At 39.4% G+C, this 122,729-nt stretch overlaps 1 protein-coding gene across 7 annotated transcripts; it reads left to right on the forward strand.

Annotated features, from left to right (window-relative positions):
• Positions 1 to 8,200: 8,200 nt before the first annotated feature.
• On the forward strand, positions 8,201 to 119,264 carry slc38a10 (solute carrier family 38 member 10). 7 transcript variants are annotated; one of them, XM_069930155.1, is made up of 19 exons: positions 8,201 to 8,325; positions 9,886 to 10,038; positions 16,475 to 16,592; positions 20,595 to 20,640; positions 32,336 to 32,429; positions 33,095 to 33,149; positions 33,245 to 33,336; positions 37,544 to 37,668; positions 40,208 to 40,310; positions 41,673 to 41,858; positions 43,253 to 43,364; positions 58,070 to 58,176; positions 71,504 to 71,657; positions 107,537 to 107,692; positions 108,736 to 109,209; positions 111,595 to 111,723; positions 113,849 to 114,016; positions 115,227 to 115,276; positions 115,433 to 119,264. In XM_069930155.1, the coding sequence occupies exons 2-19, from the start codon at positions 9,949 to 9,951 to the stop codon at positions 116,426 to 116,428; spliced, it is 3,255 nt and encodes a 1,084-aa protein (XP_069786256.1). In that variant the 5' UTR covers positions 8,201 to 8,325; positions 9,886 to 9,948; the 3' UTR covers positions 116,429 to 119,264. The 7 variants fall into 7 exon arrangements, with proteins under 7 accessions (XP_069786256.1, XP_069786250.1, XP_069786252.1 ...); XM_069930149.1 differs by having other exon boundaries at positions 8,202 to 8,325; positions 115,227 to 119,264; XM_069930151.1 differs by having other exon boundaries at positions 8,202 to 8,325; positions 43,256 to 43,364; positions 115,227 to 119,264.
• Positions 119,265 to 122,729: the final 3,465 nt, after the last annotated feature.

Genomic DNA, 122,729 nt, shown 5'->3' on the forward strand with positions numbered 1-122,729 from the left:
GGCCATCAGTGCTCTGTGATTAGTAAGAAATTGCTTCAGGTGTATGTGAGTGGAAAGAAAATGTTTGAAAATCACTGTTTTAATCGTATCTAATTGACTCATCATGTGCACTGCTTCATAACTCCAAAGGAAATGCGCTAATGACAATTTTTCTCAAGCAAATTATTTCAGTAATAATTGGGTCTCGAGCACTGATTCTCAACCTTTCCTTCCCACTCACATCCCACCTTAAGCAATCCCTTACTAATCACAGAGCACCGATGGCATAGGGATTACTGAAAGTGGGATGTGAGTGGAAAGAAAAGGTTGAGAACTGCTCTAAAGGATTGTGGTGGCTCTTTTGAAATAAAGAACACTCATGTTAGGAAAGTTGGACATTGGAAGTTTGAGTTAAATAAACTGAGGGCAGGACGGCAGTGTGTTATTTTTCATTTTAACCTGCATATCTTTCCCTTATTATAGAGTGACATGCTTAACAAGGGTCTAAGGCAGCAATGCTTAACCTTTTCTTGGCTATTGCCACCCCACTCCTTCCCCCCCCCCCCCCCCCCCCCCCCAGGATTCTGCTCAAAGTTTATGGGCCCCCTTCCATGTGAAGCAGTCAAGTTTTGGTTTCATCTTCTCTTTGACCGACAACATTAAAAATATAAAATATATTTATATTAGGAAAGGTGAAAAGAAAACAAGGCTTTTACTTAAATGTGCTGTGGCTCCCAGGGGAGGCTGGTCTAAGGAAATGGTGAGAATTAGCATCTTTTGTCAATGCTAGTGCCCCACAAAACAGTTTTTTTTTAACTTTGAGAAACAAATTGTTTAAGAATTGGTCCAAGAAAATGCAAGAGATCATCCAATTGCTTGTTGAAGACAAACAGCAATTTTGCAAGTATTGTAGACATCTCTAAAAATGTAAATAGCTTATAGACTACACACTGGTTAAAGCATTTTAAATACTGTTGAATAACAATTTCAATTATATCAAATGCCTCCATATAAAGGAGGAAGATCCAAGTTTTATTAAGTAGTCCAGCACGAGATCATTGTCAATGAAGTTGCTAAACCAGATGATGGAACAAAAAAAAAGTCATGATTGGATGTCTTTATCCATATCATTTAATATTATATATTTGGCTGCAAAACACTTATAAATGTTATACAGCTTCATTAGGCAATTGAAATCAGTATTTATTGCACTTTATGAATGTGAATTCCAGAATATTAAAAATCTGTCACTATATCATGTACTTATTGATTTTCTAAATACTCACCATTCTCCTGGGCTTTACAGAAATTGTTGGCTCGATCTTTGAAAGAGCTGGCTTTGTAAGCAGAATATAGTCAAATTATACAATTTACCTGTTGTAAAGTCTGGGATAGGCTTAGGAATTCAATCAATTAGTCAACATTGATGAATAATTTTTAAAACACAAGTTAATGCTGCAGAAAGATTTATCAAATGCTAAAGAAAAACATAAAAATATCCGATTTTACGTTTCCCAATGCTTACTTTTGCTTATCTCAAAGGAAAGAAGAATAAATTCCTTTTGACGTGGTGCCTTTCATGCTAATAAGCTAATCCAAGGAGCTCTGCAGATGTTGAAGAACACAGGCAGCAATGTAGCATATTTAGTATTGCTTTTGGCGCCTCACAGCTCCACCAATTTAGATTCAAACACGATATCCCGTGTTGTCTGGGGGGAGTTTACACATTCTCTCTCTCTGCAAGGGTTTCCTATGGGTGCCTCAGTTTCAATTCACATTCCAAAGATGTGCAGGTTGACAGGTTAATTGGTGACTGTATTTCTTCTCAAAGGTTGTTATATGTGGCTTGTGGAGGGTCACGTGTCTGAAACTTATTTAAAAGTCGCATCGCCTGCCGATCAAGTTTGTACTCCAGCCATGCATTAGTGCACACCTTACCGTTGGCTCATTTAAATAGCCAGATGCCCAGCTCAGAGCATCGATCTCAAAAGATTTCTCCCTCTCTGCCTCATGGTTCAAGACCCGGAGATCGCTCTACACCACGTAGCTACTGTGGACATCATTGGAGTAGTTTCAGGTAAGGTATGCACTACACTGAGTTGAATCGCAGTACAGCAACATATCAGTACTTGCAGAGAGCTGCATCCCCGTTGGTACAGGGGATTGGGAGTGTGTTTGGAAGTTTCTGTCTGTGAAGTGTGTACACATATGCAAGAGTGTGGTAGGGTAAGAAGTGTGTGCTCTCTGGCCACTGGTACTGGAGTCCCTTGTGCCCGATGTGTCTGGTTGCACCATTATAGTTTTGGCTCATACTGTTTAGAAGATAGGCAACCACTGGTATTAGAGTCCAACTTGGGTCTGATGTGAATATACAACAACTGGCAGTAGGGCATGAGAGTAGGATGAAAGGCATAAAGGCAGCTTCGAAGTGGATTAAAATGCAGTATGCAAGCAGCTTGCTGGCCTGGCTCCCAGCTTAACCCAGGCAAAGTTTGAGCCATTGTCCAGTGGGGAGAAGGGGTTGGTATGTGGTTGGGGATGGGTATGTGTGGATGGATGGTCATGACCATGAGGAAACTGAATTCTATAACACATAAACTCCCCTTCTGTGCCTGAGCGTTTTCAAGCCCAACCAGTGACCACATGACCCCTGACCTGCCACGAAGACACCATGATGAGCTTCAGGTGGGTATGTATGTGAAATAATGGAGACCCAGGACTACCACTCCACCAAGGAGCTAACTGGGCTAGAGGACAGATACCACCAATGGCCGGGCCAACATCTAGCTATACCACAGATATGGCTGTGGGACAAGGCGTTCCCAATGTGCATCTCTCATCAGGAAGTGGGCGATCCGTCTGACCAGCATATGATTGACCATGTCTTGCGAGTGGAACGGGTGGTGACTGAAGACTGAGCGAGATTCCTTGGCCTCCTAGAATGGGGCCTACAATTGGTGAATTGACACAGGCTGTTAAGGTGCAGGGGGTATCCATGAGCACTACTTCTCAGGGAGCATGAAGGTGACTAGTGCCTAGATGGGCTATTTAGTCACCACCGTAGGCCATGGCTTAGAGGGTTTCTGGCAACTGGGAAAACCATTCAAAAAGCCATCATGCACCTGGAGGGATCAGAATATATGGAACGGGAGCACCTGCTCGAGCTTGCAGGACTGAGGCAAAGTTCGGCAACGCCACCCAGCCAGTGACTCACAGAGAAGTGTGTGCTCTCTGGCGAGAGCATCATGAGGGGAAGCCCCATGGAGATGGAGCCCCTAGTACCGCTTACTCCAACCTGGACCAACCTCCATTCTGGTCCTCCTCCACCAAAGGTGGCCCCTGACTAATCTGTCTTCTGAGCTCTCCCAAATACCCCCACAGGAGAAGACTACCCTTCAAGCTGTTCCTCTTCTCACTGTGAGATGGCAAATTCCACTTCAGCACAACAGACTGCTGTGATACTGTGGACATCACTGGAGGAATCATGGATAAGATGTGCACTACACTTAGTTGAGCCGTAGTACTGCAATTTTTAAATTTTAATTTTAGACATAACAGGCTATTTTGGCCCCATGAGATTGAATCGCACAATTTAAACCCAATTAGCCTGCAACCCTTGTACATTTCGAATGGTGGGAGGAATCTGGACCCCCGGGAAAATCCACACAGACACGGAGAGAATGTACAAGCTCCTTGCAGGCAGCGTGGGATTCAAACCCTAGTCCCAATCACTGGCGCTGAAAAGGCATTGCTCTAACTACTACGCCAACTGTGCTGCCCAATAGATCGTTGCTTACAGAAAGATGGTACAGGGAATCTGGAGTGAATTTGAAAGTCCCTGTCTGTGAAGTGTGTACATGTGCGGGTAGGGTAAGCAGCCACTGGTATCGGAGGAGTCCCTTGTGCCTGCTTACACCCTTATAGTTTTGTCTCATACTGTGTAGAAGATAGGCAACCACTAGTATCAGGCCAGGCATAATTTCTGCTTTTTGGTAGGACAAACTGCACTCAAGAAAAATATACATAAACAAAAGAAAGAAATGTAAACATATTGGTTGTGCAAATACAAAAAAAAGTAATATTCAGTATTAAATAATATGCAAAGTGAGACTTCTTCAATGAGTTTGTTGTTTAGAAGTCTGATGATGGAGGTATCAATCTGATGATTGATACCTAGTGGTATCAATCTTATAGCATCTATATCTTTTCCTGATGGCAGCAGTGAGGACAGAGGATGTCCTGGGTGGCGTGAATCCTTGATGATTGCTGTTACTTTCTGACGACAGTGTTCCATATAGATTTTCTCGATAGTGGGGAGAGTTTTGCCTGTGATATAATGGGCCATCCATTATTTTTGCAAGGCTTTCTACTCAGAGATAGTGATGCCCCTGTACCAGGCCATGAAGCAGCCATTCAGCACCCTTTCCACTACACATCTGTAGAAGTTTCCCAAATTTCCCTACATCATACTGACCTCTGAAAACTCCTGCGGAAGTACCGGTGGAGGAACTGACATGCTTTCTTCTTGATTATATTAGTGTGCTGGGTCCAGGAAAGGACCTCTGAGATAGTGAATCCCAGGATTTAAATTTGCTCACCCTCTCCACCTCTGAATCTCCAATGACCACTAGTTCATACACCTCTGGTTTCCCCTTCCTGAAGAATACAATCAGCTCCTTGGTTTTGGTCCTGAGTAAGAGGTCACCATTTGGCGAAGTTTTGACTAATCTCCTGAATGCATGGACTTACTGACAACTAATGTATTATTATTTTCATGGAGCAACAGACTTGTGTGCTAAGATTTCTCCACATATCAATGATCCTTGAGGCATTGCTATTTACTGTGTAGTTGCCTCTTAGATTTAAACTCCCGTTATGTAATATCTCACACTTGTCCAGATTAAATTGCATCTGCTATTTCTCTGCCAATATTTCTTACTGGCACACATCCTGCTGAATCCTTTGAAAAGGTTCTTCACTTTCCACAACTCTGCCAACTTTTGTATAATTTGAAAGCTTACAAATCAACCAACTTGCATTTTCATCCTAACCACTTATCTATACCACAAACAACAAAGGTCTTAGCACTGATTGATACAGAACACCACTGGTCACATCTCCAGTCAGAATATTACTCTCTAATTACACCAATGTTCTTAAATCAAAGCAATTTTGAATCTAATTCACCAAGGTACCATGGAGCACACTGCCTTAATCAGTTGGATTTGTCTACTATGAGGACATTGTTGAATACTTTACCAAGTATTGGCCTGCTACAGTGCTATATGCCTAAATTTAAAAAAAACTCAGTAGGTCATGAAGTATCTATAGGAAATAAAGGGACAACCAATGTTTTGTGCCTGAGGCCTTCGTCAAAGACCCTGCAATCTACAGGATGGATGCTGACAGGCTATAAAAGCCTGAAGATGCTGTGCATTACATTGATTAAAGATTGAATGCATGTTGATGCACATGCTCTTCATTTCTTGTCTTCAGGAAGATTCACACAGCAGAAATGTCTCGTCAATGTCTCAGCAGCTGTGATGCCTTCTGTTAAATTTATGGCTCAAAGATGCAGCATGACTGCACTTTTTCCTGTGGGCGCGACAGAATTACTACTATGAGCTCCACTTAGGGTGTAAAATTGCTGACCAAGACCAGCCCTGGGTCCTCACATTTGCTGTTCAACATGTGGAGTCAATCTGAGCACATTATTATGCAATTAAACACGTCAACTTTTACATGATACATCAAACCTGAATTAATCTTTGTGTTCATCTTGAAGGTGTCTATCATAGCCCCAATTTTATTTTCAGGAAGCCAACCCTTTGAACAGAAAAATTGTTGTCTGGTGTAATAGATGTTGGAAAATCATTGTGATGAGGCAAAGGTTGTGTAGAAACATGATGAAACTTAGCTGGAGACGGGAATTGTCGGCAAACAATGGGATAGCACAGGTATGAATAGAAAACCTAAGGAGACAGCTGGAGGTTTTAGAATGGGTATAAGCTATGAAGAAACAAATGCAGCAGGATAATGGAAGGAGAGATGTTTGTCAGTAGAGTGCAGTTCAACCACAGCCAAAACTGATGACAATTTAAGAAATGTCAGATTTCATAGCCAGAGAACGTACATAACATTACACACAACTCTGAGATTCCTTTTTCCTGTGGGCGCGACAGAATTACTACTAATTGGCAGTGCAAAAAAAAAACTGTGCACAGCACAAACATGGAAACAAAAAAAATGTAAACAGATAATGAAGGTAAACAAACGGACTGTGCAATACAGAGAGAACAAAAACATTCAGTAAAGTGCACAAGTAAGAGTCCCTGATTGAGTTTGTGGTTGAGGAGTCTGATGGTGGAAGGGTAACAGCTGTTCCTGAACCTGGTGATGCGAGTCTTGTGGCACCTTGACCTTTTTCCTGATGGCAGCAGTGAGAACAGAGAATGTGCTGGGTGGTCTGGGTCTTTGATGATTGCTGCTACTCTATGACAGCAGCGTTCCCTGTAGATGTACTCAATAGTGGGGATAGTTTTGCTTGTGACGTCCTGGGTTTAGTCCACTACCTCTTGGAGGGCTATACGCTCGGGGTATTGGTGTTCCCATACCAGACTGTGATGTAGCTGATCAGCTCCTTTCCAGCATACCTCTGTAGAAATTTGCCAGGGTTTCTGGTGTCATACCAAACATCTGCAAACTCCTGAGGAAGTCGAGGCACTGATGGGCTTTGCTTTCTTCACAATGCCATTAGTGTGCTGGGTCCAGAAAAGATTCTCCAAGATAGTGACTCCTAATAACCTAAATTTGCTCACCTCTGATCCCCCAATTATCACTGGATTGTATACCTCTGGCTTTCCTTTCCTGAAGTCAACAATCTGCTCCTTAGTTTTGGTGACATTAAGTGCAAAGTTGTTGTTGGTGTACCATTCAGCCAAGTGTTCAATCTCCCTCCTGTATGCTGACTCATTTCCATCCTTTATACAACTCACTACTGTGGTATCATCTGGAAATTTGTAGATGGTGTTATTGTCATACCAAGCTACACAGTTGTAGGTGAAAAGTGAGTAGAGCAAGGGGCTAAGAACACAGTAGTGATGGAGATTGAGGAGGAGAAGTTCTTGCCAATCTTCACTGATTGTGGTCTGGAGATGAAGAAATGCATGATCCAATTACATGGTGGGTTGTTAACTCTCAGGTCTTGGAGTTTGCTGATCAATTTTGAGGATGAGCTTAAATTCTGAAATGTAGTCGATAAAGAGCATGCTGATTAATGCATGTTCTTCGCTGTTCAGATGTTCAAGGACTTTGTGTAGAGCACATGATATGGCACCTGCTGTAGACCTGTGACTATGATAGATGAACTGGAATGGATCCATGTCACTGCTCAGACAGGAGCTGATCTGCTTCACCCCCAGCCTTTCAAAACACTTCCTCACTGTTGATGTAAGTGCTACTGGTCGATAGTCATTAAGGCAGGTTACTACACTCTTCTTGGTCACCAGTGTGACTGATGCCCGTCTGAAACAGGTGGAGACCAAGCTGGAGTGAGATATTGAAGGTATCTATTGTGAAATCTAAAGAGTTTGTGAATACAATCACAATTGCAGAACGTAAAGCTCTCTAAAAGGGAATAGATGCAGCCCAGGACATCACATGGAGAAGATTTAGAGGGAACACTGCGGTTCGAGAGCAGCAGCCATCATCAAGGATCGACATCACCCAGCACATTCTCTGTTCTCGCTGCTGCCATCAGGAAAGAGGGATCGGTGCCACAGGACGCGCACCGCCAGGTTCAGGGACGGCCGCTCCCCCTCCACCGTCAGACTCCTCAACGACAAACTCAATTGTTTATATTTCTTGCATCGTTTATTTTTTGCACTAACAGTAAGTGTTTGCAGAATAAAGCATCTCAGGGTTGTATGTGATGTCATGTATGTACTCTGACAATCAGTCTGAAGAAACATAATGTATTATTTTGAGAATTAACTTGGTGAAAATCCAAGCATCAGCAAAATAGAGACATTCATTCGTCCAAAAAGTGGCTGATTTAATGTCTTCATCTCCAGTTTAATCGAGTCTTTGCCATGAGTCCTCCCAGCCACAAGGGCGGCGCCACCCAGCGCGTGCGGGGCTGGCAGCGACACACAGCCCATCCCTCGCTTGTTCCCCGTCGGGACTTCCTGGAGATGGCGGGAGGGGGGAAGGAGTTGGGCGCTTTTTGAATCCGCCGAAACGTGTCAGCGGCGCCACGAACGGGCGGGGGGGGCGAGGCCGGGGGGCGGCGGAGAACCGGCGGGCGCCGGCGAGTGAGAGCGGAGGTCGTTGCCGGGGCAGGAACAGGTGGATTGGATTGGGAGGGGGTGCAGGCCGGGCCACCGGGGGGAGGAGGGGGGGCTCCACCGGGGGGAGGAGGAGGGGGGGGAGAGGAGGAGGAGGGGGGGCCCACCGGGGAGAGGAGGAGGGGGGGGCCCACCGGGGAGAGGAGGAGGGGGGGGGGAGAGGAGGAGGGGGGGGGAGAGGAGGAGGAGGGGGGGGCCCACCGGGGAGAGGAGGAGGGGGGGGGGGCCCACCGGGGAGAGGAGGAGGGGGGGCCCACCGGGGAGAGGAGGAGGGGGGGGGGGAGAGGAGGAGGGGGGGGGAGAGGAGGAGGAGGGGGGGCCCACCGGGGAGAGGAGGAGGGGGGGCCCACCGGGGAGAGGAGGAGGGGGGGCCCACCGGGGAGAGGAGGAGGGGGGGCCCACCGGGGAGAGGAGGAGGGGGGGCCCACCGGGGAGAGGAGGAGCCCACCGGGGAGAGGAGGAGGGGGGGCCCACCGGGGAGAGGAGGAGGGGGGGCCCACCGGGGAGAGGAGGAGGGGGGGGCCCACCGGGGAGAGGAGGAGGAGGAGGGGGGGGCCCACCGGGGAGAGGAGGAGGGGGGGCCCACCGGGGAGAGGAGGAGGGGGGGGCCCACCGGGGAGAGGAGGAGGGGGGGGCCCACCGGGGAGAGGAGGAGGGGGGGGCCCACCGGGGAGAGGAGGAGGGGGGGGCCCACCGGGGAGAGGAGGAGGGGGGGCCCACCGGGGAGAGGAGGAGGGGGGGGCCCACCGGGGAGAGGAGGAGGGGGGGGCCCACCGGGGAGAGGAGGAGGGGGGGGCCCACCGGGGAGAGGAGGAGGGGGGGGCCCACCGGGGAGAGGAGGGGAGGGGGGCCCACCGGGGAGAGGAGGGGAGGGGGGGGCCCACCGGGGGAGGGGGACGGGGAGGGGGGGGCACCGGGTGGAGGGGGGGGCACCGGGGAGTGGGGGGGGGCACCGGGAGAGGAGGGAGGGGAGGGGGGGGGTCCGGGGGGATGAGGAGTGGCGGAGGGGAGGGGAGGGGAGGGCGGCCAGAGGCGGTGGGCTGGGGTTGTAGAACAGTGCCGGAGGTCCAGTGGCCGGCTGGACTGGGGGTTCGGCCACGTCTCGGAGGTGTTATCCGATGGCCGTCTCTCTCTACCTTCCTTATTTTATATTTGTTGTATTTTTTTTTATATTTTTTTTCTCTTTCTAATTTTTGCAAAGTAACTTAGATGTTTTTTTTTCTGCCCCAACTTCATAGTTTCGTCAACAGCATTACCTATAATTGAATGATCTGGTATTTTCTGCCTTACTGGACTAGAAAACCATTACACGTGGACTTCAGGGAGGCTTATTTATGGTTTCGAGGCAGTTTTAAGTGAAGTTTTCGGTCGGGTTATCATTATTCTTTTCTTGTACGCCAAGCGAATTTTCTTATAAAATCATCGCATTTTTTTTTAGGGTGATGCAAATTGCAAATGAGTTTAGAAGCTAAAACTGGAATTGAGAAAATTAGCTTTTGCATTTTGGTTTTCAACATGATACTGATTTGTCTTTACTGATACTCAACACTGATCATTTTAGAATCAAAGAGAAAGGCAAATCGCAAGAAGTCATTTTTTTTTCCATCCCCAAAACTACTTAAACATGACAGCTTCGAACTGGGGCCTCATCATGAATGTGGTGAACAGTATTGTGGGAGTCAGTGTACTCACCATGCCATTCTGCTTTAAACAGGTGAGTGGTGTGTTCTATAAAATGTAATGGGACCTATTTTAGTATATTTTAATTTTAAAAAGTGTGACACCATATCTTAATTGCAATAGCAAGTGTGTTTCTGTCAAAGTATGGTTTCAAGTTGTATCCCAAGATTTGTGCCTCATTGCCTTGTGATACAATTGCTATTTTGCCATTGCTATTTATTTGACCAGATCCCCAATAGAATCTTTAGCTTTTTTTTGGAGAAAAGAATGTAGACTGAGTGGTTTGGTCTTAACCAATTAGTGGATTATTTCTGTAACATTTCATTTCTTCATACTCTGCTTGAGTAGGCTACAATCCAGTGGTATGAACATTTGAATTTTTCAATTTCATGCATCCCATATCCTCCATTTTCATTTTCAATCATGTATCCACCCAGGTTCTCGATACCTTTGTTCACCTTTTCCACCTGTGCTCCCTCCCCTCTGTTACCTATACTTAGTAACCTCCGGCACTCAGTTCCATCTGTCTAATTTTCCCCTTGATCGATTTCAATCTACCTACAGTTAAGTTATTCTTTTGCTGTCTTCATTGCTGTTCCGCAGCAACAGGACCACGTGGGGTTGTCAGCAAATTCTACCATCTGTTATAATCCCTTTTGCAGTTCCTGACCACTTAGTTCCTTCAATTTATTTCCTTTGTAGCATATACAAATCATTAAATTGTTTTTCATTACTTTCACATTTTAAAATAATGCAAATATAATCTTTCTCAAATTTTATATTTTACGGGTTAAAAAATATTAGCCATCCATTCACTGTTTTACCAGCCTCTGTCTTAACACCTCTCTTTTCTGTGTGGCTCCATCTGCGCATACCACCCCCCCACACAAAATTCTGGTTATAACCCTAACACCTACCTGTATCTCTCACATCCTCCCCCCCAAAAAAAATTGTATAATGAAAGACTTTGAACTTGTGCTGTGATGTGAAAAATTATTTGATATTGCTTAAATTGGACCACACATGTAAATATTGTTAGCAATTCAAAGGATGTCAAAAATGTATAGTATTCATATTTCATTGTTACTGTAACTTTGGGTTTGTTGAAATTTCAGGTTTGAATCCCAATGTTTGTTGCTAGTATGGATATTTATAAAAATAATGTGGCCTTTAACATCAACAGCTCCTATAGCTGTTTATTGATGTAAAAGTTATCATTCAGGTAAATTTTTCACCTAAGTATAGTAATTGACCCAGACATGATGCAGAAGGAACAAAGTGGTCAGGAACTACAAGAGAGAATATAACAGATTGTAGAATTTGCTGACATCCACATGTGGTCCTATTGCTCTGTAGCAGGGATGCAGATAACAAAAGAATAACTTCAGTCAGGTTTACAACCAAACTTTGTTTTTGAAGCTATTTACTCTCTTAGACTGTGTGAGCAGCAAGCTCGAGGCAGTGCAGGATGGTTCATACCTAATTCTTAACATCAGTAGTGTGGAAAGAGGAAAGAATGGAATGTTGGGATCTTCAGCTTTGGAGAGAAGGAAAATACAGTCTGAAAGGTTACAGTTGAGTACAGCAAATGGCATTGGGAAAAATCTTTTGAGTGTGATGCTTTGAAGTCAATCACCACAAGGCAAGAGGATGCTGGTTCAAACTAGGTATTATTTTTCACATAATTACACAGCAAGAATTTGGAAAATAAAACATCAAATGAAAACTTGGAGCTTTTAAAAGACTGGATACTGAGGGCATTATGAAATTTGGAACTGCAAGAGCTAACATCTGGAAAATGGTATTTATCTCAGATTTTGAGTAATTTAACTTGCTTTATTTCACTTGATCATGTTCTATCTGGTGAATCAGAAGATTATGGGTTCAAGATCTCCAATACATGACAACAAAATCTTAAGCAAGCATTATGGTACTGCGTCATAGTTTTTACAAATTTGTTATTTGCCTGTTTCTTTTGTTTATTTAAATGTTGGCAAGCTCAGAACATTTATTGGTTGCAGTTTTGGCTAATATTCTCTCATTTGCAAGCACTTCATGATTTGTTTTGTACAAACCCTCCCATGGTCACCTCACAAGCAATTGCAATTGACAGTAGAATCCCCATTATTCGGAATTCAATCAACTGGAAAATCAAACAATTGTTTAAAAAAAATTGAGGAAATAATGAAAAAAATTTTCAAAGGAGAAGACTGGGCGGAGAGCTGAAACTTTGTTGGACACGTGCTGGCTTCCTCTGCTTAACAGCACCTCAATGCTGTGCATTCTTTTCTCTGTGGCCACTTGCGTGGAGGTGAGCCAGGTTGTCTGTGTGAGGAAAGTGCGGTGAGGTTGGGTTGTCAGTGCGAGGAAGGTGGTAGAGTGCTCCTAGGGCCTGACCGGGACTCTTGAGTTGAGATGTTGGGATGGGGATAGGATATGGAGGGGAAGGGGCAGGTGTTGAGAATTTGCCATCATGGTTTGAATTTTCTGTGATTTCACCATAGGTACTGGATAACGGGGATTCCACTGTATATTGCAGTGGCAAATTTCAGTGAGGCACAGGAAAACTGTTATTTTAAAATGCATTCTTCAATTCCTTTATGGCCTAACTTTGCAATGATATCTGTAATTAAATTGGAACTTGTATATTTGAACCAGCTTTTCAAAAAAGAATTTTGATGTTCCATTAATTCTAAATCTTTCACAATTTGACCTAATTGGAACCTTGGAGCTATTTGCTGGTAATCATAATGATTTTTATAGATGAGACTTCAATTGCTGTTTTTGCTCCATTTTACGCAACTGGTATGGCTTCAATTTGACTGTGGCCTAGGTACGTCTTGTGATGGCTTTTATTTGAAATTAAATTAAAGATCTATTCACAGACCATGATAATTTTGTGGGCTCTCTCTCACTCACTCACTCTCTCTCGCTTGCTCTCTCTCTCGCTTGCTCTCTCTCTCGCTTGCTCTCTCTCTCGCTTGCTCTCTCTCTCGCTTGCTCTCTCTCTCGCTTGCTCTCTCTCTCGCTTGCTCTCTCTCTCGCTTGCTCTCTCTCTCGCTTGCTCTCTCTCACGCTTGCTCTCTCTCTCGCTTGCTCTCTCTCTCGCTTGCTCTCTCTCTCGCTTGCTCTCTCTCTCGCTTGCTCTCTCTCTCGCTTGCTCTCTCTCTCGCTTGCTCTCTCTCTCGCTTGCTCTCTCTCTCGCTTGCTCTCTCTCTCGCTTGCTCTCTCTCTCGCTTGCTCTCTCTCTCGCTTGCTCTCTCTCTCGCTTGCTCTCTCTCTCGCTTGCTCTCTCTCTCGCTTGCTCTCTCTCTCGCTTGCTCTCTCTCTCGCTTGCTCTCTCTCTCGCTTGCTCTCTCTCTCGCTTGCTCTCTCTCTCGCTTGCTCTCTCTCTCGCTTGCTCTCTCTCTCGCTTGCTCTCTCTCTCGCTTGCTCTCTCTCTCGCTTGCTCTCTCTCTCGCTTGCTCTCTCTCTCGCTTGCTCTCTCTCTCGCTTGCTCTCTCTCTCGCTTGCTCTCTCTCTCGCTTGCTCTCTCTCTCGCTTGCTCTCTCTCTCGCTTGCTCTCTCTCTCGCTTGCTCTCTCTCTCGCTTGCTCTCTCTCTCGCTTGCTCTCTCTCTCGCTTGCTCTCTCTCTCGCTTGCTCTCTCTCTCGCTTGCTCTCTCTCTCGCTTGCTCTCTCTCTCGCTTGCTCTCTCTCTCGCTTGCTCTCTCTCTCGCTTGCTCTCTCTCTCGCTTGCTCTCTCTCTCGCTTGCTCTCTCTCTCGCTTGCTCTCTCTCTCGCTTGCTCTCTCTCTCGCTTGCTCTCTCTCTCGCTTGCTCTCTCTCTCGCTTGCTCTCTCTCTCGCTTGCTCTCTCTCTCGCTTGCTCTCTCTCTCGCTTGCTCTCTCTCTCGCTTGCTCTCTCTCTCGCTTGCTCTCTCTCTCGCTTGCTCTCTCTCTCGCTTGCTCTCTCTCTCGCTTGCTCTCTCTCTCGCTTGCTCTCTCTCTCGCTTGCTCTCTCTCTCGCTTGCTCTCTCTCTCGCTTGCTCTCTCTCTCGCTTGCTCTCTCTCTCGCTTGCTCTCTCTCTCGCTTGCTCTCTCTCTCGCTTGCTCTCTCTCTCGCTTGCTCGCTCTCTCGCTTGCTCGCTCTCTCGCTTGCTCGCTCTCTCGCTTGCTCGCTCTCTCGCTTGCTCGCTCTCTCGCTTGCTCGCTCTCTCGCTTGCTCGCTCTCTCGCTTGCTCGCTCTCTCGCTTGCTCGCTCTCTCGCTTGCTCGCTCTCTCGCTTGCTCGCTCTCTCGCTTGCTCGCTCTCTCGCTTGCTCGCTCTCTCGCTTGCTCGCTCTCTCGCTTGCTCGCTCTCTCGCTTGCTCGCTCTCTCGCTTGCTCGCTCGCTTGCTCTCGGAATATAATCGAGGTATTGCAATAAAACTCCTTTCACAGTTTATAGACTTGGATCATGTTTCTTTCCTCTCTCTCAGCCATCTTGTATTGTTAATAAAATTGCCATTTGGGTTGTGTGTTGTCTCACTGGTATTTCACAGACTTTGTCCTGCCATCTGGCTCCAGCGTGCATGACAAAAAGGATATTTTACTGAAAATTAATCAGTGTTCTTTTGTATCCATAGAAAGGTAATTCTACAGAAAAATGCAGTATTACAGAATTTTTGTTTTGCCAAAATCCTTGGTGTTCAAGAGAGTTGTCTTATCCATTCCTGCCCAGTTTCTATTTGCCTTTTAGCCCATATGTAATGCATGTTTTTCCACAGGTAGACCGTTCTAGTAATTCTAAATAAGGATACTTGCTTTGGAATCTGTGCCCACATTTTTTGCCTGTGTCCTGCTGATCAAGTTGTATTCGAGCAGGAAATGGCAGAAACATCACTTTTTTAAAAACTTAAGCAGGAGGGAGGATTGTGGGGATTGAGGTGGGTGGGCAGTTTGAAAATTAGCCCAAAAACTGGCATTGAATTCTTGACCACACAAATTCCTGTTGCTGCATTGAATGTTGTCATGGTGCTCTGTTAGGGAAATCTCTCTGTCCTTTGAGCTGAACCTCAATGAATCTAGAGGCTTGGTCCAATTCAGCATTTACATCTAGAGCAGTGGTTCTCAACCTTTTTCTTTCCACTCACATACCACTTTAAGTAATCCCTATGCCATAGGTGCTATAATTAATAAAGGATTGCTTAAGGTGGTATGTGGGTGGAAAGAAAAAAAATTGAAAACCACTGTTTTAATCATACCTAATTGACTCATTTTGTGTACAGTTTCATAACTCCAAAGGAAATGGACCAGTGACAATTTTTCTCTAACAATATATTTCAGTAACACATGGATCTCGAGCAGTGGTTCTCAACCTTCCCTTCCGGCGTAGGGATTACTTAAAGTGGTATGTGAGTGGAAAGAAAAAGGTTGAAAACCACTGATCTAAAGCTGTGCATTCAGTAAAACAAAGCTTTTACTTTAATTTCTTTCCCTATTTCTCTCATTTAGATCCATAATTGAGATTTTGGTATGATTCTTGACATGTGCCTGCAGGTCTGGGAATGCTAGGCTGCAGGCATGTTTAAATAGCAAATGAGATGAGCAAAGATGAAGGTCAATGAGGTTTGCATGAATATTCTAGGATGCTGACCATGGGGTATTGTGTTAGTTGCAACTGGAAAGTGCAGAACTTGCAGGATTCAAAATGAACTGCCCAAACAATTTTTTAAATGGGCTGGCCTTTGGGTTCTTTTTTGTGCTTTGAGTGGAAACGACTTGAACCTAATACATTGTTTTGGATTCTGTTTTATTTAGCGCCTCAAATCTGCAAGCGCAGGACAGAAGTGCTTCTTACGCCCTTTGTAATCTCTTCTTCACATCTCTATAATTATAGGTTTTTAAATGCTTCATTCTGTCAATAAACTCGTGGAAAATTATGATTTGTGTGAAAGGGTAATGATGACAAGCTTTATTAAACTTTATTTTGTCCTTTTTTGACAGAGTTCTAATACAAGTTAATTGAGCTGAAACATTTATCTACGACTTTGTCTCTCCAATGCAGTTTTATATTTTTAATCTTGGATTTATGGTACCTCTCTGGTCTCTTCAATGTTTGTAACATTGTCTTCCCTTCTTATTGCATCTGAAAAGTACATATTCTCTTTGCTGAAACAGCTAGCAAAAGCAGCTTCTTGAACTTGAAAATTTTTTATGATAGTAAATAATATTTTTTTGAACTACTTAAATGGATTATTCAACTGTCCTTGCTTTTTTCATGAATTACATTGAAATTAATTTTTAATTGTCTGGGTCTGAGGGCTGTAAATCTCTGACTATCATTTGGTGTTTAGGTCACATTCAGCATTTCAACACAAGGTTTTACTGAATTATTGATAATTGCTTTAAAATCGTTAATGCATGCTATGTAGGATCAATTGTTTTGTGGTTCATAAGCTTGTTGGTAGTTTGTTCTTACTAAAATTGATGTCTTGTCTTTTTAACCCAACAGTGTGGAATTGCATTGGGTGTCCTGCTGCTCCTCTTCTGTTCCTGGATGACTCACCAGTCCTGTATGTTCCTGGTGAAGGCAGCAAATGCCAGTAAACGGAGGACATATGCAGGTCTTGGTAGGTCATATTTGAATAGTACTAGAATACTTGAATTTTAAATCTGCAACCTAAGCCTTTGCACCATTGCAGCAAGTAGAGAGCAATTTAAAACAATTGCATCTTTATTGTTTAGGTGAACTAAATGAATGTTAGCTGCCTGCCTTTCTTCACACTGTTTTCATCATATTCAGCTGATGTCCACTCAGAATGAACTTTAGGAATTATGGATGCCGGACTCTGTAAAGGTTTTAAAAACTGGAAGGAGGCTGTGAAAGTTGGGATTCGTGGGTGATGTGTGGCAGTGAAAGTGACTCAAATTATTTTATGATATAATTTGCAGATAGCTAAGAGAACAGGCAACTAGGGATGCATTGTGCCTTTGAACAATGCATGGTTGAATTCAAATATTAGAATTTCTTCACATTTGAATGAACTGCTATCCATTTTGATTTGACCTTGAATAGCCTGAGGACCAAACTGTTCCCTATTACACCCTCAATGCTTTATTCTTCAAAATTGTTGGTGCAACAAAGGATGACTTGCTCTGCAACTCCAACTGAGCTTACCACCTCAGCAGAAGCAACACATCACTTGGAACCTTTTAATTAGCTGAAATCAAGAAGCAGCTCTGAGAGTAAACAAGGACTCTGCAAATGCTGGAGGAACCTGGCAGATCACGCAACGTTCATGGGAAGTAACTGGCTGCAAACGTCGCTCTCAGGTTTGAATCGGTGACTGCTGATTGCTTACCATGGATGCTTCGTGACCTGAGTTCCTTCAGCACTTTGGATTGGAGTAGTTTTGAGAAGTTGATACAGCAAAGGTTTTGGGACTAGACAGCATCCTGGCTATGGAAACATAGACCCGAACCATTTGTATCTTTTGGCCATGTAAGGTTTGATGAGGTGACTGTGGACCAGGTAATGTGCAACCCAGCCTATGTCTTGCATTTGCCTCCCATGTGGTGCATGTGATCACATATTCCAGTAGTGAGGCCACACTCTTCTGGAAACCCTGGTGCCACAGATAATCTTGTGGCAATGCAATCCATGCTCTGATTAAGCTTCAGGTGTTGCACAGAGTGGCCCTTCCTCTAAACTGTCCTGATGGCCAGGTGTCAGCTTTTGGAGTAGACCTTTTCCATTATGTGTGATTGTCTGCAAATCTACGACATTTAGAAACCATATAAAATGCATTTCAATTATTTTGATATTTATTGAAATTATAATCCACGAGTGGAATGGGAGCTGAGAGGCACCTGGGTCATAACAGGTTTTGTACTTTCATTTGGCATTGTGCAGTTAGGGAAAGCTAGAATTCACTGACGTGCTCTGCTGTTGCTTTTCATTGTAATACAATCCAGTTTATTTAAGATCTTTAAAGGGGCAAGAGAGGTTAGATGAAGGATGGCTGTTACAAAGTATATAGTGGGAAATGTTGTTTGACCAGATCGTTTTGTTTGGAGTGTGGATCCAGCATGTTTAGTGACTGTTCATGGACACTGGTACAAGAGAAGGCAATATGTGTACAGTATTTGGATAATATGTCAGGGAAAAGATGGGTGAGTGATTACAGTATTGGAGAAAGGCAGTGGAAGTGTCAGAAGATGTGGTTTAAAAATGTTAGGATGCCTGTTGCTGATGGGGACTGAGATATCTGGTAATCAGAGAAAATCTCTTCAAAGGGCAAATCCTGAGAAGGGCAAAAGTGAGGGAATGTGGTATGGGGAGGAGGTGGAGAATGTTGTCGATTAAGGTCAAGTGAAGACAAAAAACAAAACCTGAGTAGATGGAAAGGGTTCATGAATCAGTGAATGTCCTTTTATGGAAGGTAATTGAGGTTCTTCCAGTAATAAATATTTACCCATAAAATTGATCTTTCTTTTCAATAAACTATTAAAATCCTGCTACTGCCACACTTCATCATTTAGATAAAATTGTTGGTGGTATTTTTTGATGTTGACTGAACTGGATTTTCCTGAACATGAATCTTTAATGTAAAAATCATAGCATTAAGTGATAATGCCTCGAGATTTTTAAGAATGATAGAACATTTAGTCAAGTTTTATTGTTATCTGTTTGTATAAAAATACAATCTGATGAAACAACCTTCTTCCGTCTTCGGTGCAAAACATGCAGAAACTCAACCAGACATTACACACATGTAGGCAAACAATACATACGCAGGACAAGTATTTCATCTATATAAATAAATATTGTTTCATGAATGTAAAAGTCTTGGATGGTTAGCATGAGCAGTTCCTTTGGTCATTCATCATTCTCACTGCCAGTGGGAAGAAGCTTTTCCTCAGCCTGGTGGTGAAGGCTCTGATCCTCCTGCATCTCTTTGTTGATGGGAGCAGCTGAAAGATGCTGTGCGTAGGGTGCAAGGGTTCCTCAATGATTTTGCAGCCCCCAGTCGATCATGTTGATGGGTATTGGTTAGGGGTGGTGGGGAAGAGAGAGACTCCAGTGATTCTCCGTGCCACTCTTATGGTCCAATGGATTAACCTCTGATCCATTTCTCGACATCAACTGTGTTACATTCTGATGCAGTCGGCTAGGATGCTTTCAATGGAGCTCCTATAGAAGATTGACATTATTGGAGGCTAGTTGCCTTGTCCGCTTCAGTCTTCTCAGGAAGTGCTGTTGTGCCTTCCTGATAAGTGAGGAGATGTTGATTGTCCATGATAGGTCACTCCAAGGAACTTGGTGCTCTCCACTCTTGCGACTACAGAGTTGTTGGTGTGCACTCGAGGATGGTTATTCTTGGTCCACTATTATCTCCTTCGTCTTGTCCACGTTGAGACTCCGGATGCAGTTTCCATTCTTCACTGTTGTTTCTTTAAAGTGTAACTTCTGAATTCACTAATTCAGTATTATGTTTCAGCAAAACTTAGAAATCTGGTATCTGGTCACAAATCCCAAAGGCATCTGATTCATAGGGGTCCTATTCCCAATGTTCTCTTTTAATTCACAGGGTTCACTGGAAAATTTATTATATGACTATCTTAAGTGAATTAAGTGTGCTGGGCTGTTAATAGGAGTAATATCTAATTGTGTGGAAAATCTGCTGTTCAGCATCTCTAAAGTCTTGAAGGTGACTGATGAACAGAGTTTTACTGTAGCTTCCCTGTCGCAAAGCAGAATGAAGTCAAGTATAAATGAGTATTTTGCTGAAGTATTAGTCATCCTACTATCATATGGCAATTATCACTCTTGCCAATGTACTTAACAGAATTCTGTTGACCAGCTCCCAATGCCTCTTATTGCTTCATGGGCATTTCATTATTTTTTTGTTGGAGAGAAGGGTATTCCAGAGAAAAATACTATAGCTTAGTCCATTAACTTCCTCCTCTTGAAATATTTTTTTGAAACATACAAATTAAGATCAATTATAGCTATAATCCTTGGTACCTGTTAGATCTTTTTAAGTTAACTTTTAAAATTGAATTATTAAATAGTATATGGAGACCATAAAACATAGGAGCAGATATAGGCTATTCAGCCCATTGAGTCCACCCCACCAGTTAATCATAGCTGATCCATTTTCCCCCCTTGGCTCCACTGTCCAGCCTTCTCCTCATAACTTTTTAATGCCCTGGCTAATCAAGAGCATATCAACCTCTGCCTTAAATATATCCAATGACTTGGCCTCCATAACTGTCTGGCAACAAATTCCACAGATTCACTACCATCTGGCTCAAGAAATTTCTCCACATCTTTTCGAAGTGGGTGCCCTTCAATCCTGAAGTTGTGCTCTATTCTCCTAGACTTTCCCACCATAGGGAACAACCTTTCTATATCTACTGTGTGTAGGTCATAAGCAAAATTTGCAATTGGAGGCTGATCTGACTTTCAAATAGAGAATGCAGCAAAGGTTGATCTTATACTTTAATATTTTCTTCTGTACAGTTATTGTAAAATAACATTTTCTTTAAATGTAATGATTTTAATTTTAAAAAAAATCTAAGTGCCTGATATAATGCTTTCTAATAAATTGTTTTTTTACATTTTTTAGCTTTCCTTGCCTATGGAAAAGCAGGCAAAATGGTGGTTGAAACAAGGTAAAATTCTTTTAAGCTGTGATTTTTTTGTTAAGATTACTTATATACTACTGCTACGTCCTTAAAAATATAATGTAGCTAATATGTGTGGTGAATTTTCACAGGTGTTGAATTTTGCAATTAATCAAATAGATGACACTAATTAAAAAATGTTTTCCTTTTAAACAAGGCTTATTATTCTAGATTAAAACAAATGTAAATATAACGTCATTGAATGACTCAAACCCATGATTACAGAAAAACTTGTATTTCTAAAGTATCTCAATTGTTAGCTGAAACACGTTTTTTTAGTTTGAATAAATGCTAATTGGTCATTGTTGGGGGGAGAAAAACTGTAAAACCCAATACCATTGTGGATTAGCTCATTGGCCTTTAGCCTTGGAACCAAAGATAAAATCAAACCAGTCTTTTTTTTATATGACTATAGACAGTAACTTTATTCTTTCTGGTTATGGATCTCACAGCTCAAGCTAAGAATAAAATTTGTTACACTGATTTGAAAATTATAAAGGTTGCTATAACTGGTAAATTTGCATTAGTTTGGGCAAGATTGTGGGAAAATGTTGGGCAACAATGGGGAAGGCTCATCACATTCCATGATCCACTAACTAATATTTGCTTTGACACTATTTTCATGGAGTAGGAAACTTTCCTAGACCAGAGATTCAGACGGGTTTAAATAATAATTGTTCAGTGGGGGGGGAAAAAAGCTTGAACCTCCTTTTCCTGCATTTTAAATATTCCATTCCTTTTCATTTATGGTCAGAAATTATCAAAATAGACATCGTTCAATCCGGCATGTTTAAAAGGTTTGTCAGCTGAGTGTTTTAAATTTCTTCCCCAAGACATTAAATGAACTGTTATTTCTCTCCAATGCCCTCTTGGAGAACGATGATGTATTTTTGATAAAATGTCGAACTTGTATTCAACCTTTCATTGTGTGGTGAATAATTTACTGTTGGTGTTTTGTGAAAATATTAAAAAAAAATAGACCACCTATCAGACATTTTCTGATCATTGAACCATTTTTAATTTGAAAATCTATAATTCTGATAAGCTGCTATGGCTCTTTACATATTTGTAATGTTCTTAAATAAAAGGCTAATTTATTCACTGCTTTGGTTACGATCTCATTCTTAATTTCAATAGTTTTAAGATTTTTAAAGTGATGCTAGTGTATAATCCAGTTTTTCTGAAGTGAAATTCATGGAAACAAAGTAGAGTCCTGTAGAATCAACGTGCAGATTTTGGGATGGGTATTTTGTGTACATGACAATAAATGGAGTCTTGAATTAGTTGCAATCTTGGACTTAGTAGATTGTGAATATTAATAGTTCAGCACATTAATTCACAGGGATATTGAAAGAATAAAAATGTTGAACAGAACTACGGCTCTGTTGGACAATAACAGAGCTATTAGGAAGCATAAGAGACTGCAAAAGCTAGAATCTGGAACAATAAGTGATCTGCTGGAAAAATCTAGTGAGTGAAGGGGTGGTGAAGGAATTGTCAAGGTATATGATTTGGATTGAGGCACTGCATCAAGACTGACAAGGAAGATGACTAGCATAAAGAGGGGAGAAGTGAGAGCAGAGCCAGAAGGTGATTCATGGACTAAGGAGGGGTGAAGGGAGATGGGCAGATGGAGCCAGTTGGAGAAATGGGAGCAGTGGAGTTTGTGGATTGGCAGTTGGATGATAGTGGAACTAAACAAGGACGGGGGAGAAGGTGGAGACAGCTAGGAGGGTGATCACCAACACAATCACATAAGGAAATTTAGAACCATTGGGGGAGGTGAATGCTCTTTGGAACCAGATGGGTGGAGGGGTGAAATGTGTGAATTGTAGATGGATGGAACTAGGATGGGGAGGTTGATGAAAATGGGCGATAGGCTGCTGGAAGAGAAGAGGGGAGGAAAAGGAGACAAAATGGGTGAATTGGAAGAATGGGGAAACAACACTGGAGGTAATCATTACCCAAAATTGGAATGTTGAATGCCCTTCACCACTTTGATAACTATCTATTTCTTAGCCCCTCTGCTTTCTGCAACAATAAAGATCCCACAGGTATGTGCCTGGCTGAACTTGTTCTCGACCCTGGACAAGTTCTCTTTCTACAGATCAAAGCTTTAGCCGTGGATGCCCTCATGAGCTTGAGCTATGCTTTTCTTTTGTTGGCTACCTGTAATAATCTTTGTTCCAAAACTTTTGGTATTCCTCCCCAATAATTTCTCCATGATATCAATTATTGCATTGTGAAAATGGTTAATCTTAACTTCAGTGCAACTTCCATCCCGCTCTTAAATTTACTAGGACCATTTTTGTTAATTCTCTATTGCTATAAATGACTTCCGCAGCGGAGTTAGCCAAAACCTCTTCCCACTATGTCTCTTGTTGGGATACTGTCCCTTTCTCCCAGCTTCTGTCTCTACTCCATCTGCTCTGAAGATGAAGTAGAGATAGAAATAGCCTTCTGAAATAGCCTCAAGAAATGTGGCTTTCCTACACCTTTTTCACTTTTTGGATTTCTCAGACTTCTGCTCTCACCCCTCCAAAAAGAGCGGAGATAGATTTTCCCTGGCCCTCACCTTTCACAGTATAAGCACATCTTATAATTTCTACCAGCTGCACTGAGATCATCTACTGGTCACATCTCCCACCCTTTCTACCTTGTACAGCTATTGCTCCCTCTGTGACTCCCTGGTCCATGCATCTACCCTGGTACCCCATGATGCTTGGTACTTTATCCTACATAGACAGGAAATGGCAGATTTGTTTTACACCACCTCTGTCACCACCAGTAAAGGAGCTAAACAAGTCCCTACAAAGATTCATTTGCACTTCTTTCAACTTTGTCTACTGCATTTTAGGCTCTGTGGGCTCGGCATCCACAAGTCGAAGCACACGCCAGATAATTGTAAGACTGAGCACCTGCACTTTGTCTGCAGTGGGCAGCCTGAGCTCTCAAATTTCAATTTCACATATTCTGCCAACTGCATCTTGTCTGCTCCCCCACTTGCCTCCATTTGTCATTCTTCACCCCTCTTTGGTCCACCTATCACCCACTGACCCCTGTGTTGCTCCTCTCCCTCATTTCTTCATACTGTCTTTTTCTCCCTCCAGTCCTGATGCAGCGTTGATAATTCCTCAACCCTGTCTCCCACAGATGCTCTTGACTCCGAGTTCCTAAAGCAAATTGTTCATTGGGTGTTGAAAGTGTAAGAGATCAGTAACACTGATCATTGTGAGAGATCAGTATCACTGATCTAAAAGAAAAGTGAGGCTTGTGAGAGATTAGTACAACTGATAAGATGAGGAAACTAAAATAGATACATGGGTAAATGAATAAAGCCAGTATGAACAGGATAAGACATGGATATTAGAATGCAGGAAGCAGAATCAGTCTTTCACTGTATGAATGAGATAAGGATAGACAATAGATAATAGAATGTAGGAAGTAGAGTTAGTCTGAATAAGATAAGGGTCTTCTAGCCCCAGATAGAATTAGCAGGTTTGCATATGTAATTAGTAAGCCTTGGACAGTATTAGCCAGTTCTACATATGAAGGGTCACAGCCCTGAGGGTCGGGAAGGTGTAAATTAGAACAAAGACAGGTTTGTGAATAAGGACAATGAGGACAATGACATGATGAGACACCGACAGGATACCCCCTGGTCCTCCAAGTGCACAGAAACAGCATGTAGGCAGGCAGGATTGCCTAATGCCAAACTCATCCAGGATGCAGAAGAATGTAAGGGGGAGGGTATTCCTATACTGAAATGAACTGTATAAAAGTTGGGTGAGCCCCAGTGTATGTGTGTATTCCCAGGGTAAGGGGAAAGCACCCAACTTTGCATTGTTGTATAATAAATGTTCTTTGTTCTCAATTTTTGTCTCGAGCAATTTCTGTGAAGGTACTTCTGTTTCTAACAAAAGTTATAAAGCAAAACATGGTGTTGAAATAAATGTATAGTCAGAATGATCCATACATTGAAACTGACCTTGATGATTGCCATGAACCTGTTGGAAAATGCCAGCTTTCTTTCTTTGGCTTGGCTTCGCGGACGAAGATTTATGGAGGGGGTAAAAAGTCCACGTCAGCTGCAGGCTCGTTTGTGGCTGACAAGTCCGATGCGGGACAGGCAGACACGGTTGCAGCGGTTGCAGGGGAAAATTGGTGGGTTGGGGTTGGGTGTTGGGTTTTTCCTCCTTTGCCTTTTGTCAGTGAGGTGGGCTCTGCGGTCTTCTTCAAAGGAGGTTGCTGCCCGCCAAACTGTGAGGCGCCAAGATGCACGGTTTGAGGCGATATCAGCCCACTGGCGGTGGTCAATGTGGCAGGCACCAAGAGATTTCTTTAGGCAGTCCTTGTACCTTTTCTTTGGTGCACCTCTGTCACGGTGGCCAGTGGAGAGCTCGCCATATAACACGATCTTGGGAAGGCGATGGTCCTCCATTCTGGAGATGTGACCCATCCAGCGCAGATGAATCTTCAGCAGCGTGGACTCGATGCTGTCGACCTCTGCCATCTCGAGTACTTCGACGTTAGGGATGTAAGCGCTCCAATGGATGTTGAGGATGGAGCGGAGACAACGCTGGTGGAAGCGTTCTAGGAGCCGTAGGTGGTGCCGGTAGAGGACCCATGATTCGGAGCCGAACAGGAGTGTGGGTATGACAACGGCTCTGTATACGCTTATCTTTGTGAGGTTTTTCAGTTGGTTGTTTTTCCAGACTCTTTTGTGTAGTCTTCCAAAGGCGCTATTTGCCTTGGCGAGTCTGTTGTCTATCTCATTGTCGATCCTTGCATCTGATGAAATGGTGCAGCCGAGATAGGTAAACTGGTTGACCGTTTTGAGTTTTGTGTGCCCGATGGAGATGTGGGGGGGCTGGTAATCATGGTGGGGAGCTGGCTGATGGAGGACCTCAGTTTTCTTCAGGCTGACTTCCAGGCCAAACATTTTGGCAGTTTCCGCAAAGCAGGACGTCAAGCGCTGAAGAGCTGGCTCTGAATGGGCAACTAAAGCGGCATCGTCTGCAAAGAGTAGTTCACGCACAAGTTTCTCTTGTGTCTTGGTGTGAGCTTGCAGGCGCCTCAGATTGAAGAGACTGCCATCCGTGCGGTACCGGATGTAAACAGCGTCTTCATTGTTGGGGTCTTTCATGGCTTGGTTCAGCATCATGCTGAAGAAGATTGAAAAGAGGGTTGGTGCCAGAACACAGCCTTGCTTCACGCCATTGTTAATGGAGAAGGGTTCAGAGAGCTCATTGCTGTATCTGACCCGACCTTGTTGGTTTTCGTGCAGTTGGATAATCATGTTGAGGAACTTTGGGGGACATCCGATGCGCTCTAGTATTTGCCAAAGCCCTTTCCTGCTCACGGTGTCGAAGGCTTTGGTGAGGTCAACAAAGGTGATGTAGAGTCCTTTGTTTTGTTCTCTGCATTTTTCTTGGAGCTGTCTGAGGGCAAAGACCATGTCAGTAGTTCCTCTGTTTGCGCGAAAGCCGCACTGTGATTCTGGGAGAATATTCTCGGCGACACTAGGTATTATTCTATTTAGTAGAATCCTAGCGAAGATTTTGCCTGCAATGGAGATTCCCCACAATTAACAGTAAGTTCTGTGCAAGTGGAAGCCTTAAACGTGTTGGCCTGGTTTATCGCAGTAATATTCCAGTTGTGGTTTGCTTTCAACTCAACAAGAAATCGACAAGTTGAAGAAACACTTGCTATATTCCTCAGCAATCACAGTGGTCTGCTGCCATATTAGTTGAGTTTATTTACAGTAAAACCCCTGTTATCTGAAATTCAAGCAACTTGGAAAAATTGGCAGAAAATAAATAGATCAATAATACAGGTTTAAAATTGGTGCACCTCGCCAATAGTTCGTCAATCATGCCATATGTAATCTCAAGCAACTGGAAAATTCACTTATCTGGCATTTAGCAGTCCCTATGGGCGCTGGATACGAGAGGTTTTACTGTATTTGAATGGAAGTGAGTGACTGCAAATACGAGCAAATGTAGGTTAAATTGTTTGCTTTAATGTTTACGATGGAAGTGTTTTACGTGATTTACTTTTTGGTTTTTAATATTTTAATTGTTTAATTACTGCATAATGGGTATCTGAAGATAAGCGTATACAGAGCCGTTGTCATACCCACACTCCTGTTCGGCTCCGAATCATGGGTCCTCTACCGGCACCACCTACGGCTCCTAGAACGCTTCCACCAGCGTTGTCTCCGCTCCATCCTCAACATCCATTGGTGCGCTTTCATCCCTAACGTCGAAGTACTCGAGATGGCAGAGGTCGACAGCATCGAGTCCACGCTGCTGAAGATCCAGTAGCGCTGGATGGGTCACGTCTCCAGAATGGAGGACCATCGCCTTCCCAAGATCGTGTTATATGGCGAGCTCTCCACTGGCCACCGTGACAGAGGTGCACCAAAGAAAAGGTACAAGGACTGCCTAAAGAAATCTCTTGGTGCCTGCCACATTGACCACCGCCAGTGGGCTGATAACGCCTCAAACCGTGCATCTTGGCGCCTCACAGTTTGGCGGGCAGCAACCTCCTTTGAAGAAGACCGCAGAGCCCACCTCACTGACAAAAGGCAAAGGAGGAAAAACCCAACACCCAACCCCAACCAACCAATTTTCCCCTGCAACCGCTGCAACCGTGTCTGCCTGTCCCGCATCGGACTGGTCAACCACAAACGAGCCTGCAGCTGACGTGGACTTTTTACCCCCTCCATAAATCTTCGTCCGCGAAGCAAAGCCAAAGAAAGAAAAAAAAAAAATGGGTATCTGAATGTCAGACCATCAGGAGCATTAAAAATTCTTGGCAGTGTCGGACTCTGGCTTTACCTTACTCTTAATTTAGTCTATGTGTGGTCTGAGTCCAGCGTGCTCGTTGAATGAAGTGATAGGAGAAGGTATTCGGTTCAACAGTCAATTTATTACACAGCACAAGAATAAAGCTTAACAGAGCTCTGGGTCAGTCGTTAGTTCATAGGTCACCTGCACAGTGAGCTACTCCCCAAGACTGACCCCTATTGTCCAGTTTGCTCAGTTTATATAGATCAACCTTATCATATAGAACAAAAGTTGGCTTCCTTTGCTAGATCTTTTTGCATAAGGGTTATCACAAGTCATCTCCTGTTTTGCAGATATCTGGGGTATAGCACTCCCATCTTAATCCTCCAGGCCAGACTATCCTGTTGTGTTGATCAGAAATTAATTCATCCCCAGATATTTCTAATCACCATTCTGTTCCTGTCTGGCCAATTTCTGCTGTTCTCTTTAACACCTCCTCATGCCTTAATCTTCCTCCTAGACTGGTTTTCCATTCCCTTTGTTTCTTGCAGGCCATTCTTTGTTCTGGTCTGGCCTGTGTCTCCTGTGCTACTCACCACCTCCTTCAGTTGGAGCATTCCTCCTAAATCATTTTATGCATTTTCTCTCCCTGTATTTTGCGAGCAGACCATTTTGCTCAGCCAACTTTGCTCCATGCTGTGATTGCCACTTAATCACATTCCTCTTTTCCCCTGAACCATGCAGTAAATATACACTTATTAATTAATCATTTATTTCATAATGTTTTAACCCCTAGATTCCAACAGCAGTCAGAATTTTTTAAAATTGTGTCGTGGCAGATCTTGTTTAGACATTGTATTGTGTAAAGCATGCTATTTAAAATCCATGCCTAACTTTCCCACAAATTGATATTGGGTTGAGGAATCAAGATCCATGCAACTGCAGAGTCATGAGGGATCAAAGCACCATTATGAGAATTCTTAAGACCAGAAATCTGCAAAGGGACAAGGGACAGGGTGGATGAGTGAATGGGCTTTGGTGATCGTTATGGTATGATGTGCAGAATTTTCAATGAGTTTCAGCTTGGTGTGAAGCCAAGGAGACAGGCAGGGAACCCACAGACGCTCGGAGCCTCTGAAGAGACTCTGTTTTGCTTCTCTTTCTCTTCATCAGGCGTGCAGAACAATGCTCATGGTGACTCTGTTCACCTTAAGTCAGACAAAATTTGATGTATAATCAAATATATACATTTTACGTATTGTTAAATGACAATAAAAGGAACCTCGAAGAAGACCATTGGAATACTAAAGTGGCCAGCAAAACTTCACAAGATAAATCAGTTTTTGTGGGATGTGCTTCCTAGTAGCTTTGGATCTCTATTTCCTCTGTTAATGACTGGATTATTTTACTAAATTGGCCAAAGCTTGTTTAATATTCTTTGGGAAATACTAAAGTGTTAATTATAGTGCAAATTTCATAAACTAGTTTGATTGTTTTTGTATTCTTTTGTTAAATATTAACGAAAAGCACAAATGTGCTTTATGCAGATTTATAAAGTATTCAGAGGTAAAATGGGAATGAATGAGATAATATCCACAGAATCTAACAAGTTATGATTTTTAACTGATAACAGTTAATGCTTGCATTCTATTTAAACTGGTCATATTACACCTGAGGTCGTTTACAATTTAAAATGTAATATTTCAGCCTTGACATCTAATCTATGCAGCTGGATAATTGTAGACCACTGTTCTTTGCTAATTATAGACTTTCTTCAGTAATTAGAATGTAATTGCTTCAGGCTGAAAGGACAGGTTTCCACTGTTTGATATTTTTTTACATCTTCACTTGAAATAAGTTTTGTGAAATTGTAGAGAAGTGTGTTTTCAAACTATCTTGGGCCTTTGGTATGCTTTTACAATTGCATTGCGATAAAGGAGTCAAACTTGAAATTTAAGACAATTTCAGTGTTTTGTCTCAATATTTGCTTCCAGTGGGTGACATTTCCAAATCCAGCTTTGTATTAGTGAAGCTTAATGTTACAGCTGATGGGAACCTCTCAAAAGATGCCCAGGCAATCTGGAATATTTCCAAACTAAAGCAGCTAACTCATGATTGACATTTTGACACCCTGTTGAGCATAATGAGCAAATTAACATCTATGGAATGAAAAATTTTCCAGACTGTTTAAGGATCTACTGTGGGCAGGTTACAACATTGGAGGGACTCAGCAATTTGGACAGCATCCATGGAGGGGAAGAGAAGAAAACATTTCAGATCATGACCTTTATTCAAGACTATAAATGTGACGGAAAGATAGCAAGTTGAAAAGAAGGGGTTGGAACAGCTAGAGGTAATGGGATACTGGATAATGAAACTGGGAGAGGTGGATTGGGGAGGCAAGTAGGGGAGGAGACTACTGGAGGGGAGATGTAAAATGGGAACAGATAAAGGACTGATGGAAACAGTAGAACTGAATTGGGAAATTCAATGTTCTTGCTATTGGGTTTTGGGCTACTCAGGCAGAATATAATACGCTGTTCCTTGTGTTTATGTTTGTCCTTGTCCTGGCTATGGATGAGGCAGAGGGCTGACAGGTCAGTGTGGCAATGGTAAGATTCCAGCATCTTCAATTTCTTGTTTGTCTGTTGCAAATTGGCCAATCAGTATACGTGGTGATCGATATTAGAGAAAAGTATTGATGACTAGTATTTGAGTGCTTCAGGCTAGATTTCACTCTTTTGAATGTTTGCTTCTTGCCATCCTTGTCAAATGGATTTTGTTAGGCACGGACAATGAAACACTATGCTCCAGACTGTTGTAATCAATCAGCCTTATCAACAGCTGAAGATCTGAGACCATTGAATATTCCTTTACATTTTTTTTTGCAGTTATTTTGTTCTGAATAAAGCTTTGTATTTTGGCATCCTGGTCTGGACTCTTCCTCTGGCCAGTCTTATGCTTATGCCTTCCTGTTTTTTCATTCCTTGAAAAGAGGGTCATTAATATATCATTATCTCCTATGGACCCTGCAAGTCTGGCTGAGTTCCTCTAGCATTTCTTTTGTGTTTTTATTACTCCTTTTAAATACCAGTTGCACCATGTGTTTCTAAGATACATCAGAGGTGTGCAAAAAAAGGCTTCATCTTCTGATTCAAATTTTTTGTTGATGATTAACCTCAATAAATTAAATATTTTTTTTTTCAAAATCATTAATTCAACAGCACACAATTTTAATGATAAATTCTTGATATTTTGATTGTGACCAATTGTAGATGGTAAAATAGACATGGAAATTCCACTTTTATTTTTGGCATTTTCCCTCATTTCAGTTCTTGATTTCCTTCACCAAGGGCCTGTTTCTATTTGCCTACCTGCTTTCTTTTCTCCCCAGCTTTACCCTGCCATATCTAATCCATGACATCAAAATCTCCTCCAAACTCAGAGACTTATTAAGAATGTTTATTTTTGCATTTTATTGATTTTCTCTCTGTATTGCAATCAGTTTGTTTACATTTCTTTATTTTTTTTCATACATGCATACCTTGTGTACATTTTTTTTGCTCTACCAATAAGTGATAATTCTGCCTTGCCCACAGGAAAAGAATTTCAGTGTTGTATGTAATGTCATTTATGTATTCTGCAAATAAATTTGAACTTTGATATTTCCTGCAGCATTGAATTTTCTTCCTCACAATGCTAATTTTCAAAGATTGATCAGATATTTACAAATAATGGCATTGTTTGATGCTCAGAATTTTAAATTGATCCTTAAAGTAATTATGAACAAAACACTGAAAAAATCAGAAAGGTTCATGGATTGATGCCAGTTCATACAGTAAATATGCACTTTGTTTTCTGATAAAATCTCACTTTAATGAGAAGAATATTTGCTGCACGCTTTATTATTGTGAATGTTTTTTGTGAATAGCACTTTGGGGAATAAACGAGATGAATTTTCAAATGGCTAACAACTGGTGGATGAGTATTTAATGGGTTTGTGCATCTGAAAACTGATTCATTAAAGTCCTACCATCCAGAAAAAGGGGTTAAAAGACCAGATAAAGGAACTTCCCATTGAACATTCCTGATAGAAGTGACTTGGGCGACTGCATATTTTCAGTTTTATTGTATTGAATATTTGTTTTGCAAGTTATCCACAAAGGCACTTCTTTGATTGCAATTGATGCCGTCAATCTTGAAATAACTATCAAGAACATCTACAGAGAACACTGCCATTGGAGATAAGCAGCAATCATCAGGGATCTACACCACCCAGCATATGCTCTGTTCTTGCTGCTGTCATCAGGAAAAAGGTGTTGGTGTCACAAGGCTCGCACCAAGTCCATTACCCCTCCACCACCAGACTCCTCAACAACAAACTCAGTCTGGGTCTCCTTTAAGGACTCTTACTTTTGCACTTTATTGATTTATTTTCTCTCTATGGCACACTCAGTTTGTTTACATTTCTTTCTTTACACGTGTACATTGAGTACAGTTTTTGCACTATCAATAAGTGGTAATTCTGCTTGCCTGCCCGAAAAAAGAATCTCATGATTGTATGCGATGTCATGTTTGCACTTAAGCAATAAATCTGGTGGTTGGTTTAGGCAGTTTATTCAAGTTTCAGCCACACTATCTAGTTTTTATAAAATACCTGCCAAATGTACTTTTCTGCAAAGGTTTGTGGGTGGTGATCATGAAGGGGTATTGCTTCCTTCTGCCATTGTAGATGGAAGTTATGTAGTACTTTCAAGCTGTGGGAGTTTTGTCTAAATGATTTCATATGATGTGAGGTGATGCTGAGCTGATGAGATAGCTTTCAGGACATGATGTGATCTTTTTATATATTGTCGGAACATTAATTGAAATGTGCTTTGTTTACTTTGTAGCTTGATTGGCTTAATGTTGGGGACATGCATTGCTTTTTATGTTGTAATCGCTGACTTGGGATCAAATTTCTTTGCACAGTTGCTTGGACTTCAGGTAAGCAAACTTTCCTGTAACACTTTAACTGGGAAAAAAAATTAATTTTGAAGAGTGAAGAATAAATTAATAAGAGTTTACTAAATTGAGCAAAGTAACTAACTCTTTGGTGCATTGGATTTCATAAAACAAACAGGACCATCAGGATATAAAGTTGTTCCATCAACCAGGTGAAAAGTGTATGTACTCTACAGTCAAGCTTGACTGGTACCACTGGTACCCATTTCATTAGTCTTGTTTGCAAATACTCTCATTAAAGAATGTTAATAATATGCATGCAAATCGGCTAGTAGATTTGTTTTGATAACAGGGGTTTTATTTTTATGGTTCAAGTGATCACCAAAAGCCAATGCTGTATGAACTCATTTAGACCATGTATAGAGCAACAGATTTGCAGGTCACTTTTGGTTTCAGCTAATTTTTTTTAATGGTCAAATTGTCTTAACTTTACAAAACCCTTTGAATTTTAATTTATTATTACTTTTAAAGCTCCACTAAACTCACATTATTGAATTTTAATTAAATAAAAAGGAACAAAATTTAATCTGGGAACTGAAGTAACAACCAAAACAATTTAAGATTCACTTAGTGTGATTAGAATGTTTTTATTTGCGTACTTGTGTTATATTTATAAAACCAATTTTGTATTTTAAATACTTTTTTAGTTTATGTCATCTATTTACAAGGGAAAATGGAGAGAAACACATTTGTCATCAATTGGTGAGGAGAGTCTAACCTTTGAGCTTTACTGTTTTTGTTTTAGGTAACGCAGGGATTCCGTGTATTCTTGCTCTTTGCTGTTTCTGTATTTATAGTGTTGCCACTGAGTTTGCAGAGAAACATGATGGCTTCTATTCAGTCCTTCAGTGCAATGGCTTTAATATTCTACACGCTCTTCATGTTTGTGGTAATTACCATCACTTGCATTCTGCTGTCTTTAATTGACCAAGTTTATGTCTAATCACAGCAATTCAGTTGGCAGGTTTTTAAACATTTTTGATTCAGTTTCAGTTGTAATGGGAGCTAGCTTTGAACTTTATGGTAAAGTTGTGCAGTTAATTGTTAAAATATCACCCATATAAGGCGAAGATTAAAATGTTAAATATAATCAACTTAAACATGTATTAGATTGCTTACTAACTATGCAAAATTGTATTCCCAGGCCAGTATGTTGAATGCACACTGTTTTAATCTGTGTATTCTCAATAAAAAAAACCATAAATAGTTGAAGATTTGACACATTGAAAAATGGGAACCAAATTGTCTCCTTAACAATGCAGAATGTTGTCCTGGTAGAATTAATTCAGATTTTTTGGGAGAACACATTTAATATGCATTTTCATCTTGTATTGCTATTTTTAAAAAAAACACTACCGAAAAACATTTACCATTGGAAAGATTTCGTGAACATTTCTGTAATTAACTAAAAATATCTGCAGTTTCTCTGTATTTTCCCAGTTGCTGGAAAAGATGTTAGAATGTTTGTATGTTAGAATAAATGTGTCAACAGGTTGAATTGAAACAGGTACACGTCTCATAAATATAGTCTCTAGACCTCCCTACCACGACCACCACCCATCAAGGTGAGGGTGTCACTCATTCACACTCTCAAAAATTAATATTAACTAACTAATAAATAAAGACAGATAGATAGATAAATAAATAGATAGATAAATAAATAGATAAATAGATAGATAGATAAATAGATAGATAGATAAATAGATAGATAGATAAATAGATAGATAGATAAATAGATAGATAGATAAATAGATAGATAGATAAATAAATAGATAAATGGATAGATGGATAAATAAATAAATATAGTCTCTATATTTAAAAAAAAGCCATTTTGACGTTTTCTTGCTTCCAGTGTCCATTTGTAATTTTTCTCCATTAATGACTCATTTTTTTCCTTAAGTCTATTCTAAACATTTCAATCTTAAAATCAAAATTCTTAGGTACTTGGACTTGGTTATGATATTTCCAAAGCCATTTTCTTCTGATTAGAATGCAAATTTTAAGTTTTGAGTAAAGTTCAAAAACTTTAAAGTTCCTTTCTATGTTGGAGAGGAAAATTTAACGGAATTAATTGGTTTTAGTCACCTTTTCTGTTTTGATTTCCAAATGAAAATTAATCTCAGTGGCGTGAAGTTTCATTTTGGTTGAGGCCCTGCTGTAGACTATATAATACAAGTGATATGTCGCTGAGAAAGAAAATGGAGGTTAGGAAATTACAGAAGAATTAAAGAACTTTCTTCACAGAACTGAGACAAATTGCCACCAAGGATGGCTGCCTATCCTTTGTGCTGGAATAAGTCATTATAAATTAAAAATAGAATCCATTGTGATTCCGTTTGTGCATTTGGAAGGTCCAGCACTCAAATGCAGGAAAATTGTGTGCTTTAAATTGGATGGTATGAAACCAATCTAAACAATAGGCCATAAAAATAGAAATGGGCATATTATCCAATGTGCAGTAAAATTACGGCTGATATGTGGCTCCACCTTCTAACTTTTTCTCCTAATACTTCTATTAAGAGAAAAATACAGTTGAGATTAAACATTTATAATTGATTGAGCATCAGTTGCCAGTTGAGGAGGTGTTCCAAATTTCTGCTTGCATATCCATCAAGTCTGATGGATAAAATTAATATGGGAAAATGATGGAAGGGTGGAAAGGAAATGTAATTATAGAAGATTATACTGAAGCTAAATCATCCTGATAATTCCATGGCAAAAACCCTGATCCTCTTGACAAATTTGAGATCTGTCAGCATATCCAATGGAATGTTGCAGTGAGCACAAACCTGCTGAAATCCCAATGTGCTGGAGAATTTGCTCATGGATACTTTGAAAATGGCTAAATGAAGCTCCCATTTTGTCACCTGACAAGTGTTAATTGACACTTCTCATCTGAAGTAATGAGCATTCAGCCCTGAATGTTCTTGGTCAAATGTACCTGAATCAGTGAGGTGCAGTCCTCTGCAATACCTCGGTTCAAACATGTTCCAAAGAGCTGAATTCCAGAAATGACATTGAGTCTGAGGTTCATTGGAAATATGCTCATGAGTTTTATAAATAAACAGAAATTTGCTTACTTAGGGTGCCTGGTCAGTACCATAAACCGTTAACCTCCAACTGCCATGAAGGTCATTCAGCTGGTACAGCAAACCCATTCTTTAATCTTCTCCTCTAAACTGCACCATTGTGACTTGGAAATGTTTTGCAATTTCTTCATTGTAACTAAGCCTTTATCCTAATGCTTGCAACCTAATAGTGTATAGGGTGTACATTCACCAGAAGGATTGCAGTGGTTCAAGAAAGTAGCAGTTGGGAACAATCCTTAAATCTGGCCTTGGCAATTACGTTCAGGTTCTGAAAAACAAATAAGTAAATTGGATAAACAAATTGATGGTAAATTTTTAAGGTTGTATAGGATTTATTGTACAGTTTTACATACCGATTAGTGTGCTATGATATTTTTGTTGTGAATCTTGGATGCAAATTATCCATTCCCACTATCTTTTGCCTTTTACCATTATCCCAGTTTTAAGCTCCCATGTCATTTATTCTACCTTGCATCTTCCATTTTATCCCCTTCCCCTGTCTCCATCTCAGCATCTTAAAACTTTATCTAATTATTCCCATTTCAGATGAAACTTAATTCTGCTGAATTGTTAAATGCTTTTCTGTTTGTATTCCGAATATTTTCATTATTTTGTACCTTTTTCATATAACTCATATTTAAAAATAAATCATGCCCTGTTGGTCCCTTAAATCTGTAATATGTTTTCATTTGGGAGAATGTAAGTATTTCATCTTCAGAATTCAGTGGAAAACTGCTTCTTGGTGAATTTGCCAGCAAATCTTCTTAATCGTGCAGCCTGCAATTTTTAGTGTTTTTGAACTTTACTCAAAACTTAAAATTTGCATTGGATGAGGAATCTCTGATGAAAGGAAACTTGAGTAAAAATAGCATTCAATATTGGACATTGCCAGCGTCTGTCTACCTGCAGGTGTCATTTTTGACAATCTACCATTAAATCTTGTTTTTGATTAAAATTCACATTTGTGAATTTGATGTGGTGCTTGAAATACTGCAGGCATATTTCAGGTTGATTTTGTTTTGCAATTTGATTTTGAAACTTTTAAAATTTTGAATATTTCCAAGTGTTAAATTGTGATTTGGAGCAGCAGAATAATTCTGAGGTATGTTTTTCCAAATGGCCAAAAAATTGATCTGCTTAAGCTAATCATTCTTGGCTTCCCTTATGAAATCCCAAGATGTTTTCTAAGATGCACATCAATTCTTCCAACCCTGCTGAGGGCTGGGATTTAAACTTTAGTACAAAATGTATGGCTTTGTGCACAACATTGCTGCATTGATTTGCAATACATTTAATACGTCCCAGTAATCAGTGGTACTTGGAGTGAGTCATTATAATGAATCAAATAATGACTCTCACATTGAGATGGAGTGCACTTAAGAAATTTGTGCAGCTAAGTTTGAGATACAATTGCAGGAGATTTTAAATGTTTTGGATGTGATTTATGGTTTAGTTTACAGTTTTTTTAATTTGTGTGGAGAATAAACTTTGACAGAATTTGAAATAGTTGAAATGTAATAAATAATTTCTCAAAATTTAAAGTGCGATGATAAAATAATACTTTGTGAAATATTCTGAGATCTGAATGTCATGAGGTCTGGACCAAATATGCAGGTGAATATAGGTTAATTAATGGAATGATTTTAACCTTGAGGCATCTCAGCAGTGCCATTATAAAGGATTTTGGTGCAAGAAAAATATTTCCCCTTTAAGTTATTTCAAAAGTAAAACAAAATGCATTTGACTCATCATTGAATGTTTGATGCAGGAGGAATGTAAAGATAGTCAAGTAATCAGTCAGCAGAATGAGTCCCTCCATATTATTGGGGTGAAAGCTGGAATAGTTTTGGAAATAATGATCTTCGGAGTCTTTGCAATAGATTAAGATAGACAAAATAGTCAATATTAATATACTAATGATCTTGTGGGGCACTTATCTACAAAATAACCACTGTTCTGAACATTGCTTTATTATCTGATAACTTTTATGTTACTGTTCCATTACAGATTGTGCTGTCTTCATTTAAGCATGGTCTCTTCAGTGGTCAGTGGTTGAGACGCGTCAGTTACATTCGCTGGGATGGCTTCTTTCGATGCATCCCCATCTATGGCATGTCCTTTGCTTGTCAATCGTAAGTACTTTGTTTATTCATTCTTTGTGCTTGAAGAGTGACCAAAATTTTAAGTGAATTTAAGGGAGCAATGTAAAGTAGATAGCTGGAGGCATGTAGGATTGTGGAAATTCCTAGATGTGGCTTGGGTACTTTAATCTTATTGTCCAAAAGGGAGAAAGTCCTTCTGTTGAAATGGTTAATTCTATTGTTGAGATGGTTGGTTGAAAAGATGTCGGTGCAAGGTTGCAGGGATTTAGACGAAGATATCAATTTGAAATTGGAAGGTATTTTCTATTGGTTATCCTTGATATGTCATAGTCACAGTGGGAGAGGATCAGCTTTAGCACCTTGAAGAGCAGACTTTAGGACCTTCGCTTGTTGCAGAGCTGCATTAAAGGTCAAGCCCGGGGTCTCCAGTAAACGTTGCCTGATATACCCCCATTCCAATCCACATGAATGCGTCCAGCATTAAGCGCTCTCGGTGGGCTTTGGCCATGGCAGCAGCTCAAGCACAGGCTGTGGATAACTCTTTTTGTGCAAGCTCGAAGGCATCTTCGCTCTCTCTTGCCTGTCGTTTTTGAATGTGAAGCTGATGTCTTGCGAACAATTGTGTTCTGTGGCATATCATAATGAGTCCTGAGGAGATTCACTGTATTCTGGTGGACAGCTGTCTCTCTGACCACGGAGTAGGGCACTTCTCCAAGGAGGGCCACAAGATGGTCCATTTTCGCTGCGTCTTGCAAAGCATTGTTCACTCGCATGTATGCTTTTAAACACTGGAACCAGTGGTGAAAAATTTCTCCAGCTCAGGTGGCATCTTGATCTACCTCGAGTCTTCCAGGTTTCAGAGAAGTATCCATGATTGTTCGTCTGTTAATAAAATTGATATGCCATAAGGACCAGTCAAGTATCATTCCAATACTGGGCTTTTATTTACAGATGAAAAGCCACCTCTAAACTGGCCAGTGGGAAAGGTTCTCCATCTGTTATATCTCTACAGCCATAGCCAATAGCAAGCAGTCAGTATAATATGCCCCTCCCCATTACATAACAATCCTCCATTAGGAAAAAAAGCATACTTTTTTTTCAAAATTAACTTTATTAACCAAGATGAAATCTTGATTTTTATATAAAATGCAGGCCATTTATCAGTACATTTATTTGCAAAGGCTGAATTAAGATGGTTTGATAACAACAGTGTGAAGTATGCTCACAAAAGATTTTGTTTTAATTGCGTCAACCATACTCTGCTGTATCCATAGTAATTCTTCCAACCTGCGAGTTGCTGGAGGATCTCAGTGGGTCAGGTAGTATCCATGGGTAGAAATATGCAGATAACATTGTGGTCAGGACTCTTATTGAAATGGGTAGAGAGAGAGACCACTGGGAAGGTCTCGCCACCTCCACTACCACCTTATGTTTGCTACCCTTCAACCCCTTGGCTCTTCTCCAGCTTTCCCCATTCATATAAAATTTATATATTTTTTCACATTAGACTCGATCTGAAACATTTCTACCCCTGGATACTGTCTAACCTGCTGAGTTCATCCAGCACTCCATTGTTTGCTCAAGGTTCCAGCATCTGTAGTTTGTGTTTCTCTTCCTCCAAGTATATTAATTTGATCTTGTTTTAGTTGAGCAAAGTGGCCAAGTCAGTGTTTGCATTTTCTTGTCTCAAAAATCTTTGCTGCCTGAAATTTTTTTCCATTTTAAGATGAAAGATGAAATCTTGTACGATTAAATGTGCCTGAGTGTTAGCTAAGGGTCACTCATAATTCCACATAATTACTTGGCAGATTGTCACTTTGGGTTCTCACTGCGGAGTCTGAAACTGACACTTCAAGGCAATGTTGAAGAAACACTGTCAACAAATGAGATGCTATCTAGAAATCAGATGTTGTTTGTCTGGTATTATCACGGTAATGACACACCAAAGCTCTTTATTTGCTGTAAACCACATTGGGATAACCTAAAATTTGAAAGTCAAATGAAAATCTTTCCGTCCCAAAATTTTACCAATAGTACTCTGCTTCAGCATTTTATTTGCAAAATGATTTTTAATTCTTGATACTCTGAATTACTTAGTAAATACAAATGCATTTTCTGCAGAAAATAATCCTGTAGGTAAGTATGAAGATGGATTGACTTTTGTGAAAGGCAGAATGGTTGCCTTGATTCCAGGAGAGCACTTTGATAAATTTCCTCCCAATGCACAGGAAAAGGTGAGGAATTTAGTCTGCAATGTCATGGGATTTTGAGACATTCCCTGAAATTAACTTTTTGTTCAATTGTCAGTTTCACTTTAATCTTATTATTTCAGTTAAGTCTGCATTATGTTGTCGTTGAATTCAAACTTTTCATCATCGGAAGATGCTGGTTTATTCACAGTTCCAACGACATCTCTAATCCAATCCAATCAAATCAAATGCTATCTTCAGGATGTAGTGAGCTTCATTGAAGGTGGGGTGTTTTGTGGCCTGAGTTAGTTTCTGTATTGGAGGTATTACAGATTTAATTGAGTATGTTGGGATGATTTAATTCCACTATTTCTTCACAGCCAAGTGTTGCCAACCTATGACATTTTGGACGAACCATCTGTGAAAAGAATGAGTAGCATCTTCTCCTCAGCACTAAATGTGGTTAATACATTTTATGTAACTGTAAGTCTTTTGTTTATACTCTGTGCAACTTAGTATAATAATAAAAATTATTTCACATTTTAGAACATTTCAATTTAATAAATGACAAGAAATGCTTGAAATTGAAATAATACATCTGAATAAATCTTTAGTTTAAAAAGTAAGAGAATTTATCTCTGTTTCACTGGTAGAGCTGCTATAAAATATTGAACAAAGATCCAAGAATGTTGAGTGTAATTTAGGAAAATTGTTCTTCACGTTTTTAGTTTTGGTTTGTGGCTATTTCATTATAACATTAAGCAGAATTGTTTTTATTTTGAAGGCAAGGTGTGTGTTTCTCAGTAATTTATATACATGTAGTGTACTCTCATAGTTATTCCTTTAAAGTATACAATGTTCGACTAGGATGATTCCACTAGGAATAAAAACGGTTATTATTGACAGCTCTTAGCCTATATTCATTGGAATTTAGAATGGGGAGCGGTGGTGGGGGGGGGGGGATCTTATTGAAACATTTTTAATGTTGAAAGGCATGGACAGAGTAGATGTAGAAAGGTGGTTTCCCATGGTGGGGAGTCAAGGACAAGAAAGGAGGGTCTGTTTAGGACAGAGATTTAGCCAGAGGGTGATACATATGTAGAATTTGTCGACACAGGCAGCTGTAGAGGCCAGGTCACTGAGTATATTTAAGGCAGAGATTGATAGGTTCTTATTTAGCCAGGGCATCAAAGGTTTTGGGGAGAAGGCCAGGTAGTGGGGCTGAGAAGGAAAAATGGATCAGCTCATGATTAAATGGTGGGGAAGATTTGATGGGCTGAATAGCCTGTTTCTGCTCCTATGTCTTGTGGTCTTCAATGAATAGTTCGATTAGCTCCAAGAATGTATAATTAAAAAAAAAATCAGTTGCGTTGAGTGTAAATGTGGATAGGCTTTTTCAATTAAGAAAGGGGGAGATTCAAACTAGAGGACATGGTTTAAGGTTGAAGGGGGAAAATTATAAGGGGAACATGAGGGGAAATTTCTTGACGCAGAGGGTGGTGGGGATGTGGAATGAGCTTCCGGCAGACATGGTCGAGGCGGGATCATTGGTTACATTTAAGGAAAGACTGGATCGTTACATGGATAGGAGGGGACTAGAGGGGTAAGGACCGGGTGCTGGTCAGTGGGACTAGGAGGGTGGGGATTTGCTACGGCATGGACTAGTAGGGCCGAACTGGCCTGTTCTGTGCTGTAAGTGGTTATATGGTTATATGTTATATGATACTTAAGCCTTAGTGTTTTGCACAAGCTTCATCGACAGGGATTACAAGCATAATGATGGTATCAAATATTAAGGTTAAAATTTAGCAGAGTTGCAATGCTTTTTATCATGTTCTCTTACAGATTGGATCTTTTGGCTATATCAGCTATACTGATAGTATTGCTGGGAACGTCATGATGAATTTTCCCTCCAACTTGGTCACGGAGATGATTCGTGTTGGGTTTATGATGTCTGTGGCTGTGGGATTTCCCATGATGATCCTTCCTTGTCGACAAGCTCTGAACACATTTCTCTTTGAACAATTGCAGGTGAATGTACGCTACCAATATTGCAAACTTGGGGGAAAAAAATGCTCATGCACAAAATGAAGTCAGCAGAATTCAGGATAAAAATGCATAGGATTTTAAACACTTTGGAAAGGCATTGTTTTGCATGCGGAGTTTGTCGTGCCTTTTAAGCTCATTTTTCTGTTAATGTAATACAATTAAAGGGAAGCCACGTAGCAGGCAGGATAGGTTAGGTTAGTTTTGCGTTTTTGGCCGTCACTCAACAGGATGTGAAGGCTATGAAGAGGATGATCAACTTAAATTGGAGGTAAGGAAAGTTTGGACAAACTTTGATTGCTTTCTCCAAATTTGAACAAGTTCAAAGACTGAAGGGTATATGATGGTATATAAAAAAAATCTGAGACATAGAGAGGGGAGATGGTCTTTTTCACAGTCAAAATGTCAAATATCAGAGGGCATAGGTTTATGGTGGAGGCAGGAAAGCTTAAAGGCAGAGGCTAGATTTTATAATGATGTTTAGGTCTTTTGACCCATCTTTCTTTCTTTTTTCTTCTTTCTTTCTTTGGCTTGGCTTCGCGGACGAAGATTTATGGAGGGGGTAAAAAGTCCACGTCAGCTGCAGGCTCGTTTGTGGCTGACAAGTCCGATGCGGGACAGGCAGACACGGTTGCAGCGGCTGCAGGGGAAAATTGGTGGGTTGGGGTTGGGTGTTGGGTTTTTCCTCCTTTGCCTTTTGTCATTGAGGTGGGCTATGCGGTCTTCTTCAAAGGAGGTTGCTGCCCGCCAAACTGTGAGGCGCCAAGATGCACGGTTTGAGGCGATATCAGCCCACTGGCGGTGGTCAATGTGGCAGGCACCAAGAGATTTCTTTAGGCAGTCCTTGTACCTTTTCTTTGGTGCACCTCTGTCACGGTGGCCAGTGGAGAGCTCGCCATATAACACGATCTTGGGAAGGCGATGGTCCTCCATTCTGGAGACGTGACCCATCCAGCGCAGCTGGATCTTCAGCAGCGTGGACTCGATGCTGTCGAGTCGACCCATTAACAGGTAGGTAATAGATGTGCAGGCAAAAGGGATTGATTCAGATTGGCATCGTGGTAGGCACAGACATGCTTGACATTCTTTAAATGAGAAATTTTCCAGTGTGCTACAACCTATGGTCTAATCTCTTTATGGGTGTGATCTTTGAATATGATTCAATAAATCTGCAAGAATATTTCTTTCAAGACGCCAAGGTAGACCATTTGAAATCATTTGTAGGGCAATGGTCAAACAGTGTTTTGCTTAGCAAGATTATTTTCTTATTTGGTCAATTTCTATCAAAGCCATGAGTTGTGGCTGCACCTCTCACAATTGTACATCCATTATTTTTTGCTTTGAATGGTGTAGAATAACTCAAAGCATTTATTTTTCAGCAGAAAGATGGTACTTTCACTGCAGGAGGGTACATGCCACCTTTGCGGTTTAAGCTAATCACGGCAGCTATTGTATTTGGCACCATGTTTGGTGGAATCCTCATTCCTAATGGTAAGATTGCATCATTAAAGCCATTCATTGAGTCAGTGTAGAATTGTTGCACTGTAAATAAGAATGTTCAAGCTTCGCTGCTTCCTAGCTGTGGTAGAATAACTTTCCTTACAACTTGGTTATAGGAAAAGAAACATTTTAACTCTCCTATTTAGTCATGTAAGTCGCTCAATTAACAGTGGTATCGCTTCAAATATTTTTGCAAGTTGATGCATATGGGGACCATATGCAGGCAGAAAGGATTCGGTAAAAATGCAACTTCTGATTCTTGTTTTTGTTCAGTCGTTGCACACGGGCTGAGATTTGCTGTGAAATTTCTGAAAAGTGATGAAGCACGTCGATATTTTCAATTGACATCCAAGAAATTGTAAATACATTTTCTTAGCCACAGGCCTATGACCTGGAAGAATTATGGGTAAATATTCCTCTTCCATGTTTTGAGGTCAGGATGCATCTTTGCTCACCATTAACTCCTGAACATTCTGGCCTCCGAACTTCTGATAATTTATGATAGCCTTGGGGGTAATTATTTTGATAACTTCTAAATGGAGATAGGATTGTTGAACTCATTACATGGTAATACATTAGGGCACCGGCCTGATTTTTGACTGTTGCAATGATTAAGACTATTGATGACTCACCTGTGTTTTCTTTGGAGCCACTTGAAAAAGCAATTATGGTATATATTGTACTATGCTAATAACAACTGAAAACATTTTCCATTCAAACATTTCAAAATAGGTTGAATGATTGATTGTTTTCAGTTAACGTCAATTTTAAAAATATTTTGACATGGTTTATTTCCTATTTCTTATGTAATAAGAAGATATCTCCATTTAAAATATGCCAAGCTGCTTGAAGATGTTACCACATCTTTTTTTTCAACTGACACGGATGTCTAGTTCTCTGTATCATTTGCTGAGGAATTTAGAGACCAGGATTCTGACGTTGCCGTGTGGGTTGTAGAGGACAAGTCTGACATTGAAACTGATCATCTTACTGAATATGGTTAATGACGTTTCTATTTGGGAAGCAGCGTAAATGTTGCTGTCTTTCAGGATTTTCTTTGGTCTCTTTGCTTTAGCAAGAGAAAATTGGATGAACTGATGATGCAAACGTGGGTTCAAGTAATGATTGTGAAGGATATTTTGTGTGAAGTTGGTAATAGAAAATGGCAGGGTGTTTTGATAAATATGACAAGTTGTTCAATTGATAATTGCGAAGACAACATCATCAAAAATTAGAGGTAGATTTATCTTGGTTTCTAATTTTGTACTATTCTACTCTAATTGTACACTGTGGTTGTGCATGGGTGTTTCCCCCATGTGACTGCCTCATAGTTTAGTGGATTTGGCCCATGTCCTATTCATCAGGCTTGCTTCAACATTTGTTGCCATTGAATGAAGCAATTGCGTTGTTTAACACACATTTAAGGGGAAAATGTTCAAAGTGCATCCAGTAAAATATAATTTCATCTCTATTTTGCTCAATTCATCTCATTTGATGAATCTTAAGGATTAGGAAACCCCTGTGCAGTGTCCCGGTATAGGAAGCCCTTTGTGCCATTTCCACTGGGCCACCCTTAACTGGGACAGTAATTGCTTTTCCACTGAACACATCTTATCCCTGAGGATCAGAGTGTTCTACCTTCAACTGGAAACGGGTGACTTTCCACTGTCCCTTTACCACTGGTTTTATCAGCACGCCGCCATCAGCAAACACCAGGATGTCAGTAGGGGTTGAAGCAGTTAATCCCTGGTGTGAAATGATGTAATATGATGCCAGCATTCAGGTAGTGTTCCTTTTCCACTGGACCTTGTTTCAGTAAATTCCCAGTTAATTCCTGGGACAGGGTGCCAATAGAAAAGGGGCTATAGAATTGTGGTTCATGAATTTCACTTAATCTGAAAATGTCCTTCAAGAACATGTTTGAATCCTAGCTCCCAAGTTACTTAATATTAGTATCACACATTTGAACTTGGGGTTTCTATGAGTTTATTTTGAAGAAATGCACTCTCTTTCTTGATTATGTTCAGACTGGTGTCAAGTGGAGTGCCATGAAGCTTGAAGCTTCTTCAATCTGTGATTTTTCTCACAACATGTAAGCAAAGAAATCTCATCATCTTGAATGAGTGCAATGTATGGTGCACCTGTCAGTACAATTACAAACTTTATATAAAAATAATTTACTAAGCAAAATAGTGAAATTCAGACATTTAATTTCATCACAATGTTTCTTTGAAAGTGACTGTATTTAACAGAAAACTTGTTAATTCTGCTTGGATTTACAACACTTTTGACTTTGGACATTTGGAATTATCGATTGCGAAATGAATTCTGCATGGAATGTATAGTTTTCTTCTGGTTTTGTTTTTAAGAATGCCACAGTGGCATCTTCTACCAATTCATAGAACAGCTAGAGTTCCACAACTAGGGTATGGGCAGCCGGAAGTATTTTTCATGAACTGATATTTGAGAGGAAATTCTGATTTTTGTGCCTGGATCAAAGAACGTGACTGTTGTGAACAAATTTAAGGAAGCCTTGTTGAAATTGCTTGTAATTTGGCAATTAGAAAATAAAAGCCTTGTGCAGTGTTACAGTAACAACTGCATCAAGAACAAAAGAATACCCTCTTTCATGTTTGGAAAATGGAAATGTACGTTGTGTAATGATGCATTTGAGAGGGAGTGTGGGAACATTTCCAATTAAACAAAATCCTAAAAAGCAAGTGGAGACAAAAATTTTAGTTTACCAACTTGTTTTTTAAAAAAAAAACTGGATTGTTTGTAAGGGCACTAGGAGCTAACTCAACAGTTGCTTCATAGGGAATCTGTATATAAAGGTATACATAAAGAATAAATTTATAGGACGAGGGGGAATAATGAAAAGTGTAAGACTAATTGCATTGTCTTTAAGAGAATCAGCAGTAGGTTGATGGAATGATCAACTCTGCTTCAAGATATTATGAAACTGAATTCCACAGTGGGGCATAAAGCAAATAAAACCATCAATAGTGAGTAAAACATTTTTGAAAAGAGAAAACCTGTACTTATGTTGTGCATTTCAGAGCATTGAATTTTTCAAAAGTGCTCCACAAATAGTCACTTTGAAGTGTAGCCCCTGTTTAAATGCAAGGGGATATAATACCTAATATACTTGCATGAAGATACTACAATATGGTGTGAGCGACGTGATCTGGATGCACACTGGGTGGAACCAGGGTTGCAGGTAGTAGGGGTCAGCAAGAAGCTTCTGTGCTGCTTGAAATTTTTAACTTGCTTAGGGAAGACCACCTTAGTTGAACATCTTATTAATAAGTGACACTTTTGATAGTCCAGTGCTTATTCAATACTCATATGTTGACTTTAATGATAAGGGCATTTCTGGAATGGGCATTGAACTTTCAAATTTCTAAATGTGGGAATGCAGTCACTGAGCTGAGGCTAATGGGGATAAGTAACTTGCATATTATGCAAGCTTAGAAAACTATTCAGAATGGCAAAAATATATATATATTTTTTAAAAGTTTGATATTTTTGACTTTGTTGCTTTGTTTAAAATTGGAACCTGTCCTTTTGGTCCATTTGTGGAAATGACCTAAGTCGCAAAGTTTATTTTCATGTAGAACAAGTGCTGTATTGGACGTCGTAAACAGCTTTCACAATCAGTCATGTAATGTATAGCAGCACACATCTTGCTGCAAATTCAAAAGTTCATTTAAAATACTTCAGTGGCATAGATTTCTTAGGTATTGTTCTTTGTAGATGGTGATTCTATTGGAACTATTCATCATTTGGGTTGATTATGAAAGTCCAGGGGTATTTCACAGATGTAGGATTAAAAAGTAGACATGACCAAGATATGAAGTTAAAATAAAAAATAACAAATATAACTGAAATATTATGAAATTAAATTGAATAGCTCAAATTCTGCACACAGATATTGGCTCAAATCTGTCATGAGGAGTGAGCGGCCTGCACCATTTTCTAGTCTCTGCCTTTGTTGAGTTGCTGCCCAAAGCAGCCTTTGCCCAGAATGGTGAGGACACTTCAAGCAGACCTTTGCATTGCGCAGTGGAGTTATGCTTGTTTCCCTTTAATAAACTCTGTTGAACAAAACAAAAATCTGCAACTCAAAAAAGGGTCCTGAAATATTGTCTACCTTTTTCTCTTCATTAATGCTGTCTGACCTGCTGAGTCTCTCCTGCTTCAGTTTGTAACAAAACATTTTGACAGATAGCCAAACTCCAAAGTTCAAGAAATATTCGCACCTGTCAATTTAATAAAAGGAGAAAAACTGATTTTAAACTTTTAACAGTATTTAAGTAATTTTAGTCAATTCATTTAAGTGGTTAAGTTTCTTTATACTTGCCTGATCTGTTCTTATGTCCCTGTATTTAAACTAACAATTTGGTGTCTCTCACTTATGCCAATTTGATGTCGATGACCATGTGGAAATGCAGGTGGATTCCACATGGGATTTATTTGTCACAAGGCTGCTGGGTATTGCTAGCAAAATGAAGTTTCTGGGTTTGCAGAAAGATTAAGAGCTTGGCACTTACAAATGAGAAAACTTGTGGGATGGTTGCCATTTTCCCAGAGTTTCAGCTCAACGTGAAACTTTGTAATGCATTTGTATTTTAATGTATCATGCTACAGTAAAACCCCTATTATCTGAAATTAAAGCAACTGGCAAATAAAAGTATTGAGGAAAATAAAATAAAATAGAAGTAAATAAGAATAAAAAAAAATAAAAGTTGAAAATTATGTTATAGATGTTCTCTGAAGTAATAGATAAACCTTGTGAAGATGGGAGTAAATATTCAACCAGTGGAGTGCCTTGGTCATGTGTTGCTTGACGCAGCTGTTTGAATAAAGTTGATTTTGAATAAAATGGATCACCCAGGTTGAAGAACTGGTTGATGCCACTTGCCGATGGGGAACTCTCTTATCCCTGCTTAGTAAGAGTCTTTATTAGTATATTATTAAGTATGTTGGTAAGGCTTTATCTGTAAACTTTGGGGAGTTGGGGGTGGGTTAATTATGAAGGCAGCACTGTTGGTATAATGGTTAGTATACATTTATAGCTTCAGTAACCAGGGTTCAAATTTAAATTTTAAATTATGGAATTACCTGATTTTAAGAAATCTTTACATAATTAAGGAGTACAGTACTGATTTTAAAAAAACTTTACATTTTCAGTCTTTTGTCTTTTAAACAGATTTCTTTTTTTTAATGGTGGTGTATTAGTTAGGCATTATAAGAGTGAGACTCAATCAACTGGAAAATTTACTTTTCCACAAATACCAATACCCTTATGCCGGATGCCAGGAGTTTTACTGTATCTTGACTGTGACAATCAAGGATTGTATTGATTATTCATCTTGGAATTTAATGTTTACTGAATTCTGTGCCATATTTCTCAGTTTGCTCTTCATTATTTGGCTGCCTGGCTGGTCCTCCAGCCTTTTTTAATTTTAAATGTAGGCATACAGCACGGTAACAGACAATTTCAGCCCACAAGTTCATGCCGCCCAATTTACACCCCATTAACCTATACCTCTGGTATGTTTTTGAACAGTAGGAGGAAACTGGAGCCCCCAGGGAGAACCCTCGCAGATACGGGAAGAACATACAAACTCCTTATAGGCAGCTCGGTCTGTTCCTGATCACTGGTGCTATAAATGAGTTGCACTAACTGTTTCGCCCTAAATATTATTTGTGCAGTTACCATCAGCAATGATAATCACAGTGGGAGCTGTTACGAGCCCAGAGGACCCCAAAACCCAGCAGCAATAGATAGTCACCAAGACAAATGGTTACTTGAACAAAAGTTGCTTTTAATTCTTTAAACATGAAAACAGAATCACACTTTAACTTATTACTATTGACTTAACTAACCTAACTTAACCCCTTTTTAATTCTTAGCGCACGTGTATGTCATGTGTGTGTAAGTTCAGAAAAGTTCTTTGATTTACAGTCCAATTTCACTTCTCATTCCTCCAAGTTCACTGGTTGCAGGCACTTATACTGTGCACAGAATTTAACATTGATAAATTTCACCAGGCTTTGGAGCTTGAAAGATAATTGGTTACTGCTCAGGAAGGTTCTTGTCGGTTAGACAGAGATTTGTTGTTCCTTTTAATCAATCACTTCAGTGTCTTGCTGATGAAACCTGCCCCCTCAGGGTTCTCCAGATGATAACCTCTTTCTTTCAGGTCACCACAGAATGGCTTTTTTCTCCTATTTCAAGTGAAACATTAGACAGCCAGTCCTCTCTTGCATGACCATAAGGGCTTTGATCACAGCCTGTCTTCCAAATGGGGTTTTCCACAAGCTTGATCTCTCTCTCTCTCTCTTTCTCTCTCTCTCTCTCTCTCTCTCTCTCTCTCTCTCTCTCTCTCTCTCTCTCTCTCTCTCTCTCACACACTCACAGAGAAAGCCTGTTTGACTCTCTCTGCTTGCCAAACCACATGACCCTCAGAACAGCAAGTTCCCCTCCAGGCAATCTGCGGCTCTGAAAAGCTCTTTCATTTGTTGCCTTTTTGTAAACAACAATCCATTAGTTTTGGCACTCTCCAAAGCTTTTGCAAAGACTGTTGGCCCCAACATGTGTAGCATGAGCAGAGCTCCAGTATTTTAAATGATCTGTTTTAAATGATCTGTTTTAAAGTGTTTGTATGTGACCTACACTAAAAAAAACCTGCCCTAATTTATCTCTCAAAAACATATCTATATACTCTGTCACAGAGCGAAATAAACACAAATTTTGAAACAAATTTGGGGAGAAAAAAATTTGTAAAATCCTTTTGTCTGCCTTGTGAACTGTCTAATTACGATATATCACTTGTTCTGTATGTTGTGATCTCTGTATTAACCTCAAAGTGGGGCAACTTTATTTTGAATTTGTGTAGTGAATCCGAGATTAAAACAATTTTGGTAATATTCGGATGTCTCACCAAGATTTTATTCTTATCAAATTTAATTTCATCATTCATTCTTTTTGATCAACCTCATTGAAGCCAAAATGAATGAAGTATCTTTTTATTTCCAATACCTTCAAGAATATGTACCTCTGGAGTTTTTCTCAAATAAGACATAGCAATTAAAAAAATCTTATTTCAATCTCTAAAGTACTTTAAGCCAATAAATGTTATCTTCCATCTGCCCAAAGGCTGATAATCAAAAATTAAAATTTGTTTCCAAGTGAGCAACTGCAATTTATGCCCCTTCAAAAGCAGATGTCTGCAAACATGTCTTGGTGCCTTGAAAAGTCTATTTTGCTTGTGACGCAGATTTGTTTGCTCTGAATTCAGCCCTTGTACTTGGAGTTGCTTCAGGATGGACATAAAACTCCCAACAAATAAATCTGATGCATTCATTTTTCATGGCAAGATACTGCAAAGTATCCCACAATTCTTAGAAATGACTCGTGTTATGCCCCTAAAGGTCAGAATCCACAGGCACATCCCAGTTGCTCTTCACGTTATTGTCTTAGTTTCCCCTATTTTTCTTCCCAGATCATTCTGCAGTTTACCACAATAGCCATGACATTCTTTCCTCTGGGAGCACCTGTGATCAGCCTGGATCACAGTTACCTGTTGTGATACTGTTCTGTCTTTCAGCAACAATCCTGTAAGTCTTAAATGGGTGTAATAGACTTGCTATTTTGTAGAAATCCATCATAGGATTTTTGCAAAAGTGCTATTGCTTTTCCCAGAGGCAGGGCACAATAAAAAAGATTGTTTCTTTATTCTGCTGATCTATTCTCTTGCTGTTGCTCATCTATTCAGTCAGTTTTTTTCCCCCACATTGTTATTTCTTGCAGAAAGTTGGCACAATATCTTTGCAGCTTTTCTCAAACTTGTTAAAATGCATGAGGTGCCTTTGTATGATCTATAAAGTTTAACTTGTAACCTTAATTAATTCAAAGCTTCACTAATGTTTTCGCTAATCTTCAGGAAACTTTTGATTATGCTTGTTGCAGAAATGACCAGATGCATTTACTCTAACCCTAACCTAAATATTACACTGCACCAGAATTACTAGAAACTGTAAGTTGGAAGAAAATTGCAGAAATCGCAATTATTTATTTAATTCTTGTGAAAATATTACTAAAGACATTTTCTGGTGTATCTTTTCTGCTACCTGCAGAAGTGAGTGGTGGATATGCTATCCTTTCTGCTGTAATTTACAAATTTAGCCCTAGAAATGTTGTGACAACCTCTTAAACCATGCTTCTTCTTGCCATTTGTTAAAACTGTTAGACTTCGAATATAAACAAATATTGAAAAATATTTAAACTGTTAAAAATTAATCATGTTATTAAAACATTGAAAAGACATATTGGTTTTTGACAAATTGTTAAATCTCAAACATTTGAACAATTACAGTTAAATGCATTTAATTAAAAAATGTAAATTGTCAAGAATATACCTTTCTCCCATTGAGCTATCCCTCTCTGAAAATGAATTGCTGAACCTTCGCAGGCAGATTTTTCAGTTTAATTATAAGGAAATTGGAGGAAATTGATGTTTTTCCGTGAGGAATCCAACATTTGACTGCAGTCACAATTTTAGTGGCATGCACCTTTTCCAGGATTTCTGTGTTCCCAGAAGTTATTTAGTTTATCAGTCTCATCCGTCTGTTACCAACGTGCAGCTTTAGTATTGCTACAGATCTGCGGCCTTACAAACGATGTGCAGACCTTGAGGGTTTTAACTTGTAGAAGAATGAAAAACAAAGGAATCCAGGTATCCCAATATATAAAACAGTTGCAATGGATTTATAACAACTAATGTGGAAGGTTAATGGAATATTGACCTTTACTGCAGTTTATGGATTATAAATACAGACCTTTTGGTGCAATTTGGCAGGGTGTTCGCACATAGCACATTGCTTACAGCTTGGGTTTTCATATTTGAGGACTTGCATTTCAGAATCAGAATCAGAACCAGATTCACTGTGGCAGCATCATCTTGCAAACATGCATATTATAACCATCTTACAACTTTAGTATAAATAAAAATAGTAGGGCATGAAAAGTAAGACAGTGTCTTTGGTTCATTGATTATTCAGGAAGCTGATGGCAGTGGGGAAGAAGCTGTCCTTGTGCTGTTGAGTGCACGTCTTTAGTCTCCTGTACTTTTTCCCCGATGGAGGCAGAGTGAAGAGGGCATGGCCTTAGTGGTGAGGGTCTTTGAGGATAGAGGCTGTTTTTTTTTAAGACGCCACCTCTTGTAGATGTACTTGATGGAGTGAAGTCTGGTGTCTGTGATGTCGCAGGCCGAGTTAATAACCCTCTGGAGTGTGTTCTTGTCCTGAGTGTTGGCACCTCCAGTGATGCGTCCAGCCAGAAAGTTTTTGAGACATACTGAATCTCTTCAGACACCTCACAAACTATAGCCGCTGATGAGCCTTCTTTGTGACTGCATCAATGTGGAGGTTCCAGGACAGATCCTCAGAGATGTTGATACCCAAGAATTTGAAGTTCTTGACCCTCTCCACTACAGAGCCCTCGTTGAAATTGGGTGGTGTTCCCCTGACTTCCTTCTGTAGTCCACAATCATCATCTTGGTTTTGCTAATGTTGAGAGCAAGGTTGTTGTTGATGCACCATTTCTCACGCATGTTACCTCTTTGCCATTTCTGATTCTGTTGATGTAGATTGTAGATCCAATACAGAAAGGTCCACCAGATTAATTCCAGAGATGGAAGATGAAGTATGAAGAAAGGTTTGTCAGGTTTATCCCATTTTCATTAGGGTTTAGTAGAATGTGATGTGATTTTATTGAAGCTGATAAGATTCTGATGAGGATTGAAGGGTGGGTGCTGAGATGACGATTATTGAGAAGTGGCACTGGTTCAGTCTGAACTATTCTCCAATTAAGGAAGAGATGGGGAATTTGTTCTGAGTGAATTTTTGGAATTATTTATCCCACAAAGCTGGGGAGACAGATTGTTAAATCTATTCATTGCTGAGATTGACAGATATTTGAACTAGAAGGAAGTCAGATGCAAGAGGAAGTGATGTTGAGGCCAAGTTTGGATAAGCTATGAAATTGAATAGGGAGTATGCTCAAGGGGTTAATTGGCATAAAATACGAAAGTCTGTAGACACTGTGATTGTAGTAAAAACACAGATGCTGGAGGAACTCAGCCAGTCTCACAGCATCCATAGGAGGTAAAGATATATAATTGGCATTTTGGGCCTGAGCCCTTCCTCAAGATGTAAGCAAGGCAAGGGGCCTATATTAAAAAGGTGGTGAAAAGGGAAGAATGAGAGGGAGAGGAGTAGAGACTAATAAAAAGCTGCTAACTGACTGGATATGAGGAAAGGTGAGAATTTATAGGAGGGGGTAGTTTTTTTTTGGCTCTGAAGGGGACAGAGGGAAAAGGGGCAGCTAGAGGAAAGGAGACAAGGAAGAGTGGGGGGGGGCGGGCGGCGGAGGAGGCTAATGGAAACTGGAGGTCGAGGTTAATGCCATCTGATTGGAGGCTGACCAGACAAAATATGAGGTATTGTTCCTCCGATTTGTAAGTGATCTCAGTCTGGCAGTGCATGAGACGTGGATAAGCATGTCAGCAAGAAAATGGGGCAGGGAACTGAAATGAGTTGCCACTGGGAGATCCATGCAATTGTGGTCAACTAAGTGATCTCCCAGCCTCTTTGACCAGACTCTCTGATATAGAGAAGACCACAATAGGAACTCCAGATACAGTAACTGACCCTGCAGATTTTCAGTGAACTGTTGTTTTACTTGGAAAGACTGTTCGGGATCCTGAATGTTGGTGAGGGGGGAGGTGTGAGCGCAAGTGGTCACAGGGATTGGTGGAAAGGGAGGACTGGGTGAGGGAGATATGGAGGGAGCAGTCCCAGATAAAGGTGGAGAGAGGAGAAGGGAAGATGTGTTTGATGATGGGATCACTGAGTAGATGGTGGAAATGAAGGAGGATGGTATGTTGGATGCGGAGACTGGTAGGGTGGTAGGTGAGGACAAAAGGAATTCTGTCCTTGTTGCATGTGTGAGGCAGAGGTGAGGGGGAGGGACCAGGACAGAAGTGCAGGTATTGGAGGATATATCCTGCGGAGCATCAAGAAAGCTCACCTCTGTCCCAGATACTGATGGATTTTTACCACTGTACCATTGAGAGCATACTCACCTACGGCATCTCAGTGAGGTATGACAACTGTCCTGTATCAGACCATAAAGCAATCCAGTGGGTAGTGGAAACTGCCTAGCAGATTATGAGCACCCAATTGCCCACCATTGTGAACCTCTATCAGAAACACTGCTTGTGCAGGAGAAAAGCATTATCAAGGATGCATCTCACCTTAACTATGGACTTTTTTTTAAACTCTCCTTCCATCCGATAGGCACTACAGGAGCCTCCACTCCTGAACCAGCAGGCTCAGGAAGAGCTTATTTCCTGATGCTGTGACCCTGCTGAACCTTGCTTCACAGCGTTGAGCAGTATTGTACCCATATTGTACTGTCAGTACTTTGTTTGCTGGAGTGCTTGCTTTTATTCGCAGTTACTTGTAAAATAGCACTATTCTTTGTATTTCCAGTTAGATGCTCTTTGGCTTTGTATCTGTACTTGGCACAATAACAAAGTTAAATCTCAATATGTGGATGAGGGCTGAGTTGATAGTGGTGGAGGAGAAGCCACATTGTTTGAAGAAGGAGGACATCGCTGATCTGGCATAAAAGATCTCATTCTGAGAGCAGATGCAATGGAGATGGAGGAATTGAAATTTCAGCTTTATTTATCGTCAGAGTGCACACGTAACATTACATGCAACCCTGAGATTGTTTTTTCTGTGGGTGAGACAGAATTGAGAGAAAAGAATGTAATCTTTACAGAGGACAGGGTGGGAAGAAGTCTGATCGATGTAGATTTGGTGAGTTTGTAGAAGATGTCCGTCGAGAGTTTGTCTCCCAATATGGAGATTGAGAGATCGAGAAAAGGGAAAGTGATGCTAGAGATGAACCAAGTGAATTTGAGGTTAGGGTAGAAGTTGGCAGCAAAGTGGATAAAGTCACTGAGCTAATCATGGGTAGATGAGGTAGCACCAAAGTAGTCATCGATGTCATGGAGGAAGAGTTGAGGAGCCTTGCCTGAGTAGGCTTGTAGCATGGATTGCTTCACATAGCTAACAAAAAGGCAGACATAGCTTTGACTTGGAGAAAGTGGGATGTCAGAGGAGAAAGTATTCAAGGTGAGGACAAGTTCTGCTAACAGGAGGAAGGTGGTGGGGGTCTGATGCTATCTGTGGTTGAGAAAGAAATAAAGGGCTTTGAGGCTTTGAATATGGGGGATGGAGGTATTTTGTGATTGGATCTCCATGGTAAAGATGTCAATCAAAATCAGGGAACTAGAAGTTGTTGAATTGATGGAGGGCGTGTGAAGTATTGCACAAGTAGGTGGGAAGGACTGGACCGGGGGAAACAAAATGGCCTTGAGGTAAGTGGATATCAGTTTGGTGGGGCAGGAGCCTGTGGACAATTGGGTTTGCTGATTTTGGAGAGGAGGTCGAACTGAGCAATGCGGGGTTGGGGATATTGAGTTTGGAGGCCGTGCGAGGGAGATGATGAGTTCAGAGAGAGTGCATGACAGTGGTTTGATGAGTTTTGGTGGGGTCCTGTTGGAGGGATAAGTAAGAAGAAGTGTCTGAGAGTTGTCACCTGGTCGGCACGGTAAGTAGGGATGGCACGGTTAATGTAGCGCTGAGCACAACGCTGTTACGGCACCAGTGATCAGGACTGGGGTTCGAATCCCGCAGTGTCTGCATGTGTTTTACCTGGGCCTCGGGTTTCCTCTCACTGTTCAAAATGCACTGGGGGTTGTAGGTTAATCGGGTGGCACGAGCTTGTGGGCCGAAATAGCCTGTTACATTGCTGTATGTCAAAAAAAGCATATTTGGCCAGTGTGCAGGACTTCAACACTGCCACCCTTAAGTGTGGGTTTAATGAAGAGGTTGGGGTTAGTGGAGAGGGAGGGACGGGTCAGGCGTTCCAAGAGGATGAGTTTAGAATGAGTGAGTGAAGGGGTAAAGTTGAGATGGTTGATGTCTCAGCAGCAGTTGGAAGCGCAACAAAGGTCCAGAGCAGGCAGAAGGCTGGAAAGAGATGTCCAGGAAGAGGTAAAAAGTTTAAAGTTGGGGTGGAAGGAGAATCTGGTTGTAGAAATGGGTGTGGAGACAGCTGATGGAAGAAGAGTTCAGCATCATGGCATGCACGGAACTCACTAGGGCTGGATGAAGGAGATGAGGCCTCCATTGATGAAAAAGCATCGAGTCTCCAAGAGGATATGGCGAAGACCAGGCAGGGGTTGGGGGGGAGGGGGGTTTCAATGATGTGGAGGGTGATGGGGCGTGGGGAGGAAGATGGGGTGGATCAAGTGATGGAGGCTAGGAAGGATCTGAGGGAGGGCTGGTTAATTGGTATGCTCTTGTTTCTTTCCTTTCGAACTTTATATGACATTTTATTCAATATATTTATTTCATTACTTGTTTCAGATTTGGAATAATTTCTAAGTATGACATTTCCTGTGTGTATTTTTTTTTCCTTGAATTCTTTTATAGAAAGTGTTGGGTGCATGGAATATGCTCCTGGCAACGGTGGTGGAGGCAGGTACAACAGGATCTTTTAAGAGCCATTGAATAGGTACATGGAACTGAGAAGAATGGAGGGTTATGCAGTTGGGAAATTCGAGGTGCTATTAGCGTAGGCAATGTTGGCACAGCACTGTGGGCCGAAGGGCCTGGACTGTGCTGTACATTTCTACATTTTAGGATATTTTTGGAGAAATAGGATCGATGAGCATATGTCAATCTGCAAAATTACTTACAACAATGATTTATAAGTGCTTGCCATTGCATAAAGGCACATCCAAAACCATGGACGAGATTAATAGGAATTGTCCTTGTACCTACTTACAGCTATTAGTTTAAGGACAGGGCAGCGTGTACACATTGCTACCTCATGAGAATGATACATTACAGTACTGGTAATTCTGACTTAATTGCTATGCCTCTTGAGATATGGCAATACAAATTCAAATGTCGAGGACAGCCGATAACATCCTGCAAAATTTTGTAGCTATGCATTATAAGGACTATTGTACTTTCCATTACCTCTCTGAATAAACTTAATGACTAGTTTCCAATTTGTTTAATGCTAATATTACATTTAAATACTGTTATTAAAAATATAGTAAATGATATTGAAGGAGCATAAATGTCGACCTGAATTGGACCATGCTGACAGCTACATTGTGTTTGAATGAGCTATTATTCATGAAGTTGCAAATATCAATACTTGTCTCCACTTTTGTACTTTTCCACCATAGTTGCATTATTTGTACAGGAGACCGTCTGCTTTGAAGACGGTGCTAATAGAACATAGGTTTTCTGCACCACTTTTTTCAATGCTTATTTGGTAAAACTGATCAACTTGTCATTTAAAAGGACATCTCAGGTTTTTGCCAATATTGGCTAGCTTATTATCAGGATAAGTTGCATTTTTATGAAAATGAAATAAGAATTAGGGTATATTGGTTCCATGTCTGCTGGATAATAATATACTTTTAGTTAAAGGTACCATATTTATTTCAGTAATAGAAGAAGCTTAATTATTGCAATTGTTCATTAAAACAAAGATCAATCTACTTTTATCTTAATCTTTTCCCTTTTCTTGCCAGTGGAAACTATCCTTGGATTAACAGGTGCGACCATGGGGAGTCTGATCTGTTTTATTTGCCCAGCCCTTATCTACAGGAAAATTCAGAAAGATGGCTTTGCTGCACAGGTTAGTTTCCAAATCCACGGGTGAAATTGAACAATGTTTACTTTTGCTCTGGATCTTAGAAAGATAACTACTGTGGCCTTGCCTTCAGCTTTAATTACGTCAATTCCTACTTGAACATTCTACGATAGTTGGTGTCATTAAATGCTATACTGCAGAGCATTATGTATTTTGCCATGTAGTCAGTGTTTTGAAATTTTCATTTTGGCTGTTACTTCATACAATTTCTGGACTATCACTTTTAAATGGGTGACGTTTACATTACTAATGGCCTGGAAATTGTGTACCTTGAGGTTTTATAAATTGGGCAAATATAGAAAGTTCAGTTTGGAAAATTAAGTCCAGTTGTCTTTCCATGATTTGTGTCTTTGATGCAGGAATCAGTATTGCTTCCTTTTCTAGCTATTCCTACAAAAATTAATATTCTGAAAATATTTTGATTCTAAGCTCAGGTTAGTTTGCCGATACAAACACAATTCTGTGTACAGTGAATCATTAACTTCTTCATCTGATGAGGAAACTTTATTTCTGGATTGAATCTGAATACTGTCTTTCATTGGAGCCAGAAAGTCACTTCAATTCCTGAGGAGAGTATTGCCCTCAACCCCAGTATCTGCAGACTTTCTTGTTTGTTCTGCAGCAGAGGATGTTTCGTATGGTGGAAGGGAAATTGAAGGCTAAACTCTGCACTGAAGAAATAGCCTTTTTGTCAGTGTATTTTGGAGTGCCATTGTTGTGTCATCTTTTCCAAGAGAAGCTATGGAAAACTGACAAACTTTTGCAACAGGATAAAGAAAGATGAGGTATGAATAGTTTTCAGCTGCCAAAATACTGTGCAATTTAATTATCAGTGGAGCTAAGTAAACACTATTGTAGTTGCTTGGGGCCAATTCTATTCAAGAGGACAGGGTGACAATGAAAGGAAGCTGGTATTTTTATTCCATTTGCAATATCTTGAATTTTATCAGTGCCACAGTAAATTTACACCCATCTGATTTAATTATCCTCCAGCAATTGTAACCAGAAATTCTTTCCAAGCTGCTGGTTTTCATTTCATTGATGCAGTCAAAATAATTTGAGGACTGACGAAGACCTATAGCTTTTAGAACACTGGCATGCAATTTATAATGCAGTATCAAAAATTATAATTTTGTAATATTTAACTTGTCAATTAGGATTGAGAATATGAACTGCAGCATTTATAATTACAAAATAATTCTTGTCTCATCCCTCTGAGGTAAGATTTAGAACATTTACAATTAAACTCAAGCTCTTTATTCATGGTGCAAACAATAAAAATGAAAGTTATCAGACACTGGACTACAGCTGATATAATTGCATTCAGTAATGTGCTTCACTTGTTTTCCATTTATGAAAACTTTGGCTGACTGCTCATTGAAACTTTATTTTGTTTTTAATTGCATTCTTTATATTTTTGTGCAGTTTGTTGCAATAGTTATTTTACCTTCTGGACTACAAAGATGTGGCTAGTTTTTTTAGGAATTTGATTTAACATTGAAATATGTTTAAATGTGGAACTTTATTTGAGGGTATTGAGCAGAGCAAAGTTAACCAACAAATAATAAAGCTATATTATATCTAATAAAATCCTGGATTGCAAAAGTGTTGTTCAAAGATTCTGGTCAAATTAACTTCTACAGTTTACAGTAATATTTTCTTAGTGACCAAGATCCTTACTTTATCATACAAATTCTTTAACTGGTGTTAGCAAGGACAGGGCGAAAATTTGAAATATGGTGTTGGTACCCTTGGAGAGGAAGAAATGTTGCCAGATCTTCTGACAAGAGCCATGAGGCAAGGGTTGGGATTGATTATGACATTTGCACATTAGCATACTTGGTGAACATCCTGCCAAGATTTACACGTCAGCAGTTTGCTCTTGGCTGTGTACCAGAAAGTTACTGTGTGGAATCATAGCATTGCAAATAGAGGAAAGTTGGAAAGAGAAGTATGGGGCAAAAAAATCAGGAGGTTTTTTTGGAGAATAATAAGAGAATTTTGGTGCTCAAAATGTATTCAAATTGTGTTTGAGGAGTAAAAACTAGTCTGGCATTGAATAAAATCCCTATTTGAATAATGTAAAATCATTTCCATAACCAAAATTGACCAAATAGTTTCTTTTCACCTTGGCATTGTGTCCTGTTACTGGAAGAGTAGTTGCAGGGTATTATATTCACATTTTTAATGTCAATTTATGAAATTAAATTTGTAACATGAATAAACCAGTAGATTTTTATAACTGTTTAAATGGCACAGAATGTCTTCTCCAGACAAGGGAATATCACTCCATCTTGATGAGATTTTGAGATAGTTGCTGTCAGGATACCTTTATTATACAAATAAATACAAATACAAAAAAAATGTTTAATTTTGTTTTTCTACTGAGGCACACAAAGAATGCTATTCTTCTAGTGCCACTACTAAGAAAGGAAGCAAAAGAGATACCCTTCAGTGACATTGTCTGTAGATCCCGCCACCTCCAATGTCTTCTGCACTTCCATAGCCACATGTTCTCTTGTCTGTTCTGGCGATGAACCTGAGCTCCAGGCATCCAAGTCACCTTCGACCCCTGATATGATTAGGAAACTGTCAGACCCCAAGGCTCTCCGGAACCCTTGCTTGCTATCGGCACCCTCATGAATCCCTTTCCCAATACCTGTATCCTACGAGTCGATCTCTTTTAAGCCCAGAGCCTGGTATGAGGCCTTTGTTCTCCAAACCCTATGCGGACCTACTGCTGTTGTCTACTCTGTATGGTCTTCTCTTTCACAATGAGTGGAGGGGTGGTCTCTGGCTCACCTGGAGCCCTTAGCCCTCATGGTCAGTGGATGGGAGGTCCTTGATCAACGGGAAGCTTTGACACTCTCGAGAGCCTTTTGTGATCGAGCTTCCAAACCAGGATGCAATAGAACTAGGCAGTGTACTTTCCCAAGATGTAAGTTCAATGGAATATTCAGCTCTGTGCTAAATTTCCTCAGATTCCTGAGGAAGATGATATGCTGCCTTCTCTGTTGCTTTTGATGTGCTGGCTCCAGGAGATTCCTTCTGAAGTCCAATGTCACCTTGATGTTGAAACCAAGATTATTCTGCTACAATGCCACCAGATTCTCGATCTTCCATCCTATATTCTGATTCATCATTACCCTTATTTGGTGCTGTTGGCAGCACATTTGTATTGGAGTTGTTCTTGGATCTAAAATCGTGAGTGTAGAGGAGATAGAACAGGGGTAATGTTGAGGTGTCTCCGTTGATCGTCAGCAAGGAAGAAGTTATGTTGCCAATCCACACTGATTGGTGAGGAAATCAAGGATCTAGATGTAAAGTGACAAAAAGAGTCTCAGATCCCTGAGTTTATTAGCTTTGCTGTTATGATGGTGTTAAACACAGATGTAGTCAATAAACAACAGCCTAAATTTGGTGTTCTTTCCGTCCAGGTGATCAAACGCAGAGTAAATGGCCAGCAAGATGGAATTTTCTGTTAACTGTTGTGACAATGGGTGAATTGAAGTGGGTCCAGCTTCTTAGTGAGGCAGGAGTTGATTTGCTCCATAACCACCCTCTCAAATTAGATGCAAGGGCCACTGTCAGTTATTGTTGAGGCAGATCACCTTGCTTTTTTTGGGGACCTCACTGTAACAGTGAGAGATGGTAAATATTTTCAAAACTCCAGCTGGTTGGTTTGGGCAGATTTCAAGGACATGGCTAAGTACTCTAAACGCTCGACTTGGCCAGATACTTTGAGGATTCACCCCGCCCCACCAAACGTTATTCTCACATCTGCCTCAGATACTGGAAGCACAGAATCACCAAGGGTTATAGGGGCTAATGAGATGCATTGTTGTTGTACTGTTGATGTGTATACATGACTCCAGAGTCCATCCCATGATCTGTTCTTGATTCTTGATGCTTTCAGGAAAATGTATAATGCCTTATGGGATGTCATCTATTTATCAACAGCAAGACTATCAGAAATAGTTCACCTTGAAAGAAACCATCTTCAAAGGTGCAGCCTTTTTTTTGTAATTGCAGTGATGTCACTCTAAATGAATGTGCTTCCATTTTAATGTGGGCCAAAAATGAAAATAAATGGATTTCAGAGGAGAATCAGAATCAGGATTTATTGTCATGAACAAGTCATGAAATTTGGTGTTTTGCGGCAGCGTCCTAGTGCAAACATTTATATTGTAACCATCTTATGATGTTGCTTCTTTTCTTCTTCTTTGGCTTGGCTTCGCGGACGAAGATTTATGGAGGGGGTAAAAAGTCCACGTCAGCTGCAGGCTCGTTTGTGGCTGACAAGTCCGATGCGGGACAGGCAGACACGGTTGCAGCGGTTGCAGGGGAAAATTGGTTGGTTGGGGTTGGGTGTTGGGTTTTTCCTCCTTTGCCTTTTGTCAGTGAGGTGGGCTCTGCGGTCTTCTTCAAAGGAGGTTGCTGCCCGCCAAACTGTGAGGCGCCAAGATGCACGGTTTGAGGCGTTATCAGCCCACTGGCGGTGGTCAATGTGGCAGGCACCAAGAGATTTCTTTAGGCAGTCCTTGTACCTTTTCTTTGGTGCACCTCTGTCACGGTGGCCAGTGGAGAGCTCGCCATATAACACGATCTTGGGAAGGCGATGGTCCTCCATTCTGGAGACGTGACCCATCCAGCGCAGCTGGATCTTCAGCAGCGTGGACTCGATGCTGTCGACCTCTGCCATCTCGAGCACCTCGACGTTAGGGATGAAAGCGCTCCAATGGATGTTGAGGATGGAGCGGAGACAACGCTGGTGGAAGCATTCTAGGAGCCGTAGGTGGTGCCGGTAGAGGACCCATGATTCGGAGCCGAACAGGACTGTTGCTATATAAAAAGATAAAATTATAACAATAATCGAGCACAAAAAGGTCTTTGGTTCATTGATGATTCCGGAATCTGACGGCAGCGGGGAAGAAGCTGTCCTTGTGCTGCTGGGTGCTCGTCTTTAGGCTCCACTGAATCAATAAATAAGTTTTGCTTCATTGAAATTAGGTTTTAATAATAAGCTAAATTTGTTTGGGAGGTACTCTTGATAACTCTTGGTACCTTGAGCAAGGATTGATTATCTAAAATCTAGTCAATAACTGAACATGTTGGGAATGTGAAGGTGCAAATTCACCTTGACATCTTCCCAGTTGACATTTTTGGTGATAACTTAGAAGAATCTATCTACTACCATTTCTTTTGAAAAATAGTTGCATGGTACTGTGGAAGAAAGTTGAATCATTAATACCATGTACTGTAAAACTTCGGGTATCTGGAATTCAAACAACCGGCACCCTCAAGCAACCAACAAAAAAAATTAAGGAAATAAAAAAAAATAAGTAAAATACACACTTTTAAAATTTTAAAAGTAAATGTGTTCTCTGAAGTAACACAAACCTTTGAAGATAGCAGCAAATATTCAGCCTTGGTCGTTCTTTGCTTGAAGCGGTTGCTTGATTGAAGTTGTGTGAATGGCAATGCCCAGTAAGAAGAGCTAATTGATGCTGTTGAGGTGATTCTCTTAAAGTGTCTCCTTATCCTTGCCTAGTGTCACCCTGGTCAGTGGCTTTATCTGTGAAATTGGGGGAGGTTAATTATAATGCTTTTGCTTCACTTTTGGGTGGGGGAGGAACCTGCAGATGCAATGACAGTTAAATGTTTTCAAAGAATGTGACTGAAAATAAAGTAAAATGCTTTATGTACTCATGCAAGTGAAGTTTGTTCAATGTAAGTGCAGTATTTTTGTTTTTTAAACTGTTTAATCTTAATGCAGGTGTATTAGTTAGGTATTGCAAGAGTAAGTCTCAAGCAACTGGAAAAAACACTTATCTGGCATCTACCAATCCCCATACATGCCTGATACCGGTGGTTTTACTGTATACTGTTTTGTGCATTTGAACATCAAACTACAACTTTATCCACTAATAAATTCAGTTTGTATTTATAGTATGCTGGAAAACACTCAACTTTTACATTCTTGGAGTACAACTGTTGCCTGCTTAGTGGAAACTTTTAAGCTTTTTAATTCAAAAACATACAATTAAAAAAAAACAGCTCAACTTGTTTGGATACCCCAGTTTGAACACCTGTGATCATAATTATGCACTTTAATATCTTTACCATCTCAAAATGCATCAAGTGTTTGGGTGATCTGATACAGGTGAATGATGCATCTCGATTTCTTATCAGGATGACTTTGTATTGAAATAATGGAATTGTATAAGTGTAGTTCATTTAAAAAAAAAATTCCAATACAAATCTCTTTCTCAATTTGGATTTTTGTACATAGGAAAGAAACTGTTTTAATCCAGAGATGTGCAGTTGTTTATAGACTATTCCTCTTTGTCTATATCACTGCTTTTGCTAGCAACACCTTGCTCGTATTACATTTATTTCTTGATGAATGTTAAATTGAAATATTTATCACTCATCCCTTTGGCAACAATTGATATTGCAGCTGATGTTTAAGGGTAAATTGCATTTAGAAGGTGGGATGGTTAGCGTAGCAGTTAGCTCAACGTGATTACAGCCCCAGTAACCTGGGGTTGAATCCATCGCTGTCTGTAAGGATTTTGTAAACTTTCCCTGTGTCTGCATGAGTTTCCTCCAGGTGCTCTGGTTTCCTGCCATCCTTTAAAAAATGTATGGTGTTTGTTGGTATATTTAGCCAGCATGGGCTCATGGGCCAGAATGACCTGTCACTATGCTGGATCTCTAATGTTTTAAAAAAACAAAACGGTTGAGAGTGCCAGATCTTCCAGTGAAGTTCAGATATTTTCACATCTGGTTTAAATGGAAACAATTATATTGTGGAAGTGCTAGTACCCAAATATTAAGATATCAATACCATATTATTTCACAGCTGTGCTTTATAATAATGTTACATAATTACAAGCTTACTCTCATCAATACATATTCATCAACTATTTTGATACAATTCTAATACTTTATGGACATTTCCTAATTGATAGGTGGATTTGGGGGACATGAAGCAGTGTGACTTTGGGAAGTTTGTAGCGGCCTGTTTCAGAATGGCAACTCCATGAAGCAATCGTCCAACAGCGATTTTTGTAAAAACAAATTGCTCTGATTTCTTATTAAATAAATACCCTAAGAAGAAAGTATGGTTTTATTGCTATTATTACTTGAATCTAAGTTGAGAATTCACCTAACCTGCACTTCTCAAAGCTATTTATATTCCATTAAATCAATCTTGGGTGTGGCTGAGCTAGGCTATTAAATTTATGGGAATTTAAATTGCATTATAATTATGAAAATTGGTAATGCAGTACTTCAAACTAGAAATTGAAATTGATCATGTTACAATTTGTAAAGAAATTGTTAGAAGAAAACCATGGCTTTTTGGCTACTATTTACTCTGATTTTCTGTTTCCTGCCTTAAAAACCAGATGTTTCTCTTGGCTTAGCAATTGCTGTACTTCTGCCAAATAGCAATCAACTATTTTTGTGACAGCCGAGTTCCAGCTTTTGTTTTATTTTCCAACACGGAAGTTGCATTGATGCAGAAAACTGTTGCAAAATACATTGACACGTGTTAAGATGTTGCTTTGGGGGAATATCCAACTGGTGGACTGCTGAGTCCACGGAAAAATAAATGAGATTTTTACTTTAAATCCACCCACCAATGCAATTTTAAATTATAATTTTCTTCAAAGAAAACTTGGATAGCTGGAAGGATTTGTTTAAATTCTAGGAATTGTTGATCTTATTAATAATTTTGGATTTAAAAATCTGCATGTATCTGAAGCAATTGAGGAAGGAGATCCAGGCAATCAAAAGATTTCAGATGGTGCCTTAAATGAGACGAATGTTGGGAGCATTTTGTGAATGTGCAGTACTAACTGCTTTCAAGTCATTATTATAAGTGGAATTATTTTGAAGCTTTTACTGTCTGTGCTCATTTTTCTTTTTGGGCATACAGCATGGTAACACCCTCTGGCCCACGAACCTGTGCCCCTCAAATACACCAATTAACTTCCAAACCCTGTATATTTTGAAGGGTTGGAGGAAACCTGAGCACCCAGAGGAAACCCACGGAGACATGGGGCGAACGTACAAACTCTTTGCAGACTATGCTGCTCTCGAACCCGGGCCGCTGGTGCTGTTATATTGTTGCCCTAATCATTATGTTAACTGTTTTGCCCTAATTTTATATTTTTGATGTCAGATAGGCCTCTGTATGACAAGGTCTGCTTTAAAAATATATGTGCATGTATACATATTAAAAGAAAGCCCAAAGTTTTCTCTAGCATTTCCCATTTGATCTTTCCACTGATATCCCAAAAGGCATTGATATCTCTTTTAGAGCCAGAAATGCTCCCATCACTGTCGAATTGGATGTCAGTGTTGTTGGGCAGTTTTCCTGTAGGTAGATGGAGTCATAGCCGTGCCTTTTTCTGTCAGCTTCAACTTTTCATTTGACAGGAATTCCTTCACGGATATTCAAACACTTTGTCATAGAATATCTCTGGAAGTGCTTTCTGCTTCCTCAATTAAACTGGCTAATGGCCAATCAGTGATATTTTCCCTTTGTCAGCAACAAATCCTGCCCAGAAAATGGGTCTGTGCTGAGGTGGCTTGTGTGCTAAGACCTTGTGGTCATCACTCCATGGTATTTCACTGAAACAGTACTTTACACCAGTCAGGAAATAGGATTAAATAGATTCTGAATGTAATTTGGAAGATTAGTGTTGCACATTCTGGAGGCTTGAGTATATTCACAGGGAAGAATGGGAGAATTCACAAAGACTTTCTTGATGGGGAATTAATATTGGGCAAAAAGGCTGGGTGTCCACAATTGAAATCTAAAAGAAGAACCTTAAGAAGCTTGCACTCTCTTCACACTCTACCTTCATTTGGAGAGTCCTGAAGTCTAGCCCCTCTGTTCAATCTACTGCCCTAATCCTACCCATAAAGTATTCTCGGAGCACTAAAAGATTTGTTTGCACAAACTGCAACAATGACCATTTATCTACCCTTTTATATATTTATTTATTTCTCTTTTGGTAATTGGTGGTAATTTAACTTACACTATTGTAGTAGGTTTATCTTGCATACCTGCATGGCTGCAGCAAGTAAACATTTCAGCATCTGTCCATTGAACCTGTCTATATGATAGTAAGCTCTCATGTCATCAACATGTACGTTTATCCTGAGAAATAATTGTGTTCAGTGAGCTGCAAATTTTGTGAAGGCTTTCATAAAAGCAAAAGGTATAACCACTAATCATTAGGTAGAAAGCAACCTGCAGAGAGGACAGGCATTGTTGTCCACCTTCATGTACAGCAGGCACAACACGGATTCCATTCTTGTGTGGCCTTCTGCAGCATGGAACCTGAAGAAGGCACCCCATCTTTCCCAGCTGTCAAAATGAATCGTTGCTAATGTTTCTGATATTATATGTATACAAAAATTGAAAGTTAGAGATGCTACTAACACTAAATATATTTTTTCACATTTAAACATAAAAGAACAAAATGCATTAAAGTTATTGCTTTTTTAAAATGTGAATTACCTTGTTTTTCCAATTCTTACACAAGAGTACGCCATCTGTCTTTGCTGGTGATACATCCCTCCCAGATGCACTAAACCTCTTCAACGTCTTTTTGAGGCGAAAAACGACATGGCGACGAAGAAGACAACCTTTCCTCTAAATGATCAGGTGCTGTGTCTTGCAGTGGCCGATGTGAAGAGAGAGCTAGGCGAGGTCAACCACGGAAAGCTGCTGGACCGGAAAACGTTCCCGGCAGACCGGCAGAGAGCTCTCAGGGGATGTTTGGCTCAGCTAGCAGATGTTGTCACTGACATCTTTAATATCTCCCTGAGAACCGTTGTGGTCCCAACGTGCTTCAAAGCTGCCACCATTCTTCCTGTGCCAAAGAAGTTGACTGTGTCCTGCTTCGATGACTACCACCCTGTTGAACTAACATCCATTGTCATGAAGTGCTTTGAGAGGATTGTCACGGGGTACATCACTGGACCTCCTGCAGTTCACAGTTCACATTACAAATACAACTGCTCTATGGATGATGCCATCTCCACCACCCTCCATCTAGTCCTCACCCACCTGCAAAATAAGGACTTGTATGTCTGAATGCTGTTTATTGACTTCTGATTGGAATTCGACTCAGTGCCTGATAGGGAAGTTGAGCTTGCTGGATTGGATTCTTGACTTCCTGTGGGGAATACCTCAAGCATTCCAGATCGATAACAGCACTTCCAAGACCATTGCAGTGAGCACAGGGGACCCCCAGTGCTGAGTTTTTAGTTCACTGCTGATCACACTGCTGACCCATGACTGTGCTACTAAACATAGCCCGAACCACATGATCAACTTTGCTGACGACATAACTGTGGTGGGCCTTGTTAGTAAAAATGTGTCAGCATGCAGAGATGTGTTGTTGCTAACGGACTTGTGCAGAGCCAACGTTCTGTATCTGAAAGTTAGTAAGAGATGGTTGTTGACTTCAGGAGGGACAGAGGGACCATGCTTCACTGGCCATTGATGGCTCGACCGTTGAGATCGTCAAGAGTATCAAGTTCCTTGGAGTGCACTTGGAGGATATCAGCTGGTCCATTAACACCAGCTCCATAGCCAAGAAAGCCCAGCAGCATCTCTACTTCCTGCAAAGGCTGAGGAAGGTTCATCTCCCATCCTCGCGATGTTCCACAGAGGATGTATTGAGAACATCCTGTGCAATTTCATCACTACCTGGTTTGGAAGCTGTACCACCTTGCACTGCAAGACCCTGCAGAGGATAGTGAAGTCAGCAGAAAAGATTATTGGGGGCTTCCTACCATGAAGGACATCTACAACACTCGATCCAGGCGAAAGGCAATAAACATTATGAAGGACTCCACACACCCCTCATGTAAACTGTTCTCCCTTCAGTCATCTAACAGGTACAGTAGCACTCGAGCCCTTACATCCAGATTGGGCAAGTTTTTTTCTCCCAAGCCATCAGGCTCCTGAATTCCCAGAACATGTGTAAATAGTGTACTGTGGAATTTTACTGTGTGCATTTTAATATTTTCATGTGTTTAACTTCTATTCTAACTTGTATTTATGTAAATATGCTCTGTGGTCCTGGAGAAATGCTATCTCGTCTTTACTGTGAACATGGTATGAATGGCAAATAAAGGTGACTTGACAAATAGCTTTGTTCTTGCACTGTATCACGAAATTGGTCTCAAACATTTGCATAGTTACAAAGCTAAACACTAATATTTCTACAATGACCTGTTTTATGGCGAGAAAATTGGGACTGCATTTTTTTTTGTTCTTCTGACAATAATTATGAGCATCAAAAATTACGAGTGGCAATCCAGCAATCTGGGTTTGAACATGGAGCTGTCTGTAAGGAATTTGTCTGTTTTTCCTGTGTGCGTGGGTTTCTTCTGGGTGCTCTGGTTTCCTTTCTTTCACCCTCCAAAAACATACGGGTTTGTGGGTTAATTGGTATATTTGGGTGGCATGAGCTCGTGGACCTGAAGAACCTGGACTGTGCTGTTTGTCTAAATTTAAAAAATTAAATTTATTAATTGTAGTTCTGCTCACTTGCTTTCCTTTTAATAAATCAATGCAAGTCTTGTACTTACTTGATTTATGTGGCTGAATGTTGTACTAAACTGGCAGTAGAGTTTCAAGCGTGTGTTAGAGCCACAGCAAAAACAATCTTAATTACCGAGTAACAGTTTTGAATCATGGAGTTTCAGGGCAGAAGAATATGGAATTTAGTGGAAAGGGGGAATGGGGAAAGTATCATATTTTATCTCAATGAGCCAAAATGTACTTGTCTTTTGCCGGAGATTCATTAATCTGCTGGAATGGTTTTCTTTCTCGGTCAGTGCATCCCTGACTTCTGTGTTTGCAATTGTAGTGCTGAAGTTACAAATGTACTTGAAGTAATAATGCTGGCACATTTGACCTCCACTTCCTACAACTGTTCCAAATCTGATGCAATTGAGTTTCTGTTATTCCAATGACCTTTCAACAAATCCTTTAGGATTTCACTTGAGCTGTAGCGACAAACACCCCAAGATCACAGAATTAACCACCCAATTAGCATAGACTCCCATCTTGATACAATTTAGAATAAGTATTAAATTCTATTCTTTTTGGCCTATGAGAGGTTAAAATAAAAAAGATACTGGATTTTTAAATACAAATCTGTTTTTGCTTGGTCATGTTTAAAAGTAGTTGCAAAAAATGTAATTTGTTCATCAAGTTAAATAGAATATACTGCTGGTTTGCATGTATTTGGAGGTGATTACAGTATGGTCTGTTCTGCTTTGTTAAAGTAGTGAAATCATTCTTTCATGTCTCCTTGGATCTCGCTAACAAGTTTCACGACGGTCTAATTCTACAATGTTGGACTGATTTTGGTCTTGAATTTGGCAACCTGAAGGCCATCTTGTGTTATTTGGGTTTGAACCAGGAAGGTACAATTCAAATTGTGATTTTAAAAAAAAAACACAAAACAGAAAAGGCTGGAAGTACTCAGCATTTCAGGCTGCATAGAAACAACAATTTGGATTGAAGACCCTGTGTCATAACCAGGTGCAGCCTGATATGAGTGTTTTCACCATTTGTTTTTATTTCAGATTTTCAGAATCTCATTTGTAAAAAAAAATCATCATTTGGGAATTTAAAAACAAATCTGTGTGCTGGACAGAGTATATATACAGCTTTGTGTAAAAAATCAGAAAGTAGATACATGCAGTTAAACAGATTATCTGGCTTCTGATTAATTTGGAAATCTTGGTGGTCTGGCATTTGGTTCATTTATTGATACGGAATTCAATCCAGGGGTCTCGTGTCCAAGTGGATATGCAGCTAGGGCTGTGGTTTAGTTTTACTTGAGAAATTGGATTATCCCTACGATAAATAAAAGATTTGTATCGAATTGGGTAATGATCAAATTTTGATGTGCCTGATCTTTTCTGCTATTCAAATAGTGTTTTTCACAAAAAAAGCTTTTTATTTCATAGCTATCACCATGTTATTAAGTGAAACATGGAAGTCTGTTGATGCTGCGATTGCATTAAAAACACAGTAAATGCTGGAGGAACGTAGCCAGTCTCGCAGTATCCAAAGAAGGTAAAGATATATTACCGATGTTTATGGCCTGAGTACCTTTGGATGCTGTGAGACCGGCTGAGTTCCTGCAGCATTTACTGTGCATTTTTTAATCACTGAGAAATGAATTTAACTATTAACTGTTGGACATTTTAAATCTGCAAGTTTCAAAATAGAATCATGTATAGCTTTGTGTTTACATTTCTCCAGATTATTCTCTGGATTGGTCTCATTATTCTTGTGATCAGCACATTTTCTACTCTGACTGCGCCAAGTGACCGGCTGGCAATACCGGAAAAGCCACCTCAGGACATAAACCACGAGAAACTGCAAAATGACATCAACATGCAGCAGAAAATCTCAGGTAAGGAGAGGGTAAGATCTTGGTTGTAGACTTCAGAACCACCGTTTGTGATCATTTCATGTGTTGGGCAGAATTACATCGATAAGTGTTGGTTTAACTGATGTGAAACTTAATTAATAAATGGAACAGAATTTGTGGATTTCCTCCATGTTCCATTGAAAATTGTCCCATCATGCTCAAGTGGTAGAATCTTTTGGGGGCGGGGACAGCGGCTTGATGGAAATATGCGAATAAAGGGGGTTAGTTCACATCAATGGTCACAGATATTTCCATGTCATTAGCTGAAGGGCCCGTTCCCATGAAGCTGTTAAACTTGCTGTTAGGAAGCTTGGAAAGCTGCTTTGTGATTTGCTGAAGTATAAAGGGATGTCCTGAGGTTCATGTTTAGCCTCATTGGAATCTGTAAGGGTGGGTTAGAGAGTTAAAGAAATTGGTAGTTACCATTCAGTTAAAAAACTTGAAATTTAGCCAGTTTCTATAAAAGATGTGGTTTAGTCTGCAAGAGCCAGAATTTGTCCAAATTTATCCGACTGCCAGTTTTTGTTTAGTAAAATTTGAGGTGAAATGTGTGTTGCACTCTGTATGTCGTTGATTCGAGAACAAGTAAACAATTGGTGTATCAGCTTTAAGCACATCGAGCACGCCATTTTGTCTTTATAGATTAATTGATGTGCAAAGAATATTTTGAAATAACATTTGTAAGAAAACAATGAATAGTTTGGATCACCCTCCTTGAAGGTTGACTTGTTATCATTCCAGGTTATTTTGTTGGTTTAGTTTTTATAAAAAGTGCTGTCTGACTCTGACTTCAGATGAAGGAGAAAAATGCTTTATTGTTCTCTATTTTGAATGATCAGGGAATTCCTTTCTAAACACGAGGATTGTAAACATGAACTCAAAACTGGGGTTCTCTGCAATAATGTTGCATTTATGAAAGGAAATTGGTTCATATACCGATTCTGCTTGTGGTACTTTTGAAAGAGCCTTTACCCTTTTGAGTGATAGGAATCCAAACAAATTTTCCTCTGGAGGTGAAGTGACTTTGTGGTTAGCGGTTTTGTTTCGCTGTTAAATGACAAATGCAGTTCTAATCTCTTGTTCAAAATAAAATTAACCAAATCAACAGTGAAATATGTTGTGTGGTCTCATTTCTGTAATAATTACATATCCACAAATTGATTTAAACTTGTATATGCATAGGGTAATTTTGATTGAAACAGACAGGATCCTGAGGGACTGTTCTGACCTGATGTGGAGGAATGTTGCCTCTTCTGGGACGATCCAGATCTAGGAGTCACTGCTGTAGAAATGAGGGATCTCCCATTTATTGATACGGAATGCAATCCAGGGGTCTCGTGTCCAAGTGGATATGCAGCTAGGGCTGTGGGGTTTTTCCCCTGCCCCGAGGGTCACAAGTCTTTGGAACTCTTGGACCGTGAAAGCAGAGTCTGAATATTTTTAAGGCAGAAGTAGACAGAAAAGCAAAAGGGTAACATTGGAGAGGGCAGAATGTAACAAACAGAGCAATCCTAATCTGGGAATAGGATTGAGGAACTGATTGTCCTACCCCCAATTCACATGTATTTGCTTTAAACAGTCAGTTTGTGGGTATCTCCAAATGCAATTAATTATAATTATTTCAAGGTAAGAAGTAATTTGACCAATTGGATTCACAAAATTCAAATTTGGGAAAAGGCTGCCAGTTCCCAAATCTTAATTAAATATTTGAACATTTCAGAGAAGTTCACACTTTGGATATTATTTTATCCATGTCAGTCAGTGCAGGTTTTGAAGTTGCAATAGTAATTTACCTGATTGTAATTCACTCATCTCAGGATAATCAAACTTTGTATGTCCCATCTTCAAGGCACAACATAAATTCTGGTGTTTTGTTTGTATATTTCAAATCCAACCTTGTTAACTATTTCACTGTTAATTTAAGAATGACACAGATTATTGAAACCCTGCTTTTAGTCACTGAATTCAGTTTCTGAAATGTCGAGGAAACAGATGAATGATTCATTTAATCATGTCAGCATGTCAGAGAGTTGTCTCCCAATCATCCAGGTAGACTCATTGTTTCTTCCTGCTCTTGCCCGACTGAAGTAATTTAATCTTGTGTTGACTTCATCTTTCCTCCCCACCTGCATCCACAAAACCTCACATACTCTCCATCTCTTCAATGACTTCAGGTCCCCTGAACTGGACCACCTCATCCTCGTGATGGAAGTCCTATCCCTTTATACCTCCATCCCCTACACAGAAAATCTGAAAGCACTTCTTTCTGGACCAAAGACCCGATCAGTCATCCTCTATTACCACCTTCTTCCACCTGGCAGAACCTGTCCTCACTTTAAATAACTTCTCCCTTAACTCTTCTTTAAAGGAGTAGCCAGCTACACCTGCCTGTTTTTGGGGTTTGTGGAGCAATCCACGCTACAAACCTACAAAGGGAAGAACCTTTAATTCTTCCTTCGGTATATCAATCTGCCTGTCCCGCATCGGACTTGTCAGCCACAAACGAGTCTGCAGCTGACGTGGACTTTTTACCCCCTCCATAAATCTTCGTCCGCGAAGCCAAGCCAAAGATATCAATGACTACATTGGAGTTGCATCATGTACCCATGTCGAGCTTGTCAACTTCATCCACTTTGTGGTCAACTTCCACCCAAATCTTAAACTCATCTGGTCCATCTCCAACAACCCTCTCCCCTTCCTGGATCTCTCTGTCGAGACAACCTTTCCCCAACGTAATACAAGCCCTCTAACTCCCACAACTACCTTGACTACACTTCCTCACACCCTGTCTCCTTCCACTACTCTGTCACATCTGTTCCCAAGATGAGGCCTTCCAGTCTAGATCTTTCCACCACAAACATGGCTTCCTCTCCTCCACCATCAACTCAGCCCTCACATGCATCTTCTCCATTTCTTGTTCATCTGCCCAGGCCCCTCTGTCCCCAGATGCAACAAACAGAATCCTCACCTATTACCCAACCAACATCCACATCCAACACATTATCCACTGGAATTTCCAACACATAAAAGGATGCCACCACCAGGCACATTTTCACTTTTCCTCTCCTCTCTGCCTTCTGTAGGGACTGGTCCTCTGGCACCTTTCCCTGTGGCTGCAGGAGGTGCAACACTTGTGCCCACACCTCCTCCCTCATCACGGTCCAGGGCCCCAAATAGGCCTTTTAAATGAAGCAACACTTCACTTGAACATCCACAAGACTGCTTTCCTGCATCCAATGCTCCCTTTGTGGCCTTCTCTACATTGGAGAGACCAGTTGCAAATTGGGAGTTCGCTTCACTGTGCACCTCTGCTCCCTCTGCTTCAACAGTAACCAACCATTTCAATTCTGAGCCACATTCCCATACTTCCATGTCTGTCCATGGCCTTGTGTACAATCCTACCCTGACTATCCGCAGATTGGAGAAACAACACCTTATTTTCCATCTGGGCATTCTTCACCCAGATGACATTAACATAGACTTCTCTGGTTTCTGCTAACTTGCTTGCCCTTTTTTCCCCTCCCTCTTTCCATTTTCCAGTTCTCCCCCTTCCCCTCCACCCACCCAACCATCGTCCTCGCCCTCCCTTTCTCCACCTATTATCTCCTGTCTTTGCCTTCCCCTCCACTTCCTTTTGTTGGATGCCAGCCGATGTTCTTTCATAACTTGATGAAGGGCTCAAGGAGACTGTTTGACCACATCAAGGACACTGTTTGACCACATCAAGGACACTGTTTGACCACATCAAGGACACTGTTTGACCACATCAAGGACACTGTTTGACCACATCAAGGACACTGTTTGACCACATCAAGGACACTGTTTGACCACATCAAGGACACTGTTTGACCACATCAAGGACACTGTTTGACCACATCAAGGACACTGTTTGACCACATCAAGGACACTGTTTGACCACATCAAGGACACTGTTTGACCACATCAAGGACACTGTTTGACCACATCAAGGACACTGTTTGACCACATCAAGGACACTGTTTGACCACATCAAGGACACTGTTTGACCACATCAAGGACACTGTTTGACCACATCAAGGACACTGTTTGACCACATCAAGGACACTGTTTGACCACATCAAGGACACTGTTTGACCACATCAAGGACACTGTTTGACCACATCAAGGACACTGTTTGACCACATCAAGGACACTGTTTGACCACATCAAGGACACTGTTTGACCACATCAAGGACACTGTTTGACCACATCAAGGACACTGTTTGACCACATCAAGGACACTGTTTGACCACATCAAGGACACTGTTTGACCACATCAAGGACACTGTTTGACCACATCAAGGACACTGTTTGACCACATCAAGGACACTGTTTGACCACATCAAGGACACTGTTTGACCACATCAAGGACACTGTTTGACCACATCAAGGACACTGTTTGACCACATCAAGGACACTGTTTGACCACATCAAGGACACTGTTTGACCACATCAAGGACACTGTTTGACCACATCAAGGACACTGTTTGACCACATCAAGGACACTGTTTGACCACATCAAGGACACTGTTTGACCACATCAAGGACACTGTTTGACCACATCAAGGACACTGTTTGACCACATCAAGGACACTGTTTGACCACATCAAGGACACTGTTTGACCACATCAAGGACACTGTTTGACCACATCAAGGACACTGTTTGACCACATCAAGACACTGTTTGACCACATCAAGGACACTGTTTGACCACATCAAGGACACTGTTTGACCACATCAAGGACACTGTTTGACCACATCAAGGACACTGTTTGACCACATCAAGGAGACTGTTTGACCACATCAAGGACACTGTTTGACCACATCAAGGACACTGTTTGACCACATCAAGGACACTGTTTGACCACATCAAGGACACTGTTTGACCACATCAAGGACACTGTTTGACCACATCAAGGACACTGTTTGACCACATCAAGGACACTGTTTGACCACATCAAGGACACTGTTTGACCACATCAAGGACACTGTTTGACCACATCAAGGACACTGTTTGACCACATCAAGGACACTGTTTGACCACATCAAGGACACTGTTTGACCACATCAAGGACACTGTTTGACCACATCAAGGAGACTGTTTGACCACATCAAGGAGACTGTTTGACCACATCAAGGACACTGTTTGACCACATCAAGGAGACTGTTTGACCACATCAAGGAGACTGTTTGACCACATCAAGGAGACTGTTTGACCACATCAAGGAGACTGTTTGACCACATCAAGGACACTGTTTGACCACATCAAGGACACTGTTTGACCACATCAAGGAGACTGTTTGACCACATCAAGGAGACTGTTTGACCACATCAAGGAGACTGTTTGACCACATCAAGGAGACTGTTTGACCACATCAAGGAGACTGTTTGACCACATCAAGGAGACTGTTTGACCACATCAAGGAGACTGTTTGACCACATCAAGGAGACTGTTTGACCACATCAAGGAGACTGTTTGACCACATCAAGGAGACTGTTTGACCACATCAAGGAGACTGTTTGACCACATCAAGGACACTGTTTGACCACATCAAGGTCACTGTTTGAGCACATCAAGGAGACTGTTTGACCACATCAAGGAGACTGTTTGACCACATCAAGGAGACTGTTTGACCACATCAAGGAGACTGTTTGACCACATCAAGGAGACTGTTTGACCACATCAAGGACACTGTTTGACCACATCAAGGACACTGTTTGACCACATCAAGGACACTGTTTGACCACATCAAGGTCACTGTTTGACCACATCAAGGACACTGTTTGACCACATCAAGGACACTGTTTGACCACATCAAGGACACTGTTTGACCACATCAAGGACACTGTTTGACCACATCAAGGACACTGTTTGACCACATCAAGGACACTGTTTGACCACATCAAGGACACTGTTTGACCACATCAAGGACACTGTTTGACCACATCAAGGACACTGTTTGACCACATCAAGGACACTGTTTGACCACATCAAGGACACTGTTTGACCACATCAAGGACACTGTTTGACCACATCAAGGACACTGTTTGACCACATCAAGGACACTGTTTGACCACATCAAGGACACTGTTTGACCACATCAAGGACACTGTTTGACCACATCAAGGACTCTGTTTGACCACATCAAGGACACTGTTTGACCACATCAAGGACACTGTTTGACCACATCAAGGACACTGTTTGACCACATCAAGGACACTGTTTGACCACATCAAGGACACTGTTTGACCACATCAAGGTCACTGTTTGACCACATCAAGGTCACTGTTTGACCACATCAAGGACACTGTTTGACCACATCAAGGACACTGTTTGACCACATCAAGGACACTGTTTGACCACATCAAGGACACTGTTTGACCACATCAAGGACACTGTTTGACCACATCAAGGACACTGTTTGACCACATCAAGGACACTGTTTGACCACATCAAGGACACTGTTTGACCACATCAAGGACACTGTTTGACCACATCAAGGACACTGTTTGACCACATCAAGGACACTGTTTGACCACATCAAGGACACTGTTTGACCACATCAAGGACACTGTTTGACCACATCAAGGACACTGTTTGACCACATCAAGGACACTGTTTGACCACATCAAGGACACTGTTTGACCACATCAAGGACACTGTTTGACCACATCAAGGACACTGTTTGACCACATCAAGGACACTGTTTGACCACATCAAGGACACTGTTTGACCACATCAAGGACACTGTTTGACCACATCAAGGACACTGTTTGACCACATCAAGGACACTGTTTGACCACATCAAGGACACTGTTTGACCACATCAAGGACACTGTTTGACCACATCAAGGACACTGTTTGACCACATCAAGGACACTGTTTGACCACATCAAGGACACTGTTTGACCACATCAAGGACACTGTTTGACCACATCAAGGACACTGTTTGACCACATCAAGGACACTGTTTGACCACATCAAGGACACTGTTTGACCACATCAAGGACACTGTTTGACCACATCAAGGACACTGTTTGACCAGCTGAGTTTCTTCAGCATTTTGTGTTTTTACTGTCAGCATTTCAGTTCTTTTGAGGTTCCAACAACCATTGTGAATTAAAAGTTCAAGCATATTACAAGTGTGTGGATCTTTGTTTCATGAACTTTGCTCTAAAGAATAATGTCTACAAAATAGATAGTTCTGGGGCACTTGCTTCAAGAAAAGCCTGTCCACAAGGCCTTTATAGGCAGATGCTGTGTGACCCAGTCTTGACCTTCACCATCTGTGACCTGTTTTCCCTGATGTAAAAATGCTCCAATTCTTCATTCAAAAGAGCAAATGTAAAACATGCATCCTGGGGATTAGACTAACATTGGGGCTGTCACAATAATTGATTAGCAAATTAACCAGTCCTGATGAGACAAAGTATTGATTATGTTTAGCATAATGATGGTGATGTTTAATGTGATAATTGTGTGAGCAGTGGAAGTAATTGTCACTATGTTAATTGTTTAAATCCTTTTACGTGGCTTATTCTTAATTTCTCGGATGGGAATACCTGTATCACGATTTACTAATGGAAGTGCACAAGAGGATGCAAGTTGAGGCTAAAATTTTATGGAAGTTTGCAGTAATTTCTAGTTTACAATCATTTGTTCTCTTCACAATGTGAGGGAAAATGTGCCTTTGAATCACTCGACCCAAGTATTTTTGTGATGTGGCAAGAATCACACAAGTGCTACCCACCACATCTGTGAGTTTGCTAAGCTGTGATTAGAAATAGTGATTTGATAATCTAAAACCAATAATATTTTGGTATTGGAAATTGTCAAGATAGAATTGGGTATGACCCATTGACCATGTGCCTCTCCTTACAGTTAGAATCGCTTGTTTTTAAGCCAAGAAAAAAAAACATAGTTGTGTCTAAAATCGTATTCATTTAAAATGTACGAATATTGAGCTACCTCAAGAGTTCACCAAATCATTCAGGATTTTCCACAATCAGAAGCCCTGGATGAACAATGAAATTTGGAACTTGCTGAGAGCTAGGTCACATGCATTTAAGTTCAGAGATCAATATAGAAGGACTTGCGAAAAGCTATCTCCCGGGCGAAGTGGAGATTCTAGATGAAAATGGAAACAACGAGGGACACCCGACAGCTGTAGCTAGTCCTAAATTCCATAACCTGCTGCAAAACCAAATCCAGTGAAATAGCAGATGGTAAAGCTTCACTCCCAGAGGAACTCAATGCCTTCTACCCCCAATTTGACGACAGTAACAGGGGAAAACCACCCCTCCTCACCCCCATGTTCCCTGATGATCTGAGGATGACGTGCTTGCTGCCTTCGGGAGAGTGAATCTGAGGAAATCATCCGGCTTGGATGGAGTACCTGGCTGAGTATTAAAATCTGTGCAGACCAGCTTACCAATGTATTCATGGATATCTTCAATATCTCACTTCAGCAGGGTGTAGACCTAACTTGTTTCAAACAGGTATCAATCATATCGGTGCACGAGAAGAGTGTAGTGACCTGCCTTAATGACTATCAGCCAGTAGCACTTCAACAGTTTTGAAGTGTTTTGAAAGGCTGGTGTTGAAGCATATCAACTGTCTGAGAGGTGACATGTGTATGTTCCAGTTCACCTATTTTTGAAACAGTTCTATAGCAGATGCCATCTCACTGGCTCAACTCAAAGCCCTGGAACACCTGGACAGCAAAGATGCATTTCACAGGAAGTTCTTTATAGACTACAGTTCAGTATTTAACACTATTACCCCCTCAAATCTGATCAGCAATGTCCAAGACCTGGGCCTCAACACCATCCTGAATAATTGGATCATGGATTTTCTCACTTCCAGATAACAATTAGTGAGGATTGCAAGATCATCTCCTCCACAATCTCCATCAGTACTGGAGCACCATAGGGCTGTGCTCTTATCCCCTGATCAACTCAGTTTACACCTACGACTGTGTAGCTTAGTATGACAGTAACACCATCTACAAATTTGCCAACGATACCACTGTAGTGGGTTGTATAAAGAAAGGTGATGAGTCAGCGTACAGGAGGGAGATTGAAAACTTGGCTGAATGGTGCACCAACAACAACCTTGCATTCAATTTCACCAAAACCTAGGAGCTGATTGTTGATTTCAGGAAGGGAAAGCCAGGGGTGTATGATCCAGTGATCATTAGGGGAATGAAAGATGGAGAGGGTGAGCAAATTCTTGGGACTCACTATCTTGGAGGATCTTTCTTGGACCGAACACACTAAAGGCATTGTAAATAAAACAAGTCAGTGCCTCTACTTCCTCAGGAGTTTGCAGAAGAAACCAGAAACCCTGGCAAATTTCTTCAGAGGTGTGCTCACCGGTTGCAGCAAGGTCTGGTGGTATGGTGACACCAATGCCCTGAATGTAAAGCCCTGCAAAAGGTAGTGGATGCAGCCCAGGACATCACAGGCAAAACCCTCCCCACTATCGAGAACATCGACAGGGAACGCTGCAGTCAAGTGAGCAGCAATCATCAAGGATCCACACCACCCAGCACATGCTCTGTTCTCACTGGTACCATCAGGAAAGAGGTATCGGTGCCACAAGACTCGCACCAGCAGGTTCAGGAACAGCTGCTACCCCCCTCCACCATCAGACTCCTCAACAACAAACTCAATCAGGGACTTATTTAAGGACTCTGACTTGTGCATTTTAATAATTTTTGTTGTTCTCTCTGTATTGCACAGTTTGCTTACATTCGTTATCTGTTTACAGGTCGTTATCTGTTTACAGGTCGTTATCTGTTTACAGGTCTACGCTGCCTATTAATAAATCGTAATTCTGCCTGGCCTGCAGAAAAAAAGCTCAGAGTTATATGTGATGTCATGTATGTACTCTAACAATAAATCTGGAATGAATGCAATTCTTAAGTTTTGGTTGTGATCAAAAATCCTAAATTCATTGTTAATCTGGTCTGCAGCGCTCAGTTTAAAAAATATATATATATAATTTTAAAACTTTGAGCTAAATAGCATTGCTTAAATTGGTGGAACAGAATGAGCCATCCCATATTCTAAATTATTAACAGTGTGACTTCAACAAAACTTCCCCTGGCCACTGTACTACCTTGAACGCTGAAGTATTTTCTGAAATTGCCTTTGTAAAAGGACATGTTCATTTTTTTTTAAAAACCTTAAGACCTTATCTCTTCTGTGATTTCAAAGGAATTAGCCTAAAAGTTAATACATCTCAAGTACTGAAAGATACACACCTATAATTTTGCAATAAGTGGTTGTGGAGATGTGCAATGTCGTTATCTTCCAAAAGTCTACAGATTATAGTGAAGTACTGAAAATTCGAAGGTGGCAAATGTGACTTTATTACTTCAGAAACCAGAGAAAGAAAGTGTAAAAAAAATTCTTCCACTGACATCAGAAGTTGGGAAAATGGTGGAATTTATCATGACTGATGTGATGTCAAGAATGTACAAAGTAACGTGACTGCAGTCATCATGGATTTCTGAAAGCAACGTTGTTCTTGAGTAATATTTGAAGTTGTTAAAGGATGCATCAATCTTGTAGAATATATAAGGGCATTTAGAAGATATGACAGATATTAATTTTAAGAAAAGTTTTGATAAGTTCCTGCATGTTGGAAAACAATGAAATTCCCTCCAGTGATGGATCTTTGGCATTCTATATCCTGGTAGGCTACAGTAGTTCAGTTATTCATTGCATTCTAATCTTAGTTTGATAATATCCGATCCTTAGAGGAATCAAGGGATCTGGGGAGAGGGCAGGGAAGTGGAGCTCAAGGTGGTAGATTAGATGGCAGAGCAGGCACAAAGGACCCAAATGGCTACTATTTTTTAAATTTCCTTATGATGCAGGAGGAGTCCATTAATCCAATTGAGTCTCTGCTCGTTCTGAACAATTCCAATTCTCTCTCATTTCCCAGCCATCTCTCACATGCCCATCAGATCCATCGAGAGCAAATCATGAATTTAGAGAGAGAACATGGCAAACTCCACGTGGACAGGACCATAGGTCAGGGTTGTAATCAGATCACTGGACCTGTGAGACCGCAACATTATTTCTGCTATCTTCTGTTAATTAAACCATAATTTTCAGAACCGTTTTTTTTGTAAACTCCTGTGCTTTTTAGTTTCAAATACAATTTGTAAATTTGCATGCCACTTAAAATCTGCTTGAAAGCATCTTTTTGAACAAACCCAACATAAAATTCATTTATTTATTACAAAGGGCACGTACTCAGGATATTATGCAGTTATCTTAGACAAGTGTTTTTTCCATCATTATTATTTTGTATTTGTTTGCACAAATAATAACCACTGAAAAACTACCATGGGAAGAAATAATTGCATATAGACTTGTGGCTTGCTAATTTTGTGAAAAAGATATAGTCCAAAAGTGTGCATCGGTTTAATAATAAGCTCTTGAGTATTCATTTTTCTCTGTAGCGCCCTTTTGGGTCCTTAAGATTGAGAGTTTTGACTATCTCTGTTTAAATTAAATTGAGTGCTGTACTCTCCTTCAGATGAAGTGTTCGACTAAAGCTGTGTCTGCTTGTTCTCCTGGCTCAAGAGGAACATAAATGTACAAGATACTGTTCTAAGCAGCATGTTTCCTTGGATTTCTCCTAATAATCCCACTAAAAACTGATTAATTCTAAGGTTTCATCGTATTTTATATTTGGAAGTTTCATGAATGCAAAATGGTTATTGCACTTGCCTGTGCAAAACACTGAGGTTCAAAGTAATTTATTGTGTTGAAGCTTTGTGTTATTTCTGAGGAATGTGATGAGCTAATTATATGGATTTAAGTTATCATTTGTTAAGTGACTTTGCATGGACAGGAGCTCTTGACATGTTTGAGATTTTTAATCTTTTAGTTTCTTTTACAGTTTGGTAGAGCTTTGTTTAAAAATGGTTCTGAGAACTGAACAAAGTCCAATTAACTGTTCAAATATCACATTCTTGCATGTTAAGAATCATGTCCTCTGTCAGAGATTTACCAGCAAAAATCTTCAATTGAATCAGCAACACTCAGCCATCTCCATAAATTCTCCATGTTCAGGAAAGAATGGTCATAACACAATTATTGTTGCTGTGTCATTGAACATGCTAAGTAGCCTTAATCGCTATTGACCATCAATAAAGAGATATGGTTATTAACTCCCGTTACTTTCCACTTATTCCGCTGCTTTTACATTCATTACATAATCTGTTGTTTTCATTATAAGCGCAGGTAGCCAAACTGATGCTCAAATCCCAACAAATTAATTCAATGCTAGGCAATGGAAGTTAGCTTGCCTTTCTTCCATTGCCTAAGAGTATCCCACTGGATGTTATTTTTGCACTCAATGGCCTAATGTTGGCCTTTATTAGTGAGCTAGAATTGATCTTGGGCAGAGATGTTGGCACTGCACCAAACTACTCCCAGCTGGCAATGCTGTCATACTATAGCAGAACTAATATTTAAAATGACTGTGAGAGTGATCAGAGAAGTGAGTATATTTTTAAAATGGAATTTGATTGGTAGTTAGAATACCTTTTATTGAATTGGAATATTCCTTTTGCAATGTATTTTGAAGTCTTGCACTAAATAAATAATTAAAATGATGGGCCGATTGTGTGGTCAAGGGTGAAAAGCTGATGGCCGTTGTCAAGCACCATGGAAACGTTTAAATTTGGAAAAATTTTTATGTTGAACAATTAGTGATGAAATACATTCAATAGAATTACAAATTTTGATTTTAAAAAATATGGCACAACATCGATCTGGTTTAATATGTGCCAATTGCAGCCAGTTAACAAAGGTCTGATGGAATGATATTGGACAAGCATATTCTAAGCTGCTTATTTCTCTTGTATAAGACTCGATGCAAATCTAGATAAATTGCTTAAAATGTCTGAGTTCATTGGGTTAGAAAATTCAAGAATCAGCTTTTCTTCCAGACGATGTGTGAACACAGAATTGCCAGAGAATACTGTACATGAATGACGTGCAAAATAAAACACTCTTCCCAAGGCCTGTTTCACATGCTGTATAAATTCAACGATTTAAATTGTTCCTGGTCTTGCTATTTATACTGTTCGATTGCAGTAATAATGCAATTGGGCGAATCGCTAATCACTAAAAGTCGCCATTTATTTGTTCAGGTGTGAGGCTCATTTCTGTGCCCCATCCTTACCTTTCCATATTTTTTCTTTGCTTGCTTCATCTTTAAGTTGGCATTTATTTGAATAGATGAAAGTAGCAGTGTTCTGCATCCTAATAATCAATATAAAAAAAAACCTTCAAACTATCTTTTATTTTGTTCTCACAGACCTGATCATGCATTACTTCTAACTGCCTGTTTTGATTTGTTACCAGATCCTTTCATTTGGTCCTCGATTCTTTTCATGCCTCCATGGAAAAAAATACTTCCTTTTCAAAGACTCTTAATAATATTTCTTGTGCCACTGTTTTTCTTCATAAATTATTCATTGCATTCATTTTTTGTCCTAATATCTTGCCTGAAGCAAGGCACAATGTTATCTAAGTATCCTCTTTTACAAATTCAGTGTCACTTCCCTGACCTAATATTAAGTGCTTCATTATTAAAATCCTATAATGTCCTTATTGTTAAAATCCTATAATACTATTAAAATCCCATAATTCCATGATATTTTTGTAGCTGCCTCTCATTTCATAGGAACCTTTTAACGATTCATCTATAGACAATCTTTGATCTTTTTGCAAACTAATTTTACCATTTATGGTAAACCTACCCTGGTTCTTCCTGGTGTATTATTTCACATTTTCCTTCACTAATTTGTATGTGCCATTTTATCTAACTGCATTAACCTGTCAATCTTGATAGATGGTACCCAGCCTCAGTAAAATTCAAATTTCTCTATTTGACTCTTAATACAACTTAAAAATCAAATGTTTGTCCAAGCAACAATCCACATTCAAACAATCTGGAAAGTAGACGCTTAATTTGCATTTTATTTTTAGACCCTTATCTTGACTTTCCTGTGTCTTACTGAACAATATCTATAGTAGATGCCTTAATTTTTAAAATCAAATTAAATACCTTGACACCCATTTGTTAATATCAATCACCTTTTTATGATCTCTGAAATAACATTAAAAGGAGTTCACCATCCACCTGCACCCCCTGCCCCATCTGTAGAGAGTTTGTGGTCCTAGTTAGCTTGACTCAGTTATCCTACCCAATCTCAAGGGATTGCTTGAGAAGGAAAAGTTCGTTGGCTTTACCTCAAATTTCTTTCCCCTGCATTTTGACTGTGAATCTTTTTTTCAAACTTTATTTAAAAGATAGAAAAAAACATAACATACAGTATAGATATAATAAAAATAAAAGATTTTACAAAGATATTAACACCCACCCCACCCTCCCAACACACACATATATATCTCAAAGAAAATATTATAAATGTTAATAACATTTCAAAGTATATCTAAATGCATATATTTCAAATACGGAGACCACTTACTTACAAAAGAAGAAGAATTATCATGTAAATTATAAGTAATTTTTTCCATGACAATACATACTTTCAATTCATTGTGCCAGTGTAATATATTAAACTCAGTATCATCTTTCCAAGTACCAGCAACACATTTACACGCTACTGATAACACCGAACGTACAAAAGCAATTTGAATTTTGTCCAATCCCATTCCCCTTAACGAATACAAATTTTCCAACAAAGATATTGTTGGATCGAATGGTAATATAAAATTATATAATTTTTCCAAAACTGCTTTTCTTGCCAAAATGATTGAACTTTAACACAAGTCCAAACGGCATGTAGAAAAGTTACAATACATGAGCCACATCTAAAACAAGAATCTGAATTACTAAACCCATATTATTTTTTAGCTTTTCCGGAGTCGAATATAATTGATGCAAAAAATTATAATTAACCATTCCATATCTTATATTAGTCAATTTAATTACATTTTACAGTTCACTCTTAACACTGTCAGTGTACCCCTCTGAAGATTCCAATTCAAATGGTAAATTTTTTTATGAATCAGTCGCTACTCCTCCTGCCTTAGAATTAAAAGAAGAAAAAAACATGACCAACCCAATCTTTTTTCAATTTCAAATGTTCTTTTTCAGTCAAATGTGTTTCTTGTAAAAAAAATAAATATTAATTTTCATTATTTTAATATAAGCCAATATTCTCTTTCTCTTAATTGGATTAATTAATCCCTGAACATGCAAAATTCAATTTCAACATCTTTTTAACTAGTAATATATTTACACACTATAAAATAATGCTCCCCTCTATAATTCTTCCAAAAAAAACCCCTTTTAAAAAAAAAGCACAAAAATAAATCACCCAAAGGTAGTAATATCCTAAAAATCTTGGTGTGGTAAATGCACTAGCGGCAGGTGACTATCAAAGTTTTCAGTGTCATCCACCCCCCCCCCCCCCCCCGCCAGATACATATTTATCATTTAATTAAGCAGAATCAAATATAGTCCATATATTCAGCCCAATGATTCCAACCCCAACGACTGCTCCGGATCTTCAACATCAAGAAGACTTTGTGTCAACCCATTTCTATTTACCCTCCTCTTAGGAGACAACGGGGGAGAACGCCCAGTTCTTCGCAGTTCCGGCAAAGAATTAGCAAAAACCAAAGCATCATGCTCATTCTCAAAGAATTGAGATTGAAAATCTCCATAAAAAACCTTCAAAAATTGCAGGATAATGAAAAGCAAACTTGTAGTCTTTTTGCCACAAAACATCTTTAGCCGTATTAAATTCTCGTCTTCTAATAACCTCTTGGCTCAACTCGGCATTAAAAAAACAGTTATTTTGAACCATTAATGGAGACTGACTCTGCCGTGCTTTCTGTACCGCCATACGTAGAATTATTTCTCTGTCTTGGTATTTTAAACAACGAACCAAAACTGCTCTTGGTGTTTGTCCTGGAAGTGGTTTTCTTCTCAAAGCTCTATGAGCCCGATCCAATTTCAAGCCTTCAGGAAAAAGCTCTTTACTCAGCACCTCTGGGATCCAGTGCTTAAAAATTTTTATAGGATCGGAACCTTCAATGTCCTCTGGAAGACCAACTATTTTCACATTATTCCTTCGGCTTTGATTTTCCAATTAATCAATCTTCTTCAATAAATCTCTTTTTTGAATCCCCCAATCTATAAAAGAACCTTCCACTTTTTCCATATTTTCTTGATTACATTCCACCTGATTTTGACACTCAGAAAAGGCTGTTTCAATTTTCTTAGAATTATCTTGCACAGTATCAACTGATTTTATAAATCTATTAATATCACTCTTGACTACAGTCATTTCCTGTTTTTCAGTGTTTATTGGTTTTCGTGTGCATTGAATGTTGTAGATGTCCTTCATGGTAGGAAGAGAGCCCCCAATGATCTTTTCTGCTGACTTCACTCTCCTCTGCAGGGTCTTGCAGTCCGAGATAGTACAGGTTCCAAACCAGGCGGGGATGCAGTTGTACAGGATACTCTTGATACATCTTCTGTAGAATGTAGTGAGGATGAAGGGTGGGAGATGAACTTTCCTCAATCTTTCCAGGAAGTAGAGATGCTGCTGGGCTTTCTTGACTATGGAGCTGGTGTTAAGGGACCATGTGAGATTCTCTGCCATGTGCACTTCAAGGAACCTGATACTCTTGTCGACCACCACGGTCGTGCAATCAATGGCCAGCGGAGTGTGGTTCCAACCCCCACCCTGGGTCTTCCTGAAGTCAACAACCATCTCTTGTTTTTTTTAAAATGTTCACATACAGGTTGTTGGCTTTGCACCAGTCTGTTAGCGACAGTCTGTCCGCTGACTCCTCATTCTTATTGATGAGACCCACAACGGTCATGTCGTCAGCGAATTTGATGATGTGGTTTGAACTGTGTTTAGCTGCATAGTCGTGGGTCAGCAGATTGAATAGCAGTGGACAAAGCACGCAGCTCTGGGGGGTTCCCGTGCTCAATCTGATGGCCTTGGAAGGGCTGTTACCGATCTGGGCTGCTTGAGGTCTCCCTGACAGGAAGTCAAGAAACCAATTGCATTGGGAGGTGTTTAGACCCAAAAGGCTCAACTTCTTTATCAGTTACTGAGATATGATTGCGCTGAATGTTAAACTGAACTCATTTAACAGCATTTGAAGATACGAGTCCTTATCTTCCAGGCGGAAGAGGACGAGATGGAGGGCAGTGGTGATGGCATCGTCTGTAGACCGGTTGGATCTGTATGTGAACTATATGTGAAATTTAAGGATTATCTATATCTGTGTGAAGTAAAAACAGACAAAAGGTTTTCAATTATATAAACAGAAAAATGACACGAGCATGAAGTATATGAATGTACAAGCCTTCACATTGTTTTCTTTTTGGGTAATTTGCCAGAAGCCAACAAAGCTGCAGTTTAGAATGACTGCATTTGAAAATTAAGTTATAAGATATTTAAAGGTTACTTTTATTGAAATTTTAGACTTGTAGTAATCTCATGAATTGTATTTGTTATGTTTGGTATAGCATGAATGTCACAGTTAGAATTGTTGAGTCTATGAAGTATGGACAGTAGAAACCAGTCAATGGATCATATAGCATTTTGTAAATTCAAGCAGCTGAGCTTGCCCAGTCTGGTTATGCTTTCAGGGCAGTGTGGCCTTTTTCTTGGAACATGTGGCAAGTTTATTTTATCATTTTAATTAATGTTATTTACATTGTCTGAATTCAAGCTTATTTATTTATGACACAGGAGACCATTGAATTCATGCCAGCTCCCAGCAGAAAATTCCCATTCCCTCTACTCCCCCTAAAGGACAACATTTTTTGTATAGGAGGAAAATAAATGAAAATTTTCTGGGATTACTCCCAAAATTCTGGTCTCAATTTATCCATGAAACTTTGGAGTAAGTTAAATCCAGAGTATCCTATTTCCCTGAAATCTCACACTGGTACAAAAGAAGAGCATGGAAATGTCTCTGGTTCAGATTCCAAAGTCCCCAAAGTAGGACACTTGAAGAATGAAAGCAGGCTGTTCAAGAAATGAGATGATCTTGATTAATGTGGTTCGCTCTTAAGTATTTTAGAATTTCTGTATATGGAGAGAAGTATCGTAGACAACATACAAGCAACAAAGTTGATTTTTTTTTGTTTGCTGAAATGAGGCCCACTTTTAATTCAGTGACTTGAGAATGTTACTCATTAGGAATATGCTATTTTTATTGAAACATTCAATATTAGTACTTTCATGGAGCATCAATATAAACTGGCATTGCTAATGCAGAATAGAATCAAATCCAATTAAAAATTGAGAACAGAGGGGAGTGGAAATTAATCCAATTGGTGGAATAGAAGAATTCAGACTTTAAGAGGTTAAATTCCTCTATTTATTAACCTGCTGTGGACTCTGTAATTTATTCATGCAGTTATTTATTCTAAGAGATCAGCCCATCAGTTTCTTGTTGACTCCCAGAGGAGCAAGTATATTAATACCATTATTTCTCTAATTCTGAGCAACTTTTCTCACAGCTACCCATCAACTTACGGATTTTATTTTGGGATGAACCCATAGTAAATGGTATTCTAATTAACCTACTTGTGGGAGGAAAATAGAGCACCTGAATGTCACAGATCAAATGCAAACTCTGCATCCAAGGACTGTATTGAACCTGGGTCCCTGGAGTTGGACTAGCATTCCTTCTTTTCTTTGGCTTGGCTTCGCGGACGAAGATTTATGGAGGGGTATGTTCACGTCTGCTGCAGGCTCGTTGGTGACTGGCAAGTCCGATGTGGGACAGGCAGGCACAGTTGCAGCGGTTGCAAGGGAAAATTGGTGGGTTGGGGTTGGGTGTTGGGTTTTTCCTCCTTTGTCTTTTGTCAGTGAGGTGGGCTCTGCCCGCCGAACTGTGAGGCACCAAGATGCACGGTTGGAGGTGAGATCAGCCCATTGGCAGTGGTCAGTGTGGCAGGCACCAAGAGATTTCTTTAAGCCGTCCTTGTACCTCTTCTTTGGTGCACCTCTGTCTCGGTGGCCAGTGGAGAGCTCGCAATAGAACACGATCTTGGGAAGGCGATGGTCCTCCATTCTGGAGACGTGACCCACCCAGCGCAGTTGGGTCTTCAGCAGCATGGATTCGATGCTTGCGGACTCTGCCAGCTCGAGTACTTCGATGTTGTCATTCCAATGAATGTTGAGGATGGAGCGGAGACGGCATTCTAGGAGCCGTAGGTGATGCCGGTAGAGGACCCATGATTCGGAGCCGAACAGGAGCGTGGGTATGACAACGCCTCTGTACAAGCTGATCTTTGTGGACTAGCATTAACTGCTGCACAACTATTGAAGATGTTTAACAAAAATGCCCAGGGCAAAATATCCCTTAATTCAATGTCTTGTTGACATCGACCTTTATATTTGCAGTCAGACTCCAGCCACCTAGCCTATTAATATGACTAAAATGATTAGCTATCAAGCCAGTTGAAGATTCTTCAGTGTTTTAAAATCAATTTCCCAAAGAGGAAGAAGTATTTTGCAATTATTATCACAGAAACATATTTTGTTAAATTACTATTCAAAACTGAACAGTTGACTAAACTGTTAACAGGTTGATGAGTACGTCCAATTTTACTGTTAACAGAACTCCTTACTTAAGCTTTACTGCATTTGAGTTTCCAAAGTTGGCTGTAAATTTAGACATACTGGACTTTGAATCTGCATTGGCAGCGGACTTGTAACCCTTTGGCCATTGAGAATTTGGAACAAAATTGAGGTCTAAGCTTGGATGGAGAGTTTGATGATGCTTTCCTTCTTCAACTTTGCGGCAACTCCACCAGAGGTTGCTGTTCCACATCAAACCCAGTGTTATGATTGTTGTATTTATTCCAACAAGAAACTTATGACCCTACAATTTTTCAAAACTTAAGTTTCTCACCAGCCCAAACCTCTTTTCTAAATTGACATCTTTCACAAATGCTGATCTTTACAGTTAAATACAGTAAAATGGAAACTTTTTGAATCAAAATTTCCTGAAAAGGTTAGCCTGCTGATAAATACAAAGCTTTTTTGTGCAAAAGAATGCTACTTTATTTTGTTGGTAAATGTTGTAAAGGTAAGGCTGTCTGCAGATAAGGTGGTAAGCATTTTCTTCGAGTGACTAAGACACTGCTGTAAGAATTTGCTTAGCCTGTAAGAATTTGTTGATTGTAATTTCAGGAGAAAGCATGTTTTATAGTTCAACGCACTCAGCTTGTAAAACCAGACACCACTCATAAAGGCTTAAGTGCTGTATTATTTTGCCAACATTATACAAACCAACCTCCTGGGTAATTGTTAGAGTCCAGAAGTAATTATGCATTCCAGTTAGATTGTTTCTTATGAGATGAGTATAGCTCCTTGATGATCATTTAACTCTGAGAACATGTTAACCTTCATCCTCCTACTCCCTTTAAGTCTATAACCTGCTGTGGAAATAGCTAACTTGAGAGAAACTTGTGTGGTCACAATGCCGTTTACACATTTGTAAAATATTTTAAAAGCAGCGCTTAATATCCTTACATAACAATAATGCTTTTGAAGTGCCTTTAGCAGTTTTGTTTGTAAATAAAGTGTACTTGTAATTGAAAATTTAAATTAAAGTTATTAAATATTACTGGCATTTTTCACATTACTGTTGTACAATATTGAAAGCTAAGTATTTGTTTGCTTCCTAGTGATGGGTTGCATATTTTACGATTAACTTTCTCTCTGGTGCTTTGTGGATTACTTGGCTTCGAACCTCCAAGCATGGACCAAAAATATATCCATCCTTGAGGTTTGATGAAAATGAGTGTTGTTGACATTGAAGTAATATTTGCAATGTTGCATCAAAGAGACCTGGTAAATTTAATTTCACTGAGCATCAAATGGCTGAAATTGTTCTACACACAAGCAAAATTGGTGCTGTGTTTTGGGCCCAATAATATTCACTTGCCTTCATTGGCTTTCCTTCTGTCACAAGGTCTGATGTCAAAATAATCTGATAATTATGTAAAAATCTATTTAATTTGAATAACTGAGAAGATCTAGTAAAATTTTGGACATGATTCAGGCTAGGGCATGTTGGCAAGTAATGTTACTGCACATGTACCACTAATCTCCAACAGGAAGGAACCCAATCACTGATCCATCGCATTGAGAGATGATGCTGTTACTGATTCTTCCTTCATCCCACCCCCAAGCATGGGATCGCTGTTAGCCAGAAAGTTTACTGCTCCAGCCACACACACACACACGGAGACACACACGGACACACACACACACGGACGCACACACACACACACACGGGGACACGGGCACGGGGACACTATAAGAGAACATCAGTATACAGCAGTGAGTAAATCTTCTCACACTGGAGAAGAGTACACTCCAGCCATCCTTAAGAAACCCAATACCAGGATATTTAGACCTGCAAAATTTGTGACTGTTGTGCTTGACATACATGTAACAAACCAATTGTCTCCTAATTGACATCTATAGACATGACTCTTGAGATGAGAGCAATGAAAACAGAGACTACATGATAGATATGTCATGTGCAGGCCATATGCTTATGAAAATACACACCAAAAACTATCAAATGCATTTCACTATCCTTTAAATATAAACTAATTTAACAATTTTCCCAATATTTATCAAATCGTACACTTTATACAGCTTTCAGCTATTGCCCATTGTCATTCTTGTATTTGCACCTCTGTTTTATGCTGTAGAGAAAGTACTTTTTCCTTCTTATTTTCTGGAAAAAGATTTACATGGAAACAATAATACATTATTTGTGATTCTACAAGTTGTTTTTTTTATACAAGTTTAAACTCTTATTTTTTTTTCATTTGATTTTTTTTTTGTTATTCTGTGGTTGCCTTTGCAGTTCATATTTAAGGAAACTGTAAGTATTTTATGACTCTTACTAGGAATTTTCATGAATGCCAAATACTGTAAAAGTCCTAAAATGCGGCCTGCTCGGGGATTGGGTCGGTCTGGATTTTTGGATTTTCCAGATACTATTAAGACTGAAATTTAAGGAAGAATAAAGAAGAGATAAACAGGTAAATTTTGATAGTTTATTCATTAGCAAATACAAAATGCTTCATTTATCAAAACGAACAGTTTTGAAGAAAGATAAAATTGTGAAGCGTGGTTGCTTTGTTGCCGCTGTGCATCTGTGGACCTTGTGCATCCACAAAAGCCCGCCAAATTTGATAAGTTTGAGAGTTTTTGAAAAGTCTGAATTCTTGGGTGGTCCGACTTCTGGCATCCGAATTTTTGGAATTCTACTGAATGAAAAGTGCCAATGTGAAAGCACCAGCTTGGCTATCTAGTCTTCCCAATTCTGCTGTGAATCCAAAAGCAGAAAGTCAAAAATTATTTTTATTTTAGGCACTTTTGGAGTATTAAATAAAGATCCAATACCAATTAACAGAACAAAATCTGGAAAATTCCTTGATTAAATCAAATCCATGAAACGACTTTAACAATGACTTTAAATGGTAGCAACTTTTTGGCTACGTTGAGGATTCTATCACATAAGAACAGGACTAGCTCTCTTGAAGTTCAGTGTATATATACCTTGTTTCCTCCCTTTTGTACTTGTCCCCGATCTTCCACAACCTGTCGTTTTGCAGGCCTCATGTTCTTTCATTATTTTAGACTTTGGTCAGATCACGCCAGATTCCATGTTTTGTAATGTTTCTTGGCCTTTTTAATAACAGAATCAGGTTTATTGTTATGAAAGTGTATCATGAAATTTGTTATTTTGCATCAGCAGTATTTTGCACAACAAGGTGCAAAAACTACTATAAATCATAATTTTGTAAAGACAAGATTTTTTTAAAAAGTGGTACAGAAAAGAGAAAATGTGAGATAGTGTCCATAGGTTCATTGTCCATTCATAAATCTGATGGCATAGGGGAAGAAGCTGTTTTTGAAATGTTGGGTGGATCTTCAGGCTCCTGTATCTCTTCACTGATGGTAGCAATGAGAAAAGGGCTCAACCTGGGTGGTGAGAGTCCTTGATGATAGATGCTGCCCTCTTGAGGCACCACCTTTTAAAGATGCCTTTAATGGAAGGAAGTCTTAATACCTGTGATGGGACTGGCTGACTTTACAACCCTCTGTTGCCTGTTCCTGTCCGGTGCGTTTGCACCTCAATGACCAGGCAGTGACCAACCAGTCAGAATACTCCCCATGGTACACCTTCAGAAATATGCAAGACTATGCAAATTCCTTCAAACTCCTAATGAAATGTAGCCATTGGCATGCCTTCTTCATAATTGTATCAACAGGAGGGTTCCAAAATAGGTTTTCAGAAATGTTGCCACTCAGGAATCTGGAATTTCTTATCCTGTCCACTTCTGAACCCTTGATGAGGACTGGTTTGTGTTCTCCTCTCTTCCCCCTCCAATCAATTCCTTAGTTTTACTGATGTTGAGTTCAAGGTTGTTGTTACACCACACAATGAGCAGATCTGTCTTACTCCTGTTCACTTCCTCGTTGCCATCTGTGATTCTGGTGACAACGGTGGTGTCATCGGCAAATTTGTAGAGGGCATTTGAATTGTGCCTGGCCACACAGTCATTGCTGTGGAGTGAATAAGCCTGCATCCTTGAGGTGTGCATGTGTTGATTGTCAGTGAGGAGGAGATATTGTTATCTATATCCACTGACTGTGGTTTTCCGATGAGGAAGTCAAGGATCCAGTTACAGAGGGAGGTTCAAAGGCCCAAGTTTTGAATGGATGTTGAAAGCTGAACTATAATTGATGAAAAGCTGCCTGATGTAGGTGTTGCTGTTGTGCAGGTACTCTAGGGCTGAGTGGAGAGCCAGTGAGATCGGAACGATTGTGACGAAAGCCAAATTGCATTGGGTCCAGGTCAAGACAAGTTGATTCTGGCCATGACTGACCTCATTGCATTAAATGTGAGTACTACTGGGCAATAGTCATTGAGATAGCTCGCCCTACTCTTCTTGGGCACTGGCATGACTGATAGCATTTTGAAGCAGGTGGGAACTTCCCGGCTGCAGCAGTGAGAGATTGAAAATGTCCGTGGACACTCCAGCAAGTTGAATGGCACAGACTGCTGCGTACGCCGTCAGGGCATGACACCTTACAAGGGTTAACCCTCTTGAAAGATGTTCTGATCTTGGCCTCTGAAGCAGATATCACAGGGTTGCCACCTTCTTCAGGGATTCTTGCAGGTACAGTTGAATTCTCCTGTTCAAAGCACGCATAAAATGTGTTCAGCTCATCAGGGAGTGGAGCATCACAGACATGCATGATGTTGGGTTTCGCCTTGCTGGATATAGTGCAGCTATTTAAATAGGGAATTATTGTAGCAGGTTTGCTCACCTTTTTCCAAATAAAAAAATGTTATAACCAGATGAAATCTTCAGAATCTTTATGAAGATTTTGTTAATTATTTCACTGCAGATTTTTTTCCATCTTTGAACACATTTTTTTTTTAACAAAAGAGGTTTTTAATTTTCTTGAAACATAAAAACAGAATTAAACTTTAACTTATCACTATTGACTTACTTAACCTCACTTAACCCCCTTCTAATTCTAAGCTCACATGTATGTAATTTGTATATGTTCAGAGAAGTTCTTTGCTTTAATAGTCCAGTCATTCATTGTCACTTCTTAAGTTTACATCTATCAGGCAATTCTTATACTGTGCACAGAATTCAACATTTATGAATTTTAACCAGGCTCTGGTGCTTCAAGTTAAATGGTTACTGCTCAGGAAGGATCTAATTGGTTTCAGAAAGATATTTGTTGCTCATTGGACACACACAAACTGATTCTCTCCGATCAGCCACTTCAGTGTCTTGCCGAAGAAACTTTCCCCATCATGGGTTTTCCAAATGATAACCTTTTCTTCCAGGTCAACACAGAGTTCCTCTTGTTTCCCTTATTTCATGAGAAACACTTTAGCCATCCATTTCCTCTTGTAAGGACTACAAGGGTTTTCAACAGGCTGAACTCAGAACTCACAACCCATCTTCAAAATGGAGTTTTCAACAAGCTTGCCAACTTGTCATGTTGCAGCCTCCAAAAACCACTGCAAAACTCTCTTGCTCTCTGAAAGAGAAATCCTGATTAGTCTTTTCTCTCACTGCTTGCAAAACACATGACCCCTCTTAAACTCCAACCAGATAAATTGCTGGCACCAGAATCAGTATGTGAACCTGGATATCTGTTTTAAAGACAATAGTCCATATATTCCTCACATCACTGCAATTAACACCTACTTGTGAAGTCTCCATAGGCATTCTTCAAAGTTTCTGTAAAGTCACTGTGGACATGAAGTCTTGCATTTCAAATGAGATGTTTTTTGTGAAATGTTTTGTGGTTTATTTTCTCCCCTTTTTTTTCCCTCCTCTCTACCCACCCCCTCCAATACCCATAAATATTCAACATATGCAATACAATAAAACCATAAAACAATATTTTCACACAAAGGAAAACAAACAAGAAAAATGCGTCATTATTCATAACACACTGAATCCAGTCATTTTGTCTTCTTATCATTTTCATTCTCATTTTAGGGGATGGAGGTCATAGCAAGCTCTCTCTGATATGTTCCACGTATGGTTCCCAAATTTGTTCAAACATTGTGACTTTATTTTTTAAATTATATGTTATTTTTTCCAATGGAATACATTTATTCATTTCCATGTACCATTGCTGTATACTCTTGCTCTCTTCCATTTTCCAAGTTGACATTATACATTTTTTTGCTATCGCTAAGGTTATCATAATGAATTTTTTTTTGTGCTTTATCCAATTTGAGGCCTAATTTTCTACTTCTTATGTTACTTTTTTTTTTAAACTTTTTTATTTTACACACCATAAATCACAATAGCCATGATATACACTTTTTCTTTTCCACACATTTACAGTGACTTTTTCTCCCTCCCCCCTCCCTCCTCCCAAGCCACCCCCCCACCCCCCCCTCTCATCCATTTTAGGTATACAATCTAGGTTGCATTAATTCAGTTAGACAATGTTGTCATTCAACAAAAATACACCAGAAATTCTACTGAGTCCATTCTTTTCTTTTCTTCTCCTTCCATCAACTTAGGTAATGTTTGTTCCCGGTAGGTTTTCGCTATTGTATTTAATGTAAGGCTCCCATACTTGTTCGAATATTTCAATATTATTTCTTAAACTATATGTTATTTTTTCTAATGGAATACATTTATTCATTTCTATATACCATTGTTGTATTTTCAAATTATCTTCCAATTTCCAGGTTGACATAATACATTTTTTTGCTACGGCTAGGGCTATCTTGACAAATCTTTTTTGTGCATCTTCCAAGTCAATTCCAAATTCTTTATTTTTTATGTTACTTAGGAGAAAGATCTCTGGATTCTTTGGTATATTGTTTTCTGTTATTTTATTTAATATCTGATTGAGATCATCCCAAAATTTTTCTACTCTCTCACATGTCCAGATTGCATGAATTGTTGTTCCCCTTTCTTTTTTACATCGAAAACATCTATCAGATACTGTTGGGTCCCATTTATTTAACTTTTGCGGTGTAATGTATAGTCTGTGTAACCAATTATATTGTATCATACGCAGCCTCGTATTTATTGTATTTCTCATCGTTCCAGAGCATAACTTCTCCCATGTTTCCTTTTTTATCTTTATATTTAAATCTTGTTCCCATTTTTGTTTAGTTTTACCATTTGTTTCCTCATTCTCCTTTTCTTGCAGTTTAATATACATATTTTTTATAAATCTTTTGATTAACATTGTATCTGTAATCACATATTCAAGGTTACTTCCCTCTGGTAAACTCAAGTTGCTTCCTAATTTATCTTTCAAGTAGGATCTCAGTTGGTAATATGCCAGTGCTGTATCTCCAGTTATATTGTACTTATCTCTCATTTGTTAAAAGGATAAGAATATACTTCCTGAAAAACAATTTTCTATTCTTTTAATCCCTTTTTTTTCCCATTTTCTAAAGGCAAGGTTGTCTATTGTAAAAGGGAGTAGCTTATTTTGCGTCAATATTAGTTTTGGTATTTGGTAATTTATTTTATTTCTTTCTACATGAATCTTCTTCCATATATTGAGGAGATAAATTAACAGAATGGTATAAACAAGGAGGCTTACAATTGCCAAACTTCAAAAATTATTATAGAGCCGCACAATTAAGGTACCTATCAGATTTTTATCTTTGAACACATTTACGGGGCTACATGCTTATAATGTTCACAGGATTAGAAATGTAATTCTATCCAAAGCATATTTTCTGCAATTATATTGCAGTTTGCCAACATGTTTTCTGATTGGTATATGAAGATAACTCCCAGATATTTATTCTAGCTTGTTTGGCGGATTTTCACAATTGGTAGAATTTCATATACAAGGCTGTCTTTGAATATCTGTTCTGAGTTCACATGGATCAGGTACAGGTCATTAGATCTGAATAATGTTGAACAGAATTCTGTAGAATTAACAAGATTTAATAGCCATTAAGAAAAACATCTCCACCAAGGTTTCATTGTTGTAATAAAGTTATTACAATAGGACAACTACTGACCCTTTTACAAGCAAAAGTGTCATGACTTTAAAAAGTCTGTACTGATGGACTATAGATCTAATTTGAGGGGAGTTTATAACTTCAGTCTCACAATTGATCATAAAACTTTATGTACAGTTTGTAAGAGGGAATAAGCATGGACTTTACACAGTGCTTTATGTAGTTGTTTCTATTAAATTATTCTGCTTACTAGCAAGAACTTATTATGAATCATTTGCTCTGTTTGGTAAGAACCCTATTTGTTCGATATTGCAATTCTCAGCTCTGAGTAACAATAAAGTGAACAATTTGTAGCATGTCAGGTCATTGCCAGCTGACATACCTTTCCAATTACCGTATTTGACAGCATACAAGATCTCTCCACCCCATTTCAACAGGGAATATTAAGATTTTTTTTAGTGTATTTACGGGTATTTTGGCTAAGGGGTTCCTCCTGCACCAACATGATCTGTTTTCTCAGTGGGAGAAGTGAGCAGTGGCTCTGGAAAGCGCGGTCGGTGCTGCTGGCGGGGGCCTAATTTCAACTTTGCATACAAGACCTGGGGGATATTTTTGAGCCAATGTTTGGTTTAAAAGAAAGTGGGTGTTGTCTGCTGTCACATACGGTAGGCTGATGAAATTTTAAGCTGTTGGCTCTTCTGTGTTATTAAGCTGCAGGAGTACAAAGCTTATTTGTAGGTGGAAAGCTTCCCTGTAGTGTGGCACTTCCTTGTATCAGATTATTTGAGTTTGGGTAATGGGTCTCCTGGAATTTAAGCTCTTCACTGTCAGTTGGAAGTCGAGTGCTTAAAATGTGTTGTTTTTGAGCAGTAAAATATTTTAACAAATGTGCAGGTTAAACATCTCTAATATTTGTTGGGCTATTCATACTTCACATGGTAAATTGTGAACAACACTGCCAGACATTGCCACTTCCAAATAACTGATCCATGTGAGCTCTTTGGCAAATGAGGGATTTGGGTTCAATTATCCAAATCTTAATTTGGGGCAGAATCTATCCACTTGTGGCCTATGACTAACTTGAAGGAAAATGATGTTTGACTAGTGGTTAATGTTGATGGCTTGAAAGGGCACAGCCAGACAATCCAAGATGTTGCATAAGATTAATGTGAACGGACTGACGAAGCCTGACTAATAGTAATTTTCTTCCTGCGTTGTAGAAAAATCCATGTCTGCATCACTTTTGTAAAATACTGAAAGTTAATCTCTTGTCCAGGGAAAGGAAAAAAGTATTTCAGTAATATTATCTTTGGAAAGCCTTGCTGTATACAGTAAAACTCCTGTTATCTGGAATTCAAGCAACTGGCAAAAAAAAAGCAAGGAAAATAAATAAATAGAATTAATAAGAATAAATAAAAATGTAAATAAAAGTTTAAAATTGTAAAAGTGTATGTTCTCTGAATTTGCACATAAACCATTGAAGATGGAGCAAATATTCAGTCAGTGGAGTGCCTTGTTTGTGCTTTGATCATAGAAGCTGTTTGAATAGTTGTTTGAATAACATGGCATTGCCCAGGATGAAGAGCTGGTTGATGCCGCTTGCTGTTGGGCTGACTCTCTTAAGTGTCTCCTTATCCCTGTTTAGTAAGAGTCTTTATTCGTATATTATTAAGTATATAAATAAGGCTTTATCTGTAAACTTGTGGGAGGAGGTGGTTAATTATCTATAATGTTATTGTTTGTCTTTATGGGTGACTCTGTGGAGGGGGAGGAACTTGCAGATGCAGCGATGGTTAAATGGTATCAAAGAATATGACTGAAAATAAGGTAAAATACTTTAAGGTTTATATATTCATGTAAATGAAGTTTGTTCAGTGTAAGTACAGTATGTACATTATCCAGAAACTGATCTACTGAAATTTTCGAATATCCGAAAAAAATTTTTGCTGAGGTAGAATATCACAATTTTTTAAAAGTTGAAAAAAATGTTTTATCCACAGTGCTCAAATGGGGGTCTGACGCACGGTTAGCAACATTTTGAATCAGTGAGTACTGGTCAAAGATACAGCTGCAAGAGGAAGATTTCACCCATCTGCTCAAGTGGGGCCCTGATGCCGTTGGAGCCCTTGTGTACTGTTCAAAGATCCAGCTCAGGTGGGGGTTTGTCACACAGACTAAAACCCTTGTTAATGAGGCAGATGACACTGGAGGAAACATTGGAAAAAAATGTTGTGCAGAAATTCTAGTGTTTGTTGCTGCATTTTCTAAGCAGAGATCACGTTTTTTGCTTAGAAAACCTTATGTTGTTATTTGAAAAAACACAAATACTGGAGAAACTCAGCAGTTCAAACTGCCTTGATGAAGGGCTCAAGCCTGAAACATTGGTGATGTATCTTTACCGTTGCTACATAAAGGCACTGTTTGACCTGCTGAGTTTCTCCAGCATTTGTGTGTTTTTTTTTCACTTAACCACGGTGTCCACAGAATCCTGTGTTTTACTTCTGTTATTTGTTGTTGTTTAACTGCAGATGCAAGTTTTCTGCTGATACCGACCGGTCTGCTTAAAGAAATTTCTCAATTATCTGAAAAATCTGGATAATCGAGATAGGTCAGATCCCAAGCATTTCAGATAATCGGAAACTTACTGTACTGAATTTTGGTCTTTTAAACTCTTTATTCTTCATGCAGGTGTATTAAATAAAGCATTTTAAAGTAAGCCTCAGGCAACTGGAACATAGACATCTGGCATCGACCAATCCCCCATAGGTGTCAGATACCAGGGGTTTTACTGTATATAGATTTGATATGTTACGGGATCTTTCTTCTGTGGAAAGAAAGCAGTGTTGAAAGAATGCTATGAAAGAAGCTTGTTGAAGTTACATGTTGGGAAATGTGAAGCCTTGACAATGTGGAAACCATTATGAACGTATTGGAATATTTGAGTTGCAAGCAAGCCGCATATTGTGCAGTAAATCTATCTTTTATTTTGGAGCATACAGGAGGAGCTTAACTGTTTTTGGAAACCTATTCTTCTGGACGTGCAATGAGACTGCACTTCAGCCATACACCACTGTGAAGGATTTTCCTGACTTTTAATGAGCCTTTTTTTTTAAACGCAGAAAGGACTATAATTTTAATGTAGGTTCCTGCTCCTTTTTAGTACGAGGGGTCTTTTTAGAATCCACATGAAAGCCGTGTCTGTCATTCTCAATGTCCGTCACTGATGAAAAGAGCAAAGGTTGACTGATCAGCAAGTTCCTCTTTGTGTGTGGCTATGATTTGGAATAGTGTGTGGTTCATACTGTTTTAAGCTTTGCACATATTGAAGTTGCCTGAAATCTGTCCATGTTGATTCATTTGAAGACTTGGCATTTAAACTCATTTTCTCAGTGCCATTTAACCCTTTGTTAACTTCTTAAAAAAACTTTCTGAAAACAATGCATAATTTATTACTTCACCAGCAAACCTGCTGGTCCCATTTCTTTTTAGAGAGTGTCCAGTATGCTTCTCTTTCTCCACAGCCCAGATTTGCATCCGGAAATGTCCCTTGAGAGAAGATTTAGAAATAGTCATTTTGAAACATTTTTTTTGTATGCAGTTTGGGCTTTGACACCTAATGTCTCTAATAAATTTTCTAAACTAAAACATAATGTCTTCCCTCATTATTAGTAATTGGTGCTTTAAATTTTTTTAAATGTTTCATTCATGCTGTTGGTAGTTTGTCAGTGAAGGGTCAAAAGATTCATTTTAAAAAATTCTATATACAGTACAAAGATACTGTATGATGATGTACCTCTTAACTGGGTATATTTTAAAGAACAAAGAGAAGTTCCAGAATGGTTGAATATGTTTGATTACCCTTTTTCTGCCTGCATTTTATGACTTTTTAAAAAAACATGCATCTCATTCACATCCAATGCTGTTGGAAACTCCATTAATCAAAATTAGTGGTGGTCCTCACTGGAATTCAGATATCTCATCAATAGTTCAGTAAGTTAACAAATTATTCATTAGACTGAAAGTTCTGACAGCTGGTTAGCAGTTGTCGCTGATTTATAACTTTTATTATTCAACACCTTCCCAATCACAGGTGCCTTATTTTCTGCTTTTCAAAAGTATGAGATGAGAATTTATTGTCATATTCGTAAGTAAAAGTACAGATGCACTGAAATTCTGGAGAGACGAGAGATTACAAATACTTTAATCTGGAGCGAAAAAAGAACAAACTGGTGGCGGAACTCAGCCGGTTGAGCAGCATCGATGGGATAAAATTGATGGTTGCATTTCAGGTTGAAACCCTTTATCAAGTCTACTGCTCAGTTGGGTTTCATCCACTGATGTTGCTTGACTAGCTGAGTTCCCAAGGAGGTTGATTTTTGCACTGACATTCCTGGTTCAGCTGTACAGGCACATAAAATACAGGAACAAACAATAGGTATAAAATAAGTTACCACAAAAAACAAAACAAAAAATATATATTCACAGTAACTGCAAAAGCTTGTAATGTAACAGTAGTTCAGGTTTGGTTGTCCTGGGGTAGTGTTCTGGCTGAGCAGGAATGTTCAAGAGCCTAATGGCTGTTGGAGGGTGAAAAGAAACCTGTTCTTGGTAATTGCCAGACTTCAGGCTTCTGTACCTTCTATCTGCAGATACTATAGCAATGAGAAGAGAACGTGGCCTGGGTGATTAAGATCTTTTATGATGTTAGCTGCTTTCTTGAGGCAAAGCTTCAAAGGTCAGCTGGATTAATTACTTTCTGCAGCCTTTTGCATTCCTGGGCACTCAAGTTTCCAGCCCAAGATGAAACTTATTGTTATTCTGGAATAAGTACATTCATGCTATAAATTTAGCATTCATATAGATTGATTTGGGCATCCCAATACCATGAATTTGTGTTGAGGTGATCTGGGCCGAAGTGATTGACATGAAGTGAAATCACCGTGGACAAAGTACCAGGTTTACTTTGATTTAGTGTTCATGAAACTTTATTACAGATCCAGTCATTTAATTTAATTTATGGAATGGGAACAGGTCCTTCTGGTCCAGAAGCCAGTGCTGCCAAAATACACAGATTAACCTACAAATCCTCAGTGTTTTGGAGTGCCGGAGGAAAGCCATGGGGAGAACATATTGGAGCTGTAATAGTGTTGTGCTAAACCTCATACTATTTTGATACAAGCATTTGAATTACCAATTTTGGAGTGGGTGTTAAATACTTTCACCAATGTAGCAAATACTAAATCCTACAGACAATATATTTTTAAAAATTTCCTGGTGGTAAAATTTGTGAGGTTGGTCATGGCCAGAATTAGCATGTACCCAAATAAAGATCTAGTCCCACTGCAATTCACCACAGCAGATGCAATATCACTGGCTCTCCCCTCAGCTCAACAGTGACACATACATCCAGCTACTCTTAATTGACTACAGCTCAGCCTTCAACACCATCATTTCCTCAGTCCTGGTCAACAAGCTCCAAAACTTTGGCCTTTGCACCTCCCTCTACAATTGAATCATTGGAAGACCATTGTCCATATGAAATGGAAACTTCTCTTGCTCACTGATGATCGACATAGGTGCATTTCAAGGATGTGCGCTTAGCCCACTGCTCAACTCACTACACCCACGACTGTGTGGCCAGGCACAATTCAAATTCCATCTACAAATTTGCCGCTGACATCACGGTTGTTAGCAGAATCACAGACGGCCACTCAGAATCGGACAGGAGTGAGATAGGTCAGCAAGTTGATTGGTGTCACAACAACAACCTTGAGCTCAATGTTAACAAAACCAAGGAGCTGATTGTGGAAATCAGGAGAACATTAACCAATCCTCATCGAGGGGTCAGCAGTGGAAAGGATCAAGAGCTTCAAATTCCTAGGTGACCACATCTCTGAGGATCTGTCCTGGGGCCTCTACGCTATCATGAAGAAGGTTCGCCAGTGGCTATACTTGGTGAGAAGTTTGAGGAGATTTTAAAGACTCATGAAAATTTGTACAGGTGTACTGTGAAGAGCATTCTATCTAGAATTTTGTGACATGTTCATGACAATATATTCTGATCTGAAAATTATAGTGGCAGTCTAATTGAAAGGTTTAGGAAGGGTTGTTTTGAAACCTTATTTTCTACATTGAGGTGGAGATTTGACACTTAATGTCTCTAATACATTTTCTACATTGCAGTCCATGGATTAATTAAATGATATTAATTTTCTGAAGCTTGCAGCAATGAAAATATTGATCCTTTTCAATGAGTTTGGAATGCAGTTCACTAACAGAAATTTGAATAATACACTTTGAGACAATAAGAATCCCAAACTGAAATATTGACTGACCATATCAACCCATGCTTGATGTCTAACCCACTGAATCACTCCAATCTTTCATTGTTTGCTCAAGATTCAAACATCTTCAGTTTTTGTTTCTTAAAATTGAGCTTGTTTGTTCCAGGATAATGATTCCTAAATATCTCGTAATGAAATATTTCATTTGTTCAGTTACAGTGATATGTGGCTTCTCAAGAACCTCTATGATGTTTTGAAATTTGTTGTTGTACAAGGTTGAATTTTTAACAAGAGATTGAAATATAAAATTTGTTCATTATTCTAACATCCTTGTATCAGTATTTCTGAAATTATGGGCTTGGCTCTTGAAGGAATTCATGAGTGGAAAAGTTTATTTACCATAAACTGGTGACTTTACACACTCTTCTGCACAAGACTAGCATGGGGTAAAATTTTAGTTTTCAAGTTTAGTCTAACAGTTTTTTTTTAAATGTGCATTTTATAATGCCGTATTGATTGGTCATACAAAACTATCTGCAGAAGTCATCTTCTCATGCTTGGAAAGTATATTTGCATAGCAAAGTTATAACTGGCCAGTGCACAAACTGTGCCGTGATTCTTCAAAAGTGGCGTTCCTGTGATTAAATCAACTTGTCAGCAAGATGAAAATGCAGGAAAGTCCTCTTTCCTGGCAGATGGTGAAAGGATAATGTGCTCCTGATAACAAATGATTTTCTTGCAGAGGAGAACAATGTGCGACATTAGAAATCAGCAGTTTTTTGAGAATGAACTGGAACTTGTTTATTTCCTTCGGTGCGCTAACATCGAACATAGGTCATCAGATGGTCATGGTAGATAACGCCTCGACGACCTCTATCTTTAGACCTAAAATCTTGGCTCTATGTGTGAAAGCATACTTTTAACCAAAAAAACAAAACCTGTCAGAAGTGGAATGAACTCCCCAGCAGTAGCTTGTGCTATGGTCCATGACCCTGGTTTCTACTGCACGTGTGGTCTGCAATGCTTGTAGCGGGAATGATCCATCTGGAAATCCATTTATCTTTATATAGTTTGTGATTGCTAACCAAAGTAAAATTAGAGTTTATGCTTCAAAAAAATAAATTAACACAAAACTTTCTTTATTTAATATATAATCCCTTCTTTCCATAATACATAAAGGAGTACAAATTTAGAATCTGTTAAATTTGAATGCTGTTTTAATTCTTCAATATTCAGATGCAGAAATTAATTAAAATATTTAGGTACATTTTGAGCTGCAGGTGTAGTTATTATTCAGGTGAAGTTAAATTTGACATCTGGTTCCAGATGTTATACTTCAGGTATTATCTTCGTATTCCTCTTCTCGTAGTGGCATGCAATGCCACCTAGTGTTCATTTCTAGGGACTGTTCTTTCAAAAAGGAATTTGGTTGAGAGGCTGAATGAAATTTGAGTTATTTGTGTGTTAGTTAAATATTTTGATTATTTAAAAATGTCACCGTGCACATGCTTTTCTTCCTATTTGTTTGTGAGCTGAATTTTTTTCTGACCCATTCTCTTGATGTTTGACTCTATTTGCTCAGCCCACAAATGACTTCTAACTCAGACAAGTTTCCTGAAAGTCGATGGAATGTGGAACACTAACAGTATTTTATAGTTGAACTAATTATTTTTAAAAAGTTAAAGGAATGTACATATTTCAGTGTGCTCATTGGTGGAATATTTTTGGAAATCTAAACCAATCTATCCAGAACATAAGGGTAAAACTTGAAGTTTTAGAAGGGTGATTTCGGTGGGGTCACTATTGCCAGTCCAAGCAAGTTAAAACCGCGGTTATATTGAATTTAATTATGCTGTTGCAGATGTAAGTAATCAGCAGAAGTCTAAGCATTGCTCAAATTTGTTTAGTTCGGCTGCTAAGCATTGGTCAGTTTTGACATAATTGTTCACGTCATTGAGTTTTTGATTGTGAAATAACGGCCTAATTTTGAATTTGTTTTTTTTAAAGCTCAAAACATTGTGGTTAAGGAAGCAAGTGATGATAGAGACCGTCCAAAATTAGAGAAAGAAGTTGCAGAGCAACCTCAGATAAAGGTCCCAATAGAGCCACAGGAAGATAGAAATGACAAGGGCGAGGAAGTACAGCTGGACCGTCCTGACCAAGGTACTCAAGGTGTTCCCCTGTTGAAATTGACTTTGAATGGGAGTTGAAGATTTTCCTTATGAACTAGTAGGTTGGATCTAACATCATAAATTTAAAACATTTTTTTGTTTAATCTGTTCCAAACAATGTTCTGACAATTTATTTTCTGGGGGTGTCGAGAGGAAAATTGGAGGAGATGTAATGTCTGTGCTGTGTTTTATGCAGGGGCCAGCTTCTGCTTTGTTTGTTCTTCTTCAGACAGGTTAACCATGGAATTTTTCAAAAAAGAGTTATCTCCCCTCCAGCTCTCCTCCTTGATGGATGGAAATACTTGGAGAGATTGTATGGTAATGTTAAAAATTAGGCCAACTTTAAGGTATTGCCTGAAGAAAAAGTTCATTACCTGTTCAAAAGAAAATTCCTTGGATATGCTAAATCTTTTATGTTTTTAATGTAAAAAAAAAAATTTCAGGACCGTCACCTTTTAGTTAATCTCATTTTTAAAAAAAACTAGACCTGGAGTTTGATGCCATTAAGCATATTAAAATTCACCTTCAAACAAATACAGACATAAGTTTTGAAATAAAATCAAAATTTTTTTTAACCAGAAGCACCAACTATTTCAATTTGAATGCAGAGTCCAACCAAAAACGTGTGGATATTAGTTTTGTCCATCTGCCATCCAACTTCTAAGTTACTGAATAACACAACGAGACCAGTTTGTTTTGTGGGGTCAATCATTTCAAGATGGGGCCTGCCCGGACAGTTATCTGTCTGGAGCCACCTGATAAGTATATATTAACGTAGCTAGACTGTTTTGCTCTCAAGCCCAGTGTAGCCATGTTGTCTATAATAGGAAGCAGAAGTGATGAAACATAGCATAAACACTTCAAAAGATCTTGCTTGTAGTTAAATGAAAAGCATGTAATGAAAGGAAATGGAAAATAGTGGAAACACTTCCTTTATTTTGCTAATCATAGCTGTCTTTCAGCAAAAAAATGTAAAAATCCCAAGTGATGACTCTGTGGTACCTGGATACAGGGGTTTTCTTTCTTTCTTTGCAGGATTTGCTCATCCTGTGGGAGAAGCTCATCGACATGAACCACCAAACCCACACGATGAAGTTGTTGTCGATGAAGGTATGGATGGTGATGATTCAAATGAAAAGAAAGGACCAATAATGAAGGCTGAGCAGGAAAATGGCATAAAGGAGGAAGCTAAACTAAGTATTAAGGAAGAGGGGGGGAAAGAATCAAATGAAGAACCAAAGATTAATCCCAGAGGAAAAGAACAGGGTGAAAAAATTGGAAATGACATTAACAATCCTGGAAATGCTCCAGAAGTTAAATCAGAACTGAAGGAACAGCCAGCCAAGATGGAAGTGGAAGTGAATGCAAATGGTGCAGTGCCTCAAGCAGGCATGGAAATACATTCGCAAAAGATGGATAAGCATGGTAAAATTCCCAGAAAAGATGATTCAGTGATTCATAATCAAGAAGGAGGTGTTGAACACATGAATAACAAAGATCTTGAAAATGGTAAGCTACATCTTGTTGCATCCATCTTTAACTTTAGCAGGTCCTGCATTCATTCCTGTCGTTGGTAAATTGTAGTCACTATGCACTAAAGGATCAGGATGTCGTACATATCAAGTATATTGGCAGAGACAATATAGTGATCTGCTTTGCCTCGGATGCTCCTGGACAAACATCCAGAGAAGTACTAAGCTTGCCATTACATGTACAAGGTAGTTTTATAGGAAGTTGAGTACATTTGCAAAGGTTGAGTGGTGAGCTCCTCAAACCAAAGTGTAACATCTGCACTGTTGCTTCAGCCATGATGTCAATATGGCTTGTTTCAATCGGTCATTCTCAATGGGGGCCATAAACACATTAGGAGAGAAGTACAGAAGGAACCAACTAAACTTGGCTGCTTCCCAGGGAAGGGGGCCCTAAACTTTGAGCAGAGTCCTAAGGGAGCCATTGCCAAAAAATATTGAGGATGGCTTGAGTACATTACTCGTGACCTTTCATTACTCTCACCTTCTCCATGCACACATCCCAGTTTGAGGTTTAATTGTATGGATTTGGCAGTGGTTGAGGTGTTCCCCCCTTTCACCTCCTGCCGAGCTTTCGTTATTTACCGGGCAAATAATTTAGCACAGTCGTTTTCAAACTTTATTTCCACTCACATACTACCTGAAGTAATCCTGATACCATAGGTGCTCTATGATTAGAAGGGATTACTTCAGGTGGTATGTGAGTGGAAAGAAAAAGTTTGAAAACCACTGATTTAGCTCGATTTGAATGCTGGACTTGATTGTAACACAAACTTAGGAAAAGATGAGAGAAATTGGGTAATGTAAAAAAGAAAATTGCAATCTGTTGGGCTTTAATTGTCCTTTTTGAGTTAATCCATTCATCTAATTGTTTCCTGCAGAAATTGGATGTATCATGATTGATTGGTGATGATTCTCTTGGCCAAAGGTGTTTTAATGTCAGTTGGCTTATTAGTGAGAATGGCTTTGCATTTTGATTTGCTGATTTAAATTTCTGCCCTAATGCAGCTAAAGTCAGCAAAGCCACATCCTTTAAGATCTCCCTGTGATTGTGGCTGAAATTGAAGTTGAAATCACACAAACTTTTTTTCTTCTTAATCGTTCAGTAAATTTAGTGGTTGCAGTTCAGCAACAAAAAACCTTCCTGAAACTGTCCAGGTGGTATTACATCAGGACCCGTTGTGAGTACACTGTAGAAGAACCACGTACTCATTGAAAAGCTGTCTACTGACAACGAGCTCGAATGACAGGCTGAACATGATGGATTACTAAAACTTGCAGTTTGGATTTAACTCTTATTTGCAGAGAATTGCATTGTATGTTTGAAGGGGCATTGAAGCCCCCTAGTATTACCAAAGCTTTATTACATTTATCACACAAAGCAAATGGCAAAAGTGCTTTCAGCTGGTTCTGCACAATATTTCCCTGCTCAAATGCCATGGATTGGTATTTGTTGATGAACTTTGAAGCAGGTGGTTCTTTCCCAGACATTGTAACTTAGATTTCTCATGGAATCAAGCAAAAGGAGCAATGATTTGTGGCATTTCTCCCCCAGCCCTTGCACTGGAGAATCTACCCACTCAGCCTATGCCAAATTGTACTTGGCACAGGAAACTGCACTGTCTCTCATTTCAATGGGACTGGGATGGCTGTGAGGGATATTGGGTAATATTTTTGAACTTTATGTAGGCAGTGTTTCCATTTCATTTTTAATAAGTCCTGATTATTGAAAGTTGAACTGTTTTGGAGTATCAAAGACATTTTAAAATGTCTAGAGTATTCAGGAGGTTTTGCAACCTGATAATGCAACAACTGGGGTGACCAGATGTCAAGGTTGTTTCCCCTTCTAGTTTAGCGGGGCTTCTGGCCCATGTATCCTGTGCAAGAGTAAGTTGTGTACAAAAATTGGAAATTCTGGAGAAACTAGTTGTTGGTATGACAAAGGGTCAAAGACCTGAAATGTTGGGTCTCTTTCCCATGGATGTTGCCTAATCTGCTGGGTTTACCAGCACTTTTTTTTTGATTCTGTGCATTTGTGGTTTGTTTGACTGCAGCATCTTGCACGTGCGCACACATGCACATAAATACACCACTGTTTATTGCATTGTTTAAGATGATTGTGGTCAGGTGGTTGACACGACTAGTTTGGTAAAAAGTAACTTGTAACATAAGTTGTCAGCAAGCAAGTACAGCCGGCAACTGGTAGGAAATCCAGTGCCTTTTTAAAAAAAAAGTTAATTTATCTTTTAAGTGTGGTACAAAACCATAAATTTATCCTTTGTCATTTGGATGTAATTTAATTGTAGAGGAATTTTTGTTTTCCAACTTTCTTTTTTCACCTCATATCCTACTCATCCTGGTAAAGGCAACAAGAAGGATTTGCCATCTTTAGAAAAGATTGATGTTGCTGGAGAGTCACAGCTACGTATCAGAGAGGGGAGAGACAGTGAAAATGCAAATGTAGAACGAAAGCAAGATGGAGAAGTAGCAGAGGGTAAGTGGTGACAAAAGGTTGACTGAGTTATAAAACTGTTGGCAAGCTTGTGCTTCAAAACAAATGCTATTTGAAATATTTCATTAACCAAATGCTTTCAATGGAGGCAAAAATGTATGATTGTACAGCCATTGTTTCAAGATATAATATGATACATTATCTTTAATATTCTTTTGCCCTATCACTGCCTCCTTTTACTCCGTGCATGATGAATTAACCCATTTTTTAAAACATTTTATGGAGTTAATAATCGAAAATTATTATTGAATTGAGAAATGTTTGTAACGTTTTTGTGTGCTAGCTAGGCAAGTCAGCCAATTCTCGAGTGCATCAGGTCGTGCAATAATAAAACAAAAGTGCAGGATTTCGAGAGAAGTCCAGTTAGAACAATTGTTTCTTGTGTTAAACTCTTCTGCAACATCATGAATTACTGAATTTTTTTTGCAGCAATCTCATCATGCAGTACTTGGCTTTCTCCATTTATGATTTGTAGTTCAACTGATCAGATTAAGAAATAAAACTGAAAGCTTTGTAATCTCGAAGTTGTACTTTGCAGAATTTCCGGTTGATTTAATTATTCTAGAAATGTAGTCATTTATCTCTCCAATCACAGTTTTCCAACTCTCCCACCACCATCCCCCCCCCCTTCCCCAGGCCCACCAAATATCCAGTTTATTGAAAACCAGCTCGCAGGCAAATTACATTTGTTTTCTCTTTGGATCAATACCTGTAGTTTGCTCAGTGTGAAAATGAAGAATTATAAACATGACCTCATTTCCTACCACACTTTGGAAAATGAAATTTTAATGAAATCCTTCTTGCTATGGGCTTTCAAATAATTTCTTGTCTTTACATTAATCTCCACCATATCCTACTATTGAACCCCTAAATGCTCCCCAACTCTTTAAAATAAACACTCAATAGAAGTGCTGTTGAGGTAATCTGTAAAAGGATGCTGGGGGGAAAAAAATAGAGGATTTGTGTCTGGTGTTTTGGTCCAACCCCATCTTGAGCATCATCTTTCAGGAAAACTTTGTTGGGAATTCAACATCATATTGTTGCTTTAAAAAAGGGTTAAATTGTGAGAGTAAGTGGCAAAAGTTTGCTTTGTGGACCCTTAAAGTTTAGATCATTGAAGCAGGAACTGATGAACGTGTTTAAAATCTGGGAAGTAATGGATGAGATGGCACATGTCTAGAGATGGGAGTGGGAGGGAAGAAATGGAAAATGTGGCACTGTGAACATGGAGCTGGCCCAATTAGAGCTAAGCTATTTGGAGTGAAATTAGTAGCATTTTTCAGCACATGGTAAAATCTAAAGCACTTCCCCAAGAAAGACCATAAATAATAAAATAAAATAGAAAGTAGTAAAACATAAAAGTCTGCAAACACTGTGTTTGAAGACACAATGCTTGAGAAACTCAGCAGGTCAAACAGTGTAGTTTATATAGCAAAAAGTTTCAGCTTGAGCCCTTCATCAAAGTATGGAAAGATGTGGGCAGGCACCTAAACAGAAAGGTGGGGGGGGTGGGGTAGGTGGAGGCGCATGGACCCAAAGGCAGGAGGTAATAGGTGGATAAAGGAAGGAGGGCACAGCAGCAAACAGGGGGAGAAGGGATGGTTCTGTGAACAGAGGGAAGGGGGTGGAGAGCTAAGGGAAAGAAGACAAAGAGAAGGGAGGGAGCAGAAGCCAGAGAAGTCATCTGGATGGAAAGTTCCCAGTCGGAAAAATCAAGTATTGTTCCTCCAATTTACAGGTGGTCTTGCACATGAGGTGATTGACAGACATGTGAGTATGGAAGTGAGACGCAGAATTGAAATAGTTGGCCATTGGGAGATCCCTATCACTGATGTGGTCGAAGTGAAGGTGCTCACCGAAGCGATCTCCCAGTCTGTGCCCAGTCTCTCCGACAATAGGAAGTTTCAGGCTAATAGACACGATTGTTTGATTAAGATATAAAAAGGTATCCAAGTGATGTTTAGTTGCCAGTTGTGCTCCTACTGCAAGGGATGCTTTTGTTCTTAAATTGAATCCAAAGATTATAGTTGTGAGATCTAAAAATTTAGGGCCATGTAGTTTTGCTGTGCAATATTACTTGTATATTTACTTCTGTTTTCTAATGCAGGTGAGGAAAAACGTGTGGACCATGAAGTTTTACTGAATGTAATTAAAGAACAGCAGGAACAGCAGAAGCGACTGTTAGACCAACAGGAGAAACTGTTGGCTGTCATTCAGGAACAACACAAGGAGATCCATCAGCAGAAGAGTGACGATGAGGACAAAGGACAGCTTGGTAAGAGTCCGCAGAAACAACAAGTAAAGTCAGGCACTGCCTTACTAATGTGGATGACAACTCCATAAGAGTTGGATTCATCCAGCAGTTATACTGTATGCATTTAATGAAAGAGACAAGATTGTGAGGAACCACTCAATAGATTGCTTTTGTGTGATGGAACTCGCAAGGCAACTTAATGATGCAAAGAGAGTCTGAACACAGTGGTTCCCTCTATGGACTGGAAATTAAAATCTGATCATTTGAACTTGTTACATTATTGTTTGATGTAGATTTTTTAAAATGCATTTCTCTGAAAATAGTCAGCTAAAATTAGATATCATTTTTGGAGGAGACATAAAGAGACCATTAGAATCTACAATGTGTTAACCCATGGGCATCCCAGTCATGCGGGGCTGTACCTGTGAAACAATGAACTTTTCCTGTGAAAATAAGAAACAGGTAATTATTATGCGAAGTTGCTAAATTATAATAGGTTTGAAGTAATGCCAATATTTCAATCATTCCTTTCCAGCAGACATCGTGTGATTGTTTTCCAACAACTAATCCCCTATCACAATCTCGTAGTTTTTAATTTTTATAAAATATAAAATTATGAGTGGCCCATATCAATTACAGAGGAAGGATCCATTTTCCTTAAAGAGATAGATGGATAAGAGGAAAGATGAAAACAGTTTTCATTGTAACTCACTGCTTGATAGATTGATGAAAACAAAAGTCTTGACACCTTTGAAAAATACTTGCAACCTTACTTAGAGTCATATCCTGCAGGCCGCAGTTCTGGGTCCAGAAGGTGGGATTTCAATGAATATTTTTTGTTTAAAATTCTCAGGATAACTAAAGAGCGATTAATAAGAATTAAATTTGGGGGAAAGAAAGATTTCTGAATAGGTTTTGTTTGTGTATTAGAAAAAGGTTTGAAACGTGAGGGTGTCATTGTTCGCATGACAATGAATGCAGTGGATGTTAGGAAGTTGGAAGCAGCTGTGAAGGAGATTTGGAGTTGAGTGATTTAAATTTGTATTGCAAATGATCACCTTCAGTACTGAATTTGGGTGGGCTTGGTAGATTTGAGTGCAAATGTCTGGGCAACAAAGCAGGAATTTCTAAGAATGAGTCTAAAAATCTCTAAGTATGTTCATCATTTTTCATGCCTTTGCTTTATTAATTTTTTTGATATTCTTGCTTCTCCTTTTAAAAATTTCTGTAGGTAATGAAAATGCTGTGAAGCAGAAAATGGATCAAGGAAGTGAAGACCAGGTAAAACATATTGAGGCTGTGAATGAGCAGAAGGCAGAGAAACTTCATGTAATAAATGCAGATTTGCACGGTGTTTCGAAACTTGATCAGGATCTGCAAGCAGCTGACCGCAGAAAGGATAATGCTGAACCTAAAAATGTTTTGCTCAACACTCAGCTCAATTCCCGAGAAAATCAGGATCAAGTTTACAATGCTAAGCAAGATGCCAGAATGGTCGTTGAAGCTCACAGGATTGCCCCTCAGCCGAGAGATGGAATGAAAAAAATTGACCAAAATGGGGGGGCTCCAGAACTTCCATTGAAAAGTAAAGATAATGAGAAGATGATGCCACCCGATGATGCCGAAGTTCCAAAGTCGTTTAAACAAATTGGTATTCTTGAAGCAGGAGTTAAAGCTGCACGTGAACATGGACCTAGAAATCCAAATGTTCCCTTAGAGAATGGAGTCAGAGCTCAAAGGAAAGAAGCTGAAGTTGGGATTCAAAATTTGAAGTTTCCAGACAGTCGGGCCAAAGACTTCAAGTTTTCTGACAGCCTCAATGCTGAAGCAAAGTCAAGGAATGAAATTCATGATGTTGAACCCAAACCCTTGATAGAAAATCCTGAGCATGTTGAGAACGAGGAAGTGGGAGTTGGAGCAAAGGATGTATTTGAGAATGACCATCCAATTGGACACCAAGAAGATAGGAAAGAAAACATTGAGCAGCCAGTGAATCCAGCTAAAATTCAAAAAGAAAAAGAAGAAAATCTTGATAACAGAGCACAGGAACTTGACAAAAGAAAAGTTGAAGATGATTTACTGAAAAGTCACCAAAAAGCTTCAGATGATCAGGTGCAGCCACACCCAAACGTTGTGCCACAGCACAAGGAAAAAAATCCAAGTCAGAAGAACGGTGAGCCATACAAAGACCTGAAAGTTGATGACGGTGGTGATCTGCGCAGAAAAAAGAGGGACCTGAATTCACAAATGGATGAAAGCCAACATGATAATGGAGATAAACTGATTATCAACCTTGATCCTGTGCCAAACTTTAAAACTGATGACCTCCGAAGTGCATTGGAGGTCCAACTGAATCAGGCAGCAGGAGGACCATTCCAGATAGTTCAGAGCCGAAAGATGAAGCAAATGGCCAGTTCTGAAGATAATACATGATTCCTTTGCTATCTCTATTCCAGAGATTCAAATGAAATATTTATTGGATGGTACAAATCTCCCTTTGTGTACCACATGCAGCTTATAGAGTGCCCCATCTGCATTGCATCGTGTGAATGAAGATCACTGACAACAATCGATAAGATTTTAAGAATTTAGAATGCAGAAAAACAGTTTCTGGAATGTAGTTATCTGCTAAATAATTGTACAAGGAGGCTCGTCAGTTACTATCTAGATCACGATATAGAGCACATGTTCAGAAATTGATGATTATCAGAATGTTTGGATAATCAAGAAATGATAAAAGTGTTGGAATTCTAGAAAATTTCAAGCCCTATTGTTCTGTGCAACTATTAGAAGCCACCAAGAATGTGTATATTATATATATATAAAAAAAATAGACTGCACAACCTATTGGGATTGTGACAGAAGTGTATGATTGTATGAAGGACATGTTCAAAGCTTTGAAATGTAACTACCCAACAACTTGTGTCTTCAATTTCCTCTCAGGGACAACAAGCTGCTATAATGTAAACAGCAAGCTTTTGTTATTGGCTATTTCTAAATATTCATTAGGGCAGTCGATTGTATATTTTAATAATATGAAGATTTTTGTGATTGCTGTTTTTTTACATGTTGTGCACGAGAAAGTTACTGCCTAAATTCTTGGATACAAAGTTTATTATAGCAAAATTTCAATACTAAATTTGAAATCTTTCTTTTACTGCAAAACAAAACAAATTTGGATCACATTTTATCCTTTAAGACGTGTTCAATTCAGTGTGCATTGAATTTTGTAAATGGCTACCAAATCATAATTTTGACCAACTGAAAAGATTGTACTATTGTAGAAGAGTCCTTTCCACAGTGGTTTTTTGAATTAATTTTGTATGTTATGATGGGCGAAAGGTGCAATATTTAATTGTAGCCATTTATCCAATTCTTGCACAGCATACCTGTAAGTAAAGTATGTTGGTTCAGTCGTTATGCCCAGAAAAAAACAAATGTATATTTTTTGATGAATAATCCAGAATAAGTTCCTGTATAATGCATTATTTATATAAAAAAGATTTTTTGTATGTTTATGAAGATATAACTCTTAAAAACGTAACCATTATGTAATTGTTCTCTGGCTGCCAATGTTATTAGATCAAAAATATTGGGTTTTCAATTCTGTACACAAGACTTCATTTATATCTTTACCCAATTGCAAGAGGTATAATTTTGAGGGTCGGTCAGTGTTATAACTCAGTATGTTTCTATATCCACTCCATAAGAAATGCCTTAAAAGACAGAGCAGATATCAATGGGACTGAGAGATAAATCTTCTTAAAGTACATATACTATATTCATGTGTTTAGATTTAATGATTCCCTGGAATTATTTGCATTTAATTAAGTGGACCACTCAAATAATGTTTTGCTGGCACTACCGCCAAATTGTTCCTATTGAGAAGCTTTTCATAGATGTAATTTTTTTTTGTTGGGACATTTCTAATTGATTTCAGCTGTATAAACTTGGCACACTTGTAAATAATTGTATTAAAGCATATGGTACAATAGAATCTATGCAGAGTTCAAAACAGGCAGCATTTTTTCAATTTCTTAAACTTTGAACATCAGCTTTATTTGTGGAAAGTGATCAGGGCAGAGAAGGAATTTGTTATTGCCTGAATTAGTGTGGCCTAAATTTAATGACTTTTTTCAAATTCAATAAGCCACAAAAATCTTCCAATGACTGTAAACTTTCCAATCTGTCAACATATTGCTGATTTTTCTTTAAAATATTTACTACTCATTCATTTATATTAATTGACATTTGTCCATTACCGATGCTATAAGGAATCAAGGCTAAAATGATCCATGTGCCAACGACTAATATTCATTTCACGCAATTCAAGTTCGTGCATGCAGTTCTGTTTTCTTTAGCAACATTAAAAGGCTGGAGAACCTGTTCATGTTACTCTCTTCATACAAATAGTTATATTTTAAAAAGTACACTGTGCAAAATCTCAACAACGAGGCTGTTCTGTTCTGGGACCTTGGGCTCCTTGTTGGGAAAGAAGTAGAGAAAACCATTGTTGTTTTACTCTCTGAGTTCATAATCTCTTGCAGATAAGTGCCTGAGTTCCACTTGGTGCCTTCTCTTGAGGTGCTGTTAGTCTGTGAACTAATGTGGAAAATTAAAACATTGCTTCCTGCAGCTTTTAATAAGCACATTTTCTTTGCTGCAAATTTAATGATTTAAAAATCTGTTTATCAAATTGTCTGAATTAGTATGTTCTCATTTAAATGTTATCTCATATTCAAAATGATAGCAGATCTGACAGAAAATGTTTAGGTTCCAACTTTGGGTCAATTTCCTACATTAACTACATCTGAGTCTCCCAAAAATTTGTATTGAAAGTTAGTTGTTCACATTCCTTTAGATGTTATTTACATTTATCTTTTTATCCAATCCAGATTTTAAATATTGATGTTAACTTATTGTGCTGTATTGACAAAGCTCCCTGATGCTTGTGTGTGAAATCCTGTTCTCATTTTGCAAATGTTTGAAGAGTTATTGTTCAGTTAATTCAGGATTATTCTTCAACAGTTAACCTTCATATTTGAAATTGGAGATGGATTAAATTGAAGTGCAAAAATCAACTAAATGAAACTGACTAAGAGTAAAGTTGAACTAAACCATTGACAATTTAAAGTAAGAAAACATCACTGTTAAGAGTTCAAGAAAACATTCCAGATGAATATTAATTACTGATGGAGAGGGAAATGGAATATGCAGATATATTATAATGTACATGGTTGGCTTATCAATAAAGTGCGATTAACAAACATTGATGCTGGATTGTATTTGTGCATTTTTGCAACTAATATTGCAACTAAGTGTACACTGGTGGTAAAAATTCAGTTAGCAGTTTCGAGTTTTAAATCTGTTGTATGTAATGAGTTGGCAGAGTTGTCAAGCTCCAAAAACAGGCCATTCAGCCCTACTTATCCATGCTAACTATGCTAGTCCTATTTTTGGCCTGTGTCCCTCTACACCTTTCCTACCCACATGCTTGTTTAGCTCGTTCCAAATACCCACCACCCTCTTTCAGGACTCATTTAAATCTGTCCTATCTCACCTTGAGTATATTCCCTCCAATTTTAGATTCCCCATACCTATGAAAAAAATCAGACTAGTTACCTGATCTCTACCCTGATGATTTTATAAACCTCTTTAAGACTCCAATGCCTCCTCACCCACTCCCTCTCTTTTACTCGCCAACGCTCTCGGGAGGGAGAAAAAAATCAGCCCACTCAACCTATCCCTCCCAATAATGAAACAAATCTTTAATGATTATTGCAATTCACCGTAGTTGTTTTCTGAAGATCTAAATCCCATCCCAAGCATTTTAATGCATCTTTTCCATATTTAATTATCACATTTTTTTTCAAACCATGCTTGTTGTGTTTCAACAACATTCTAAATTAATGTCCAGACACAAGAATGATTAAAACTAAATTATTAAATAGGTCATTAAAATTTATGCTGCTAAGTAGGTGGGCTATTTGTATTTTTGAATAGGTTTGACAACATGACCTCCTCCTCCTCACTGACCTTCACACGGACGTCTCAAGGAAATAGTCCCTGCTCTATTTTCTTTGCGCTCATGATTGCACAGCCCAGTTCAGCTCTAATGTAATTATGCATTTGCTGACTGGTTGCATCACAACCAGGTTTGGAAACTCAAATGGACAGAAATGCAGAAGACTACAGAGCATGGCAAACCCGGTCAAATCCATCACAGTCACTGACCTTCCATCTATTGAATGTACCTGAAGTGCTGTCTCAAGAGGGCTGCCAACATCAGGAAGATATCTGTTCCCTTCAGGCAAAAATGCCGAAGCCTAAAGTCCAGCAACTTCGGTTCATGAACAGTTTTTCCCAACAGCCATCAGGCTGAAATGAAATGTTTGTGGCAGCTGAACAGGTTATTTGTATATTTTTAAAAAACATAATTGAATTAAAAAGGTAATAATACAAAAATATAATGTTAAATGATCCCATGCAAAAAAAATGACAGCTATAGACTGCCTTTTTGTGGCGTGAAAGACCTTGATTGCTGTTGAAACTGTTAAAACCTTGAGGTACTGGTCTTCAGGCTTCTGTACCTTCTACACAAAGGTAGCAGTGAGAAGAGTCTGTGGCAATGGTGATAGTTCTTTGTGAAGTTAGCTGCCTTCTTGAGGCAGTGGCTCCCATAGATGTATTCAATGGTTTAAACATCAGAGCCTGTGATGTTTGTTACCTTCTGGAGCCTTCTGTGTTCTTGAGTCTTGATCCTCCAAAATATTTTGTATGGAATTTAAACTGGGGGTGGGGGATGGGAGTGCTTAAGGCTGAGATTTTTGAAGAGCTGGTCGGGTGAAGATCATTCCATGCTTTAATTGTACGGGAGAAGAATGAATCACTGTACACATCTGTCTTGGAAGATGGCACCACAAATTGGGTTTTCTTCCCCTGAAGGGCATGAGTGAACCTGTGTTTTTTTTTCTTTTACAATAATTTTGATCTGGATGCATGTCGCTGCTAAACTGAACCAATTTTCTTATAATTGCAAATTAACTGCATTTAAATTGGAAAAACTTATGTAGATTTTTAATACCCGTCTCTGATTTACTATCCCAGTAAATTAATAACTGCACCTTCTACCTCAAAAGGCATTTGATATAAAGGCACAAATGTATGGAAACGCTATCTAATTGATGATGTTGAAAAGAGACCATGTTATCTGAGCACATCCATGGGGTTGTCAAAGTTACCTTGATTTGTGAACTCCCTCCAGCATCCTCAAAAATTCTAGACTCCCCCCCCCCTCCCCCCAACTCAATAGCAAATGAAAAGACGGCATGGGACTCCTGATTTCTGCCATGTTATCTCGCGTCTTCAGAGTTGGCAGCACCTTTATATGGTTGCAACTTGTTGCGATAATTTTTCCTGTCCCCCACCACAATCTCTTCCTCTTTGTGACCTGTATGATGTACTGTGCCAATTCTTCATTTTTCTGAATCATCCAGAGTTAATTTACTTTCGTTTCATTCACTAAATCACTAAACAACTGAACATTTATTTTACCTCTTTCTGATGCTGTCCTGTGGCCTTTTGTTCTCAGAAATCATGTGCTTTTAAATGCATCAACAGGACATTATAAATATGCCAAAGAATGTTACATTTGACATTATTTACAAATCCATAAAAAAATTCTTGATGAAAACTGCAGATGTGTGAGGCACGGATGAACAGCAGAACTTATTTCACACAATAGGTGTGCAGTAACATCCTTGTACCTGAATGGTTCACTGTTCGCAGGGATTATTTCAGGTAATGTCCTGCAGAAGAAATTAACAATTGTCTCATTTACTTTTTATTCTGTGTAATAAGGGCAGCTGGGTTGTGGAATATGGAGAAATTCAGGTAAGACTCAAGGGAGAAGGAGGTTCAGCAATATTTAGTTCAGGGAGAAGGATGTTCAGCAATATTTAGTTCTGCAAATACATTTAACAATCCAATGAAGAAATTTAGAGAAATGTTCTCAAAAGAAACATCAAATATCATAACATTATTTAATTAATTTACAAGATAGAAAGCCATGTCCAGCAGTAATTTGCCATTGAGAAACTATCAATTTATTAAATTTTAATACAAAGATACTATTCAGACAATTCAGTCTACCATTGTTGAAATCTAAAATGAGAAGAGTGGGTGCAAAACTAAAGAACTGATTGTGAACTTCACAAAGGGGAAAGCAGGAGAACACGAACCAGTCCTCATCAAAGGGTCAACAGTGGAAAGGGTGAAGAACTTCAAATTCCTGGGTGTCAACATTTCTGGGGGGAAAAAAATCTATCCTGTGGCCATCTTTTCGGTGCAATCGTGAAGAAGGCTCCCCAGCAGCTACATGTCGTTTGGAGCTTGAGGAGATTTGGTGTGTCACCAAAGACGCTTGCAAATATCTATAGGTGTGCCGCAGATATTTCTGACCAATGCATTAGTGTCTGGTGTGGAGGTTCCAATGCACAGGACAGAAAAAGGCTATAGAGGGCTGTAAACTGAGCTAGTGTGATCAAGCGCATTAGTCTTCACCCTTTATGAGCTGGTGTCTCAAGAAAGCAGCTTCAATCAAGGGCCCCTCGCCACCCAGGCTATGCCCTCTTCTCACTGCTATTATCAGGATGGAGGGAGCCTAAAGATGAACACCCAACTTTATAAAAGCAGCTTCTTCCCCTCTGCCATCAGATTTCTGACTGGACAATGA

The sequence above is a fragment of the Narcine bancroftii genome, chromosome 3 (genome assembly GCF_036971445.1).
Source record: "Narcine bancroftii isolate sNarBan1 chromosome 3, sNarBan1.hap1, whole genome shotgun sequence".
Taxonomy (NCBI): domain Eukaryota; kingdom Metazoa; phylum Chordata; class Chondrichthyes; order Torpediniformes; family Narcinidae; genus Narcine; species Narcine bancroftii.

Bases quoted from the DNA above. Each gene is read 5' to 3' on its own strand.
- slc38a10 (XM_069930149.1), top strand. From the start codon at position 9,949: ATGACAGCTTCGAACTGGGGCCTCATCATGAATGTGGTGAACAGTATT. The intron at 10,039-16,474 runs GTGAGTGGTGTG...TTAACCCAACAG, and splicing joins TGCCATTCTGCTTTAAACAG to TGTGGAATTGCATTGGGTGT. The intron at 41,859-43,252 runs GTGAATGTACGC...TTTATTTTTCAG, and splicing joins TTCTCTTTGAACAATTGCAG to CAGAAAGATGGTACTTTCAC.